The following is a 133,274-nucleotide window of genomic DNA, read 5'->3' on the forward strand; positions in this document are numbered from 1 at the left end:
GTGAGGCCTGGGCAGGGGCTGCGGGACCCTGGCGGGGTGGGGGCCCCAGCTTTCAACCCCACACTCCCCCCCACAGGGCTGTGCGGGGCCTGGCGGTCGCTGCCTTCCCGTGGGGCTGAGCCCCCTGGTCTGCGTGGGGCCTGGACCCTGGCTGCAGCCCCGGGGTCAGCTCAGGCCCCCCGCCACGGCCCCACAGCTCTGGGGGGACGGTTGCATTAGAGCTCCCAGTGACGCATGTGCTGGGGGTCAAAGGTCTAGGGAGGGGGGCCTGTGCATGTGTATGCTGTAGATGCCTGGTTTCTGTGCGTGTGCATGCGTGTTTGTGTCATTGTATGCGCGTGGGACACCTCAGATCTGTGTGTGTGCACGCGCACAAGCTGTAGAGACCTGGGTTCTGTGTGGGTGTGAGCATGTGTGCGCATGCACACGTGTGTCCTATGAGTGGGTGCTCCGCGTACGTGTGCACACCTCTGCGCTTGCACGTGTGTGCGTGCCCTCCCACGTGTGTGCGTGCCCTCCCACCTGACACGTGAAGGGGGTGCACGCCAGGCGTGTGTAAGTGCGCACACGCGTGTGCAGGTGTGCTCCCAGCTCCCCCCGCCCCCAGCTCCAGAGAGGCCAGGCGTCCGGCCCCCCCGTGGGCGCTGCCCGCGTGGGTCAATATTGGCCGTCACGCCGCCCCCCCCCCGCATCCGGGCTGGGTGTGGCGGCTGCCCGGACGCCCGGGGGGGAGGGGGTGTCCGGCAGCCCGGCTTGTTGCCCGCACGGGGGGGGGCGCTGGGGGGTCCCGGCTGCTGCGGGCTTGGCCACCTGGGCTCCCTCCGCCCGGCGGGGAAGGGGTTAAAGCAGGAGTCGCGGGTGTTTGCGGTGCCCCCCCGCGACAGGGACCGTGACGGCCCGGCAGGATCCGGCCCCGAGGGGGATGCGGGGCGGGGCGGACCCAGATGCCCCCCCGCCGGAGAGCCCAGGCGCCCGGGAGGGGCACAGCCCCCCCCGGGGAGGATGCGGCGCGGGAGCGGGCGGGAGCTCCGGGCACGCCCGGCTCCGCAAACAGCGGCGGGGGGCGGGGGGCGGGGGGGGCGCCGGCTATAAGAGGCCCCGGGCGCCCGGGGGGGCAGCGAGCTCGGACGGGGACACTGAGGCACAGGCAGCATGGTGAGTGCGGGGCGTGGGGGGTCCGGACACGGCTCCCCGCCGCACGGACCCCGGGCGACCCCCCCCCCCAGGAGCCCGGGACACGCGTGCACACACACGCACACACACGCACACTGGCACCCCAGCCCCTCTGACGCTGTCCCCCGCAGGGCTCCGCTGCGATGGGCGCCGCGCTGCTCCTGCTGCTGGGTGAGTGGGGGCGGGGGGCGGGGGGCGGGGGGCTTGGGGGTCCCTTGCGGGGGCTGACTCCTGCTCCCCCCAGGGCCGGCGCTGACCTCGGCGCTGCCTGCGACCAAGGACACGGGTGAGAGCGGGGGCCGGGGGGGGTCCTGGGGGCATCTGGGGCATGCACAAAAGTTGGGGGAGGCCAGCGAGGGCAGGGATGAAGTCTGCAGCTGGGGGGAGGGGTAGGGCTCCCAGGATCTCTGGGGGTCAGTGCTGGGGTCTTGGGAGGCAGTGGTAGAGTTGTAGGGGGCCGTGCTGGGGTCCCTGGGGCCCGGGGGGGGCAGTGACAGGGTCCCAGGATCCAGGAGGTCAGTGATGGGGTCTTGGGGGTCAGTGCTATGGGGTCTTGGGCTGTACTGGGGTCCCAGGAGGGTGAGAGGGCAGTGATGGGGTCCCTGGGGTCTTGGGGGGACATGTTGGGATCTCAGACAGCTGGGGGGCTCTGACAGGGCTGGGGGGATAGTGATGGGGTCCCTGGGGTCTTGGGGGACCGGTGTTGGGTTTCCGTATCCAGGAGGGCAGTGATTGGGTCTTGGGCCATGTCAGGTGCTGGGAGGGGCAGTGATGGGGTCCCTGGGGTCTTGGGGGACCTGTGTCAAGTTCCCAGGGGGCTGGGAGGGTGCTATGATGGGGTCTCAGGATCTGGGGGCAGTGATGGGGTCCCTGGGGTCTTGGGGTGCTGTATCAGGGTCCCTGGACCCAGGGGGTCAGTGACGAGGTCTTGGGAGGGCCATGTTGGGGGTCCCCGGGATCTGGGGAGGGGGACATGGGGCCAGGGTGGGCAGTGGATGACGGGGGGGGCTGCAGAGCCCCTGATGTACCCCTTTGGGAGCGACTTGGGCGATGCCACCACCCCCACCGAGGATGACGGGATGTCCCCCGAGATCCCCATCGATGTCCCCTTCTCCTTCTACGGCCGACCGCACCACAGCCTCTACGTGAGTGTGAGGGGGTGAGGGCCAGGGTCTGGGAGCCCGTGGGCTGAGGGGTCTGGAGGCTGGGGCAGGGGTCTGTCCCTGGGGCAGTCGTTGCAGCCTGCAGCCCTCGGCCCGGGCAGGAAGAACCCAGGCATCTGGGACATGCATCGCATGCGTGCAAGGAAGCTAGGCGTCCAAGGCACATGTGTGCACACATGCACAAGTGCAGGGAATCTGTGCAGGCCTGTGGGGACACATACATGCGTGGGACCCGGTGTGCAATGTGCACATGCGTATGCACAGATGGACACGGGGGAACGCACGCAGAACCCAGGCATGCAGGACACACACACACAGGGACCCCAGGTGCTCAGGACATACACAGGCACACAAAGAACCCCGGCATTTGGGATACGTACATGCAGAACTCAGGTGTCTGGGACACACATGCACACATGTACACACACACAAACACACATGGAACCCAGGTGTGCAGGACACACATGGACATGCACAGACCCCAGACACTCAGGACACACGCATGCAAAACCCAGGTGCCTGGGACAAACACACGCACAGATACAGAGCTCAGGTGCCCCACATGCACACACGTGCACACGCACACACACACACACACTCAAGCACCTAGAACACACACAGGGAACCCCAGTGTCTGGGACACGCATACACATGTGCACACGTGAAGGTGGCCCACCCCACACTCACCCTCACCCATCCCTACAGGTGAACAACAACGGCGTGGTGTCGTTTGGCGTGTCGGTGGCACAGTACACACCGGACCCATTTCCACTGGCTGATGGGCGGCCCTTTGTGGCGCCGTACTGGGGCGACGTGGACACGCGGCTGGGCGGGCACGTGTACTACCGTCAGAGCCGTGATGCCACACTGCTGCGCCGCCTCACGCGTGACCTCCGCACCTACTTCCCCAGCATCCAGTTCACCGCCACCTGGGCCCTCGTGGCCACCTGGGACCGCGTGGCCTTCTTTGGCGCTGCCACCACTGTGGACCGCAAGGTACTGGGGGGAGGGAGCGGGGAGCAGGGCACAGAGCGGGAGGCAGGGGGAACAAGGGCGTCGCCCAGCTCGATCCCGAAGGGGTACATCAGGGGCTCGGGGCCCCCCATCATCCACATACAGAGCCCAGGCATCCGGGACATGTGTGCACACAGGCACACCAACATGCAGAACCTAGCTGTCCAGCGCATGCATGCATTGACACAGAACCCAGGCACCTGGGAGAGGTTTGTATGCACACACACACAGAACCGAGGTATTGGGGACACGTGTGCACAGTTGTGCACGCACTGCAGAATCCAGGCCTCTGGGATGCATGCCCATGCACACACGCGTGTGCATGCATGCACACACACATACACAGAACCCAGCTGTCCAGAACACATGTGTACAGACATAGAACCCAGGCATCCAGGGCACATGTGTATGCACACACACACACACACACACTCACACACAGAGAACTCAGGTGTCTGGGACACACATGCACTAATATACACACACACAGACCCAGCCAGGCAGGACACACATATACGCACAGACACACGTGCAAACAGGCACACACACACGCAAAGAACCCAGGCATCCAGGACACACATGCATGGAATCCCAGAGTCTGAGAGGTGCACCCGCGTGCACATAGACACATGGACACACACAACCCAGGCATCTGGGACACACACATAAACACACACATGCAGAACCCAAGTGTCTAGGACACACACACACACCCCCACCAGGCATCTGGTACAGACACACACACAGAATCCAGGCGTCCGGGGCGCATGCCCACCCCCCCACCCTCCCCACCTCTACACACTCCCATGTGCTCACCATCCTGTACCCCTACCCCAGGAGAACACATTCCAGGCAGTGCTGGCCACGGATGGCGTCATCTCCTTCATCATGCTCAACTATAGGGACCTCCAGTGGACAACTGGCATCGCCAGTGGTGGGGACCCCCTCACCGGCCTGGGGGGCACTGCTGCACAGGTGGGCTGGGGGCACTGGGGGCTGGGGGAGCATATGGGAATGCCGGAGCTGGGGTGGGGGCACCAGAGGGTACCAGGGTCACAAGGACAATCCAGACATTGACCAGGGTCACTAGGATGCTTCCAGGAACCAGGGTGACACCAGGGGCACCAGGACACACCAGGGACCGGGGGTGGCATGAAGGTCACTAGGATGCTTCAGGAACTGGGGGTGGCACCAGAGGCATGAGGGTCACTAGGACATCCCAGGGACTGGGGTGGTACCAGGGGCACTAGGGTGCACCACGGACCAGGGGTGGCACGAGAATCACTAAGACAGACCAGAGATGGTGGGTGGCACTAGGGGCACAAGGGTCACTAGGATGCTTCTGGGACTAGGGGTGGCATGAGGGTCACTAGGACACGCTAGGGACCAGGGGTGACACCAGCAGCATGAGGGTCACTAGGACACACCAGAGATGAGGGTTGGCACCAAGGGCACTAGGAGGCTCCAGGGGTGACACCAGGAACACGAGGGTAACTAGGACACACTGGGGACCGGGCTGGCACCAGGGGCATGAGGGTCTCTAGGATGTACCAGGGACTGGGGGTGGCCCCAGAGGCACCAGAGGGCCCTGGGCCCGGCACTGACCCTGGTGCCCGCCCCCCAGGCTGGTTTCAACAGTGGGGACAACACGCACTACTACAACATCCCGGGCTCGCGCACGGACAATGTGTTGAACATCCAGCACACCAGCAACGTGGGGGTGCCTGGGCGCTGGGTCTTCCAGGTGGATGTGGGTGTGGGCACTGTAGCACCCAGCACTGCACCCCCCCCGCCACCCCGTACCACCGCAGCCCCTCCACCGCCCACCCAGGGCAGCCAGGACGAGTGTCTGGAGTAAGCCCCCACCCCGGGACACTTGGGTTCTGCCTGGCATGGGGGATCTGGGAGCCTGGTGCCCGGGGTCTCTGCGGGGCAGTGCGGCCAGGGCCAGGCTGGGAGCTGGGATGCCTGGGTTCAGCCCCCAGTGGTAAAAGCTGGGGGGGGCATTGGTGGGGACCCCCCAGGCTGCATCTCATGCCCGGCCTGTCTCTCCCCACAGGTGAGCGGACGGACACAGGACACGGCTGGACACAGGCCCACATGGAGGGACACATCTGCCCTCCGGTCCTGGCAGGGCAGCAATAAAGCAGTGACCGAGCACCTGTGGGCTGTGTCCTTGGGGAGGCCTGAGGGGTGGGGGGGGGCATATGCACATTCATATGTGGCTGCTGTCTCCACTGCTGGTTGGGAGACTCCGGCTGCGTGTGTGCGTGTGTTTTGGGGTTGCGGGGGAGGCAGCACCCAGGTGTGATCCTCCCTTGCCCACACATGGCTGGGTGGGGGGAGTTTCACTGGCAGCAAAATCATATGATCCACAGGGCACTCCGGTGTCTGGGATGGTCCCCGCCCTGGCATCTGGGATACACACACATACACAACCCCGGCATCCAGGACACAGCCACACATGCACAACAAAGATATCTGTCATGCTCACTCATGTGTGTGCACACCTGCCTGCCCAGGTGCCTGAGACCCACACGCACACACAGATACCCCCGCACCCCCAGGCATGCAGGAAGAACGCATACACAGAACGTAGGGATCCAGGATGCACCCCCCGCCCCCCCAGTGTCCAGGACACAGAGAAGCCAGGTGTCAAACAAGTGTGCAAGCACACAGAACCCAGGCATCCGGGATATACACATACACACACTAGAGGCATCTGGGATGGACACAAATGCAACCCCAGGTTTCCAGAACACACACACACACAACCCAGGTGTCCGGGACACACACATATGCGTGCACACATGTCCCGCCACTCCCTCTCCCTGCCTAGAGCTGCTGTGAACCCAGGCATCTGGGCTCCCCATGCCTGTACTCAGCTGTGCCCTTTGGGCACCAATTAGGGCCTGAGAGTGTGGGGGGGCAAGGCACATCTGGCTGGATCCCTATGCACCCCCCCATTCCCGGCCCCAGATGTGCCCATCCATCTCCACTGAGTGTGGGGGGCGGTACAGCTGCCAGGCCCCATCCACCCATGGGAGTTGCCCCAGGTCTGGCCCAGCCCTGGTATTGCCCTATGGGGTCCGTGGGCAAAGCCAGAGCCAGGGAGACCGGGACCCAACCCCCCCCCCACAACACCAGGGAGATGGGCAAGGTCCAGGGGTGCCCAGGTCCAAGGGGGGGCAGGGGCCCCACTCCCCTCCCAGAGCTGCAGCGGACCTATGGGTCCAGGCTCCTGACCAGCCCTCCAACCTGCACTGCCCTCCCAGAGCTGGAGAGGACCCAGGCATCCGGGATCCCATTTCCCCGCTTCGCTGGGGCTGGGGCTGGGGCTGGGGTGAGCCCAGAGTTGGAGAGGACCCAGGTGTCCAGACTCGCAGGCCCCACTCCCTGCCCAGAGCTGGAAAGAGCCCAGGTTTCCAGGTCCTCCCCACCCTCCACATCTAACCCAATGAGGTGCTGGCGTGTCCCCGACCCCCCTGGACGGGCCAGCCCCATGCGGGCAGGAACACAATGGGGTGGGTGGGAGTGGGGAGCCTCGGTCTTGCCAAGAGCTGGCATGAAAAATGGGCCCATTGAGCCAGGCCGCCCCAGGATGTGCTCCCGGGAGCCGCACCCTGGACGGCGTCTATAACCCCCTGCGCGCGCCGCTGTGCCCACGCCACTGGAGACAGGTACTGGTAGCACTGGGTGTGGGCCAGTCTAGGGACCTGCCGGGGCTGGGGGGCTGCTTGGGCTCCTGGGTTCTCCAGCTCTGGGGTGAGCCCTTCGTGGAGTCCCCCCCACCCCACAGCAGGTTGGGTGGTCAGGATCGCCCCCCCCACCCCAGGCACAGTTGGGGGAAACTGAGTCACAGAGAGGGGCCGTGACTCCCACCCCCACCTCTCTGTCCCCATCTCCCTGCTGGAGGGGAAGGAACCCTGGAGTCCAGCTGCGCCCAGTCCCGGGGTTTCTACTCCTAGAGGCCCCCCAGGCACTGGGGATGCTGACTGACCCCCATGTTTGCCCCCCTGGCGGCTTTCTCTGCAGGGCCCGGCCTGGGGGACAGCGAAGAAGACATGGACGGGCTGCGCAGCGTGCTGCGGCTGGGTGAGTATGGGCAGGGCTGGGGGGGCAGAGTCAGCCCATGCACGGACCCAGCGTCCGGGATGCACACGCACACGCGCACACACACAGAACCCAGGTGTCCGGGGGATGGATACACACACACGCGCGCGTGTGCGTGCACGCACATACACACACGCACGCGCGCACGCACACACACAGAACCCAGGTGTCCAAGACACACACCAGGACTCCAGTGCTTGTGTGTGTGCACATGTGAATGTGTGTGTGGTGTGTGTCTGTCGTCCGGGATACCCCTGTCGCTACACACAAATACACACCCCGGGCATCCGGGACACACACACACACGTACACACACACACACACGTGCACACACACACACACACACACACACACACAGAGGCATCTGGGATACACACGGACACATGCAGACCCCAGGCGCCTGGGACATCCCCCCAGTCCATCCTTTGCCTCACACACCCTGCAGAGCAGGGGGGAGGGAGGGGGCTGCATTGCCCTGGGCCAGCCCGTGACCCCCAGCTGGGCCTGGCTTGGCCCTCACCCCGCTGCCTCTGGAGGCCTGGCATGACACAAGCATGCCAGGTCTCAGCCACCCTCTGTGGCCCCAGGTCTTGTCCTGGGTGCCAGTGGTGCCCCCCACCATGCCAGGGTGACATGTGGGGCTGAGCAGATGGGGGCTGGGGGGCGCCAGATGCCCCTGACCCCAGTGCTTGTAGCCCTGCAGGTGCTGTGTGCGGGCATCGCTGCTGGCACAGGTAGGTCCTGCGAAGGGGGAGGCCGGACCCCCGGTGGGAGGGATGGGGGTGGCAGAGGGCAGACCTGGGGTGGGGGGCAGGCATCTAGGGTCCCCCCAACCCCTCTGTGCCCCCAGGAGCCCAGTGCTGCCCTCCCAGTGCTGGGCAGAACCAAGGCATCCAGGGTCCTGGCCCCCCCTGCTCCCCCACCCCTACCAACCTGCAGAGCACCCAGGTGTTTGGGTCCCCAGCACCCCCCGCGCACACCTCCCAGCCCCCACTGCCCTCCCAGAGCAGAACGAGGACCCAGGAGTCTGAGCTACCAGCCCCAGTCGTACTCCCCTCCTAGAGCAGGGAGGGAGCCCAGGCATCGGGTTCACCCCTTCTGGGTGGAGGGAGGGAAGGATGGATGGATGGACAGAAGGGTGGGTGGGCGAACCGATAGGCAGAGAGGGAGAGATGGTGGGTGGATGGATGGACGGACAGATGGGTGGACGGTGGGACAGACGGATGCAGAGCTGGGTGGATGGATGGACGATGACAGATGAGTAGACGGACGGAAGAACAGACAGATGGAGATATGGTGGGTGGGTGGATAGACGAATGGATGGATGGATGTGCGCACAGACGGGCGGATGGATGGATGGATGGATGGGCGGGCGGACAGGGAGGGGTGATGGGCCCAGAACCGGACCATGCGGGGCAGGAGGGTTGGGGAGGGAGCAGCTACCCCACGCCCGCGCCCCCACAGCTGCCCTGCTGTACCCATCCGGCGTGGAGCTCGGGGATCGCCGCACGCCGCTGGCTGACGATGGGGCATCCCCGCCCGTGCCGCTCTCTGTGCCCTTCCACTTCTACCGCCGCACCTACCACACCCTCTACGTGAGTCCCAGACACCTGTGTCCCTGGGGGGGGTGGCAGAGGGGCATCTGGGGGGCTGTATGTTCCCTGGGGATGTAGTGGGGCCTGGGAGCCCGGACACCCGGCTTCTCTGGGAGGAGCACAAGGGCTGCACAGGGAGCCTGCATGCCTGAGTTCCCCAAACCGCCCTCCCTTTGCTGGTGCCCGCAGGTGAACAACAACGGACTGGTGTCCTTCGGGGCGCCCGAGACCCAGTACACGTCCGACCCGTTCCCACTGCCCGACGGCCGCGCCCTTGTGGCCCCATTCTGGGCGGACGTGGACGTGCGGGTGGCGGGCCGGGTGCTGTACCGCCAGTCTCGTGCCCCTGGGATCTTGGCCCGCGCCACGGCTGATGTGGGCGCTGCCTTCCCCCACCTGCCCTTCACTGCCGCCTGGGTCTTCGTGGCCACCTGGGACCGTGTGGCCTTCTACGGGGCCACCGTCGCCAAGGTGCGGGGCCCGAATGCCGGGTTGTCTTCAGATCTGGGTGGGGAGTGTGGGGGGCTGGGAGCCCGGACACGGGGGCGCTCTCCCGATCTGGGCGGGGAGGAGGGTGGGATGAGCATGAACAGGGCAGGGCGCCCGGACTCCTGGTCCGGGCCCGCAGATCTCAGCTGCCAGCTGACAACAGGGAGTGCCTGGGCCCTGCCAGCCTTGCCAGTCACGGGCTGTGTGTCCTCGTCCCCTGAGTTAATCTGGGGTAATTCTCACTGTCTGCCCCCCACCTCGGGGGCCGCTTTCTCTCAGGTCAACACCTTCCAGGCGATGCTGGTCAGCGACAGACGACTCTCCTTCATCATCCTCAACTACGGGGACATCCAATGGACCACGGGGGCAGGCAGTGGGGGGGACCCCCGCAGTGGCCTGGGGGGCATCCCTGCCCAGGTGGGTGGCACCGTATGGGCCGGGGGTTGGAGGTGGGGAGGAACAAGGAACATGTGAGGTCATGGATTTGACCCGCCCCTCCCCAGCTCAGGGAGAGGAGGTGGGGGGCTGGTTTCTACCTGGGGGGCTAATGCATCTCCCCCCCAGGCTGGGTTCAACAGTGGGGGCTCGCGGCTGTACTTCAGCCTGCCCGGCTCACGCACCCCAGCCATCGCCCACGTCGGCGCCACCAGCAACGTGGGGCTCCCGGGCCGCTGGCTCTTCCGAGTGGACGACTTCTCCTTGCCCCACGGCTGCGTCTACAACGGTGCGTCAGAGTCCTGGCCCCCATCCCCAGCCAGCCCCCCACAACCTCCCCATAGCCAGCCGCCCCCGGACCCCTCCAAATCTCCCCATACCTAGCCCTGTGCCCTCGTCTCTCTGCCATGTCCCCCCACCCCCGAGACCCCTGTTCTCACCAGAGCAGCCCCCCCACCCTGATCCCCCACGTCCGGGGGGGCCTTGGGAGCCCAAGTCAGTGGGGGGCATCCATTTTTCCGTCCATCTGTCCCTCCTGGTGCTGCCTGGGCCCTGCTCACCTGCCCTTTCTCTGTCTGCCCGCAGGCCGGTTCCTGCCGCCGGGGGCTGCCCTGTGGACAGACGAGGGCTGCCGGCAGCGCTGCCAGTGCCTGGCTGGAGATGGGGGGCTGACATGCGAGGCGAGGGCCTGTGGGCCAGGCGAGGCCTGCCGCCCCGCTGCCGGCTACCCCACCTGCCAGCCTGCCAGCCGCGCGGCCTGCCAGGCCCTGGGCAGGAGTTGCTACCATACCCTGGACGGGCACAGCTACCGCGCCCGGGGGTCCTGTGCCCATGTGCTGTCCCAGGCCTGCTCGCCGGCCCCGACAGCTCCCAGCTCAGGCCTGGCCCCGTACCATGTGGAGGCTGGGCCAGGTGCCACAGGGGGTGTCCGTGTGGCAGCCCACGGGCAGGAGGTGATTGTGGCCAGTGGTGCCACGGGGCATGTGATGGTGAGTTGAGGCAGCCGGTGCCTGCCCCTGCCCCTTCTGCTGCCCTCAATCCCCTCCCACTCTTGCCCCTGCCCTAGCCCCTCCCTCTCCTGCCCTAGCTCCTCCCACAAGGTCCCTGCTCCTTCTGCTCCTGCCCCGCCCCTCCCCCTTCTGCCCCCTCCCTTTCCTAGCCCTGCTCCTATTTACACCCCGCGGGTGTAGGTCATATGTCTGTCTGTCTGTCTATCTCTCTCTTTCTCTCTCTCTCTCTCTCTCTCTATATATATATATATGTATCTATATATATCTATAGGTATGTATCTATATATATACATATATAGATATCTACCTATAGAGATCTATACCTATAAAGATCTATCTATAGATATATTTGCATATCTCTATATCTGTATCTATATCTGTATATGTATGTACTAGCCAACTGCCCATCCAGAATGATGGAGGGAGGGGTGTGAGGGGATGAAGTACCACCACCCACCACCCCACATCACCGCTGGCTCCCAGGAACAGGGGTGGGGGGAAAGCTTGTCTGGCGCTGCCGCCACTCTGCATCTGGTGCCCAACCCACCACCCATACTCCGCGTCCGGCCCCATGCACCAACCCCATGCCCCGCCGCTCCACGTCCAGCCCTACACCAACTTCCCCCCCCACTCAACGTCCGGGCCCGCAGCCCCACCCCCGCTACTCCATGTCTGGTCCCATGCCCAGGAGTGGATTAATGTGTACTGGGGTCCTGGGCAAAAACAAAATTGGTGGGCGGGGGGTGGGGGAAAGGGCCCTTCCCCTCCTGGTGCTGGCAGGGAATGCTGGGAGGACCCTGCTGGGCTGGGGGTGGGGGGGACACATGCCGACTCTTCTCCCTGCTCCCTGCCTCCCCCCCACCAATCCCGCTCTGGCCAAACATACACACATACACGCAGTCGTGCACACAAATAGGCACGCACTCTACTCTCACTCACTTTCTGCACATGGACACACACACAAACATACTCTCCCTGCCATGAACACCGACACATGCACACACACACACACACGCATGCACACACATGCAGATGGATGCACACTCTACTCACCCTCTGCACATGCACACACAGACACATGCACGCACACACACAGATGAGTGTGCACTCTACTCACTCTGTACATGGACATACAGAGACAAACACGGTCTGCCTGCCATGAACAATCCTCCACCCTACACCCAAATGCCCCTCACTCCTGACCCAAAGCCCCCTGGCACTGCCAGTGCCCTTGCACTCCCAAACCATAGTCCCCCACCCCGGTGCCCCACACTCCCAAGCCACAGCCTCCCCCAGCCCTGCAGATGCCCCTCACTCCCAACTCACTGACTCCAGCCCTGCCAGTGCCCCTCACTCACCAAACTGTAGTACCCTGCCCCCAGGGCCCTGCTGGTACCCCTCACACCTGACTGCACCCCCACCACTCCCTGTCCCTGCTGGTGCCCCTCACTCCCAACCCTCAGCCCTCCGCCCTCACTCTGATGCCCCTCACTCCTGACCCGCAGCCCCCTGCCCCCCCCAGCCCTGCCAGAGGGGCCCCAGCCTCCCCTTTCCTGCCCGGGCCAGAGCACAATGGCTCTGATTCATGCAGGCAGTGGCAAAGCATGTTTGGCCCCAGCGCGGACAGGAGGGAAGAGGAGGGGAAGCTTGTGGCACCCCCACCCCAGGATAGGGCTGCAGTGCTTGTAGGCAGCCTGGCTAGGGCCCCTCTCCTCCTCCCTGGGCAGTGGCTCCTGGCTGCTCAGCCCTGCCCAAATGTCCGGGATTTTGCTGTGCTCCGGGGTGGGAGCAAGGGGAGTCGATCGGAGCTAGCAGGGAGCACCCCGTGGGTGTGCACCTCCGCAGCTGCAGGCAGAGCCATGTGTACTCCCTGCTGCCTGTGATCACACTTCCCTCGCTCCCACTGCCCGAGCAAGGGAAATCCCGGACAACCTGCCTAATCAGAGGGCTTAAAAAGAGTGGGGACATGTCCCGGGAAACCCAGATGTATGGTACACTTTGCATGCGCACTAGAGCAAAAGCATTATGTCCAGACAGACAGACAGATTAAGCCCTTTATAAAATTAGAATATCTGTATATATCTTTCTATCTCACTATATATATGTATATGTATCTCTTTTATATCTGTCTATGTCTACAGATCTATTTTTATATATAAATATCAATTTATCTCTGTGTCTATTTTCCTCTTTCTATTTATGCGTGTGTTCCTATCTATATCATTTTACCTGTATCTATCTATATGTATATGTATCCACATCTATATTATATATATATATATGTATGTGTATCTATATATGTGTGTGTGTGTATATATGTATTATATATATATAATACACCTGTGATTCATAGTTCATTACCCTGCTTTTGGCCCCCGTGCTGCCAGTCTGAAGCTAGGTCACATTCTGGGCCTGCTGCTACCATCATGTGTCTGCCTTGCGGCGTAGATGCCTCTTGGGGCAGAAACATTTGATCTTCATTTAACAACTGCCCGTGACAGAGGCCCACCTCATCACTGGGGCTGTTGTCTGACGGCTCGTTCCCCTTTGCCGCCACATGCGGATTGGGATGAATTTATCTCCCTTCAGCTTCCAGCTGTGGATTCTCATTCTCCTTTGCTGCTAGATGCTCCTAGATACGAACTGGGCTGAAACACGTATGACCCAGTTGGCTCCTCCATCCACAAAGGCCCCTTGAGGCTGAGGACTCGGCTTGGTGCCTGCAGAGCCCATTGCAGTGAGGAAGAGCTAAATGTTTTGGGCTTGTTTGTTTTTACCCCTTAGGCCAATGGAATAAGGAGTCTGCTCCCAGTCGTCCTCCTCAATGGGAAGATCCAGGTGCACCAGAGCGGCTTCTATGTGAGAATCACCACGGATTTTGGGCTGGAGGTTTCCTATGATGGGCGGCACCACGTGGAGCTCATTGTGCCCCCTGCCTACTTCAATGCCACGTGTGGCTTGTGTGGGACCCTGACCGATGACCCTGATGATGACTTCAGGATGCCCAACGGCACATTAGTGACATCCCCTGTGGCCTTCACCACGAGCTGGCAGGTCACGGAGGAAGGGCGCCCGTGCGCGGGGGACATGGACCTGCCTGCGTGCCCCGATGCCCAACGGGCTCGTTACACCAGCAACGACTCCTGTGGCTTCATGGAAATGTCTCCGGGCCCCTTTGCAGCCTGTGCTCAGGTCCTGCCCCCCGTGGCCTTCGTGGAAAGCTGCGTGGAGAATCTCTGCGTGGTGCCTGATGCAGACCCAGAGGCACTATGCAGAGCTCTGGGCAGTTACATGGAGAGCTGCCAGGCTGCTAACATCACCATCGGGCGGTGGAGGACCGACAGCTTTTGTGGTAAGAGCTCTGCTTAATTGTCCTGAAACTCTCTGAGGTTGTCCATTCCCTGGAGATGCCTGGTCCCTCTTGCTACAGTCCCCGAGAACTCCTTAATCTTAATGCGGTGAAGTTGGGCCTTGTCCCCAACTCCATTTGGGAGTTCCTAGAGTCATAAAGTCATAGAGAAGCCAGGGTGGAAGGGACCTCCAGAGGTTGTAGAGCCATGGTCATGGAGTCATAGAGAAGCTGTGCTGGAAGGGACCTCCAGAGGTCACATCTCAGTGGTGCTGGATGACAGAACAAGGAGCAATGGTCTCCAGTTGCAGCAAGGGAGGTTGAGGTTGGATATTAGGAAAAACTTTTTCAAGCAGAGGGTGGTAAACCACTGAAACAGGCTACCCAGAAAGGTGGTGGGATCTCCATCCTTGGAGGTTTTGAAGACCCAGCTAGACAAAGCCTTGGCTGGGATGGTCCAGTTGGGGCTGGTCCTGCTTTGAGCGGGGTGTTGGACTAGATGTGACCTCCTGAGCTCTCTTCCAACCCTCATGTTCATCCCACACAAATCCATCACCTCAGCTCTACATAAGACAATTGTCAGCCCTGATACAACACAAGACCTCACACCCAAATCTCCCATGGGGAAGCAGGGGGACTGCAGCGGCCAACATCTTGCTGCTATAGAAGGTTGTTAATATACACTCAAGAAGTCCCAGGTAAAGGGCATGCCCCTGCTACAGAAGAAGGCAAACCTAACCAGTCCATAACAATCTGACCATGGGAGAAAATTCCTTCCTGACCCCAAACCTGGTGTCGGTCTGAGCCTGAATGAAAGGACCAGACCCTCTAGCCATGACCCTTTGCAGCAGAGTCCCAGCAGGAGCACTAGCATGGCCCAGTTACCACCCCCAGCTTGGGATGGATGATGCAGCATCATGGGCTGGGGGTTGAGCACCTCTGCCTTAGCTCAACATGGCAAACTAGTCAGTAACCCAGGGTCCCCTTAGTCCTGGCCCGGCCTTGAAAGCCATGGAGTAGGTGGTTTGGGTGCATCAGCAATAACAGATTAAACCCGTTGTCAGTTCAAACGCCTACCTGTCCCTGCGTCAGGTGGCGATGACAGGCTCTACATGAGCTGTCACTACACAGGGAAGGGATCTGGGAGTCATTCATAGTTTCATAGTTGGTCGGGTCAGAAGGGACCTGAGCAGATCATCAAGTCCGACCCCCTGCCATGGCAGGAAAGAGTCCTGGGGTCAAACGACCCCGGCCAGGTCATTGTGGACAGTCCACTAAGGCCATCAGTTTCGGGTTCAGCTGCTGTCAGAAAAACAAATGCAATGTTAAGAAGGGAGTTGGAAACACAATGGAGAGCATTGTGATGCCCCTTTAAACATCCACGGGGCATCCATGCCTTGAATAGTGCACCCAGGTCTGGTCCCTGCACCTCCAAGAGGAGAGGAGAGCTAGAGAAAATCCAGAAAAGGACAAGAAGGATGACTGATGATTGCTATGGAGGGGCTTCCCTAGGAGGAGAGACTAATGAGGCCAGGCCTGCTCTGCTTAGGAGAGAGATGCTTGAGTGGAGACAGGAGACCGGCTAAGACGGACCTATGCTCTGACCCAGGAAATGGCCGTTCTTGTGGTCTGATGTTTCCCCCTCGTGCATGTCTCCACTACCAGGGATCACGTGCCACGAGAACAGCCACTACGAAGAGTGCGCCAGCGCCTGTCCGCCCAGCTGTGCAGACTCCACGGCCCCCCTGTACTGCACCCAGCCCTGCCGCGAAGGCTGCGTCTGCAACCCGGGCTACATCCTCAGCGGGGCATCATGCGTGCCCCTGAGCCAGTGCGGGTGCCTGCTGGACGGCCGCTACCACGCGCTGGGCTCAGAGCTGATCCTGGCCGACACCTGCAGCCACAAGTGTAGCTGCCGGGAGCCAGCCCGGCCCATGCAGTGCCAGCCCCATGCCTGCAGGGCCCTGGAGACCTGCAGCATCCTGGACGGCGTCCGGGGCTGCTACCCCATCCACTTTGGCCTCCTGCGGGTCTTTGGCCGCCTGCACTACACCACGTTCGACAGAGCCACCTTCGATGCCCCTGGGAGCTGCACCTACACCCTGAGCACGTACTGCGGCCCCCCGGGGCAGCTCCCCAGCTTCACCGTCAGGGTGGAGAGTCAGCACTGGGGGTCCATTTCCATGTCCTTGACACGCCGGGTGGAGGTGGAGGTCTACGGGCATCACATCATTGTGGCAGCAGAGAAGGACGGCCGGATCCAGGTGCCTGCCTTGATACTCAGCTCTTTCCTTCTGATACTCCAAAACCCTCGGATGAGGGAACTAGTGGGTTGTTGAGGCCACTAGAGCTCAAGAGATGGGAGTTTTCCCTCTGTGCATGGAGGTTTATTCATCAGAGAGTGCACAGCTAAACATGCCGTAGTTACCTTGTAAACGAGTCTTGTTCCCTATCTGGTGATCAGGCAGTCCAAGGTCTAGCTGAGACATTTCAGGGTATAGTCCAGTAGTCCAATAGTCCAGTAATCGAATGACCATTTGTTCCCAAACTGTTTTTATCCCTTTTCTCTTCTTCCTACTACTACTGGCTACTTACAGGCTGCCTGTATCATCAGTTTCTTACTATAGGGTATACCCTTATTTGCAAAATCACCCGCATACCACAAGCACCCCTACTTGCACACACAAAAACATGTGTCCTGGGTCCATAGGTCTGTCTTGCCCAGTTTCCAATATCACATGGTGGCAGAGAGTGGAGGTCTGACCTGGGTCTGAGCCAGGTTTCTCCCCCTGTGCCTCTCTCCCTTGCAGCCTCCAGCATTTAGGGTCTAGGAAGGCCTGATTCAGGGGCTGTGTGCCCTTCATGCCCATGCTCAATAGCAACCGATGCCCCTTTCCTCCAAGAATGAGTTCAAGCCCTTGGTGAATATGGCTACGCTCTCAGCTTCCACCATATCTGGAGGCCACGAGTCCCAACATTTCCTTCCACTCTGGGTGAAAAACTGCCTGGTATTCATTATCAACTGATGACCTCTTAGTTTCATGTGGCAATCCCTCCTTCTTGTCTGCTGAGAGATAAGTAATAATTTCTCTTCTGCATTTAGTATTTTGTGTAAATGCTTCTCATGGAAAGTATCATGATGCCCCTTTATGAAACCATGGGGCATCCACACCTTGAATATTGTACCCAGTTCTGTCCCTGCATCTCCAAAAGGACATAGAAAAGGTCCTGAGAAGGGAAAGAAGGAAGATGTGTGCTAATGAGGAGCTTTCGTATAAGGAGAGACTAATGAGGCCAGGCCTGGTCAGCTTTGAAAAGAGATGCTTGTAGTGGGACAGGGTTTACAAAAAGGTGAAGAGAAAGTCATCAGGGATTTATTATGGACAAGAGAAGAACGAGGGGTCATGACATGACACTAGGAGGTCGTTGGTTGTTAACAAAGACTGGGCAGGTCTTTATCACCCAGCATGGAAGGAAAGGCTGGGACTCGTGGCCCCCAGATGTGGTGGAAGATGAGAGTGTAGCCAGATCCACCAAGGGATTGGACCCATTCTTGGAGGAAAGGGGCATCAGTTGCTATTGAGCATGGGAGTGAAGGGCACGGTCTCTGACTCAAAACTTCCCAGCCCCTAAATGCCGTTTCCTCCATCAGGGAGCTTGTGCTCCAGGCTGATGGGTGCTTGGAGGGAAAGCTGAGATCAAACCAGGAAGACCATCCATGTGCAGGGACTGGGGTGGCCAGCAGTGGAGGGTGGCTGCCTGGAAGATGCCTCTAAGAGCAAGTCCATGCAGCAAGGGACCTCCACAAAGTATTGGAGCAAGAAGGAAGGAAGTCTAGGGCGGTTCAGAGCAGGGTGGGTTTTGTCCAGCTCAGCACCCATCTACTATGCTCTTGCCTACAGGTCAATGGCACCATGGCCAACCTACCCATGGCCCTAGCTTCAGGGCAGCTCTCAGCCTACTACAGCGGCTCCTCCATCATCGTGCAGGCTGAATTCGGCCTGTCCGTGTCCTATGATGGGAGCCACGACGTGACAGTCGCTATCCCCGAGACCTATGCTGGGCTCCTCTGTGGACTGGGGGGAGACTTCAATGCCAACCGCAGTGACGACTTCAGGACACCTGATGGTTCAGCAGCTCCCAGCTTGGCCTCCTTCCTGACGAGCTGGAAGGCCCCGGGTTCTCCATTTCATTGCAAGGCCATGGCACCCGTGAGAGAGTGCAGTGATGGGGAAGGGGCTCAGTATATTGCCCTGAACTCCTGTGGGATCATCACTGACATGGCTGGACCCTTCAGTGCCTGTGGCAGCCAAGAGGATGCCCGCGGGTTCCTGTATAGCTGTGTGCACGACCTGTGCGCCACAGAGGGAAGTAGGCAGACCCTCTGCCAAGTGCTCCAGAGCTATGCCCAGCAGTGCCAGCGCCAAGGATTCCCCATCCAGGCCTGGAGAGAGCAGGCTGGCTGTGGTAAGTGCACAAGTCTCAGCACAGTGCAGCCCCCATAGCCTTCCCCAGAGGTGCAGGGTCCTGGTTGCAGCCCAGGATGGGGATGAGCACTGGGCTGTGACAATGCTCCTCTTGAGACCAGTCCTGGATGATCTTGGCTTGGGGGTCTTTCCCCTCTGCTCAGGATCAGACCAACACCAGATATGGGGTCAGAAAGAAATTTTTCCCTATGGTCAGACTGGTAGAGGGGGTGGGGTTTGCCTTGCTCTGTAGCAGGGGTACAGTCTCTACCTGGGATCTCTGGAGCATCTATTAACAGCCTTTCACAGCAGCAGGACGTTGGCAGCTGCAGTCCCCCTGTTTCCCCTGTAGCAGGTTTGGGTGTGAGGTCTGGTGTTGTGTTACTGTTGACAGTATTTTACAAAGAGATTCGATTCTGGATGTGCCTGGGCTGGTTTGGCCAGGGCTGATCCTGCCTCGGGCAGGGATTAGATTAGATGCGACCTCTGGAGCTCCATTCCCTCCCTGCTTCTGCATGATTCATGTTCGCATCCAAGCAGTCGGAGCTCTTCAGAGGCAAATTGTCCAACATTTCTTGGTGCTTCTCACCATGGAAGAACCGACCTAGGGCTAAGAGATGGCAATAAGTCTCTCCTTGTCCTTTGTAGAGGGATGAACAATCTTGTCTACCCAGAAAGGTGGTGGAAGCATAGCATATTAGGGTTGGAAGGGACCTTGGGAGGTCACATCTAGTCCAACTCTCTGCTCAAAGCACCCAACTACATCATCCCAGCCAAGGCTTTGTCCAGCTGGGTCTTCAAAAACTTCAAGGATGGAGATGCCACCACCCTTCTGGGGAGCCTGTTCCAGTGCTTCATCACCTTCCTCATGAGAAAGTTTGTCCTAATATACAATCTCAACTTCCCTTGCTGCAACTGGAGCCCATTGCTCCTTGTTCTGCCATCTGCCCCCATTGGGAACAGTCCCACTCCATCCTCTTTGCACCCCCCCTGCAGGGAGTTGAAGGCTGCTATTAAATCCCCCCTTGGTCTTTTCTTCTGCAGTCTAAATAAGTCTAGTTCCCTCAGCCTTTCCTCATAAGTCATGTGCCCTCATCCCCAAACCATTTTCGTTGACCACCACCAGACTCTTTCCAATGTGCCCACATCTTTTCTGTACTGGGGGGCCTAAAACTGGACACAGGACTCCAGATGTGGCCTCACCAGTGCTGAATAGAGGGGAAGAATCACTTCCCCCAGTCTGCTGGCAGCGCTCCTACCAATGCAGGTCAGGATGACATTAGCTTTCTTGGCAACAAGGACACACTGCTGGTTCCTACTCAGCTTATTGCCCCCTTTCACCCCCAGGTCCTTTTCTGCAGAGCTGCTGCTTATCCAGTAGGTCCCCAGCCTGTGGCGGTGCATGGGTTTGTTATGTCCTAAGTGCAGGACTTTGCACTTGCATTTGTTGACTCCTGGAACAGGTTTGGGGGTCTGAGCAGGGCTGCTAACCTGAGAAGTTGTTTGTTTTTTTAATGGCAATCTGCAAACTTTTTACTGACAGAAAAATATTTTTAATGACAGGTTTTTACTGACATGTGTTGTGCATCATCTTGTCACTGTAATTAACTTTAGAAGAAAACTAAAGCAGTTTGATCTGGATCAGATAGGGCTGGCAGCTTGAAAGCTGCCTGCTGGCAAACAAACAGACTGTTAGATCCAGCTAGAGGTCCATCCCAGAAGAGTAACCCACATAGGGAATGGAGGTAGACAAGGAAGCAGCCCATGAGCAAATGGGAGCATCAGGCCCAAGATGGGAACTCCTGCAAGGGTCTGCACAGCCATGTGGCTGGAAGGGTAGGGCTTATGGTAGACATGAAGCCAGGGTCTGAAAGCAGGCAGCCAGCTTGGCCCTGCAACCTGAAGAAGAAATAACTCCAGAGCACAAAGGTTGAAGGTGACCTGGAGATGCCCTGACCTCTGCAAGCAGGATGTCTGCAGCTTGTAGGGAAGTAGGGCCCAGTGTGGCGAGGAAGCTTGGTGGTCGCACCAGGGAGTTGATGTTATGTTGAAACATGGCATGGGGGAGTCTGGATTACATCCAGAAGTCTTGTTCTTTCATTATAGTTAACCTGGTGGTGTGGGTTTGGGACTACAGGGGAGGTTTGGAGGTTCCAGCTGTGCCTGCAGGACATGTGACTTCCTTGAGCACAGCCAGGTTGGGGCTCAAATAGCAAGTGGAGTGGAGAAAGGGTCAAGGGCCCAGTGTCCAGGTGGGGTGGGGACCAGGGTCTGGGACCTGTAGTCCAGGAAGGGAGAGAGCCAGGGCCTGGAGACCCTGGGAGGGGCGAGGACTAGGGACCAGGGACTTGTGGCCCAGGAGAAGCCAGGACCAGGTGCCAGGGACCCATCCCCCACAAGGGGCCAGGACTAGGGACCAGGGACCTGAAGCCCAGGAGGGGCAAAAGCCAGGGACTGGGGACCAATAGCCCAGGAGAGGCCAGGACCAGGGGCCATAGACACAGCCAAGAGTAAAGGCCTGAGGTGGCCTGGTGGCTTTGGGGACAAGCATCCCAACTGAGCAATGACACATAACACCTGTGAGGCATAGTCACAGCTGGAGGGGAGGTTTGGAGGCTGTGAATAGCCCATAAGGCAACCGTTGCTTGAGGCATGTACAGACCAGGAGAACCCAGCTATTGACGGACTGGGTCTGGGCTAGTGGGGTCCCAGAGGGGGTCCATTGGAGAAGAAAGGACAAGAACATGTTCTAAGACCCTTAGGCCACTTCCCTTTAATGACCTAACATCTACATCAAGGTGTGGCAGGAAAGAGCAGAAGAGAGGGAACTAGAAACAGAGTGGGGCAGTAGGTGTTTGGCCACCAAGGGGGCAGCACGGTCACCCTGGGGCCTGAGACTGCTATGGTAACCCTTCTGTTTGGGTCTGCTCTGCTGGCAGCTCAAAGGGCTGGGCTCACACATAGGAGTTTAACATCAAGCACAGTAAATTCTGGTTGTTAGGAAAAAGCCTGCAGTAAAAAAATATATTTGCATGCGTTGGCAACACTGCTTGGATTTTACGCTGTGTTGCTCCCCCCTGATAAGGACCCTCCGCTCACCTTGATGCCCCTGACTGTACCTCTTGAACCATGATGTCCCTCCCCGCCTCACTCAGCCTTTCCCCAAGCAGCTGCAGTCCCCCTTATCCTGTCATGGACCTCCAGAGAATCCTCCCTGCAACCAAGCAGTATTACAGGCAGCCTGGTGTGCAGCAGCAGCACATGGCTGAGAGAATGATCCTGCCTTTAGCAGGGAGTTGGACCAGATGTGACCTCCTGAGGTCTCCTCCAGCCCCATTATTCCATGACGTACATCAACACAGAACAGACTGTTGGTGCAGTGAACATGTTATAACAGGGTTCCTTTGGAATGTCTAACCCCTGCCCCCTGTATCCCTTCCAGAGCTACTCTGCCCTCTCCACAGCCACTATGAGCTCTGCAGCCCATCCTGCCCAGCTTCCTGTGCCAGCCCAACGGGGCCCCAGTCCTGCCTCATGCCCTGTGTCGAAGGCTGCCAGTGCGACAGAGGACTGATGCTGAGTGGCACCGCATGTGTGAGCCCGGAGCTGTGCGGCTGCACCCACAATGGCCGCTACTACCTGCCTGGAGAACAGTTCTGGGAAGATGAGCAGTGCCAGCAGTTGTGTCAGTGCCAGGGCTTATCCCATACAGTCCAGTGCTCCAGTGCCACCTGTGCCCTGGGGGAGATCTGTGGCACATGGGATGGGGTTCTGGGCTGTCACCTGCCTCCTCCCAGCACCTGCTGGGCAGCTGGGGTTTCCCACTACCACACCTTCGACGGGCGGCTCTATGACCTATGGGGAACTTGTGCCTACATCTTTGCCGAGGCCTGTGGCATCTCCCCAGTTGCCCCCTACTTTCGTGTAGATGTGAGGCACAAGCACCAGCCTCAGGACCCTTTGGCTGGGCTGTCAGAAGTGTCTGTCCTGGTGAGCGAGGTCCGGATCCATCTTCAGAGGGGACAGCTCAGTACCGTGGAGGTAATTCCTCAATCCCTGTTTGTGCCCTGTATGTAAGGAGCCAGGGTGTGGGTGACCATAGTAGGTCCCCTGGGTGGTGAGGCAGGGGTCCAGAGGCTGGGGTTAGGGTGTAGGGATGAGAAGTTGGGTCATGGGATGGAGTCTGGATTGGAGAACCAGAGCCAGGAACCAGAGTCAGAAGCCAAGGCCAAAGTCTGATCAGAGTCAACGGGAGACTGTGGTGTTGACACCCTCACAGTCAATTGGGTCGCTAATTGGCTGGAGGGCCGCACCCAGAGATCAGTGGTGGATGGGTCATTTTCGACCTTGAGGGATGTGGGCAGTGGGGTCCCCCAGGGCTCAGTCCTCCGGCCTGTACTGTTCAACATCTTCATCAGTGCCTTGAACGAGGGGGTAAAAAGCCCCCTGCTCAAATTTGCTGATGGCACTAGGATGTGGGGGGATGTGGGCATGCTAGCTGTGAGGAATAGGCTGCAATCGCATCTGGACAGGTTACAGGGGTGGGCAGATGAGAACAGATTGGGATTCAACACCGACAAGTGCGAGGTGCTGCACCTGGGGAGGAAGAGCCAGCACCATACCTACAGGCTGGGGAACTCCCTTCTTGTCAGGGCAGAGGCAGAAAAGGATCTTGGAGTCATCATTGATGCCAAGATGAACATGGGCCGGCAGCGCGGGGACGCAGTCAGGAAGGCCAACTGCACCTTGTCATGCATCCACAGATGCATCTCGAGCAGGTCCAGGGAGGTGATCCTCCCCCTCTATGCGGCACTGGTCAGGCCACAGCTGGAGTACTGCGTCCAGTTCTGGGCGCCGCACTTCAGGAGGGATGTGGACAGCATGGAGAGGGTCCAGAGGAGGCCACTCGCATGGTCAGGGGGCAGCAGGGCAGGCCCTATGAGGAGAGGCGACAGGACCTGAACCTGTTCAGCCTCCACAAGAGAAGGCTGAGGGGGATCTAGTGGCCTGTTATAAACTAGTCGGGGGGATCAGCAGGCATTGGGGGAGTCCCTGTTCCCCTGAGCACTGCCAGGAGTGACAAGAAACAACTGTCACAAGCTGGCAGAGGGTAGGTTCAGACTAGACATCAGGAGGCGTTACTTCACGGTCAGGGCGGCTAGGATCTGGAACCAACTTCCAAGGGAAGTGGTGCTGGCCCCTACCCTGGGGGGCTTTAAGACAAGGCTAGACAATCACCTTGGCGGGGTTGTTTGACCCCAGTACTCTTTCCTGCCATGGCAGGGGTCGGACTCATGATCTGCTCAGGTCCCTTCCGACCCGACCAACTATGAAACTATGAACTATGTGAGAATGAGGAGCTCCAAGCATAAGGCACTTTATGGGATGACTTGGCTTAGTCCCTTCCTAGGTCTAGCTGGGCCTAGGATGAATCCTCCCCAGCTCAGCCAGACTCGTTACAGGGTAGAAGTCTCCATTGTTTGCAAGTTGTTTCAGCAGTTGGAGGGGGTCATTTTGCCATGGTTTCCTCCAATCAGGTCAATGGGATCACTGAGATCCTCCCACTGCATCTCCAACGCGAAGGCATCATTGTCTACCAGGCTGGGTCACGCACTGTTGTGCAGACCAACTTCAACCTGACTCTGAATGCTGACCTGACCCATGGCCTGGTGCTCACCCTGCCCCATGCCTTCCATGGCCACACCTGTGGGCTCTGCGGGAATTTCAACGGGGCACCCAATGATGACTTCCTGCTACGGGATGGCTCCCAGGCGTCCGACGCCTTCCACTTTGCTGCAGACTGGAAGGCAGAACCAGTGCCCAGCTGCACCGATGGCTGCCCAGAGCCCTGCCCAGGTTGTGCCCAGGGTGCCAGGCTGGTAGAAGCAAAGTCCCAGTGCTGGATGCTGCAGGACCCCAATGGTCCCTTCTCCACCTGCCACTCCCATCTGGCCCCTGGCCCCTACTTTTCAACCTGCATCTTTGACGTGTGCATGTCCGGCGGGGACATGCATGTGCTGTGCCTCTCCATCCAGACCTATGCCGCCGCCTGCCAGCAGGCTGAGGTGAAGATCTCAAACTGGAGGAACGAGTCCTTCTGCGGTGAGTGACCCTGTGCTCCTTGTAGATAGCCACGTCCATGGATTCCTGATGTCTCAGTGGGTCAAACAAAATGCCCTTTGCAAAAAATACCATGTACATACCTGTAATTAGAGTAAGAGAAATTAGAGAATGCCATTAGGGAAAGCAATCGGCCCAGGGAGAAGTGGCAGCCTCATGAGCACAGTGTCTCCACGCTTCTTTGCCAGCAAAGGAAAAATCACCTTCCCAACTTGACATGTGCCCCAGTTTTGGAGGGTTGCCTTATGGGAAAGGACTTGTAGTATGTGAGTTAAGACAGAACCGCGCCAGCCATGTCCACACACATAAGATTCTTCCTTTGATCTCTGGACATCCACACAGTTCTTCCTACACTTACATACACATCCCAAATGGCTCGGGTTTTCTGTGTGGTGCCCATCAAGTCACTTATCTGGGTACTTCCACTTCTTCCGGGCTTGGGTTCCTGTTTTGGGCACTCTCCGGTGATGTGATGGGGGCTCCTGTGTCCTTTACACCATGTGAATTGGAGAATCCAGGAGAAGTGGGGTGGAGGGGACCTCCAGAGATCATAGAGTCATCATTGTAGGGTTATAGAGATGTCGGGCTGGATGGGGATCTCCGGAGGCAGAGTCCTAGGGAAGTGGGGCTGAAGGGACCTCCAGAGGTCACATCTAGTCCAATCCCCTGCCTGAGGCAGGCTCAGCCCTGTCCAAACCACCCCAGACACATCCAGCATCTAAACTCTTTATCAAAACTACCATTAGCCCTGACACGACACCAGATAGCAAACCTGAACCTGCCTCAGGGAAAACAGGGGGACTGCGGTGGCCGATGTCCTGCTGCTGTGAAAGGCTGTTAATAGATGCTCCAGAGACCCCAGGCCGAGGTCGGCCCCCCCACCACTACAGAGGAAGGCAAACCTTCCCCCAACTCTACCAATCTGACCGGGGGGAAATTCCTTTCCTGACCCCATATCTGGCATCAGTCTGAGCCTGAGCAGAGGGGCAAAACCCTCTAGCCAGGACCCTCTGGCTTTAAGTCCCATCAGGAGCATTAGCACATCCCAGTCCCCATTCCCAGCCTGGGCTGCAGCCAACACCCAGTGCCTTTGGAGGAGGCTTAAAACCCCCTTGACACATGGAGCAGAAAGCAGGGAAGGGGGCAACCAGTAAAGCCCAGAAATCTGGGTAATCCCCATAGCAGAACACAGGCATTGCTATGCCTCGTTCATCCCCAGCCAGTTGCTGTCCATCCTTTTCTCCAACTCCTCCAATGATGGAGAGTCCACAACTCCCCTGGGCATCTTTCCCCACTGCCTCCTGGCTCTGAACCTGAATTGTCTATGATTTCTCCACATCCTTAATAAAACGTGGACCCCACAACAGCACACAGTGCTCCAGAAGAGGCCTAGCCAGCACCCAGTGACCCTCTGCTTTCAAAGACATCTTTTGTGAAGTGATAGTCACAGATCCCAGAAGGCGCGAGGTGCCCTAAAGCCATTGAAATCCTCACATCCCCATTTGAATGCCCTTTCCCACACTGGAAGGAGCCTGCAGCTAAATACATCTAAAGGCAGATGTGATAGTTTCATCGAATCATAAAAAATGAGGGTGTGGAGGGACCTCAGGAGGTCACATCTAGTCCAACTCCCTGCTGCCAGCAGGACCAGCCCCAAGTACACCGTCCCAGCCAAGGCTTTGTCTAGCCAGATCTTCAAAACCTCCAAGGATGAAGGTACTCTTTGGGTAGCTTGTCCCAGTACTTTCATGAGAAAGTTCTTCCTAATATCCATCCTCGACTCCCCTTGCTGCAGCTGGAGCCCATCGCTCCTTGTCCTGTCGTCTGCCCCCACTGAGACCAGCTCAGCTCCAGCCTCTTTGCAACCCCCTGCAGGGAGCTGAAGGCTGCTATCAACTCCCCCTCAGTCTTTTAAAACAAATAATTTCAATTTTAATAAACCTATTTAATTTAGAGAGGATTATATGCCATACATGTACAAGTGCCCTTCCTCTCCCCTCAATGAGCCCAATTCCCTCAGCCTCTCCTGATACATCAGGTGCCCAGCACCCAAACCATTTTTGTTGCCCTGCACTGGACTCTGGATGTCCTTAGCTTTGTGTGATAAATTCCCGCTCTGTTTGAATGTGTCCCGAACCTGATCTTACGACATCTTTCCCTGCAGCCCTGCAGTGCCCGGCTCACAGCCACTACCGACTCTGCGGGAGGTCCTACGGGGGCATGTGTGGCAGTACCTGGCTGGGGATGTCCCATGGCCAGCCTTGCTCTGAAGGGTGTTTCTGCGATGACGGCTACTTGCGAAGCGGGGACCGGTGCGTGTTGCCAGAGGAGTGTGGCTGCGAACGAGATGGACACTACTACAATGTGAGATGCAGCTTTACTCTCTCCGCAGCGCAGGGCAAAGCCAGGGTGGGAGGGGAGGGTCAGGAAAGAGGGCATAAAAAAAATCAGCTTCTCTTGATCAGTGCATGAAACGAAACATGTTTCAGGATGCAGTCTCCGAGCTGAGGTTGGTGGCGAAATGTTGCTTTAGCCCTTTCGGCCCTGTGCAAGCTGGATCGGGCCCTGTGACCCACTGCTACCCCCTCCCATCCTGTGTGCAGGGATGGGGTCCTGGATCCCTAGGACCCCATCCCAAACCCATCCCCTGTGTGGGGGATGGTGTCCTGGGGGGTCCGGTGCCACCCCCTGCATACCCGCTCCTGGTCATGTCGCTCCTATTTCACAGCCCATCAGATTGTATTTAAGTCATTCCAATTAAATTATATTTGGTCTCTAATCAATTTTAAACTGGATAATTCAGGCTTAGGCCCCTATGTATTAGTAAAGCTCCCTCAGAGACACTGGGTGTTGGCCAAGGTTGGGGGTTTTGACTGAGCTGTGCCAATGCTCCTGCTGGGACCCAAGTTTGAGGGTCCTGGCTCAAGGGTCTAACCCCTCCACCAAGGCCAGGATGATGCCAGATTTGGGATCAGGAAGGAAATTTTTCCTGCTGGTCACATTGGTACAGACTGGGGAGGGGGCAGTGCCTTCCTCCAGCCGGGGCACAGACTCTACCTGGGGTCTCTTAAGCGTCTACCTTTTCTACCAGGTTCGGGTGTGATGTCTCGTGTTGTCTCAGGGTTGATGGTAGTTTTACAATGTGTTTAGAAGCTGGAAGTGTCTGGGATTGGTTGGACAGGACTGATCCTGCCTCAGGCAGGGGTAAGACTAAATGTGGCCTCTCAAGGTCCCTCCCAGCCGCACTTCTCTAGGATTCTCCGATTTCTGGTTTCTTTTTCCCCTGGGCAAAAAAATATGAGTTGTGTAATGCAGGATGATACACCTCAGCATCTGCACTCACCATCTCAACATCCTAGCTCCACCCATGGGGTCCTCCAGGCATGAGGTAGAAGCTGTGGTGATGGTGATCTTGGGTTGGCTCTCCCCCTGGCAGGTTGGAGACCACATCTGGCTCTCCGGTTGCACACAACGCTGCAGCTGTGATTCCCGCGACGTCCTCCGCTGCTCCCATGCCCAGTGCTCCCCAGGCCAGCAGTGTGCCGTGAGACATAGCCGGCTGGGCTGCCAGCGCCACTTGAGCACCTGCGTGGTGACGGGAGACCCGCACTACTTCACCTTCGATGGGGCCGTGGCGCATTTCCAGGGTGCCTGTGACTACGAGGTTGCGCACACCTGCAACTCCTCGGCTGCCGTGTCCTTCCGCGTGGTTATGGCCAACCGGCATTTCCGCAGCCCCCGTGTCTCCTTTGTCTACCGTGTGGAGGTTTGGCTCCGTGGCCACCAGCTCAATGCCCATGTTGTCTTGGAGCGTGGCAAGGCTGTCCATGTGAGTTAGTTATCCCACGATGGCGATGGGTGCCATTTCTTCCATGGCTTTACTGCAGGCAATTGCCGCTGCAGATGGATCTTCCTGGGTCCCAGATCCAGGGTTGCTCAACCCCTGGCCCAATGAAGAGGGTGGACAGCCATTGGTCGGGGATGATAGAAGCATCTTGATGTCTGTGTTTTACTATGGGGATGTCCCAGGCTTCTGGGCTTTGCTGGTTGCTCCTGTTCCCCCATTTCTGCTCCATGTGTACAGTTTTTTAAGCCTCCCCCAGAGGTGCTGGGTGTCGGCTGCAGCCCAGGCTGGGGATGGGGACTGTGCCAATGCTTCTGCTGGGACCAACCTTGGAGGGTCCTGGCTAGAGGGACTTGCCCCCTGCTCATGCTCAGATCGATGCCAGATTTGGGGGCAGGAAGGGATTTTCCCCCTTAATCAGATTGATATGGATTGGGGGGGGGGGGGGGGATGCTACCTTCCTCTGTAGCGGGGCACGGCAAGGAGCCCATTGTTCCTTGTCCTGTCATCTGCCTCCACTGAGAGCAGCCCGACTCCGTCCTCTTTGCAACCCCCTGCAGGGAGTTGAAGGCTGCTATTAAATCTCCCCTCGGTCTTCTCTTCTGCAGACTAAATAAACCCGGTTCCCTCAGCCTCTCCTCACAAGTCAGGTCTCCCAGCCCATGAACCACTTTCATTGCCCTCCACTGGACTCTCTCCAACTTGCCCCAACCTTTCTATAGTGGGGGGGCCCAAAACTGGACACAGATGTGGAGTATCTTAGTTAGCTTACAAAGGTGCCAAGCAACCCTGCCTTGTATGACTATATCCCAGTGCCTTGTCTGTGCAGTCCTGCCCGCATTGACCCCTTCCCCGAGGTGATTTGCCCATGATTGCCCCCATGGCTTTAGAGCTACCACCGGCGGAGGCTGACGTGAGCCAAACACAGGCTATGGCCAAGCAGGAGTCGTAGTCTCTTCTCGTCTTTCCCAGTGACATCCTGCTCCGGGCCTCAGCGTGTGACTGGGCTTCTCCTGTCTTGAGGCACGGGGCACTCAGTAAAGGGGGCTCCAGCATGGAGGTGGCAGGGCTCCAACCTCCAGCCTTGGGTGAGAAGGATCCTGCTGGGGGGACAGTGTCTCAGGTTAACTCCTCCCTGCCCCTGCAGCTGCTGCTAGATTCAGGGCATTGGCTTCTCCCTGCTTATAGAAACCCATGGCAGCTGCATTAACCCACGCCTCTGGGGGCGGGGTCAGGACAGGGAGGGGGTGTGGTCAAGTGGAGAAGGGGCGGGGCTTAATATATTCCAAGGTCTGGAGTCCAGGCATTGATCAGGCTTGCTGAGCCGGCCTGCTCCGGCCAGTGCTGTAGCCGTACGTTACATACATCACGTGGTTCACTGGCAAATTGTGCGATAAATCAGCCCCTGTTGGCATCCACTGCCCCTGGGGCAAGGCCAAGGCCGACTCGGGGATGCAGTGACCACGTTCCCCTCCCAGGTCAACGGGACAAGGATGCGGCTGCCAGCCCAGCTGGGCCCCGGTGCCGAGATCGTGCGGCTGAAGAACCTGCTGGTGGTGAGGGCTGGGGGCAGCCTGGAGGTGCAGTTCAACGGTGCCAGCAATGCTTTTGTGCGCGTGGGACCCGAGCACCGGCGTGGGCTCTGCGGCATGTGCGGCGACTTCGATGGGGACCCCGCAGACGACAAGGTGCTGCCGGACGGGACCTCCGCCCGTGACGATGCCCAGTTTGGCAATGCCTGGGTCTCTGACCGCAGCCCACCAGGGTAAGCCACTGGTGCCCTAGGGGGTCTCAGGGGGAGTTTTAAAGTGTGGGGTGGTTCTTCAACAGGATGGCTCTCGCCTGGGGGTGGGGGTGGGGACTGCAAAATTCAGCCACGTTCAAGAGCGGGCTGGGGGCTAGAAGAGGCCCCGGGGACCACACTGGAGAGGGCCTAGCTGGACCCAGGTCCCAGCAGCTTGGGGGAGGATGTCTGTGCCGTGCTCCGGGAGCTCTGTCAGCATCCGGCAGAGTCCTGGGGTCCCTTTCCCAGCCGGAGATGGGGGGCAGGAGGTCGGCTCCAGGCTCCCCACTTCCCTGGGGGAGGGGCACATCAGTCCAGATCCACCCTGCTGGTGACCCTTTCCAAACCAAGTGCATTAGGCACCAGTCTAAGAAGGGAGAAGTGGAGTCTAGAGGGGTGATGGAGCCGGGAGTCTAAGGGTGGGACGAGTGAGGGGCTGATAGCTTGCATCCGGCAGTGGCTGAGGAACTGTGAACAGGCCCCCCTGGCTCTGGGTGGCATCTCTCTCAGCCTCCCCGTGTAGCCAGAGCTTGGCCACTCCTCTGTCCATCCCGGCAGCCCCTTTACTGGGTACCTCCAAGCCGCATCAGCCCACACGTGGCTGTGGGAGGTGGGTTGGTCCTTCCCTGGCCTTGCAACATGGAAATAATCCACTGCCTGCAGGTGCACAAATGGCACAGGCGAGCTGCGGCCATGCCTGGCACTCCCTGAGGTCCGGCGCCTCTGTGGGATCCTCACCAACCGCTCGGGGCCCTTTGCTGAGTGCCACTGGCATGAGCCCCCTGGCCCCTACCTCGAGTCCTGCGTTTACGACCTGTGCCAGTACGGGATGGGCAACCGCATGCTGTGCGCCGCCTTGGAGTCCTACGCCGAGATGTGCGCCCTGCTGGGCGTGCGGGTGCCCAGCTGGAGACGGGCTCTGGGCTGTGGTGAGCACTGGGGGCTTGGGGCCACTGTCTTTGGGGTTACTGAGGTTTCAGGGACCGCAGTGCTGGCAAAGAGTCACAGCAAGAGATCCTCGTCCTAACAAACTGGCACGGGCTTGGTTGGGTAGCAGAGGCTCTGTCGGGTTTATGGTCACTGAGGCATGGTCCTGACATGCATGTGATTTGACAGACAAGGAGTGAGTGCATGTATACCCCATGTGAGAGCGGGGCTGGAGCCTGATGAGGGATAACTGAAGTCTGACATGGGGTTGGAGTCTAACAACGGGAACTGGAGCCCAACAAGGGAGGTGGAGGCTTAGGAGGAGAACTGGAGCCTAATGAGGAGGCCTGGAGTCTTAATAAGGGGGAAACTGGAGCCTAACGAGGGGGTCCTGGAGTCTAACAAGGGGCCTGAAGTCTAACAAGGTGGGAACTGGGGTCCAGTGGGGGGTGCAGGGCCTAACAAAGGGACCTGGAAGCTAATGTGGGGGAAATGTGGAGCCTAACGAGCATAACAGCTACAGCACCAGAGTCTGGGCAGACACGTGGCCCCGGGTAGAGCCCTGCTGAGTCGGGAAGGGGCCACGCAGTGAAATCCTGCACGGGTCACTCTTTCCTCGCTCTCACCAGGTTTCCTCTGCCCGGCCAACCAGTACTTCGATTTCTGCGGCCCAGCCTGCCCAGCCTCATGTGTGGACCCCGGTGCCCCTGCCCGCTGCAGGAAGCCCTGTGTGGCTGGCTGCTTCTGCAGGGAGGGCTACACACTGGCAGCGGGCATGTGCGTGCCCCGGAGGCAGTGCGGGTGCCTGCTGGACGGCCGCTACCACGTGCTAGGCACGGAGCTGATCCTGACCGACACCTGCAGCCGCAAGTGCATCTGTCGGGAGCCGGCCCGACCCATGCAGTGCCAGCCCCATGCCTGCAGGGCCCTGGAGACCTGCCAAATCCTGGATGGTGTCTGGGGATGCCACCCTATGCAGTTTGGCCTTCTGAGGGTCTTCGGCCACCTGCATTACACCACATTCGACGGAGTCACCTTCGACGCCCCAGGAGCCTGCACGTACACCCTGAGCACGTACTGCGGCCCCCCGGGGCAGCTCCCCAGCTTCACCGTCAGGGTGGAGAGTCAGCACTGGGGGTCCATTGCCATGTCCCGGGTGCGCCGGGTGGAGGTGGAGGTCTACGGGCATCGTGTTGCAATATCAGCAGGGCAGGACAGCTGGATCCAGGTGAAGGCATTTCTGAACGACAGAAATAGGCTCCTTTCAGCCCAAAGACCACCTTAAATATCCCCTCTCTCCCATCGTGCTGATCTTAGCCCAGTGATTCTCAACCAGGTGTTGTAGCCTCTTCTCTCCCATCCCAATGAGCTTAAACCAGTGATTCTCAACCAGGTGACATGATGCTTTCATGTCACGGGGGGGTGGGCTGCATGAGGGATGGCCTCAGCCTCAGCAGTGATGGGTGGAGGTCCCCGGAGTAGGCACGGGGACTGGAAACTCACCCCCCCAACCCCGGCTACTGGCTCTGAGCCCAGCCCCTACACAGCCTGGCTGGATTGGCTTTACTGCTGCCCCCACTGCTGGGACAGCTGGTGAAGCAGCAGCCACTGATAGGGGAAGGGAGGGAACACACCTGTGAGCATGAAGGGGAAGGTGGGGATAATCTTACCTTTGGGGACTTGAGATAAAAGTCTCGGATGGTCTGCAGTGGAGCTCCAATATGAAAGGGGTGGGGGGCACAGCTTCACCACTGCCTCCTGCCCTTTATCCACCCCTCACAGGCTTCTCCGTGTCCTCCCAGGTGAATGGGTCTCTAGCCAATCTGCCCCTGGTCCTGGCAGCGGGGAAAGTCCATGCCTACTTCAGCAGCTCATCCACCATGGTCCAGACAGACTTTGGCCTCAGCGTCTCCTATGACTGGTCCCACGATGTGACCATGAGCATCCCCGAGGCCTACGCCAGGGCCCTCTGCGGGCTCGGGGGAGACTTCGATGGGGACCCAAGCAACGATTTCCGGACACCCACCGGCACTCTGGTCCATGATGCTGCCACCTTCAGGGACAGCTGGAAGGAGCCTGGATCCCCCTTCCACTGCTTAGCCGTGGGGGTCCCGGCACTGTGTAGTGAATCTGAGCTGGCCCAATATGGATCCCCAAATGCCTGTGGGATGCTTGTTGATGCCAGCGGGCCCTTCCACACATGTGGCACACCGGCCTCTGCACAGTCCCTGGCCGAGAGCTGCGTGAAGGACATGTGTGCTAGGCAGGGCAGCCGCCGGTCCCTGTGTGAGGCACTGAGCAGCTACGCCAGGCAGTGCCAGCGCCGCGGCCTGCCCATCCAACCCTGGCGCCACAAGGCTGGCTGTGGTGAGTAGACCCTTCCCTGTAGACAGGAGACTCTTTGTGAGTAGTCCTCCTCATTCCAGATCCAAGGAGACCCTTCATCAGCAAGCCCAAGCTCCAACATGTCCCATTAATGCAGGGGGATACAGAGATACTGGGTCATGGGTGTCTTGCCTAGTGGTTAAGCCACTGGGAGAAGGCAGAGCCAACCGTGGACCCCATCACTGGGACAGGAATCTGGGATCAAGTTACTGGATCCAAAGGGAAACTCAGAGGCAAAGGCCAGATCCAGACTCTCAAGCTGGGTTTGGGTTCAGGCAGCACCTCTGTACCCTGCTGGAACCCAGCATCTGTCCCCACCACCAGCTGCCTCACCCTGGAGGCCCCCCAGGAGTATGATGTGGTGCCCAGGCTGGACCCAACCCAACCCACCTGATGTGCTGCACAGGGTACCATGAGATCCTCCCAAGGGTGTCACGGGCATTAGTGCAATCAGCTGTGCAAACTTCCACCCACTATTCACCACATCGACCCAGACATTTCCAATAGGAACCCAAAAGGTCCGAACCCTCCTCCCCAAATTGGGCCTTTTGAGGGCTTTGCAATGGGAGAATTGCTCTTGGATTTTTCCGCAGGCAAGAAACAAGTGAAAGGGAAGAGCTAGGATTTTCAGAGGCGGGTCTGGAGTGTAAGGGGGTGGGGGTCTTGATTGTAACGAGGGGATCTGGAGGCCAATGAGGGGGTCTAGCCCCCTCTGTGTCTCAGCCAGAGCTGCTCTGTCCCTCTGCTGCCAACAGCCACTACAAGTATTACAGACAGCCTGAGAGGCGGCAGCAGCACATGGCTGAGAGAACAATCCTGCCTTGAGCAGATGTAGCTTCCTGAGGTCTCCTCCAGCCCTGTTTTCCCATGATTCCTTGCTTGTACATCAAACACAGAGCAGAGTTTGAGACCATTGGTGCAGTGAATGAGTGACAACAGTGTTCCTTTAGCATGTGTAACCCCTGCCCGCCCCCCCCACATCTCTTCCAGAGCTGCTCTGCCCCCTGCACAGCCACTACAAGCTCTGTGGCCCGTCCTGCCCAGCCTCCTGTGCCAGCCTGGTGGAGCCCCAGCCCTGCCCCACACCATGTACTGAAGGCTGCCAGTGTGATGCAGGGCTGGTGCTGAGTGGGACCATGTGTGTGAGCCCAGAGCAATGTGGCTGCACCCATAATGGCCGGTACTATCTACCTGGAGAGCAGTTCTGGGAAGGTGAGTGGTGCCAGCAGCAGTGCCAGTGCCAGGGCTTGTCCCACGTGGTTCAGTGCTCCAATGCCACGTGTGCCCCAGGGGAGATCTGCAGCATGCATGAGGGATTTCTGGGCTGTCACGTGCCCCCTCCTGGCAGCTGCTGGGCAGCCGGGCTGCCCCACTACCACACCTTCGACGGGCGGCTCTACGATCTACATGGCACTTGCAGTTACATCTTTGCCGAGGCCTGTGGGGTCTCCCCAGCAGTGCCCTACTTCCGCGTGGACGTGAAGCACAAGCACCAGCCCCAGGACCCTGTGGCTGGGCTATCGGATGTGTCTGTCCTGGTGAACGGGGTCCACATCCATCTATGGAGGGGACAGCTTGGCACCGTGGAGGTAACTATGGGGTGAACATTCCCAGGGGAAGTCCCTGAGCTTTTGTCTCCAGAGAGCTAGAAACATCCTGTCCTCTCATCATTGGGTCTTTGGCCCGACTGTCAGTGGCATTGGCATGATATGTGTGGGAAAATACCATATTTATTCATCTACTACACAGTTTCACCCAAAAAAACAGCCCTCCAAAATTAAGCAGGCATGTCCTAAACAGGAAAAACCGAATCTCTTTGCTGGAATGGAAGCATGGAGCCAATAGGCTACAGTGGCTGCAGAATTGGCAGTAGCTGCCCATTTTGTGGTGGCTTTAAAAGGGTTCATGCATATCTTTTTTGGCCTGAAACAGGCCGCGCAGGGCCAGCCAGCTGCTGGGCATGGTTGGCTGCACCTGTGGGAGGATCTTTGATTTATTTGTAGTCTATCTTCCAAAAAACAAGATGAAAATCCGGCGTTCAGGGATATTATGGGCAAAAAAACAGAAAAATGAGTTTCCCATTCAACGTAAGATCATTCCAACTTCGATACCAATGTCCCTCGGGCAGTGATTCTGAACTGGGTGCTGGTCCTCCCTGGGGGATGCCGTGAAATCCTTTGAAGGGTGCCACGGGCAGTTAACACTATCATTTGTGCAAACTCCTACCCGTGATTCACCAGATCAACCCAGAGGTTTCCAGTAGGAGTTCAGGGAGTCTGAACCCTCCTGGGGCCTTTTGAGGGCTTTGCAACAAGAGAATCCCACTAGGATTTTTCCATAGGCAAGAAAGCGGTGAAAGTGGAGCTGGGATTTTCAGACAGGGCCCTGGCGTCTAATGCGGGGAGGCCTGGCATCAAAAATGGCTGAGAAGCACTGCTCTCTAGGTCCACCACCTTGGAGACAGATTTGTGTACTGAGCTGCGTTGCCCATGCCCATCTGACTCTCTCCCAGAGCTACAGCATAATTAAGTCTTCTCTAGGCTTTGGGATTCTCCCTTCTCTCCCATTCAGGGATTAGGCTTCAGCTCTTCATGAAGGCGGTGTGGGCCTGGCATGGGCTTCAGGAGGGGTGGGCATTGTGTGGAGAGGAGTCTGAGTCATTGCCAATGCCTCCTGTAGTCAGCGGCGGAGGGGCCGGGGAGGCTCTGCCAGGGCTCTGCCATGCTGAGTACATTGATTCACACAGCAGGAAACATTGAGAGCACTTGGGTTTAGAAAACTTGAGATTAATTGGGGAAAAACAAAAACTAGGGTAAAGGAGCTGCATCATCTGGACCTTGGTGCTGGGCAGTCAGGGACCCCTCAATGCTTGCTACATCCAGCGCCCGTGGTGCCCACATATAACACGGGTTCTGGAGCAGGCATCGCGGTCCCAGACTGGCCGGAGTGAACCGCGGGCACTGGATCTGGCATGTCCAATCCACACTGTTCATCCAGCCCACAGACCAGTCCTGGTCATCCCTACTCTGGCTTGGCTAAAATATCCAACAGCTTCCAAAAGAAAGTATGAGAGAGGCTGGGATTCCTTAGGTTGAGACCTTGTATTGGACTAATGTCATCACCTGGGAAAGAGTTAATGACTGGTGTCATTGCCTGGGACCGAGCTTATGACTGGAATCGTAGCTTGAGACAGAGCTAGCAACTAGTGGCATCACCCAGGACAGAGCTAGTGACTGGCATCATAGCCCAGGACAGAGCTAGGAACTGGCACTGTTGCCCAGGACAGAGCTAGCAACCAGCAGCATCACCCGGGACAGAGGTAACGCCCAGCACTGTTGTCCAGGGCAGAGCTAGTGGCCAGTGTCATAGCCCAAGATAGGGCTAGCAACTGCTGTCAGCCTGGGACAGAGCTAGCAACCAGTGCCATTGCCTGGGACAGAGCTAGCAACTGGCAGCTTCTCCTGGGACAGAGCTAGCGACCAGCATTGAGGGTGGGGACAGAGCTAGCAACTGGCGGCATTGCCCAGGACAGAGCTGGTGGCCAGTAGCAACACCGGGGGACAGCTAGTGACTGGTGGTGTTCAGGGACAGAGCTAGTGACCAGCAGTGTCGCAGTCGGGGAAGCAGGGTGTGAGAGATTCTCAAGGGCAGCAGACACACAATTAGATGTCCTTGTTGAGGGTCTCCCCGCGCCCCCCCAAGATTTTCCCACCCCCACCCCTCTCAGCTGGTGTTCACGATGCCAGGCCTGGCTTGCAGGGATCAGAGACCTGATGAAGCACATCTGTCATTCAAAATCTTGGCTAACTTCATCTCAGCTCCCCAGCTGGTCCCATAAAAGTGGTCACCCTACCTCTGACGGCCCCATCCAGCCCCACTTCCCTACGACTCTCTGCCCTGGCCCGGTTATGACTCCCCGGTGCTATCCTCTCTCCCCTGCAGGTGGATGGGGTGGCCCAGCCGCTGCCCCTGCACCTGCCGGCTGTGGGCATCACAGTCCATACAGATGGGCTGCTTGTGGTACTGAGCGTGGCTTTTGGGCTGCAGCTCCGCTCCAACCTAGCCCATGGCCTGGAGCTCACCCTGCCCCCAGCCTTCCGCGGCCACACCTGTGGGCTCTGCGGGAACTTCAACGGGACCCCTAATGACGACGACCTGCTGCCGGATGGCTCCCAGGCACCCAATGCCTCCAGCTTGGCTGTGGGCTGGAAGGCGGCATCAGTGCCTGGCTGCACTGACGGCTGCCTGGAGGTGTGCCCAGGCTGTGCCCAGGATGCTGGGCTGGTGGCAGCGAAGTCCCACTGCTGGGTGCTCCAGGACCCCAATGGGCCCTTCTCCGTGTGCCATGCCCAGCTGGACCCCAGCCCCTACATGTTGGCCTGTGTCTTTGATGTGTGCGTGTCCGGTGGGGACACACGTGTGCTGTGCCCTTCCATTCAGACCTATGCCTCCGCCTGCCAGCGGGTGAATGCCAGCATCTTCCCATGGAGAAACAGCTCCTTCTGCGGTAAGTAGACCCTTCACTACTTCTGAGCTCCTTCCACCAGAGATAATCTCTGGCCTGACACCTCCACACCCCCCCCATGCAATTCCCACCAGTATTGCACCCAGGTCTGGTCCCCACGCCTCCTAAAGGCTAGACCCTTCATGCTGGAGGAAGAACAAAACCCAACGGAGAGGAACAAAACCCAGCTCAGACCCAGCTCCTCTCTCTGCTGACATGTGACCCAGGAGATGGGGCAAGATGGATCTAGGGTCTGATCCAGTCAGTGGCAATTTTTAGAGTGGTTTTCCCTTGAGGACTCCTAAAAAATACCTAATGGAGGTGCATAGCCCTTTGAATGGCTCATGCGGGTATTCACATGCTTTTGTTTCATCACCTTCATCTTTTGTGGACCCCTTAGACATAGTCTGCAGACCCTCCAGGGGGTCCACAGACCACAGGTTGGAAACCACGGTTCTAAAAGAAAGTCCATGGGGATTTATTAACAACTGTCTCCCATGATACAAGAATGAGGGGTCACAATGCGAGGCGGGGCACGACTCCTGCATTGTATGGTGGCAGAGAGTGGAGGCCAGAGAGGAGGGAGCTGGGTTTTGTTCCTCTGTGGGCACATTTACAGAAGATGCATTTAAGGCACATTAGCCTAAATTTAAGGTGCATTAGGGCATGCATCTACATGTGCATGCCCTTAATGTACTTTAAAAATGGTGTAGGTATGCAGGTATTAAATATAGGTGCAATTAGTTAAGATGCAATTAGTTACAGCGCATTAATGCTGTGTGTGTCAACTGACTTGGGACTATTTGATGTCCAGTTGTTGCACGGCTCAGTGCTGCAATGTCTTGGGGGCCGCCGTCAGTCTCAGCAGCCCAGGTGGTCTGACATCAACTAAACAAATAAGCAAAAGTCCGGAGGTACAACATGATGTCCGGCGCTGCTGGTCTTCGCGGTTCTAAAAATTAAAATGTTAAAACCGCAGAGTGGGCCGTCACTGGATCTGACCTGGGACTAACTTGAGTCCCATGCTGGTTCACACACAGTTAATGCGCTTTAAAGCCTGCACGTGTAGACACGTGCCTAAGCCTGCTTAATGCACATTAAATTAATGTGCACTACATTTAAGCATGCTTATTTGCATGTGTAGACACACACTCTTTCTTGTAGCCTCTAGCACTGAGGGTCTAGGACTCTAAGAAGTCCTGATTCAGGGACCAGGACCCTCACTGCCATGCTCAATAGCAAGCAGGAATTGTGTCCTTGTCCCCGGATGCGCAGATCCTCTGTTTGTAGCCTAAGGGTCACCTTTTTTCTTGGTACCCTGTAGCAGGGCACTAAGGTGCCTGCTACTTGGAGAGCTGGGTAACTCCACAGGTGCCGGTTGCTGGAGGGCAACTGGAAGGAGTCAGGGGCCCACACCTGATAGTGGTCGGCTGACCGGAAGGAGCAGGGCCTGGCTCCCATTTAAACCCCAGGGCAGAGGCCAGGCAGGCAGTTCCCGGCTGGCAGCCTAGGGGGAAAGAGCTCTGCTGGAGCGAGTAATAAGTAAAGGCGCAACTACAGGTACGGCCTGAGACTGGGGACAGATGGAGCAACTCTGGTGTGGCGAGGTGAAGGTTGGAGCCTGATGGCCTAGATATATGTCATAGCCCAGGGGCTTGCGTTTTGTTTGCTATTTAACTGGAGGTTTGTGTCAGGTTATTAGGGGTTGGAGGAGGCCTCATAGGGGACCCACGGCAGCGTGGGAACCCCAGCCCCAGCGAGTGGACAGCGAGAAGCCCCAGAGAGGGACAGCAACTGACGACAGCCAAAAGAGGCAACATTGGGAGTGAGCCAACCCCGAGCACCAGAAAGGGTGCGACATTTGAGAATGTGCCAACCCTGAACACAAAAAGGGCGCAGTTTCGGGGGTGCGCCAGCCCCGAGCGCCGGGATAGGCGTAGTATCAGGAGCGTGCCAACTCCGAGTGCCCAGTAAGGCAGTGAGAGACTAGGTCGAAGAGAACTGGAGCACCAGAGAGGCGCTGTTAAGCGAGATGAGGCTGGAGAGAGCTCAGGCGCTAGAGAGGCACCAAGTGAGACAAGGCGGTAAAAAAGCAGAGCGTCAGCGAGGCGCTGATCGAGACAGGGCTGCGGAGAGGGGTCCCTCAAGGCTCTGTCCTGGGACCCATCCTGTTCAACATCTTCATTAATGATGTGGACATTGGAGTCAGGAGTGGACTGGCCAAGTTCGCCGATGACACCAAATTTTGGGGCAAAGCATCCACGCCAGAAGATAGGCGGGTGATCCAGGCTGACCTGGACAGGCTCAGCAAATGGGCAGATGAGAACCTGATGGTATTTAACACCGAAAAATGCAAGGTTCTCCACCTTGGGAGGAAAAACCTGCAGCTTCCTTATAGGCTCGGCAGTGCTACGTTGGATAGTACTATAGAAGAAAGAGACTTGGGGGTCATCATTGACCACAAGATGAACATGAGCCTGCAATGCAATGCTGTGGCTAGTAAAGCGACCAAAACACTGGCTTGCATCCATAGATGCTTCTCGAGCAAATCCCGGGACGTCATTCTCCCCTTGTCCTCGGCCTTGGTGAGGCCGCAGCTGGAGTACTGCGTCCAGTTTTGGGCTCCACAATTCAAAAAGGACGTGGAGAAGCTTGAGAGAGTCCAGAGGAGAGCCACATGCATGATCAGAGGTCAGGAAAACAGACCTTACAATGACAGGCTGAGAGCCATGGGACTCTTTAGCTTGGAAAAGCGTAGGCTCAGGGGTGATCTGGTGGCCACCTATAAGTTTATCAAGGGTGACCACCAGGATCTGGGGGAACATTTGTTCACCAGAGCGCCCCAAGGGATGACGAGGTCGAACGGTCACAAACTCCTGCAAGACCGTTTCAGGCTGGACATAAGGAAGAATTTCTTCACTGTCCGAGCCCCCAAGGTCTGGAACAGCCTGCCATCGGATGTGGTTCAAGCACCTACATTGAACACCTTCAAGAGTAAATTGGATGCTTATCTTGCTGGGATCCTTTGACCCCAGCTGACTTCCTGCCCTTTGGACGGAGGGCTGGACTCGATGATCTCCTGAGGTCCCTTCCAGCCCTAATGTCTATGAAATCTATGAAATCTATGAGAGCCCGCGTGATAGCAAGACCGAAGAATGTCCAGTACATCTGCGAGGCTTGGGGCGTGGTACCAGGGTGGCTGGAGCCACGCGTAGCCCATAAGGCCGGGGTGCATGGACCACCCATTGCAGAAACGGGACTAGTAATAGCAAGAGAACCGTGGTGAAGAGGACGAAAGGCAACCTCCCTATAAAATTTATACGACCAAAGATGTGGCGGGTGAGATTTGAGGGTGCTTGTAGGCAACTTGGCACAGTACAGAGGGCAACTAGGGGAGGGCAACTAGGGGGAGCACAGCAACCCTAGGTGCCCCTCCTGTTACATACCCACATGGGAGATGCCCCCATCCCAGCACTTAGACTCAGCCTCTTGACTTCCCCCTGCCTTTCCCTTCCCCACATCCTGAATTCACCCCCATTCCTTCCACTGGTGCTTTTTGGGGGGCTCTAGATCCTACCTCTAGGTCCTGGTTTATCTCAGGCCCATTGGGTGGTCACCCGTGAGTAGAAAGCCGGTGGTCCGGTTGTCTAATCTGAGATCAGGATGGTGATGGGGTCCTTAACTAGCCTTGTCCTCCCCACAGCCCCCAGGTGCCCGGCCCACAGCCACTACCAGCCCTGTGCAGACCCCTGCCATGCAGCCTGCCCCCGTGCCACCCTGTGCCCGGCACCATGCGTGGAGAGCTGTGTATGCAACGCCGGGTTTCGGCGCCACAGCACCAGCTGCGTCCCTATGGAGGAGATCCCAGAGCCCGCCCACGGGCCCCAAGTCAGTGTCATGGCATGGCCTAACACGCGTGTCATCGACCGGCCGGGGCGGACCTAGAACCTGCAGATGACGAGGAACACAGCACGCATGGACAAAAGGAAACTGAAAGCTTTGCTACGCTGCTGGGGATGAAAGGCTGGACGATTCTATTTTGGGGGAAACAACTGGGCCTCTATTGACTGGTGCATGACTTGGCTAGAGGAGGGGGCACTGTCACAGCCCCGTCCCCATGCCAGTCTGGGCTGCAGCTGGCACCCAGGGCTTCCAGGGGAGGCCTCCAAACCCTCTGACATGGAGCAGCCAGGGTGGAAGCAATTCCCTCCTGGCTTTAGCAAAATCAGAAGGTCCCAGTTTGATTCTTGCTCTGTGCATCATATGTTGGTGCCTTGCCCAGGGGAGTTGTGCACTCTCCAGTACTGGAGGGGGTTCAAAGAGAGGCCGGACAGAAACTGGTCGGGGATGATCTAGGGAGTTATGCACTCTCCATCACTCGGGGATTCAAGAAGAAGCTGGACATGCACTGAGGTCATCTAGGCATTGCGATGCCTGTGCTCTGCTATGGGGATGTTCCAGGCTTCTGGGCTTTGCTTGTTGCCCCCTTAGCCCCATTTTCTGCTCCATGTGTCAGGTGTTTTTTAAGCCTCCCTCAGATACTCTGGGTGCTGGCTGCAGCCCGGGCTGGGGCTGGGGACTAGGCTATGCGAATGCTCCTGATGGGACCAACCCCGCAGGCTCCTGGCTAGAGGGTCTTGCCCTCTGCTCAGGCTCAGACCGATGCCATATCTGGGGTCAGGGAGAAATTTATTCCCCTGGTCAGATTGGTACAGACTTGCGGGAGTGGGGCACGGCCTCTACCTGGGGTCCCTGGAGTGTCTTTTAACAACTTTCTACAGCAGTAGGACACGGGTGGCTGCAGTCCCCCTGCTTTCCCTGGGGCAGATTCGGATGCAATAAATATCTGGGGTTGTGTCAGGGTTGGCAGTAGTTTTACGAAGAGGTTTGATGCTGGATGTGTCTGGGGTGGTTTGGACAGGGCTGATCCTGCCTCAGGCAGAGGTTGGACTGGATGTGACCTCTGGAGGTCCCTTCCAGCCATACATATAGGACTCTGTGCCTCTATATGACCTCTGGCGGTCCCCTTCACCCTGACATCACTATGACCCCATAATGATGACTCTATGACCTCTAGAGGCCCCTTTCACTCTGACTTCGCTATGATTCCCTATGACAAAATAATCACAAGCTGCTCTTTCTTTCGTCCTCTTGTCCTTCTAATTAAAAGTGCTCATGAGACAACATCTGGCCTCCTTGAGCCTCTGGGCGGTGCCTCCAGTGGACACTACCTTCCTCACCACGTGGATGTTCCCCCAAGTTAATATTTCCCCACCTGAGTGGGTGTGTTTTAGCTAGAGTTAAATCCAGCCCAGGGGCCCAGGGGCTGGAGAGGAGGAGCTACATTAAGAGACAGCAGAACTACACCAGAAAGAGCAGCCTGACTAGTGGAAGGTCAAGGCTATTCAAAAGGAGAGAGGATCTTTTAACACCTGGGCAGTGAAGAGATCAGCAGGAATTGTGGGGACAATATTAAGCCATGATATATTCTTGCCCAGATAGAAATGCTACTGCCTCTCCCAGATAGTTGGTTTTGGAGTCCAGTAGGGTAGGTATTAAAGGGGGGGGGGGGCAACTGGGACCAAGGGGCAGGTTCTGGGGGTCCTTGAAGCTGAGAGCATTTCTCCCTCTCTTCTCACCCCCAACCCACAGGCTGTGACAGTTGGCAGCTTTTGTGCCTGATGGGGCGGGGCAAGGGGGTGAGAGCCCCGATTTGGGGGTCCCTGGGGCAGGAGCAGAAGTTGCAATGGGACATGAGTTCAAACCCCACCACAGACCCCAGGCAGGGCTGTGCCCCATAATGCAAAGGTAGGCGATGTGGCACCCCCACCCACTCTGCGGCCCTGCCAGAGCCACCTCCTTCCCCCAACTTCTTGCCCAGCCTTGAGTGCTGGGTTTGAGTCCCGGCGTTGGCCTGACCTGGCCCACTGAGGCAACAAAGACTCCAACACCCGTGGCAACCACAGCCTGTGGAAACTGACCTGGAGGATGTCTCCTGGGCCAGGATCTGGGGCCACGATCCCGACAGAGCTGGCTGCCCATCCGGAGCTCGCCTAGGCAGGTACCAGGAGCCGTTGGCTGGGGCTCGGGGGTCGCAGAGGAGCTGCTCTGAAAGCAGCGAGTGGTTGACGGTGCTGGGTGGACATAGCCGGGACTCCAGGGTGTGCGTCTCCCTGCTTGGAGTGAGGGGCACTGGCAGAGCTGGGGGCACAGGGGCAAGGGGCCGCAGGTTGGAAGTGAGGGGTGCCAGAGCTCCCTTAAGGGCCTTGGGGGAAGCCCCGAGCTCTGCTGGCTCCAGCTGCGACACCGTGACAGGGCACGAGGGGGCCTGGGAGCCTGGATGCCTGGGTTCTCGCCCAGCTGTGGGGGGGGGAAGGGGAGGGGCCCATTTGCTCCACCCCAGAGCCAGCTGCATGTTCCTCCTCCCGCGCACACGCTGCCTCCAACCCTCCCCCAGGGAACTCAGGCATCCGGGCTCCCAGCCCCACCCGTGCCCTGACCCAGGCCCCAGCCAGGGGGCAGCCAGCGGGGACAGGGAGGAGGGAAGCAGAACCCAGGCGTCAGGGCCGCCCCCCATCCTCCTCCCACGGCCTTTGGCTCCTGCAGCCTCAGCTGGATCCAAGCCTCAAAGCCGCCTTGTTCCCCGGCCAGCGCCGGACAATGGGCCTCTGTGCAGCCGGTGCCCCTCACTCCCGACCCGCAGCCCCAGCCCTGCCGCTGCCCCCCACTCCCAACCCCAGCTCTGCCGGTGCCCCTCACTCCCAACCTACAACCCCTCTGCTCCCTGGTGCCGCTCACTCCTGACCCAGCTCTTCTGGTGCCCCTCACTCTTGACCCACAACCCCCTGCCTGCCCAGTGCCCCTCACTCCCAACCCACAGCCCCCCACGTATACCCATGGTGCCCCTCACTCCCACCCCGCAGCTGTTCTCTGGCCCTGGCGGGGGGTGTTGAGCTGGCACTGGCTCCACATTCCTGCCTGGGCTCCTTTGTGCCTCCCTGGGCGCTGGCACCAACCCCCCGGCCCCCCCTGCAGCTCCCAGCTCTGGGCACTGGCCGGGGGGGGGCACAGACTGGCTGGCGGCAGCCTCTAAACAGCTGCCCGGGCCAAGATGTAGCCAGCTACGAAGGCCCTGCTCCGCGCCAGGCTGCTGCAAAGCTGGAGGGAACCCACGTGTCCGGGCTCCCAGCCCCCCCCGTTCCCACCCCCCGCAGAGAACCCCGGCATCCGGGCTCCCAGTGCCCCCCACCCACTCTCACTGGGGCCTGCAGGGAGCCCAGGGACTGCCTCTTCTCCCCTTATCGCTGGCGGTGCCAGGCTGCAGCCAGGCCCCTATCCCAACCCCAGATGGTGCCAGGCAGGGATATCGAGAGCAGAGAACCCAGGTGCCCGGCTCCCAGCCCCCCCACCTGCTCTCACCCCTAGGCCTCACTCCCCTCCCAGAGCTGGAGGGAACCCAGGCATCTGGCCCCACCCCACCACTCGGCCCCGCCCTCACCTGCCCAGGTAGCTTCAGCCTCCGCTCGGCTCCAGGTGCAGCTCCCTTGTCTCCGGGGTGAGTTTGGGGCGGGGGGGGGCGGAGGTATGGAAACCCCCCTGCCCTGGACCCTCTCTTCCAGGCGGAGGGACCCAGGGGACTGGGGCCCGGGCGCCTAGCTTCTCTTCATGGCTGAGCCAGGCCGGCCGGGGTGCTTGGCCCCCACGTGCCTTGATTTCCCCATGTGTGGAGCAGGGGAACCAGGCCTGGGCCTGGATGGAGGGGGGCAAGTGCCAGCCCCTGTGCTTGACTCCGCTGCCCCCCTGCACAGCTGGAGAGAAGCCAGGCATCCGGGCTCCTGGCCCCCCTGCTCTCAGCCCCAGGCCCCCCTCCCTCCACTCTCCCAGAGACCCCAGGCGTTCAGGCCCCAGCCCCCTGACCCCCAGCCCCACCCAGGCAGCCCAGGTGTCGGGGCTCCCCGCTGCCCTGATCCCCCAGCTCCTGCTCCTCTCCCAACGAGCCCAGGCGTCCAGTCCCAGGCCTCCCGGAGCCCCAGAGGAGCCAGGCCCGGGCCGCCCCACCGCAGCTGGGAGCCGCCCCAGCGAGGAATCCAGCCCCGGGCTCCCGCCAGCCCGTGACTCAGCCATGCCCCGCCAGGGTGGGGGGGTAAAACAGGCCTCAGGCACCTGCGCTGCCTGGCTGAGCTGGGCCCTGAGGAGGAACCCCGGCATCCGGGTTCCCAGCCCCCCGCTCTCAACCCCCAGCCCCCACACCCCTCCCGGGAGCTCCCAGACACCAGGTCCCCTTGAGGGGAGGAACCCGGGCCCCCAGCCCCCCCGCTCCAGCCCCCAGCCCCTCGTGCTACCCCGGAGAACCCAGGTATTGGGGCCCCCCACTGCCCCACTCCCCTCCCGGGAGCTCCCAGATGCCTGGGTCCCCTCGAGGTAGGGAACCCAGGCATCCAGGCAGGGATGATGCATCTCCCCCAGACCCCGTGATGCTGCCCAGGCTCCAGGTGCTGCTGGCAGGTGAGTGCCCCCCCCAATCGTCCCCCCCCACCCCCGATCAGGCCTACCTGGCCCCCGGGGCAGCTCACAGCCCTTCTCCCCTGCAGGGCTCTGCCTTCTTGCCCCCCTGGTCTCCGCCCAGGCAGGTGAGTTAACCCTTCGTGCCCCAGCCCTGCTCCGCCCCCAGGGGAAAGGGGCAGGTTGAACTCCAATGGGGGTAGGAAGAGGCAGCGGGGGAGAAGCTGGGGGGGCACTGGATGAGAAGGGGCTGAGGAACCCAGGTGTCCGGGCTCCCAGAACCCCCTGCTCTCAGCCCCCAGCCCTCAGTCCCTCCCAGAGAACCCAGGCATCCAGGGTCCGGGCCCCCACCCCCTCTCGCCCCCCGGGCCCCCATCTACAGCAGGGTTGGAAGACATGTCCAGGCAGCGTGACCCCTGACCTTCTCTCTCTTCCCCCCGCCCCAGATGGGGATGACCCCTTCCACTACGGTGAGTGTGGGGGGGGGCGACAGGGTGGAGCTAGGGGAGGGGGGGAGCAGATAATGGGGGTGGGGCTGAGACAGAAGGGGAGGCCTAAGGGCTGGGACTAGGACAGAGGGGGAGGACCTAACGGGGGGGCGGGGGAGAGCTGGGGCAGAGAGGGTGGGGCTTAAGGGCTGGGGACATGGCTAAGACAGGGGGCAGAGGGGGAAGGGCTAATGAGGCAGAGGGGGGAGGGCTAATGAGGCAGAGGTGGGGACTGGGGCAAGGGGGGCAGGGCCTAGGAGCTGGGGGTGGTGCTTAGGTTAGTGGGGGTGGGGCCAGGATGGAGGCGGGCGGGGGGCTTCCAGAGTGAGTCTGGGCCTGTGGGCAGGACAGGGGAGGCAAGGGGCAGGGCTGGGGGCAGCGGCGGGCAGGGCCAGCTGTGACCCCGCCCTCTGCCCCACCCCCAGACTGGCACCGTCTGCGCGTGGGGGGCCTGGTGGCGGCGGCCGTGCTCTGCGTCATGGGCATCGTGGTGCTGCTGAGTGAGTGGCAAGCCCGGGCCAGGGGCCAGGGCCTACTGGGTTCCAGGGGGTGGGGCCTGCGGTTCCCAGGCGTTACCTGGGGGCGGGGTGGGCAGGGCTGGGGATGGGGCCTTCCTGTGTCTGACCCACCCCTTTGCCCCCTAGGTGGGAAGTGCAAGTGCCGCCGTGCCAGGTAGGAGCACGGGGTGTGGCTTGGGGGGAGGGTGGGGTGTGGCCTGGGAGGAGGGGGCGTGTCCTGGATGCTGACCTTCCCCTGTTTTCTCTCCCCCACTCCCTGCCTTGCAGCCCCCGCCCCCGAGAGACCTCCCAGCTTCTGGTGCCAGGTGAGGCCCCGCCCCCTGCCCCACCCCCCCAGCGGTCAAGGGGGAGGTTAGGGATGGCTGCCCCCCCTCACCCTTTCCCCTCTCCCCCTGCAGGAGCTGCTAGTGCATGATGCCCCTGGAGACCCCCTTGTACCACCCTCCACGTAATAAATGGCTGCCCTGAGGTCAAGTGTGCCCGGATGCCTGGTTCTGTGGGACAGGAGCGGGGTCTGTGGGGGAGAGGAGGAGGAGCCAGGAGCCCAGACACCTGGGCTCTCTGAGGGGCTGGTGGGTGCGAGCCGGGGGCGCCGGGAGCCCAGGAGCACACTGATTGTGCCATACATGTAATGTCTGCCAGGACTATCCCAGTGCTTCCCACTGGGCATATTTACATAATGCCAAGGTGGGTGGGCCCAGCCAGTGACATCATGCAAAAATTGGTGCAACAAATAGTGAAAAAATTGGGAGAAAAAAGGCAAAATTGGGCTAAAAAAATAATCCCAGGAGCCCCCAAAATCTCCGTGAGAAGCAGCAGGAAAATTTCCCCCAGTGTCAAGCTCCCCATTTTGGGCTGAAATTCACAAAATTGGGGGAAAAATCCTAAATTTTATTGTGGAAAGGCTGGAAACTGAAGGGAGGACGGGGCAGAGAGAAGAGATGAGGCCTCTGCTGGGGGGAAATGGAACAAAAATGGGGGGGAGGCCATTATTTGAGCAAAACAATGAAGCCAGATATTCACGTTTTTGGCCAAAAAATAAGTAAACCCCCACATTTTTGTTCCAAATATTCTTTTATTCCATTCAATTGTGTGTGGTTTTTTAACCAAAAAATGCATGGTTTTGGTTAAAAGATAAGGCCATAGACCAAAAATGTGTGGTTTTTGGCCCAAATTGCACATTTTTATGTTAAAAAATAGGCCAAAACAGCACATTTTTGAATAAAAGAATAAAAAAAAATCACATTAGATCTTTGGTCAAAAACAAAGCCAAAATCGGCACATTAGTGGTCAAAAAGTAAAGCCAAAAATGAACATTTATGGTCTTAATATACTTATTTTAGATCAAAATGAGTGTTTTTGGCCAAAAAATGCAGTTTTTTTTTTTAAAGCCAAAACAGTACAATTTTGGTAATAAGGCCAGAAAAGCATATTTTTGGTCAAAATATAAGGACAAAAGGATTTTTAGTAAGTGATGAGTAAGGTAAAAGATGCACATTTGTGATAAAAAAGGGCAAAAATGCAAACTTTTAGTAAAAAAGGCCAAAAATACACATTTTGGTTCAAAACAATTATGTTGGGGTTTTTGAAGGGTGCAAGAAAAGAACAAGATTGGTTAAAATACTCCCAGGAAAAGAGCTCATTTCCAGGGATCTGGCTATAAAATGGAAGAAGGAAATTGGGTTGAAAAGAGCCAAATTCAGTTAAAACAGAAAAGGCCAAAGAGCAAAACCAGGTAGAAAATGAACATTTTTGGTTTAATTGAAATACAGCAAGTTGAAGCGTTACAAAAAATAAGCCAAGAGAAAATGGGTTTAAATCCAGGAATTTTCCCCAAAACTGTTAAAAATGCCCTAAAATGATTTGGGGTGGGGGGAGGGGGGCTGATGGAGCCTCCTCTTTTGCCCCCCCAGCCCCATGACAGGGTGTGGTATTACTCCACTTGCCACCCTCTGGAGCCCTGGGCAGGTCCTTCTTGCCACTCTCCTGCCCCCCTAGTGGCTGTGGCAAGTTATTACAGCCCCCAACCTGCCCCTAGTGGCCATGGCAGGGTATTACAGCCCCCAGTCTGCCCCCTGGTGGCTGTGGTGGGTATTTTGCAGCCGCCAACCTGCCCCCTGATGGTCGTGGCAGGTACTACAGCCCCCGACCTGCCCCGGATGGCCATGGCAGGGTACTATGGCCCCCAACCTGCTCCCTGGTACTACAGCCCCTGATCTGCCCCCCGGTGGCTGTGGGGAGTATTACAGCCCCCGACTTGCCCCCTGGTGGCTGTGGCAGGTCCCGCTCCAGGCTCAGGCGCTGAGGTCCACAAGGACATGGCGGTAAATCTGGGAGTTGCCTGTGAAGCTGGAGATGAGGACGAAGTGATGGGGGCCGATGGGCACGGGTGCCAGGGCACGGGGTGCAGGTGGCGCCAGCTCCTGGCCAGGCACAAATTGCCCAGCACCTGGGTCAAAGCGGTACAGGCGGCTGTAGGCCACATCACTGCCCAGCAGGGCGTAGAGGCGCCCGCCCACCACCAATGGCTGGAAGAGTAGCGACCCTCGTGCCGGCACGGCCTGGACCTCACGGAACAGCGACCCCTCCCAGCGCAGCACCTGGCAGGCACACAGCATGCATGGTGCTGGCGGCGGGGCTAGGGATAAGGAATGCGGGCTGGGGGCAAGGGATGGGACTATGGGATGGAGGGGTCTGGGGTGGGGCTACAAGCAGAGGCATGATCTGGGGGGTTGCAGGTGGGGCTATAACGAGGGGCAGGGGGTTCCTGTCTGAGGATGGGCCTGCGGGTAGGGGTAGGTTGACTAGGGGTGGGGTCTGGGAAATAGAGGTCCAGGCTAGGGGAAGGGGGAGGGGGTCTATGAGTCCTGGGGCCGGGGCTACAACTAGGGGCAGAGTCTGGGAGCCCAGGGGAGGCTAGTCTACGACCAGGGACAAGATCTGAGAGGCCTGGGGGGCAGAACTACCACTAGGGGGCATGGTCTGGGAGGCCTATGGGGCAGGGCTACAGCTGGGTGTGGCTTGGGGCCCTTAGGGAGGCAGCACTTCCACTAGGAGGTGTGGCCTGTGTACCCTATGGAGGTGGGGCTACAGCTGGGGAGGTGACTTGGGCCTACAACTGACAGGCAGACTTGAGGAGCCCACAGGGTGGAGCTCCCACTAGGGGGGCATGGCCTGGGAGGCCCCAGGGGCAGAGCTCCCCCTGGGGAGGCGGGGCCTCTCACCTTGGCGTCGCCCATGTAGCGGCTGAGGCAGACATAGAGCTGCCCGGGGCTGCCGGGGGGCTGGAAGTGGCGCACGGCGTAGACGTCCTCAGGCGCTGGGATGTCAGTGAGGCGGCGCAGCTGAGCACTGGCACCCGTCCCCGCCCAGCGATACACGACCGGGCGCCGCGCCCCGGCTGCCACAATCAGGCCCGGCTGCCCACCAAGCTCCAGTGCCTCCATGTCCGTATCCCGGTGCCAAGCGGGCAGGGCTTGGTGGGGGTAGAAGCCCCCGCCCCGGCCCCGGGCCCGGGCCCGGCCCTGATCCCAGCGGTACACAGTGCTGGCCCCAGCCTTGGAGCTGTCAGCCACAGCCACGAACCAGGCCGGCCCCACACGAAAGGCCTCCACATCGTGGGGCCGCCGCAGATCCCCACCTAGAGCCTGCAGCCTCACGAAGCGGGCCCCGGGGGGCGCCCCAGGCCCCGGCCCCTCCTCCTCGGGCCCCATGTCCTCCTCTGCTGGCTCCGCCCCCTCCAGTTCCCAGACGTGGGAGCTGCCATGCAGCTGTGCCACCACTACCACCAGGCGGTGCCCCAGCACCAGCGGCTTGCACGCCACGGGCGATGTGGCTGCGGGGAGAGAACGGGCATCAGGAGAGTCCCTGGAGCTCGGGGGATTACGTGGGGAAGGAGGCGGTCCCTCGGGAGCTGATGGATGTGCGGGGGTCCCTAGAGGGGTTCTAAGGGGGGGCACATAGCTTTGGAGGGGGTCCCTGAGGGTGGTGGGAGGGGCTGAGGTCCCTGGGAGGGGGTCTCAGCATTGATGGTGTTGTGGGGGCGAGGGGCTAGGGCTTCACTGGTGATGGTGGTGTAGGTGGTGGGCTGGGGGCTCACTGCTGATGGCGGCATGAGGGGATGTGGGGGGTCCCAGAGGGGGCATTCACCATTGATGGCGGTATGGATGGCAGCTGTTGCAGGGGTCCAGGAGGGGCACTCACCATTGGTGGCATGGCGGAGGGCCAGGGGGAGCACTCACCATTGATGGCAATGGCGGGGGGTCCGAGGGGGTTCTCATCATTGATAGCGGCATGGGGGGGTGTCAGGGGTGGTGGGCGCTCACCGTTGCTGGCTGTGTGGGAGCTCTGGGTTCAGCCCATTCGCCAGCGCCCAATGGGACCGAGCCCAGCTGGGGGGGGAACGAGGCACTTGGGGGGGGGTGCTCACCACTGACAGTGGTGTGGGGGCTCTGAGTGGGGTGCTCACTATGGCCGGTGGCATGGGGGGAGGGTCTCACCATTGCTGGCGGAGTGAGTGGGGTCCATGGGAGGGCACTCGGCATTGATGGTACTATGCGGGGGGACCCAGGGGGCACTTACTGTTGATGGTGGCATGGGGGGGCTGGGAGGTCCGGGGGGGCGCTCACCATTGATGGTGGCATAGGTGCGGAAGGCACCGGCCAGCTGGTCCCAGTGCAGGAGGCCACAGCGCCCGGCGAAGGGCTGCGCCACGGCCACCAGCGTCTCGCCACGGAACCGCACCGGCTCCACCGACAGCGCCTGGAACGGCAGTGCCTGGAACGGCACCAGCTCTGTGCCAGTGCCGGGGGGAGGTCAGCACGCCCGCCGGGGCTGGCCTGCCACCACCCCTTGCCCCAGGAGGGACCCGAGGTGTCCGTGTGGGGCCATACCGGGCACGAGGCAGTCGAAGTCAGGCGGGTGCAGGCGGCGCAGGGGTAGGCGGGCACGGGCAGGTGGCGCGTGGCACTCCCCCACCTCGGCGCTGGCGTTAGTGGCCACCAGCCACCGCACCAGCCACAGCAGGCTGCAGTCACAGCGCAGTGGGTTGCCCCGTAGGTCCCTGCCAGGGTCAAGGGGTCAGGCCCCACCCTACCCCCCGCCCCCTTCTTGTTCCTTCTGTAGTCCCCCCCCTACCCCTCCAGCCTTAGGCCAGTTAGCTATCAGCCCTCCATAAGCCCCGCCCACAGCCTCCAGGCCCCGCCCTTCCCTAAGCCCCACCCCCATACCTCTTGCGCCCAGTGGCTGCACCCCACTCCTCCCACACACTGTCCCACTCAGACCCCTTTCATGCCCCGCCCACAGCCTCCAGGCCCCGCCCCTTCACTAACCTCCACACCTCAGGCCCTGCCCACAGTGGCACCACCCCATTCCAGGCTCCGCCCACACACGGGGCCTCCTTCATGCCCCCACAGCCTCCAGGCTCTGTCCCCCACCCACAGCAGCTCCGCCCCATTCTTCCCGCACCTTGAAGCCCCCTCTCCCGCCCCGCCCACAGCCTCCAGGCTATGCTCCGCCCACCCGGGCCCAGCCCACCCCGTAGCCACGCCCCTTTCCTCTAGCCCCGTCCCCACTCACACGTGGGTCAGCGAGTGGAGTCCGCGGAAGAGGTGCGGGGGCAGCGTCTCCAGCTGGTTGTCGGCCAGGGACCTGCGCGGGGGGTCAGACGGGCCACAGGGATCACGGGTCGGGGGTGGGCAGGGGGGTCACAGGTGGAGGAGAAGGGAGGGAAGGGTCCTGGGAAGATGTCACGGGTGGGGGTCAGGAACAAGCGGTCCTGCGGCAAGGTCCTAGTGGATGGGTAGGGAGGTGGGGTGTGGGGGAGGGGCGTGTGGCATGTTCAAGGGGGTTGGAGTGGGGGGGGCAGGGAAGGAAGGGCTCTGGGGATAGTCACGGGTGGGATTGTCACAGGTGGGGAGCAATTATGGGTGGGGGCAGGTCACGAGTGGGAAGTCCTGAGTGGAGGTCAGGATGAGGGCAGGTTATGGGTGGGAGGAGTCCTGGGGAAGTTCACGGTTGGAGGGTGATGGGTGGGGAGGGTCCTGGGGGAAGTTATGGGTGCGGAGTCCTGGAGGGAGGTCACAGGTAAGGTTGTGGGTGGGCAGGCAGTCACGACTGGAGGGTCACATTTGGGGGGAGTCACAGGTGGGGGTCCTGGTGGGAATGGGGAGGTCCCAGGGGCGTGTTGGGGGGTCCCGCATGGGTGGGGTGGGGTGGTGCTCACAGGTGCACGAGGGCACGGAGGCCACGCAGCGCATTCCTGCCTAGCGCCCCCACGCGGTTCTGCTCGATGAACCTGGGGGGACACAGGACACGCGTGGGGTGGGGGTGGTACGGAGGCCCCGCCCCCTCGTGCCGGCCCCGCCCCCGGCCCCGCTCACAGGTACTCCAGGTGCAGCAGCCCCTCGAAGGCGCCGTCCGCGATCAGCCCCACGACCCCGCGCGTCAACAGCCTGCGGGGAGGGAGGGGCAGGCTGGGCCCGGACGCCGGGAGCCCCTTGCACGCACATGTGCACCCCTTTTTTGCATGCACCCTCCCCACGCTTTGCACGCGCGCGCGACCCTTGTACACCCATTCCTTACAGCAGCTGCAGGCCCCGCGTCTCCATGAAGCTGCCCTCGCCCAGCTCCGGGATCTCGAAGTGGACCAAGGACCTGGTGGGTTGGGGGGAGCGGAGGGAGGTGGGTCGGGGCCAGAACTGGGCCCGATCCGCGTCCAGCTTGATCCGGATCCAGGACTAGCTCCGGTGCAGACCAGGAGCCGGATCCGATTTGAACCCAGGATGGGTCCCAATCCTGGACCAGAACTGGGCCCGAGCCGGGACCGGGTCCGATGTGAACCCAGAATTGGTCCCGATCCAGAACCGTCCTGGTCCCGAACCAGCCTGATCCTGATCTAGAACAGGCTCCGATCCCGAACTGGGCCCGAACCGGATCCAGAACCAGCTCCGACCCAGGACCAGCCGATCCGGATCCAGAACAAGGCCCCGATTCAAAACCGGGCCGGACCCGGACCCATCCCAGAGCGCCCCCCCCCCCCCCGTCAGTGCCGGGGCTAAAATGCCAGAACCGGGACCGGATCGGGACCTACCTACCCCACCCGAGCCCCGACCCGCCCGGCCCAGGCCCCCCCCGGCCCCCCGGTCCCGAGACCACCCCCTACCCCCAACCAGGGAGGGGTCTGCAGAGAGGAGGGGGGGCACGTGCAGGGGGGGAGTCCCGGGGGGGCGGGACAGGGAGGGATTCCCCAGGGTGGGGGCGGGGCGGGAAGGTGGCAACAGGGAATCCCCGAGGTGGGGGCGGGGCTGGGATGTGACGTAGGGGATTCCCCAAGGTGGGGGCGGGGCCGGGAGGTGACGCAGGGGGATCCCCACGGTGGGGGCGGGGCCGGGAGGGGATGTCGGAGCGGGGACCCCGGGGCTTACAGCGCGGCCAGCTCGGGGCCGAGGCCGGCAGGCACCCCGCGCCACCCCGCGCACCGGGCGCTGTCGTGGGCGCAGCTGCAGACGGCGGGGCAGCGGCGCCGCGGGGCCGGGGGGGGCCACCCCAGCGCCCCCAGCGCCCCCAGCACCAGCGCCAGGCCCGGGCCCGGGCCCATCCCGCCCCGCCCGGCTGTCCTGCGCCGCTGGCCCCGGGACCCCCCCGAGCCCAGGCGTCCGGGAGCCCCCCCGCAAGAACCCGGCGCCTGAGAGCCCCGGCCCGGCCCGGCCCGGCCCCGCCCCCCCGGAGTCCCCCCGAGAGCCCCAGCGTCCGAGCCCGCCGGCCCGCTCCGCTCTGCTCCGGCCGCCGCGTCCCGCCGCACCGCCCCGGGCTCGGCCGCCGCCGGCAGCCAATGGGGCGAGCCCAGGCCCCCCCGCGGCCGCCTGGGATCCCGGCCCCGGCTGAAGGGAGGGGGGACGGGGGCGGTGTCCGGACGCCTGCTTCTCCGCGACACGGGGGGGGGGGGGTGAGGGGCTCGGCCGGGGGGGTCTCGGACGCCGGGGTTCCGCGCCCCCCCGCCCCGCCCCGCCCCGCCCGGCCGGACAATGGGCGCAGCTGTGTGGCCGCCGGCCCGGGCCGCGCGGGACAGGACGGGCTTTGTGTGGCCCGGACGCCTGGGTCCCCCGGGGGGTGTCCGTGTCACACGTGCCCCCACCCCTGGGCGCGGGGTCAGGGCGGGGCCGGGGGCTCTCGCCCTCCCGGAGCCGGAGAGAGCCCAGGCGCCCGCGCTCCCCCTCCCCGGGCTGGGTGGGAACCCGGGAGTCCTGGCCCGGGCCCCAGCGCCACCCCCGCCCGCACGCCTGCCCGCCCGCCCGCCCGGCCCCGCTGGGCTCCGGGCCCGGGCAGCGGCCGAAATTAGCTGCTTAATCTGTGCCCGACGCTGCTGCCGCCGCCCGGGCCCGTGAGCGGGGAGTGAGGGGCGCCCACAGGGCGGGGGGTAGGGCTGCGGGCCGGGGGTGAGGGGCACGGGCGGGGCTCACGGGGTAGGGTGCTGTGGGGCAGGAGTGAGGGGCACCGGCAGGGCGGGGGGGGCAGGGGCTGCGGCTCTGGAGTGAGGGGCACCGGCAGGGCGGGGGGGGCAGGGGCTGCGGCTCTGGAGTGAGGGGCACCGGCAGGGCGGGGGCAGGGGGCTGTGGGGCAGGAGTGAGGGGCACCGGCGGCGGGGCTGTGGGTCGGGAGTGAGGGGCACCGGCAGGGGCTGCAGGTCAGGAGTGAGGGGCATGGGGGTTTGCACTGGGGGCAGCAGGGGGCTGTGGGGCAGGAGTGAGGGGCACCAGTGGTGCTGGTGGGAGCAGGGGGCTGTGGGTCGGGAGTGAGGGGCACTGGCAGGGGGGGGGCAGGGGCTGCGGCTCTGGAGTGAGGGGCACTGGTGGGGCTCATGGGGGCAGGGGGCTGTGGGGCAGGAGTGAGGGGCACTGGCAGGGCTGGGGGCACAGGGGGCTGCAGGTCAGGAGTGAGGGGCATGGGGGTTTGCACTGGGGGCAGCAGGGGGCTGTGGGGCAGGAGTGAGGGGCACCAGTGGGGCAGGAGTGAGGGGCACCAGTGGGGCTGGTGGGAGCAGGGGGCTGTGGGTCGGGAGTGAGGGGCATGGGCGGGCCTCATGGGGGCAGGGGGCTGTGGGGCAGGAGTGAGGGGCGCTGGCAGGGCCGGGGTCACAGGGGCTGCAGGTCAGGGGTGAGGGGCATGGGGGGTTGCACTGGTGGGGGCGGGGGCTGCGGGTCAGGGGCAGAGGATTGGGACTGAGGGGCACCAGCCAGGCTGGGCGCCGTGGGGGGGCCGTTGCCAGGCTGTATCTCGGGGTAACCGGTGCCGCTGGCAGAGATTAGCAGGGCCAGTGCCAATCCCCCAGTTAACTCTTCTGGGCCCACGGCCGAGGCGCTGCCCCCCCACGGGGCTGCGGGTCTGGATGCCTGGGGTCCCTCCAGCTCTGGGGGCGGGGGCCTGGGTTAATCACGAGCAAACACTGTCGGGCAGGCTGGTGCTGGGGCACTAGGCCATGTTGTGATGGTGACTGACCTTTGCCCTGGTCCTGCTGGGTCATGGGGGCCAGGGGCTGCGGGCCGCGAGTGAGGGGCTCCAGCAGGCCCCGGGGAGGGGGAGGGGCTGTGGGCCAGGGCGCAGGGGGCTGCAGGACAGGAGTGAGGGGCACTGGTGGGGCTGGAACAGAGCCCAGGCATCTGGGCAGGCCTGAGCCCCCTCCCCCCCCCCGCCCCAGGACAGCTATGGAGCCCCTCAGCCTGCTGCTGTGCTGGGCCCTTTTGGGGGTCACCTGTGCCGGTAAGTGCCCCCCCCCCAGGCTAGGGAGAACCCAGGCGGCTGGGCCGCCTGACCTCTGACCCCAGTGTCTTGCCTCCCCCGGCTCTTGCAGGTGAGGACACCCCCCCCCCACTATGGTGAGTGCTGCCCCTAAGGGGAGAGGACCCAGGGGTCCAGGCTCCCAGCCCCCACTCTCCTCCCCCAGCCTGGCCTCCGGGCCCCAGCTGCCCCTGCCACTCAGGTCGGAGCTTGCCGTGACCGCCGTGCCTCCCCCAGGGTGCAGGGGGGAAAAGCAGGGCACCCGGACTCTCTGGGAGACAGGGAGGGGGCCGACCTGGGTTCCCCCCGCTGCGGGGGGGTCACAGCAGGGGGCCTGGGGACCTGGGCTCTCTGGGGCTGGCAGCCTGGGGGCCTCAGGCAACAGCCACCTACCCTCTCTTCCCCCCAGAGGAGCCCAAGGAGCGGGACCCCTTCACCTATGGTGAGTGTGGGGTTGGGGGCAGGGTTTAAGGTCCATGGGGCGGGGCTTGGGACTGGGTGGGGCTGGTTCCCTGGGAGACCAGAGGACAGGGCTTGGGGGGGGTGGGCGGGCGGGGCTAGGTGTCCAGGGGGCGGGGCCTGGGGCTTAGGTGGGGCCAGGGCTTGGCAGGGGGCGGGTCTGTGGACCCTTGGGGCGGGGCATAGGGGGCGTCCTGGCGCCAGAAGGGCGGGGCTAGGTGCATGGGGGCGGAGCTGTGGACCCTGGGGACGGGGTGAGGGGCAGAGCTAGAGGCCACAGGTTGGGCCTGGGAGCCCTGGGGCGGGGCTATGGCACTGAGGGCGGGGCTAGTGGGTGGGGGGCGGGTCCTAGCGAGGGCGGGGCGGGTCTTGCTCACTGCTCTACCTCCAGATTACCGGTCTCTGCGCATTGGGGGTCTCATCTTCGCCGTCATCCTCTTCCTGCTGGGCATCCTCATCATCTTCAGTGAGTGCCCCGCAGCCACCCCGACGGGGTAGCCCGGGGACCCGCCCCACAGCCCCCTGGCACCGCTGGAGCGGGGGCGTCGCCCGGGTGTCCGGGTCCCAGCCCCCTCCCCCCGGCCCCCAGGCGTCCCCCCAGCTCCAGGGTCTCTTCTCCCTTCCCAGGTCGTCGCTGTCGCTGCAAGTTTAACCAACAGCAGAGGTGAGGAGGGGCTGCGGGTCGGGGTGAGGGGCACGGGGGGGCAGGGGGTTGTGGGTCGGGAGCGAGGGGCGGGGGGGCATAGGGGGCTGCGGGCCAGGACGGGGGGGCAGGGGGCTGCGGGTCGGGAGTGAGGGGCAGCGGGGGCAGGGGGTTGTGGGTCGGGAGTGAGGGGCACGGCGGTGTGGAGGGCACGGGCTGTGGTCAGGAGTGAGGGGTACTGAGGGGAGCCCCCGCTGAGCCCATGAACCCCCCAGGACGGGGGAGCCTGACGAGGAGGAGGGGACCCTGCGCAGCTCCATTCGCCGTAAGTCGGGCTCTAGGCGGGGGGGCGGGTGCCCCCCTGGGTCGGGGCTGGGCCTGGGCCGGACTCCTGGGTTCCTCCCTCCTGACCTGCCCTTCCTTGTCCCCGCAGGCCTGTCCACTCGGATGAGATGAATGGGGCAGGTGGGTGATTGGCGGGGGCGAACCTGGGCCCTGGTTTCTCGGGGGAGAGGGGCTGGGAGCCCAGGGGGAGGGGTGGGGTGAGAGCTGGGGGGGTCTCTCTATCTTTGACCCCTCCACTCTGTCTCTCTCCAGGTCTCCCGGAGATGAGGACGCCCCTCAAATGACCCCTCCGCCAGTCCCTGCCTCACTGTAGCCGTAGCTAGGGCAGCCACCAGGGGGCAGCAGAGCCGCGCAGGAACCCGGGCCTCCGGGCCGTGAAATAAACGCTGCGCCCCTCGCCCGCAACGCCTCTGGGACTGACTCCCCCGCCGCCGCCCCTCACTCCCGGCCTGCAGCCCCCTGCCCCCCAGCCCTGGTGCTGCCCCTCACTACGGACCTGCAGCCTCTGTCCCACAGTCTGGGGGGCTGAAGCCCCCCACCCCTGCTACCCACAACTCTCTCCTATATATGCATATATGCTAATTATGGTTCTGATTTGCATGCCGTGTCCCAGGCCCTGAGGGCCCTGCCTGTTTCCCCTCCTGGCTGAAGGGGTTGGGGGGAGGGGGGAGCCCTGCTGGGGTGGCCCATCCCAGTGCCTTCCCTTCTGTTGTCACACTTTGCCATTCCCCCACTGCCACACCCCAGAGCTGGCCGCATCTCTTCTCTCCCTGTGCATTGTTCTATGCAGCCGAGGCTCCGCTGGTCCTTCCCAGAGCTGGCTGCATCTGGGTGCCAAGTGACTCCCCCCACCTGATGGGGGTTTATATGCAGCCATTCTCTAGCCTCCTCTCCCCAGAGCTAGCTGCATCTTTGGTGCTGCATGGCCCCTTTAAGGGGCAGCATTATATGGTGTTCTATGTGCTATTCCCCAGCTGTTCCACCCCAGAGCTGGCTGCATTTTCAACCCTTGAAAAGCCTTTTCTATATGATACTATATGCTGCCATTCCCCAGCTGCTCCTCCCCAGAGCTGGCTGCATCTTGGTGCTGGATGAGCCCTCTGCATTTGCTGTTATATGTAGCCATTCCCTAGCTGCTCCACCCCAGGGCTGTCTGCATCTTCGGTGCTGCATGGTTCCTTTATGGGCAGTGTTATATGATGTTCTAGGTTGCCAGTCCTTAGCTGTTCTTCCTCAGAGCTGGAAGAACTTGTTGCATGTTGGCATCATGCAAGTCCTCCCCTTGCTGCTCTGTGCAGCTTTTCCCCAGCAGCTCCACCCCAGAGCTGACTGCATCCTAATCCCAGCTGAGTCCTGCCTGTCTGGTGTTCTATGCAGCCAGGTCCTGCATTCCCCTCCCCAGAGGTGGCTACATCTGTGACATCCCCAGTCCCTCTGAGGGACAGTTCTAGGGGGATGGGTCAGGTGTGGAGGGTCCCCAAACACCAAGGTCATGGCAGTGTTATATGAAGCCATTCCCCCACTGCTGCACCCCAGAGCTGGCTGCGTCTCGGTACTGATCAAACTCATGGTGCTGCTATACAGCCTTGGTGTCTCTTGCTTCTCCCCAAAGCTAGCTGCAACTCCGCCGCATGTGAGCCCTCCCCCACCGCCCCATCTGGTGTTGTATGCAACTGTTCCCCAGGTGCTCCTCCCCAGAACTGGCTGCATCTTGGTGCTAGATGAGCTCCCTGCGGGTGCGGTTTTATGCAGCCATTCCCCAGCTGCTCTGCCTCAGAGCTGGCTACATTTTTGCCCCCCTGAAAAGCCTTCTGATAATGTTCTATCCAGCTGTCTTGATATGGTGTTATATGCAGCTGTTCCCCAGCTGTGCTTCCCCAGAGCTGGCTGCATCTGCCACCAGGGAGCCTGCCTATGCTGTGATCAGTGCAGCCATGTCCTAGCAGCTCCTCCCCAGAGCTGGCTGCATCTCCCCATGGTCAACCCCCTTCTTTGGTGCTGTTCTATGAAGCCCACCCCCACCCACACCTGGTGTTTGTTGTATGTAGCTGTTCCTCTGCTGCTCCCCAGAACTGGCTGCATCTCGGTGCTGGATGAGCCCTCTGTGGGTGCTGTTCTATGCAGCCATTCCCCAGCTGCTCCATCCCAGAGCTGGCTGCATCTTTGGTGCTCAATAGTCCCTTTACGGGTAGTGTTACATGCTGTTCTATGCTGCCACACTCCAGCTGTTCCACCCAGAGCTGGCTGCATCTGGCACCAGGGGAGCCTGCCTATGCTCCTGTGTTCAATGCAGCTGTGTCCTAGCAGCTCCACCCCAGAGCTGGCTGCACCTCTCCATGCTCAAGCCTCTCCCTGGGTGCTGTTCTATGCACCCTGGGTCTCTCCTGCTCCTCCCCAGAGCTGGCTGCATCTCAACCGAGATGACCACCCCCCCCCCACGCCTGCTCCTCTCTGCAGCCCCCACACCCCCGCCCCTGCGGCGTGTTTTATGCGGCCGGTCCCGCCCCAGAGCCAGCTACCCCCCCCTTCCTCCACCCCCCCCGACCCAGCCCCTCCCTGCAGTAGCTGGAAGCCGCAGCCCGACACCATCTGCTATGACCTCCGCCACCGCTGCCCCCCCGAGCGGTGAGACCCCCGGGACCCCCCCCAGGACCTCTCGGGACCCCCCCCAGCCTGGTGCCAGCTCACCTGCCCCCCCCTGCTTCCAGACCCCCCCCAGAACCCTCCAGCCTGGTGTCAGCTCCCCTGGATCCCCCCCTCTCAACTTCCAGACACCCCCGGGGTCCTCCAGGACTCTTCCCCCAACCCAGCCTGGTGACCGCTCACCTGGACCCCTCCTGCTTCCAGAGCCGCCCCCCCAGCACCCTCCAGCTTGTTGCCAGCTCCCCTGGATCCCCCCCCCTCAACTTCCAGACACCCCCGGGACCCTCCAGCCCAGTGCCAGCTCCCCTCGCTTCAAGATCCCCTTGGGACCCTCTGGACCCCCCCAGTCTGCTACCAGCTCCCCTGGACCCCGCCTCCAGCTTCACGACCCCCTAGGACCCTCCAGCGCCCTGGACCCTCCCACCCCAGCCCCTCCAGTCTCCCAATCCCTCTCAGCTTGGGCTAGACCCCCCCCAGTGCCCCCAATCCCTCTTAGCCTTGGCCAGACCCCCTCCAGGGACCCTCTGGACCCTTCCCCTGCCTGGAGAGCCCCCCCCGACCCCCCAAACTCCAGGACCCCCCCAGCCTGATGCCAGCCAGCCCCAGGCCACCCTCCCAGCTACCAGGACCCCCCTGGAGCCTCCCAGCCCCCCCCAGGATCATTTAGTTTCCCCCCCCAGCCTGGTGTCAGATGCTTTGGGACCCCAAAGCCCCCCCCCAGACCTCCCCCCCATCAGGGTTGGGCCCCGGAGTCCCTGCAGGGCCCTGAGGTTGGTTGAGCCCCCCAGGGATCCCTGGCTTGGGCACAGCCCCACCCCCAACATCCCAGGCCCAGCTGGGGGGGTCCTCTTTGCTGGTGTGTGTGTGTATCTTGGATGCCTGGGTTCTCTGTGTGGGGTTGTGTAGACCCCCCTCCCTTCCCTTCCCTCTGCAGTCCCTCCGGGTTTACTGTAGGGGTGTGTGTGTGTGTGTATGTGTAGGGGTGTGTATATAAACCTGGGTTGTGTGTGTATGGGGTGAATGTGTGTTGTATGGGGGGGTGTAAGACCTGGGGGTGTGGGTATAGGGGTCTGTGTGTGTATAGGGATGTGTGTGGTGGGGGATACTTGGGTTCTGTGTATGTGTTGAATGCCTGGTGTGTGTGTGTGTGTGTGTGTGAGCCTGGTGTGTGTGGTGGGGAATACTTGGGTTCTGCGTGTATGTATGTGTTGAATGCCTGGTGTGTGTGTGTGTATAGGGATGTGCGCGTGTAAGCCTGGGGGGGTGTCGGATACCTGGGTTGTATGTGTGTGTGCGTAGGGGTGTGTGGTGAGTGCGAGTGAGACCATGCATGCAGGGCTGTGCGTGCCTGCATGTGTACAGTTAGGAACATGTGTGCGAGAGTGTGTGGTTGTGTGTGCCTCCATATACGTGCACGGTGTATGTGCCCCCACTCCCTGCTCAGGCCCTGCGGGGGGATGCTGCCTCTCTCCTGCATCCCGTTGCTAGGAGACAACCCCCCTCCCATCCCCGGGCTCACCTGGGCCGCCCCGTGCAGGCCGGGGGGTGGGGGCTGGGTCCCCCTGAGCCGCCCGGTCCGTGCCCGTCTCCGTCCCTCCCGGCTCCGCCCGGCGCTGCGGCGAATCCCGGGCCCGGAGCCAGGGGGGCTGCGGCTCGGGAGCGAGGGGCGCCGGCGGGGCCGGGGGTCGGGAGCGAGGGGCGCCGAGCGAGGGTACGGCAGGGCTGCGGCTCGGGGTGAGGGCCGTCAGGATATGGGGGGGAGGGGGCTGCAGGTCGGGGGTGAGGGGCACCGCCCCAGTCCCCTGCCAGCCCGCAGCAGGATGCGGTCCCTGAGACAGCTCCAGGGCCTGATTTCCATGGCAACTGCCCCCCCCCCCAGCCAACCACCTGCATTGGATTTGCATTTTTCATGAGCTCCCGGCGCTGCCCCCCCCCCCCCGAAAGCTCATGAGCCGCAGCTGTTCTACGTGTCCAGAGCCCTCCTCAGAGGTGGCTGCAGCTGGGCCCGGAGCCAGGTCCCCCCAGCCCCACTTGGGCCTGTTCTCTGCAGTCGAGGCCAGGCTGCACCACCCCAGAGCTGGGCGCAACCTAAGCCTGGAGCCCTTCATAGCCCCTTCCCTTCCCTGCAGGTTACAGAGACCCTGGAGACCCCTTTCAAGTATGGTGAGTGGGGGCGGGGAGCTGCAGGTTGGGAGTGAGGGGCACCAGGGAGCACTGGGGGCTGCGGGTCAGGAGTGGGGGGCATTGCGGTGGGCCGGGGGCTGCAGGTCGGGAGTGGGGGGCACTGCGGTGGGCTGAGGGCTGTGGGTCGGGAGTGGGGGGCACTGCGGTGGGCTGGGGGCTGTGGGTCAGGAGTGGGGGGCACTGCGGTGGGCTGAGGGCTGTGGGTCGGGAGTGGGGGGCACTGGGGATCACTGGGCGCTGCGGGTCGGGAGTGAGGGGCACTGTGCCCCCCCAGACTACGACACTCTGCGCCTTGTGGGGCTCGTTCTCGCCATCGTCATGTTCTTCCTGGGCATCTTCATTGCGCTGAGTGAGTCCCCCTGACCCCTGACCTGTGGGCTTGGGCCTGGCCTGATCTCTCTGACCCCTGGCTGGGCCCAGGCCCCTCTCCCAGCACCCGCCCCCCCCATTGACCCTCCCCTTCCCTGCAGGCAAGAAGTTCAAGTGTAAACAACCTGAGCCCAGGTAGGTGCTGGGGGGGCTGGACACCTGGGTTCCCTGGGGATGGGGGAGGAGGTTGGGAGGGGTCCTGGATGCCTGGTCCCCTGGGGGTGGGAGATAGAAGGACGGTCCCAGACTCCTGGGTCCCTTCTGGGGCAGCAGGCCTGTGTCCCCCCCTCACCCTGTTCCCCGTGCCCCCCCAGCCTGTCAGCAGACCCCCAGCGGACAGCAACCAGTGGTGAGTGATGGACAGTCCCTTGTGGGGGGGGTTGCCCTCCCTCATTGCCATAGCAATGGTGATAAGGGCAGGGAAGCTGGGGGGGGCACCGCCATGGCGACAGCTGCAGCCCTGCAGCATCTGGGTGGGGCTGGGGGGATGGACCCCTGGGTCCCTTGGCAGAGGGGGTGGCGTGGGGGGGTGGCTCAGACAGCTGGGTCCCCCCTGATGCCCCCTTTTCCCCTGGCAGTTCAGGTGCTGGACGCCGCCCCCGCCGGGCCATGACGGGGCCTGGCCGCAGCCCCCCCGCCTCACTGCATGCTGGGAGCCCCCAACACCGTCCGGTGCATGACCCCAGCTTTGCTCCAAAGACCCCCTCCCCCAGGGGGGAGTCCCTGGGACCCCCGGCCCCCCCCAGAGCCTGGGGGAGCAAGGCCCAGTGCTGGCCATGGGGGCCCAGACGCTGCTGTGATAGGATCCCCCTGTTGCCCCCCCAGTGCCCCCCCAGAATAAAGTGAATCTTTTCTAGCCCGACTCCGTCTCCTCTGTGCCTCGGTGCCCGTCACTCCTGCCCCACAGCCCCTTGCCCCCCCAGCCCTGCTTGTGTCCCCACTCCCAGCCCCCTGCCCCCATTGGATGGTCCAGCTGTTGGGATGGGGTGGCAGGTCCTAGGTGGGGTGCGCCTTGTGGGGGGAGGAGAGGGCTGGATACAGAGCCCCCCCAGCCCCAGCGAGGTCTCTGCAAAGCCAAGGGGGGTGGGGGTTGGCCAGTGGGAAAGGGAGGGGCTGGAGTAGCGTGTGCACACACACACACATCCTGCTGTAGGGACAGCTGGGCCTGCAGGGGTTAAACCAGGGTTGGAGGGGGGAGGGGGAGGGGCAGGGGTATCCCGGCATGCCCTGGGGCATTGCCCTGAGGTGTGACAGTGGTGCCGGCCCCCCCCCCCGCAACACATGCGCACACAAACTCTGACATACACATGTGCACTCACACACACAATTGCACACATACCCACACACAGTGCTCCCACAGGCATGCACACACGTAATCACACGTGCACGCTCCCCCATCACACATGCAGTCACGCCCGCTCAGACTCCCTTACAGACATGTGCCTGCACACACACACACACACACACACACACTTGCACATGCAACCACACCATTCCACACACATGCCTCTGCACCCTGGTGCCCCAAAACACTATGAGACACACACATGTGCAAACACTCCCCAACAGGTGTCCGTGACACTTGCACACAAATGCGCACTGTCAAACACATGCATGTGCACGCAGTCTCACACACGCCCGGAGCCCAGGTGCCTGTGACACATGCATTCACACACACACACACACAGAACCCAGGTGTCTGACACACGCACATGTGCTCTCACACACGCACGTAATCTAGCACACACGCACAGAACCCAAGTCTGTGGCACACAGGCAAATACCCTGACACATGCATGCACACACATGCAACCCCAGTGCCTGACGCACACATGCTCTTGCACACGCATACACACGCCATCACGCCCCCCCTGCATTGCCAGTCGCGAAGAGGAAATGAGCCTTCCCGCTGCCGCCATGAGAGTAAGTGCAGGCGCGCGGCGCCAGAGGCCTGGGTCCCCTGTGGGGCGGGGGCTGCTAATGGAACCCAGGTGTCCGGCTGGGGTCTGGGCTGGGGTCTGAGACCCCCCCCCCCCCCGACACACACATGTGGTGTCCATCCGTCAGTCTGCCCATCCCCAGCCTGGTCTGTCCGTCTGCCCCAGCCCAGCAGGCCCCATCCCCCCAACCCCACTGCATCCCTCTGGCATCTGCCTGTCCAGGCCCTGATTCCCCTGTCCGCCCACCCCTCCGCCTGTCTGTCTCTGTTCCGGGCCTGGCATCCCCGGACTCCTGGGTCCCTGGGAGCGGAGCCTGGGAGGGGAGCGAGAGGCAGCGGCAGGGCTGGGGGGGCCTCTGGTCGGGAGTGAGGGGCACCCGCAGGGGGCTGTGGGTCAGGAGTCAGGGGCACCAGGGGAATAAGCGGGAGGCTGCAGGGTGGGAGTGAGGGGCACCGGCAGGGCTGATTGGAGCAGGGGGCTGTGGGCTGGGAGTGAGCAGCCCCGGCAGGGGAGTGAGGGGCACCAGGGGTGTAAGGGCGGGGGGCACTAGCAGGCTTGGGGGGAGCAGGGGGCTGCAGGTCGGAAGTGAGGGGCACCAGTGACCCCGCCCCCGCCCTTCCCATTGCAGCCCCTGCTCTTCCTGCTCCTGCTCCTGGCTCCAGCTCTGGCCCAGGGAGGTAAGAGACACCCCCCACCTCCTCCAGCCCCTCCGGGAGGCCTGGGTTCTCTGGGAATGGGGTCAGGCCTGGGGGGTGAGAGCCAGGGTCGCTGGGAGCCTGGACGCCTGGGTTCTCTGCCTAGGGCTGCGCCTGGGGCCTGCAGCTGGGGCTGAGGCCTGGAGCAGCAGAGGGCACGCGCACAACCCAGGTGTCTGGGACACGTACAGGCACACGCACACACAACCCAGGTGTCTGGGAAGCGTACAGGCACATGCACACACAACCCAGGTGTCTGGGACGTGCACATCACAAGAACCCGGATGTGTGTCCTGGGGGTGGGGTGTGTGTGTGTGTGTCCATTCTGGATGCCTGGGTCCTGCACTGATCCCTCTGCGCTGCCTTCCCAGACAGTGTCACCGCGACCCCCTGGCTGGACATGGCCTTGGCCACCACTGGTCCTGGCTCCGACCCCTCCACAGCCACCCCCGGCCCCGGCTCCGACCTCCCCATGGCCACCCCCACCCATAGCACCGGTGAGTGCCCTTGTTCTGCGCAACCACCCCCCAGCTGCTCCCCTAGAGCTAGCTGCATCTCAGCCCCTCCCACCCAGGTGTTATGTGTGGCCGCTCCCCAGCTGCTCCCCTCCAGTGTTGGCTGCACCCCACCCACCCCCAGCTCTGACTTCTAACCCAGGCCCTTCATTAGCAGGATCCAGGGCTGATGAGACCACCCCAAGGCCCCGCAGCAAGGACCCAGGGGCCTATGGCCCGACCAGACGTAGGAGACCCCTCCCCCAGTGGATATGACCCCCAAAGCGGGGCGGCTGTGGGTTGGGGGTGAGGGGCACTGGCAGGGCTGGGGGAGCGGGGAATTGCGAGTTGGGAGTGAGGGGCACCAGGGGTATAAGGAGGGGCTGCAGTTTGGGAGTGAGGGGAGCTCGCAAAGTTGGGCAGGGGGTGTTACCCCTTACCCTGCTCCACTCCAGACCCAGTTGCATCTTCCCCCCGCCATCCCTTCCTGCTCCTCTTTTCCAGGCCCCCAGAAGCCTGATGCCCCCCTACCACCACGCCGGGACAAGAGGCCGCCAGGGTCCGGTGAGTGACCCCGCCCCGGCCCAGATCAGGGTGCCTCTGCATGCTCATCAGGCAGTGTTATATTCAGGCATTCCCCAGTGCTGCACCCCAGAGCTGGGCGCACTCTGTGTTCACAAGGCAGTGTTTATGCAGCCATTCCCCAGCTGTTCCACCACAGAACTGGGCACATCTCCATGCTCCCTATACAGTGTTATATGCAGCCACTTCACCCCCGAGTTGGGTGCATCCACCCACCTCCTGCCCTGTTCTATGCAGCTGTTTCCACCTCAGAGTTGGCTGCATCATACAAGGCATTGTGGGTAGTTCTCCTCCCCCCAGGTGCAGACCAGAGCCAGAAGGAGGACGTGTTCACCTATGGTAGGTCCCTGCCCCGAGCCTTGATACCTCCCCCCACCCCCGTCTTGCCCCAGCCCCCAGCCACTAACTGCCCTTGCCTCCCCAGATTACAGTGCCCTGCGCCAGTGGGGGCTGATCGCAGCCGCTGTGCTCTTTGTCACTGGCATCCTCATCCTCACCTGTGAGTGCCCCCTCCCCCATGCCAGGGTTTTCTGGGGTTGGGGGAGTGGGCCTGGGGGGGTCCTCTGGGGTAGGTGGGAACTGGGGGGTGAGAACAGGGGCTGTCTAAGGGCTCGGATACCTGGGTTCTCTGCAGCTTTGTGGGGGGCTGGAAACCTGGACACTTGGGGTCTCTGGCAGGGGAGTTGAGCCTAGGAGCTGAGAGCGGGGGGCTTGGGGCCCACGACACCTGGGCCCCGAGCTCCGGGTCTGGGAGGGGAGGGGAGGGGAGGGGAGTCTGGGGGGTCGAGAGGGGAGGGGGCTGAGAGCCCAGATGCCTGGGTTCTCTGGGAGGGCAGTAGGGCTTGCGGGGGGCAGACCAGACCCCTTGACCTGGATGTTTGGGTTCCCCGTGCCCCCCCGCCCCCTGCTCAGGTGGGAAATCCGGGAAGCGACTGCGATGCCCCTGTGGAGGCAGGAAGAAGCAAAGGTGAGTCTGGCCCCCTCCTGCACCCCTCATTTTCAGGCTTCCTTGCCCCCTCTCATTTTGGGGGACCCCGCTCACCCCGCTCACCCTTCGTGTCTTTTGCAGGAACTATGACATCTCCCGGGTCTGAGACGGCCGCCCCCCGCAAGGAGCCCAGGCGTCCAGGACGCTGACACCCCCCCAGCAAAAACCTGGACCCCCGCCCCCCACCCACCCCGGGCCGCCGGTCGCCCCCCAGTTTTGTACGTGGATGAAAATAAAGAGCCTCTTGGGGAGCCCCCCACACTCGGGTGTTTCTGTGGGGGAGGGGCAGGGGTCCAGACGCCTGGATTCTCGGGGGGGGGAGTGATAGGTGGCCCAGACACCTGGGGTCTATGGGGTCAGAGGTCAGGGGCAAAGAGCGGGGCCGGGCCCCTTGTAACCCCCCAGGGGGTTGGGGCCTGGACACCTGGGTCTCGGGACAGCAACAGGCGGGGAGGAATGGGTGCCAGTAACTCAGGTCTTCCTCCAATCGGAAGCGAGGGGGGCGTGGTTAGCCAAATACATCCCCTCCTACGCGGAAGGGGCGGGGCCTGCCCACAAAGGGGCGGGGCTATGCAAATAATCCTCCACGGTAGGAGGGGGCGTGGTCAGGCCCAGCCCGCGCGGGCCCCAGTGAGGGCGTGGCTATGCAAATTGTGCAGACGCTGGGAGGGAGCTGTGCAGATCTCGGGCGCCCCCTGTCGTCCCCCTTGGCCATTGCAGGCAGTTCTCTACCCCTCCCCCGCTCCCCGGTGGAGGGGGGCCTTTACATGGTGGGGCAAAGCATGATGGGAAATGAGCCTGTGTTCTCCGGAAGCCCTGGGGGCGGGGCTAATGCAGCCAATGGGTCGGGAGGGAGGGGCAGCAACAGCGCTGGGGGCGGGGGAGGAAGGTATTCCCTGCAGCCTGCTCCACCCCAGAGCCAGCTGCCCGTCCAAGTCCCAAGAAGCCTGACAGCCCCCCCGCACCCTTCCAGAGCCCAGCGAGTGCCTCCCGCTCACACGTCCGGGTCGGGGCCCCGGGCCCACCCCAGCTGGGCGCATCTCGGCCCTGTCTCAGTTCCAGACCTCTGGATCAGGCCTGAATGGGGGCCGTGGGCGTCCCCCCCAGGGCTGTCTGTGTCCTATGCAGCCTTTTCCAGGTACCCCCCGACCGAGCTGGGCGCATTTCCATGTTCCCTATACAGTGTTATATGCAGCCACTCCTGGCTGCTCCACCCCAGAGCTGGTTGCATCTCACCAGGTTACAAGCCCTCCTTGTGAGGTGTTACATGCAGCAAGTCTCTGGCTGCCCCACCCCAGACCTGGGCGCATCTCAGTGTCACACAAGCCGGGCCTGTGAGCTGTTCTATGCCGCCGCTCCCCAGACCTGGGCACATCCCACCCACCCCAGGCAGCGCTCTGTGCCGCCGGGCCCGGTGCCGGGCGGGGCGCTAGGGAGCCCGGACGCCGGAATCCCGGTCTTCCTCCAATGGGAAGCGAGGGGCGTGGCTATGCAAACCCACCACCTCTCCTATGGTGAAAGCGCCAGTCTAGGCTAGCCCCTCCAAAAGGTTGGGGGCGTGGCCATGCAAATCTACGTTGGGGGAGAGGGGCGTGGCTATGCAGATCAAGGTCCTAGTGCTCCCTGGCGGCCGCTGTTGGCCACTGCACGCGCCCCCCCCCCCCCGACGCCTGTGTTCTCCTGGCTTGGGGGTCAGGGCTGGATCCCCCATTACCCCCCTCCCCACTGACACCCCTGGAGAGGGAAACTGAGGCAGGGGTGGGCTGGGGGCTCCCCACAGCTCCCCCCACCCCCGGGTGAGTGAATCAGCAGAAACCCTCTGGTCTGGGACCAGCTGGCACCCCCTCGGGGCTGGGCCAGGCAGGCGGGGGGGGGCAGTTTGGCCCCCTGCCCAGGCCTGGCGGCTCCCTGAGGCCTGGGCGGCTGTCCAAAGGCAGGACCTCACCCCACTCCCAGCTCGCACCAGCCCTTTAAGGCCTCCCAGCATTGGGGGGGGGGAGCAGTTCTGTGGCTGAGGGGGGCTTCAGTCTGCCTGGACAGATGGGGAAACTGAGGCAAAGGCAAGGGAAAACCCAGGCGTTCGGGACTGTCATCCACCATCCATTCCCAGTGAACCCGGGTGTTCGAGACCCCTACTCACCACCCCCACAGAGAACCCAGGTGTCCTGGACACCCACCTGCGAAGACCCAGGAGTCCGGGACCCCCACCCACTGCCCCCACAAAGAACCCAGGCATCCAGGACCTGTCCCTTGCAAAGAACGCAGGTGTCTGCAACCCCCTTCCCCCAGCCCGTTCACCAAACCCAGGCGTATGGAGCAGGTGCTGGCGTGGGACCCAAGCGTCCTGCCGGCGCTGGTTCCCTTCCCCCCACCCCCCAATGTTTCTCAGTGGGAAAACTGAGGCAGGAGCAGTGAAACAGTCATTTCAGGAGGTGGGGGCTCCCACCTCCAGCCTGCTCAGCGGCTCCCCCCACCAGCACTGAGTGGTGGGAAAACTGAGGCACGGGGTGATACTTGGCCCTGCCTCTGCCCAAGCCCTGAGGGGTGAAACTCCCCCGCCTGGATGCCTGGGTTTTCCACCTGGGGATGCTGTAGTGGGGCAGCACCTCCCCCCTGCATCCTGCCTCAGTTTCCCCATAAGGGCTGTGAGCTTAGCCCTTCCCTCCCCCACACCAGGGCACAAAGGAAGGGGGACCACTCAGTGCCGGGATGCCTGGGTTCCCTGCCAGCTCTTGCTGCAGTGCTGGGGGGGGACTTTGGGCCCTTTCCCACAGCCTTAATCCTGCCTTAGTTTTCCCACCCGCCCATGGAGGCCTGGGAGCCGCTCCCCGCCCCTCCAGGTTCCCGTCCAGCCCCGCCTTCTTGGGAAGCTCCCCAAGGGAGCTCCTGCTATTCCTGGGAAGCCGAGGTCACCAGGGTCACCCAGGACCTGCGTTTAAGAGCCTCTTCCTGTCTCTGTCTCTGCTTTCCTGTACGAGCTGACCCACCAAGGCAGCCGTGCCTGCCCCCCACCACTGGGTTGGGAGTGAGGGGCACCGGCAGGGGTTGGTGGGGGGATGCGAGTCAGGAGCGAGAGGCACGGCTGGCAGGGGAGGGGCTGCGGGTTGGGAGAGAGGGGCACTGGCAGGGCTAGGGGGCAGGGAACGTGGGTCACAGGTGAGGGGCACCAGCAAGGCTGGGTGGGGGCAGGGGGCTGTGGGCCAGAAGTGAGGGGCACCGGTAGGGCTAGGGGCTGTGGGTTGGGAGTGAGGGACACTGGTGGGGTTGGGGGCTGTGGGTAGGGAGTGGGGAGGCGCTGGCCTGACTCAGTTTCCCCTCCTGCTCTGCAGCCATGGCACCCGGTCTGAGGCTACTCCTTCTAGCCTGCCTGGCAGCTCTGTGTGGTGAGTGGCTGGCGGTGGGTTTGGGACCAATGGTGAGGGGGTGAGAGCTGGAGAACTGTCTGGGATCCTGGATGCCTGGGTCCTCTCCAGCTCTGGGAACGGCACGAGACCTGGTGGGACTGGCTGCAATTTGGGACAGGGGGGAGAAAGGCAGCTGCAAGGGGGTCTCCACCAGCCTCCCCCAGTCCCCTTGACTCCGTCTCCCCCACCCACTGCCAGGTGCCCACCGCGATGGGACCTGCTCCGTGACCGGGAACAGCCACTACATCACCTTCGATGGGCACCGATTCACCTTCCAGGGCAGCTGCTGGTACCAGCTGGCTGGCGCCTGCGAGGGACTCAGTCCTGGCCTGGCTGACTTCCGTGTCCTGATCCGGGGAGATCCCAATGCCTATTATGATGGCAACTTTATCTGGGCTGTGGAAGTCCGGCTGGGTGGCCTCGATGTGCTCATGACCAAGGAAAGCCCCCGGGAGGTCATGGTGAGCTACACCCCGGTGTGGGGTCTCTCTCTTGCCCCCCACCCTCTTGGCCATGAAGGTTAGTGGCTCATGGTCTCTGCACCCACCTGGATGGCATTGAGGAGATGCTAAAGTCCTGGAGGAGAGGCTGAAGGAGCTTTGTAGCTGGCTGAAAGGCCTCCACGAAGGAGAAGGAAAAGCTGTCTTCACAGGATGTGGACCCGTGGCTTGAAGTTGAGGTTGAGGTTGGATCTCAGGGAAATCGTCTTCCCTGTTAGAGCAGGGAGTCAGTGGGAGAGACACCTGGAGGAGCCCAGGACATCCCCATTGCAACACCAAGATCAGCCCTCACCAGTGCCCATCCAGCCTCTCCTTGAACTGACTCCCCAGCTCCCCGGGCGTCTCTCCCAGCTCCAACAGGGAAGATGTTTATCCAGAGATCCAATCTAAACCGACTTTGCTGCAACCCGCAGCCGTTGCTCCACGTCCTCCTCTCTGCAGACAGAGAGAAAACATGCTTCTTCATGGCAGCCCATCAAGTATTCAACCCGGTCTAGTATGTCCAGATGTTCCTTGTCTGGTATCTCCAGGAAGTCAATTTCTGGTGTCTCTTGTACGGGATCTCTGGCACTCAGTGTCTAGTATATTTAGATATTTCTTGGCTGGTATCTCTAGATACTCGATATCTGGTATCTCCTGGCACTCAATGTCTGGTATCTTTAGATACATCTTGGCTCAGATCTCTAAATATGTCTGGTATCTCTAAATATTCAACATCTGGTGTTTCTAGATACTCAATGTCTGGTATCTCTAGATCAGAGGTAGGCAACGTTTTTTGGCCCAAGTGCCTCGGAAGGTGCCGGAGCCCCGACATACTGGAGCCCGGAGCAGCTGTTTGCAGCTGCAGCCGGGACACAGAGCGCAGTCTGCTTGCAGCCTCCCAGCCGCCTGATGGGAGCAACCTTGGCTCCGCGGCTGGCAGCAGCTGCTTAGAGCCCGAGCTGGTGGTGGTGTGCTGAGCAAAATGGCCTTGCGTGCCACGCTCAGCATGCGTGCCGGGGCTTGCTGACCCCTGCTTTAGATACTTTTTGTCTGGTATCTTTGGATACTCAATATCTGCTGACTTGAGGTACCTCTTGTCTGGGTGCTTTTTGGTTGGTGTCTCTAGATACTCAACGTCTGGGATCTCTAGGCATACAACGTCTGGGATCTCCAGACACTTGACATCTAGTTCAACCCCCTGCACTGGAGCCAGATCTTCCCCATCCAAACCCTCCCATTCTTCTGTTCTTATGGCCGCCAGGTGAATGGTGCACTCAGCACCCTGCCCTTTGTCTCCAAGGATGGGAGCATGTCTGTGTCTCGCCAAGGCCTGAACGGCGTCATCCAGACCCCCTCTGGCCTCACTGTCACCTTTGACTGGAGTAGCTGGGTGGCTGTCACGGCACCTGCTGCCTATGCACGCTCCCTGTGTGGCCTCTGTGGGAACTTCAATGGGGATCCGGGCGATGACCTGAGCCCCCGAGGTGGCACGGCAACCTCTGACCCTTTGACTTTCGGGGTGAGCTGGAAGGAGAAGGAAGTGGAGGAGTGTAATGAGTTTGAGAATGAGGAATGCTCAGATCACGACCTGGAGGAGAAGCAGAGGACAGACAAGGAGGGCTGTGGGATTCTCCTAGACAAGGGAGGTCCTTTTCAGGCATGTCACAGCCACATCGACCCCAAGGGCTACTTCGAGGACTGTGTCTTGGACTATTGCCTCTTCCGGGACCAGGAACAGATCTGCTCCATTCTGGCCAGCTACTCCGTGGCCTGTCAGGTAGCTGGGGTCACTCTTCAGAGCTGGAGGACGTCCGAACACTGCCGTGAGTGAAGGCCCCCCAGACCTGGGCCACAGGTTGAGAGCAGCATCCAGGGCTGGGGGCCTTAGCCCCAAGTTCAGTCTGATGTGAAGGGAGGGACAAGGGTGTCCCATAGGTACCATTTAGGGCCTTATGTAGGTCAAAGGGTGTTCATGGGGATGGATGGGTGGACGGGTGGACAAAGATAGATGGAGGTGGGGCATTTGGGTGGAAGGATGGATGGATGCATTGACAGGTAAACAGATGGGGTGTTTGGAGGTGCATGGATGGAGGGTCTTTATGGTGACGGATAGATGGACAATAGACAGAGAGAGGGCATGTGTGGGAATGGATGGATGGGAAGATCAATAGATAGAAGGATAGATCAATGGATAGATAAAAGAGCGGGTGGATGGATGGCTAGATAGAGGGTGTGTGGGAGGATGCCTGGATAGATCAACAAATGGAAGAGGTTTCTGGAAATGGATGGATATGGTGCATGAGGGGATGGATGGAGGTGGGTTATGGAGATGGATGGATGGATAGGTAGATAGACACAGAGGGTGTCTGTGGGGATGGATGGAAGTGAGTGATGGATGGGTGGGCAGGTGGGTGGATGGATGGATATCTAGATCAATGGGGCCTGAAGGTGGAACACACCCTTACCTGGGCTGACTCCAGGGGTTGCACTAGGCCCTATCTGCATAGTCGGCCCCCCTGGTGCTCAGTGTCCCTACGCTTGGCCCTGCCTCTTCATCCCCTCCTCTTCCCCTTCCCCCCCAGTCCTCCCCTGCCCGCCTCACAGCCACTATGAGCTCTGCGCCACGACCTGCGAGGCCCCATGCCCTGGCCTGGCCACTCTGGCCGGCTGCAGCACCACATGCCGAGAAGGCTGCTACTGCGACTCCGGCTACGCGGCCGACGGGGCGGCCTGTGTACTCCGGGAGGCCTGCGGCTGCTTCTACGGTGGACGTCGCCTCGAGGTGGGCCCTGGGGCTGCCACAGGGGCTGGTCTTGCTGGGGTGGGGTCAGGTAGGGATTGAACTCTGTGCTCACGTGTAGGGGGGTGGTTTCACCGGGGGTCCCTGGAGGATTCAAACCTATGTCTCCCTGGCTGGGTCAGGGCAGAGTGGGTTCCAGGAGTGGTGGTGGGTGCTAGGGGCCCTGGGTGTGTGTGTGGGGGGAGAGGCCAGGGGTGGGGGGAGTGGAAGGGCCTGGGGGTGGGCTGGTTTAGATGGGGTTGAGCCTGGCTGGAGCGGGGGACATGACCCTCAGAGGGCCCAGCCAGCCTGGCTTCACTGTGATCCATCCGGCCATCCATCCATACATCTCAAAAAACCTGCATTTGTCCATCTGCCCAGCATCCTCCCACACACCCGCTACCCATCCATCCACCCATTCTTCCATCTATCCATTGATCCATTCCTACATTGAACACCTTCAAGAGTAAATTGGATGCTTATCTTGCTGAGATCCTATGACCCCAGCTGACTTCCTGCCCTTTGGGCAGGGGGCTGGACTCGATGATCTCCCGAGGCCCCTTCCAGCCCTAATGTCTATGAAATCTATGAAATCTACCCATCCATCCTTCGTCACGCCCCCTAGCCATCTCTCCTTATCCAGCCATCAATCTGTCTGTCCATCCGTCTCCACAAAACGCATCCATCCCCAAGTGCCCCTTCTATCCATTTCTGTCTCTCTCTCCATCTCTCCATCTGTCCATCCATCCCCACACACCCCTTCGATCTGGCTACCTTATCTACCTAGCTATGCATCCATTCACCTCTAGCTAGAGAGTAACTCTCCATCCATCCATCCATCCCTACAGCTCCACTCTCCATCCATCTATCCATCCACGTCCCTAACCTTGCTCACGTGTGCCCCTCCAAGGGGTCCAAATCCTGCTGTGATCCATGTGGGGGGTGGACACTGCCTGCCTCAGAGGGGAGAAGGCTGGACAGGGGCCTTATTGCCACTACTCCCCACTCTGTGGCCCATCCTGTGCTGCATCCCAGTGGGCCCCCAACACCTTGGGTCCCAGTCCTGACCAGAGCCATTTCCCTGCAGGCTGGGGAGACTGTCGCGGCTGCTGACTGCTCGGAGACCTGCACCTGCCTTAGCACCGGGGGGCTGGGATGTAAGCTCTGGGGCTGCCCCCCAGGGCAGATCTGTACCCAGCGGGCTGGGACTCCCACCTGCATCCGTGAAGATGGGCAGTGCCGACTAGCACCAGGCACCCAGTTCACCTCCTTTGACGGTGCCATTGGCCCTGCGCCATCCAGTGGTGCCTACATCATGGCCTCCCTGTGCAACGCCAGCACCCCCTCCTGGTTCCGAGTGGTGGTGGTTGCACAGGAGCCCGAAGCACCCAGCCGGGCACCTAGGGTGGTCGTCCATGGGTTTTTTGGAGGCTCTGTCATCACCCTGAGTAGGGGCAACAAGGCCTGGGTGAGTGAGGGAGGCCGCGCTGCTCTCCTCGAGCTGGGGAGACCCCAGGCATCTGGGCTCCTAAGTCCCTGCCTCACTCTCTCTCCCTGGGTTCCAGGTGAATGGGCGCCTGGCCCCACTCCCAGCGCAGGTCTCGGACGCTGTGTCCGTGAGCGAATCTGAGGACAAAGTCACCATCACCCAGAACCCAGGGGTGCATGTCCAGCTCAGCTCCAGCGGGGATGTGACAGTGACCGTCGCCAAGGGCCTGGCCAGCCAGCTGTGTGCGGCCTGCGGGGACTTTGACGGCGATGCCGCCAATGATCTGCAGCTGCCTGGAGGAAGAATTGCGGGGACCATCGCTGAGGTCATCAGGGCCTGGAGGGCTCGGGATTTTTCTGCGTGGTGAGTGTCCTGGTGACGGGGTGCCTGTGGGGTGTCGTTGTGTGTGAGGCGTAGCTACCGATCCATCCACTCATTCATGTTCAGTAGCCACGCAAATCTCTATAGTAACTACAACATTTGGACCTTTATTTATCCATTCATAGCGACTAGAGCATCCATCCATCCACCCACCCGCCCACAAGTGGGTCCTGGTGTCTAACGAGGGGGGCGGGTCTGGACCCTAAGTAGGCGGGGCCTAAAGTCTAACAAGGGGGAATGGGAGTCTGATGAGAGGAGCTTGGAGTCCTAACAAAGGAGTCTGGAGCCTAATGAAGGTAGGGCCTGAAGTCTAAGGAGTCTCACAAGGGGATGGTCTGGAGTCTGAGAAGGGAGTGTCTGGAGTCCTGCAGTTACAGTAAAGCTGATGTACAGCCCTGTAGTTATGCTAAAGCTGGAGTCTAACACAAGGGGTCCCTGGAGTCTAGTGAGAGGGTGCAGGAGTCCTGAAAGGGACCAGGATTCACTCCTTTCTCCCCCTTTTCTCTTTCTCCCCCAGCCCGGCATAAATCCCAGCACGTCCAATCCCCTGTTCCCTGCGCCTGGCACCGGGGACGGGTGGCCGCCAGCCCCCACCTCTCACGAGCGCTCCATCTCCTCTGGCAGTGATGGCTCCAGGGACTACGATGACAGCCTGATAGCGGCAATTAGGATAAAAGAGCTCCATCTGATGGATCTGGTTATATCCAGGCCCAAAGTCTGTGCTCGTAGGCCAGGCAAGACCCCCACCCCACAGGGGTGGCTTCAGGGGGAGTGGGGGGAAGTCACCTCCCTTCTCCCAGCTTCCTGCCCTCCAACAGAGCCTGCAGGGACTTTCGTAAAGTCCCTGAAGCGGGTAAGAGTCCGCTTATACAAGCCAGGCTCTGTATCCCTCTCCATGTCTCTCTTAAGAGAGTGATCACCTGGCCAATGGGGGAGGGAGCAGGGAAACTGAGTCACAGTGCGTGGACTCACTGGACTCCTGCGGCTCATTGCTATCTCTGTTAATGAGCTGCGTCCCATGCTGGAGGGATGTCAGGCTGGGTGGGGGCTTTGCTGATGCACTCAACATTAAACCTTTTCCCAAAATTGCGGGCTGGGAGGAAATTCCCCCATCTCCCTAGATCTGTTTCTGGGGTTAGGTGAGGGCTGGCGGAAGATTCCCTTGGTTAGGATGGGCTGCCAGCTGTTCCAGTGTCGCTAGCTGGCTTTATTTCTGTAGTTATGGTAATCTCAAATGTCCCAGTGTTATCAAGTGGGGAGGATAAGCGTTTTTATTCCTGTACTTAAGGTAAAACTCATGCATCTCTGTGTTAGTGCCTCACCTTTATCTGGTGGGAAGAATAAGCACCTTTATTTCTATATTATGGTAATCCCATGCATCTCTGTAGTCATGCCCCACCTTTATCAAATGGGAAGATTAAAGCATTTTTATTCCTGTCTTTATGGTAAATTCACCTATTAATAACCCATCTTTATCTGATGGAAGGAATAAAGGGCTTTTATTCCTTTAGTTATGATAAAGCTGATGTATGTCGGTATTAATGTCCTACCTGTATCTAGGGAGAAGGATAAGCACCTTTATTCCTCCATTTATGGTAATTTCATGCTTTTCTGTATTCACATGCCACCATGACTGGGAAAACTGGAACATTTTTATTCCTGTAATTATGGTAAAGCTCATACATCTCTGTATTAACGGCCCCCACCTTTATTTAGTGCACTTTTATTCCTGTCATTACGATAAGCTCGTGCACCTCTGTATCCATGTCCTAGCTGTATTGTGTGGGGAAATGAATTCACTTTAATCCTGTCATTATGATAAATGCAGGCACTGCTTTATTCCTGCCCCAGCTGTATAGTATAGAAAGAATAACGCGCCTTTATTCCTGTCATTACGGTAAACAGATGAGCCCGTTTTCCTGCCCCACTTTGATGGGAGGGGAGCGCTTTGCTCCCTACTTAGGGTAGGTAAGTGGTCCCCCAAACTCCCAGCATCCTTTTCACTCCCACTGGGGTGGAGGACACATTACTGGAAGTGGAAGATTAACCCCTTTTGCTCAGTAGGCGCCCAGCAGCTGGGTTAGCCCATGCTGAAGAACCTAAATCACTTTGGTTGCCAGTGGCATAGGCTTATTCATGGGTGCCCAAATCACCTAGGCACCTAGTAGACAGGCCAGGCTCACACTTAGGTGCACAAATCACTTGGATGTCCCTTTGGTGATCCTGTCTCACACTTAGGTGCCTGAATCACTTAGACACCTAGTAGGTGATTTTTCACTTGATCACTTAGATGCCTAGTATGTGGTTTAGTTTCATGCATAGGTACCCCAATCACATAGACATCTAGTAGACAGGGTAGAGTCATACAGGTGTCCAAATCACTTTGAGCCTATCTCACCCAGTAGGTGACTAAGTGATTTGGGCACTCAAAGATGAGGTGAGACTACATATTAGGTTCCTGAGTTTCTTCATGTGAGTCTAACCCACCTACTAGATGTCTCAGTGATTTGGGCCCCTAAGTCTGAGCCTATACCACCTAGTAGGTATCTCACTTAGATCACCAAATGACTTAGACTCCTAGTCAGTGCTTTTGACATGCCTTTACATGCCTAAATCTTTTAGTTTCGCATTCAGGTGCCTAAATCACATAGATGCCCAGGAGGTGGGCTAGGCTCACAGCTGGGCAACCTAAATCACTAAACAGCTAGTGAGCTGGTCAGACCCAGATGTAGACACCTAAATCACTTAGACAGCTAATAGCTAGATTAAACTCACACTTAAGTGCCTATTAGGAACTATTCAGTGCTACTGAGGCACTATTCAGCAGTGCAGCATCACATGCAGGTGACTAGAGCACTTAGGTGCCTATTCAGCAGAGTGGTGCCACATGTAGGCACCTAAATCACACAGACATCCAGAGGGGTTAGGATCACACTTGGGTGCCTAATTCACATGGACACCTAGTGGGTGGATTATGCTTGCATGTAAGTGCCTAAATCACTGTGATGCCTAGAAGGTCAGTGAGGCTCATGCTTAGGCACCTATATTACTTAGACATTTGGTAGCCAGGTCACTATTACAAGTAGGTGTCTAAATCACTTAGACACCCAGGAGGGGATTGGGCTCACACTTAGGCCCCTAAATCACAGAGTAGTTGGATTGATCACTTAGAAGCCTATAGGAGATAGAGTCACCCATAGGCACTTAACTCCCTTAGACAGGTGGGTGAGGTTTGCACTTTGGGCCTAAATCACTTAGAACTCCAGAAAGGATGCTCAGGTACCTAAATCACTGAACCATTTAGTAGGGGAAGTTGGCCTTGTGCTTAGGGGCCTAAATCACTTAGGCAATTAGTAGGGGATCGGGTTCACATTTGCTACCCATGTCACTTTGGGATGTTATCCTCACTTGGACCCTATATCATTTAGGTGCTCATGTGGCAGGTTGAGGGGGGGTCATGCTTAGGCCTCTAAATCATTTAGGTGCTCCGTTGGCAGGCTGAGAGGTACACGTAGGCCTATAAATCACTTAAGTGCTCAGTTGGCATGCTGCGGGGGGGTATACTTAGGCCTTTAAATCACTTAGGTACTCAGCTGGTGGGCTGTGGTGGGGGGGTCACACCTCGGTCCCTAAATCACTTAGGTGCCTAGTAGGAGGTTAGGATCACAGTATAGTTTCCAAATCACTTAAATAACTAACAGGCAGGCAGGGTGGGGGAGTAGGTGCCTAAACCACTTGGACAGGGCATGGCTGAAGACGAAAGGGTAAACCAGGCCTCTCCAGGCCCTGGGCCCAGAAGGATGGGCCTTGCCCCGGCCCAGCTGCAGTGCTGGACTGGGGCCCTGGACTAGGGCCCGGCGCGGGGGTGGACGCGGGGCCTGGGCGGTGGCGCTAACAAGCTCGTCGGACCGACCTCGTTAGGGGCCAGGACGTGGCAGGCACTGGGATATAAGGGAGGCGCCGCCGGCCTGAGAGAGAGCCTGAGTGGGAGAGGAGACAGGTAGGTGAGTTGGCAGCCCCCGCTGCTGACCCCTGACGCTGACCCCTAGATTCTCCCTCCCCCACCTCCGATCCCACCCCTGGCCCCAACCCCACCTTGCTCCCTGACCTCAACCTCCCCCAGTCACCCCGACCTCTGACCCCCAGCCCAGTTAACCCCCAGTGTCACGCCTGACCCCCAGGCCTGCCCTGCCTCCTGACCTCTGACCCCAACCCCTGACTCCCACCTTTGCCCTGACCCCTGGCCTAGACCTCTGACCCCTGACTCCCACCCCTGCTCTTACCCCTGGCCCTGACTCATCTCACCCTGCATTTACCTGCTCCCCTCCCTGAAAAAGAACCCAGGCTTGGTGGGGGGGAGTGGGCTCTCCTGGGCACCTGGGGTCCCTCCCACAGCTGTGCCTCTGATCCCTCCCCTTCCCCACCTTGTGCCTCAGTTTCCCCAAGGAGGATTCGACCCCCCCACACACTGGGTGTTTCAGATCCACCAATGGAGAGAGCTGGGGGGGACTCGAGGGCTGGAGTCAGTGCGGGGGAGCGGGGAGGAGGAGGAACATGGTCACCGGCCCTGGGTCAGTGAAAGGGGAGGGGCAGGTGGAAAAAGTAGTGGCGCAGGGGGGAATGCCCAGATGCCTGCTTTGACCTAGGCCACCAGTCGGGGAACTGAGGAGGCGGAGATGGGCCAGGCCTCCCTCCAGCCCCTGGCCTGATTCCAGATGTTCTGCAGCTGCTGGGAGATGCACCACACAATGGGGAATCCCAGGGCCCGGCTGCCCCTGTGGCTGGGGCTGGCCCTGCTGTGGGGTAAGTGTGGGGGGGAGGGGAGGGAGTTTGGGGGCAGAACCCAGGGTCCAGGCACCCAGCACCCTCCCCCTCCCCCTCTCCCTCACTGTGACCCACAGAGAACCCAGGCACCAGGGGTCCCAGCCTCCCCTGCTCTGAGTGCCTCCCAGCCCCTTCTCCCCCCAGGGCTGGGGACAACTCAGGCATCCCAGTTCCTGCCCCCCCGCATACAGAGTTGGGAGAACCCAGATGCACAGTTCCCAGCCCCCCTGCTCTGACCCCCCAGCCCTTCCTCCCCACCCAGAGCTGGGGAGATCCCAGGTGTCTCAGCTCCCGTCCCCCTTTACTTTATTCCTCTCCAGACTTTGCTACCCACTAAGAGAACCCAGGACTCCAGGCTCCCAGCCCCTCCCTGCTCCCACCCCCTAGCCCCTCCCACCTCCGCTCCCCTCCCCTCCCCTCCCGGAGCAGGAGAGAATGCCAGCATCCCGACTTCTGCAGGTGCAGGGAGGGGCGGGGGACAGGACCCATCCCCTGCCTGCTGCCGGGTGACATGAAGATGGGGAAACCAAGGCACAGAGCCCTCTAGCTTGGCTCTGGAGCCCCCCAAATCCCATCCATCCAAAAATCCTCCCATATGCCAGGCTGGGAGGAAGAGGGGCACCCACGTAGCCCCGCCATCCCCCATCCCCTCACTCTTGCCCCTCTACGGGGCAAGGGTTGGGTTCGTACAGCCCCAGTGCGGGCCGGGCCAGGTCTACCTGGGAGGGCACTGCACTCCCCTGCAGGAGCTCTGAGGGTTCAGGGCAAGGGGCTGGCTTGGAGCTACAAGGCCCTAAACCGGGGGTTTCAACTGTGTCCCCTGCCCCCTATCTCATTAGACTCCAGCTCCCTCATTAGATCCAAGACCTTTCTCATTAGTCTCCAGATGCCCTTGTTAGACTCCATCTCCATCTTGTGAGACCCCCTTTGTTAGACTCCATTCCCCCTGCTAGACTCCACCCCACCTTGTTAGAACCAAGACCCTCTCGCTGGACACAAGACCTGTTTGTTAGACTCTGCATCCCCTTGCTAGAATCAAGACAGCCCCTCATTAGACTCCAGACCCCCTCATTAGGCCTGAGCCCCACTGCATTAGACCCCAGCCCCCATATTAGGCTTAAGTCTCCCCTTGTTAGACTCCAATCCCCCTCATTAGACTCAGGACCCCATTCATTAGACTCTGGACCCCCTTGTTAGATTCAAGACCCCCTGCATTAGACTCTAGACCCCTTGTTAGACCCAGGAGTCCCCTTGGTGACAGCCTCTCTGCTTCTCCAGGGATTCTCACCCTTGCTGTTTTTGTGGGCTCCAGCCCGGCCCCACCCAGCCCCCTCGGGAGAGACTTTGTGGTGGTCTTCATGCAGAACGGGCTGCATCAAACCCTCAACAGTGACTTCAAGCTGCTCATCATGGGCCACTCCCCTGCCACGGCCATCACCATCTCCATGAAGAGCCCAGAGCTGAGGAGTTCAGTCCAGGTGCGGTTGGCGCAAACCATCCAGGTCAAGGTCCCGCCACAGGCTGAGATGGTTGGGAGCAAATTGTTTGAGAACGCCGTGGTTGTCCGGGCTGATGGGGACATCGCCGTGTTCGCCGTCAACGAGAAGCCCGACTCGGTCGACGCCACCGTGATCTACCCTGCGTCCAGCTTGGGCACAGAGTACTATGTCGTCACACCCACCGTGGGCACTGACCGCTATGGCGAGTTCGTCGTTGTGGCATGGGATGAGCCCACGTCTGTGGACGTCCACCTCAAAGGGGCGGTCACCTTCCAAGGGCGGATGTACCCTCGAGGCAGCACGCTCACCCTCCACTTGCAGGCCTTCCAGGCAGCTCAGCTGCAGAGCCCCGTGGACATCTCTGGCACCCGGATCGTGGCTCAGAAACCCGTGGCCGTCTACTCCGGGCACACATGTGTGACGAGGTACATCCACTGCGACCACGTGGCTGAGCAGCTCCTGCCCGTGTCCAGCTGGGGCACCAGGTTCATCGTACCCCCCTTGCCCTTTGAGACCCAGGCTGACATTGTCTACGTCTCCACCTCCCAGGAGACCCTCGTGGAGTCTCGACATGGGGGTCTCCAGTCTCATCGGAGGTTGCCAGGCGGGCGGGCCACGCTGTATGGCATCCAGGCCTCCACCGCTTTGTCGCTCTCAGCCAATGCCGGCATCCAAGTCACCTTCTTCTGCGACGGTGGGGTGAAGGGGCCTGTTGCCTATGACCCCTTCTTCATGGCCATCCCAGACATCTCCAGCTACTGCCAGTCCTACCACATCTTTGGGCAGGAGAATTTTGAGAACTATGCCCTCTTTGTGGCGAGGACGATGGAGACGGCAGGACTCATGCTAGACAAGCGGCCATTAAGGAACCTCCTGTGGAAGCCAGTGCCCGGCACAGAGTACTCTTGGGCGGACTACAGCTTGGGGAGGAAGTTCTCCATGCATACCGTGGAGCACTCCACATCCCCCTTTGGCCTGCTGAGTGTTGGGATAACCAACCAGAAAGCTTACGGGGCTCCAGCCATCTGTGCCACGGGTGAGAGCGGTGGCGTTGATGCTCTCCCATTGGAGGAATGGGGATGGAAGGTCACTTAGGAGGTCATGTCCAGTTGCCGCCCTTCTCCAGCCCCATCTGATCCAGCCCAGTCCAAGGTTTGGCCAGCCCAACCTCAAGGCCCCAAACATCCACCACCCCCTTGAACTCGCCCCGGGTTCAACCAGGGGCTGAGGATCCTATTCATTACCTGTCCCTACCAAACTACGAAGGAGTCAATTCAAATCCTGCCTGTGGATGCCATGCCCCAACTTGTGGAGTCATGTCAACTCCCCACAGGTCTCTGCTGATCTGAACCTGGGTCAAATTCTTCCCATCGCTTCAATCCAGCTGGTCCTGAGTGGAGGAGGGAGACATCATGAGCCGTGTTAGTCTGAAGTCAGGCAGAAGACAGGGTAGATCTGCACCTTCTAGACCAGTGGTTCTCAAACTTTTTTTTCACGGACCACTTGAAAATTGCCGAGGGTCTTGGCGGCCCATTTAATTAACTTTTTTTTGTTCTACAAATCAAAGCACACAACTCATATTTTAATATCAATAGTCTTACCTTTCTAATGCGATGAATGTGCTATTTTTTGGAACAAAGTTCTAGGAAATTGGGTGTAATGTTTATCAGCTTTATCCTTAGGCCACCTTTCTGCAGACCACCTGAATGGAGTTCACGGACCAGTGGTGGTCCGCAGACCACAGTTTGAGAGCCTCTGTTTTAGACTAACTAAATCAGATCAGAAAGCACAATCGTTTGTCACCCCGAGGTCATTTCTCAGGGTTAAGAAACCCAGGGTGAGGCACATGCCTCACCAAAATTCCAGTATAAAGTCCCACCTTCCCTTGGCTAGCCCGGAAGTCAATGGGTGCTGCCCTTTTGAACTCAGACCCTGGCTTCCATCCGTAGTGAAGACTGTCTCCACTGACACCATTTCTTCCACCCTAGATCCCTGCCGAGGTCTGAAATGCCGGGAGAAGGAAACCTGCAGACTACAGAATGGGAAAGCAGTGTGCATCCATGACTACATGGGCACCTGCCTGGGGTCCCTGTCCCGGCAGTACCACACCTTCGACGGGCTGACCTTGGACCTCCCCGATGGGTGTACCTACACTGTTGCCAAGTACTGTGGGAAGGACACCACTCTTGTTCCCTTCACCATCCAGGAGAAAAATGGGAAGACCCATGATGGGTCCACCCTGGGGCTGACCCAGATCTATGTCTACGGCCACAAAATCGCCATCGACAAAGGAGCAAGGGGTGCAGTCCGGGTGAGTCATAGAGAAGGGGGCTGGTAGAGACCTCCAAAGGTCACATCTAATCCAACCCCCTGCCTCAGGCAGGACCAGACCTGTCCAGCCCATCCCAGACATATCCCTCATCTAAGCTATTCATAAAATAACCATCAACCTTGAGATGATATGATATGATATGATATGATATGATACATGATATGATATGATATGATATGATATGATACATAATACCAAATCTCATACCCAAATCTGCCCCAGGGAAAGCAGGGGGACCATGGCTGCCACTCTCCTGTTGCTGTAGAAGGTTGTTAATAGATGCTCCAGAGACCCCAGGTAGAGGCTGTTCCCCTGCTACCAAGAAAGGCGAAACCCCATGGAACAGAGAATTTAGGAATGGTCAGATGTACTACAGTGAGCTCGGACTTCAACAGACTCCCTCGACGCTGCCTGAATAGAAATGCTGCAGCCTTTCCCAGATAGTTGGTTTTAACCTCAGGTGGGGCAGAAATCTAAGGAGGAGGGGGGCAACTACACCACTGCCCCCTGCCTGGGCTACTTGTTGCCCCACTTCTTGTGTTCTCCAAACTTCATAAATCATTTAGCAAATCAGGGCTTCTCCCGATAACATTCAATTTGGTTTGGCTTGGACCTAAAATGCAATAATCTAACTCTAGCCTATTAATCAAGCCCCTAGTTTCTCTTTCCCCAGAGAAAAATAGATGTTGAGTTCTATGGGATGATGTTCTACACCCACTGCACCCCACTTCTCAACTTCCTAGATCTACTCATGATGAGGCCTCATTTCCCATCTCTCCTCAGCTCAATGACGTCTCCTCTCTCCTCTCTTCTCAGCTCAATGACCAGGTCATCCCCCTCCCAGCCACCATGGAGGGCGGGAAGCTCCAGGTTTCCCAGGGTGATGGCCGTATTGTTCTCCAAGCCGATTTTGGGCTGCAAGTGACCTATGATAGTGACTGGACCATGATTGCAACCGTGCCTAGCAGCTATTTTGGGAGCACCTGTGGGCTGTGTGGGAACTTCAATGGGGACGGAGAAGATGACGCGGCATATGCCAATGACACCAAGGCCTTGTCTGGAGGTGCCTGGACAAGGAGCTGGAAGGTGGAGGACGGAGACCCGGCCTGTGAGGAGTGCCAAGGCCTGAGTGAGCTGTGCCAGCCGACCCAGAGGCAGCTCTTTGGGGATAAAGAGCACTGTGGGCTCCTCCGATTGCCAGAAGGGCCCTTCAAGGAGTGCCACACTGCTATGGACCCCACTGGCCCCTTCAACACGTGCCTCACCAACCTTCTGGTGGGCGGGGAGCAACAGATGCTGTGCCAGGAGCTGGAGGAATATGCAGCCAGCTGCAGGCACCATGGAGCTACTATTGGCGACTGGAGGACTCTGTCAGGCTGTGGTAAGGGCGATGGCGGTGATGGAGGCCTAGGGGGTGGGTCAGGTGGTCTCATCATGAGACAGGTGAAGGGACCTGAGCTTGGGGGCTGGGTCATTAGTGCTGGTACTGCCTTGCAGGGGAGAGCACCCCCTCTTGCTACTCCAGGGCACTGCCAGGTGCGAAGTCCATAATGGTGCCCCCTTCAATCCAGTCTAGTGCCCCCTTGAGATCCATTATGGCAACCATTGAGGTCCATTCTGGTGCCTGGGCCTCAGCCCCCAGTCACCCATCCTTAGCTATGCTCCAGCTAGAAGTTGCCTGTCTCTCTCACTACATCTAGGTGGGTTGTCCAGTCCCTAGCACTAGTTGCTAAGTCTCCCTCTCTCTGCCCCAATCCCAGCCCTTTCCTGCCCCAAGAACAGCCACTATGAGGCCTGCGGCACGACCTGCCCAGCCACCTGCTCTGATCCGACTGCTGCATCCTCCTGCCAGGAGCCCTGTGAGGATTCATGTCAGTGCGACCCCGGCTACGTCCTCCAAGCCAAGCAGTGCATCCCTGAGGAGAGCTGTGGCTGTAGCCATGATGGTCATCACTACAAGCCCAGAGAGGAGTTCTGGGTTGATGAGAACTGTCGCACTCGGTGCTGGTGTGACCCAGTCCTGGGCTCGGTGACCTGTAAGGAGTCCAGCTGCAAGGCCCATGAGAAGTGTACCATGGTGAATGGAGTCCAGAGTTGCAAGGCCAACAACTTTTCCACATGTATCGGTACTGGGGACCCTCACTACACCACCTTTGATGGACATCGCTATGACTTCCAAGGGAGCTGCATCTACCAGTTTGCTTCTCTCTGCTCCCAAGACCCTGCACTGGTCCCCTTCACCGTCACGGTAGAGAACAATCACCGGGGCAACCGGGCTGTGTCCTTCACCAAGACGGTGACCCTGGAGGTCTATGGCATTACTCTTACCCTGAGCCAGGAGCATCCGCGGAAAATGAAGGTACAGAACACAGCCAGGAGTGGACATGTCTGCATCCTACCTCCCACACCAAAACTGTTGACCCTCCATCTTGAAAACCCCTTAGCCCAGGAGGACCTAAACTAGACCCAAAGTCTCACCTGAGCTAGTGTCAAGATGAGAGCTAAGTTACCCTTGCTGGCACTTGGTTTTAAACAATGGGTGTTTAAAACCGGGTCCCCATTATCCTGGAACCCCCTTTTAAGGCATTCAGGTACCTCGCGACTCCTCAACTCACGTATCCCCTGTTTAGGGTAAACAAACCTTTTCATTAGAATTACAAAGAAGGAGGGCTGGAGGGCCCTCCAGAGGTCATAGAGTCATAGTCATAGAGAAGTTGGGCTGGAAGGGATTTCCAGAGGTCATAAAGTTGGTCATAGAGTCATAGAAAAGCAGAGATGGAAGGGACCTTCAGTTGTCACAGAGTCCTAGTTGTAGAGTCATAGAGATGTGGGGTTGCAATGGCCCTTCCAGAGGTCACATTTAGTTCAACCTCCTGCCAGAGGCAGGATTAGCCCTATCCAAATCATCCCAGATGTATCCTGGTCTTACAACCCTGTTGTCAATGGAGACACACAAACTTTTTGTCATGAAAGAGTTGGCCAAGGCAGCTCAGGTCAAATAAGAACTATTTACAGATTTGTGTGAGATCCAACAACTCTTAGAAGGGAAGAGAACAATTTTGAACAGTTCTGGACTTGACATTGGTATCATGGGCAATCAACTCCTGACCCACAAGCCAGATCTGTCCCCCAAAGCCATGTCATCCAGCCCATGGCATTACCCAAGAGTCCAGGAATTTCTTGGTGGGGAAGCAGTGGCCATGGCTGGGTTTGGGTGTTGAATCAGGGCTGGACTGGGCTGGGGCAGAATCTAGCCATGTGCTGTCAAGCCCATGGGCCAACCCCACACATGGACCCCATGCAGGATCTCATGCATGGACTGACCCCATACCATTCATCCATCCCACGAGTCCAGAAAATTCGGCACCACTGCCCCAGCTCTTTGACCACATCTGGGCTTTCCCTGTGAACCAAATTCCAAGGAACATCATTTTTACTTAATTTTACAAACCCTTAAACAGAAACCATCTCTTCTGGCTTCCGCCCTTTCTTAGACTCCAAGCTATACCTTGTTAGATTTTAGTTTCCACCCTGGCTTTGATGACAGAAAAATCCTTGAGCAATTATTCTCTTGACAATAACTCAAAGACCCCAACTTGGAAGAAGGTTTTAACATCTGTTGGAAATCTCCAAGTCTATCTCGTGAATTGTGTTTGCTCACTCCACAGGGCTCATTTTGTGTGGTACCCTTGAAAGGATCACAAAGGAACCAGGTTGAGAGTGACTGAGTTAAGACAACATAGAGATAGAAGGGACCTCATGAGATCATGTTTAGTCTAGCCCTCTGCTCAGGGCTGGATCATCCCAGACTAAACCAGCCCAATCTGTAGAGTCTACAGGATTTAGACTCAAGAATACTAGACTCAGTGAATGAAGGGTTGTCGACTCTATGGGAATTAGATTCAAGAATAGTATGTGAAGTTCATGAAGCAACACACTCTAAGGGGATCAAAATTATTTGTGACCTCATAGGATCATGGGAAAGGGAGGCTGGAAATGACCTCAGGAGGTCATAGCTACAGGACCAGCCCTCTCCAAACCAACCCAGCCACGTGTCTATCCAACTTGCTCTTAAACACTTCCAGAGATGGAGAATCCACAGTCTCTCATAGTCATAGTCCTAGAGAAGTGGGACTGGAAGGGACGTCCAGAGGTCACCTGTAGTCTAACTCCCTGCCTGAGGCAGGATCAGCTCTGCCGAAACCACCCCAGACACATCCAGCATTTAAACTTTTCATACTACTACCATCAACCCTGACATAACACCAGAGATCACACTCAACTGTGCTGGGGACACCAGTGGCCAATGACCTGCTTCTGTAGAAAGTTGTTCATAGACACTCAAGAGATCCCAGGTAGAGGCCGTGCCCCCACTACAGAGGAAGGCACCCCCGCCACCCCTCCCCCCCCCAGTCCCTACCAGTCTGACCGGGGGGAAATTCCTTCCTCACTCCAAATCTGGCATTGGTCTGAGCCTGAGCAGAGGTGCAAGACCCTCTAGCCAGGACCCACCAGGTTTGGTCCCATCAGGTGCACTGGCACATCCCAGTCCCCATTCCCAGCCTGGCCACCATCCAGTACCCCTGGGGGAAAATTAAAAAAACCCTGACAAATGGAACAGAAAGTGGGGACAGGGACAATCTGAAAAACCCAGAAACCTGTGACATCCCCATGGCAGAGCAGAGGCATTGCAATATGGAGTCCATCACCAACCAGTGACTGTCCAACCCCTTTAACCCTCCAGTGATGAAGAGGTCACAACTCCCCTGGCTGTAGGCCTAGCTACACCTAAATCACCCCCCCCAAGTTTTATCCAACCTCTCCTTGAACCCCTCCACTGATGGAGAGTCCCCAGCTCCCCCTGGGCATCTCTCCTACTGCCTCTGCTCTAAGAGGGAAGACGTTTTCCTGAGATCCAACCTCAACCTCCTTTGCTTCAACTTCAAGTCATTGGTCCACGCCCCTCCTTTCTGCAGCCGGAGAGAAAAGGTGCTTTCCCTCTTTTTTATAGCAGCCCTTCAAGTACATTCAGACTGCTCTCATGTCCCCTCTTCAGCACCATATCCTCGAGCTGAATGTGCCCAGCTCCTTCAGCCTCACCTCACAGGACTTGTTTTCCAAGCCCTCTCTAGGTCATGGTCCAATGCTGGACCACTGACCAGCTCCTCCATGTGTTCTCTTCCCAGGTAGACGGTGTCTTTGTGGAGCTCCCATTTTCCCACCAGGACAAGCTCAAGGCCTACATCAGTGGTGTCCATGGCTTCATCAAGACCAGTTTTGATATGCGGGTGAGCTTTGACTGGTACAGCTATGCCCGGGTCATCCTCCCCACTACCTACGCCAATGCTGTTTGTGGCCTGTGTGGCAATGCCAACGGGGACCCTGATGATGACTTCACTATGAAAAATGGGAGCCAGGCTTCTGATGAGGTCCAGTTCGGCAACAGCTGGAAGGTGGGGGAGGTGCCCGGGTGTTTGGCAGGCTGTACCGGGGACTGTTCAGTCTGTACCGAGGCGGAGAAGATGCCCTACAAGGGTGACAAGTACTGTGGAGTCCTCACCAGAAAGGATGGGCCTTTTCAGGCGTGCCACGGGGTCTTTGACCCTGCGCCTTTCTTTGAGGACTGCGTCTTCGACACTTGCCAATACAAGGGTCACCATGACACTCTCTGTGGCGCCATCAGTGCCTATGTCACAGCCTGCCAGACTCAAGGCATCCAGGTCAGGCAGTGGAGATCAACCACCTTCTGCAGTAAGTATCACCTCTATGTTCCTGGCTCTCCTCCTAGGTGACACCAGTGCTGACCCAATAGTGGTCATGGGTAGAATTGGCAGGAAAGGTCCTAATAATGTTGCTGTATTGATTTGTATATGGGTGCACCTTTCCACCTAGATCAGCTCTCCACAACTGGGTGTCAAGCAAGGAAACTGATCTCTGCCCCAGAACAGAAGCATGGAGACACTATAACAACTTCATAGGGGCATTACCCCATCCCTGTTTCTCTCCCGGACCACCAAGAGGGAGAGCAGAATGCACACTACAGCATCAGAGTTTATATTAACCCTGTCACAGCCCCTTCCAAATTGATGGTAGCTTTCGGCAGAGCTGCCAGAAGCTGCTGTCAGCTTGACAGTGGCTGAGGAGATGTGAGCTTCTCCGCTCAGTTGGCTGTGGCCATGACTCTGGAAACAATCTTTTTTTCTAATTTTTGCCTATCTTGTCTGTGGGCGTGGCATAGGTGAGGAAATAGTGTCATTTTAAACATTCATTTCCAGTTTTTGGAGGTCTTAGAATGGAACAATATGTAGTTTTTCCCACCCCCCACCAAACCTTTCCTGAAACCTATTTTCAACCATGGGTGACTGGTGCCACTTTAGTCAGGGGGAGCATGTGCCCCCCCAGCAACCAGTCAGCAACTGGGGGGACTCCCCCTCAGCCAATCTTGCTGATGGGGGGGCCCGTATTGCACTGACTGCAAAATGGCCACGGCGCTCCTGGAAGTGGATGTGGTGCTTCATCCAGCAATTCCACTCCCTGGCCAGTGCTTCCGGGGGGGACACTGGTGCTCTCGCCTGCCACCCCTGCCTGTCACCTAAGTGGGGAATGCACCTGTCAGAAGGTGCACCAGCGGTCTTGGGGTGCATGTATGCCTCCGTGCACCCCCTTTGCGATGTCACTGTTTACAACTTAAACAAGCTCTTGATTTTTAGGCATCCTGACCCCACAAATGCTTTCTTTTCCCATCTTTCCTTGGCTTCCTTTCGATTTCCCTCCTATATGGTTCCCAGGGTGAAATAATATAAATTATATCCAGGGGATTCCGCCCCCCCTGCTTTTGAGGGGGTGGGTAGATATGTTTGTATTATTACAGTAGTATGACTCTACTATTGAATAGCAGCCTTTATCTCCCTGAAAAGTGATTCCAAAGAGGATGGAGCTGGACTGTTCTCAGTGGTAGCAGATGACAGAACAAGGAGCAATGGGCTCTGGCTACAGCAAGGGAAGTTGAGATTGGATATTAGGAAAAATTCTCTCACAAGGAGGGTGGTGAAGCACTGGAACAGGTTACCCATAAGGATTGTGGACTCTCCATCCTTGGAGGTTTTGAAGACCCTGTTAGACAAAACCTTGACTGGGATGATCTCATTTGGGATGGTCCTCCTTGGAGCAGGGGTTGGACCTCCTGAGAGGTGACCTCCTGAGGTCTCTTCCAACCCTCATTTTCTATGTTTCTGTTACTTTTTCTGTTATTACTTATGACTTCTGTTATTACCTTTAACTTTTTAAAACTTCTCAAGAGTCCTAGACGTGCTTTTTTTTTTTGCTTTCAACACATTCTAAGAGCATAAGAACATGCCATTCACTGGGTGAGACCATGTTGCCCAGTCTTATGTCCCCCACAGAAGCAGAGGCTGGAAGGGAGAGTGAGCTGGTTCTGACGAGGGATTTTTCCCCTGTTCCTCTCCCCTGGCAGCCTCCAGCATTGATGGTTAAGAAGTTCTGATTCAGAAGCCATGCTCATATCGTGCTCAGTGGCTATTGATTCCCCTTTCCTCCAAGAATGGGTCCAATCCCTTGGTGGATCTGGCTACGCTCTCAGCTTCCAGGACATCCAGTGGCCACAAGTCCCACCCTTCTATGCCATGCTGGTTGAAAAAGACCTTTCCGGTGTTTGTTATCAGCCAACGACCTCCTAGTTTCATGTCTGATCCCTCAATTCTTGTCTGGTGAGAAACAGTCAAGAGTAAATTCCCTATTGACTTTCTCTTCACCCTCTGGTATTTTGCAAACCCTTCTCCTGTCCTCCTTCAGTTGTCTCTATTTTAACCTAACAAGGCCTGGCTTCATTAGTCTCTCCTCATATGGAAGCCCCTCTATGCCACTCATCACCCCTGTTGCCCTTCTCTGGACCTTCTCCAGTTCTTCTATATCCTCTTAGAGGTGTGGGGACCAGAGCTGGGTGCAGTATCCAAGGTGTGGATGCCCCATAGATGTATCAGTTAGGCTCCGGAGTGGCGAGAGATGTGCGGGTGAAAGCCTGCTGCACCCCGCTCCCCCAAAACCCCCCAGAGACTCCCCAGCAGCCACGGAGCCCCCTGCTGACCCCCAGCACAGCCAGAGGCAAGCGGGGCCTGTGGTGGGAAGAGGTTAACCCCTCACTGAGTGGGAGGAGGTGGCTGAGCGGAGCCAGGCTGGGTCAAGCCCTGCCTAGGCCCCTACTTAGCCCAGCCCCCCAGGGAGCCCCGTGACCGGAGCTGCGCGAATAGGCTGCGCAAACAGGTGTGCTTGCTTGCCGGCGCATGAGTTAGAGTGGCGTTCACATGGGAGGGCCCGAGGCCCGGCCTGCGAGCCCCCCAGGGGAGACAGTCCCAGCCATAGCCAGCCTACCAGAGGCATGACGCGGATGGGCATGCGCCGCACCCTGAGGGTCCCCTCAGGCTCTGCGTGCGGCCCCCCCTCAGGCACCTCAGAAAGGGCCACTCAGACAGAGCCCACGGTCCCAGGCCCATGCAGACGGAGCCCCTGGCTCTTGGCGGCGGGGGCTGCCTGTCCCTTTTTCAGGCTCTGGCAGCCCGGGAGCATGGCCACCTCCCCGTGTGGGGTCTGCTCCCTTTTGGGGTCTCTGGCGCGCCAGCTCGAGGAGCTCCAGGCCACAGACCAGATACTACGTGCCATCAGAGACTGCGAGCAGGAGATTGACTCCTACTGCCAGGCCCTTCTCCCCCGGGAGTCGGAGGGTTGACCAGCGTCTCCCTCCAGGACTAAGGAGGACTCTGGGACCTCCCGCTCTGCCCAGTCAGGGGCATGGACCAAGGTGGTCAAGGCCCGAAGGCCCGCCGCACCAAGGCCCCTGCCCTGCCAGAGCTCAGCAACAGGTTCGCATCTCTTGCTGCCCCGGCAGAGCCTGCAGAGGTGCCAGCTCCCGCAGGCAACACAGGCCCAACTGCAGCTACCGCCCCGCTCTCCCCAAGACGAAACGTAAGGTGTTTGTTGTGGGAGACTCCATCCTGAGGGGGACTGAGGGGGCAATCTGCCGCCCCGACCCCTTAGCGTGGGAAGTCTGCTGCTTCCTGGGGTCCTCCAGCCCACAGACCACTACCCCATGCTCCTTATTCACGTGGGCACCAATGACACGGCTCAGAGTGCTCCCAGGCAGATCATGAGGTGCTACAGGGATTTGGGAGCGGGGCTAAAGGGTCTGGGGGCGCAGGTGGTGTTCTTGTCAATCCTCCCAGTCTCGGGCTGTGGGCTGAGGAGGGAGAGGAGGATCCACATAGTCAACCAAAGCCTGCGGTGCTGGTGTCATCAGGAAGACTTTGGCTTCCACAACCACAGCCCGCTCTTTGGAGAGAGAGGCAGCGAGCTGCTGGGAAGAGATGGCCTCCACCTCTCTCCTCTGGGGAGGAGGCTCTTCTCAGCCAGACTGGCTGACCTGCTCCACCGGGCTTTAAACTAAGCCCATTGGGGGACGGGGGAACTACCACCGCTGCTGGCCCGCTGAGCAAGCCTTGCAAAGCAGTGGGCCAAGGAACTTAAGGGAGCCCACCCCTGCCTCAGCCCTGGCACAATCTGTGGGCAAGGCAAGAGCCCCCAAGGGGACACTTGCCTGACTGTATACAAATGCCAGGAGCTTGGGGAATAAGCAGGAGGAGCTCATCCTCCTGCTCAATGCAAATAATTATGACGTCATAGGGATAATGCAGACCTAGTGGGACCCTATTCATGGATGGACTATGGGTATAGATGGCTATACCCTGTACAAGAGGGATCGAGTAGATAAAAAGGGTGGGGGTGTAGCTCTCTACATTAAGGAAAGCTACACAACCCTGCAAGCTGATGTTGGCGACCAGGGTGGACAACTGGAGACCCTCTTGGTTAAAATCCGTGGGGAACACAGCACAGGGGACACAATGGTAGAGTCTACTACAGACCTCCCACCCAAAGTCCTTAGCTTGACCAGGAGTTCGCCCGGGAACTGGCTGAGGCCGCATGCTCCGGGACCGTGGTTGTCATGGGTGACTTCAATTACCCGGACATCTCGTGGGAGGATCACTCAGCAAAATCCAAGTGGTCGCAAAGCTTCCTCTCATGCATGGATGACCTCTACCTGACTCAAGAAGTCTATGGGCCAACAAGAGGCAAAGCACTGTTTGACCTGGTACTGGCTACAGGGGATGACCTAATTAGCGACCTAGTGATTGATGGGAAGTTGGGTGACAGTGACCACAAGCTGATCACCTTCACCATCTGCCATAAAACTGGCAAGTCAGTCAGCAACACAGAAGTCCTTGACTTCAGGAAAGCTGACTTTGACAAGCTCAGGAAGCTGGTCAGTGAGGCCCTAAGGGACCATGACCCCAGGGAGAGGGAGGTTCAAGAAGAGTGGTTGCTCCTCAAGGGAGCAATCCTCAATGCACAAGCTAAGTCTATTCCATCTCAGAGGAAAGGCAGCAAAAGGGTACAGCAGCCCCCCTGGCTCTCCAGGGACCTAGCAGACCTCCTGAGGCTAAAAAGAAAAGCCTACAAAGGATGGAGGATGGGATCCACCTCCAAGGAGGAATATTCCACACTGGTTCGGTTGTTCAGGGAGCAAACCAGGAAAGCCAAGGCTGCAACTGAACTCCAACTACTTTCGAGAATCAAGGACAATAAAAAGTGCTTTTTCAGATATGTGGGGAGCCGGAGGAAAAGCAAGGGCAACATTGGACCCCTGCTGAAACAGATGGGGAAACTGACGCCCAGGAAAAAGCCAACCTATTAATTGGGTACTTTGCGTCGGTCTTTCATCATTCCCATGGGACGCCCATGTCCGCTACGGGACAGGGAGGTCTGGGTGGGGGAGATCCCCTGCCCTCCATCAATGCCGACCTCATGAAGGAACATCTTGAGAGGCTGAATACCTTCAAATCAGCCGGCCTTGACAGTCTACACCCCAGGGTACTCAGGGAGCTGGTGAGCATCATAGCCTAGCCCCTGGCACAGATCTTTGAAAGCTCCTAGCGCTCTGGTGCAGTGCCCGAACACTGGAAGAAGGCCAATGTGGTGCTCATCTTCAAGAAAGGGAGGAGAGTGGATCCGGCTAACTACAGGTCCATCAGCCCAACTTCTATCCCGGGGAACATCTTAGAAAAGTTTATTAAAAAGGCCATCCTTAATGGACTGGCTGACGCCAACATCCTGAGGGATGGCCAGCACGGGTTTGTTACATGTAGGTCTTGCTTGACCAATCTCATTTCCTTCTACAAGCAGGTAACCTATCACCTGGACAAGGGAGAAGAGATTGATATCTTATATCTTGACTTCAGAAAAGCCTTCGATCTGGTATCCCATGATCACCTCTTGGTGAAACTGGCCAGTTGTGGCCTTGGGTCCACCACGATCTGCTGGCTGGGAAATTGGCTCCGTGGTCGGACCCAGAGGGTAGTAATAGATGGAAGTCAATCATCATGGTGTCCTGTGACCAGTGGGGTCCCCCAAAGCTCTGTCCTTGGACCCATACTGTTCAACATCTTCATTAATGATGTGGACATTGGAGTCAGAAGCAGACTGGCCAAGTTCGCCGATGACACCAAACTTTGGGGCAAAGCATCCACACCTGAGGACAAGAGGGTCATTCAAGCTGACCTGGACAGGCTCAGCAGATGGGTGGATGAGAACATAATGCCAAAAAATGCAAGGCTGTCCACCTTGGGAAGAAAAACCTGCAGCATCCTTATAGGCTCGGCAGTGCTACGCTGGCTAGCACTACGGAAGAAAGAGACTTGGGGGTCATCATTGACCACAAGATGAACATGAGCCTGCAGTGCGATGCTGCAGCTAGTAAAGCAACCAAAACACTGGCTTGCATCCATAGATGCTTCTCGAGCAAATCCCGGGACGTCATTCTCCCCTTGTCCTTGGCCTTGGTGAGGCCGCAGCTGGAGTACTGCGTCATTTTGGGCTCCACAATTCAAAAAGGATGTGGAGAAGCTTAAGACAGTCCAGAGAAGAGCCATGCGCATGATCAGAGGTCAGGAAAACAGACCTTACGATGACAGGCTGAGAGCCACGGGGCTATTCAGCCTGGAAAAGCGCAGGCTCAGGGGTGATCTGGTGGCCACCTATAAGTTTATCAGGGGTGACCACCAGGATCTGGGGGAGTGACTGTTCACCAGAGCGCCCCAAGAGATGACGAGGTCGAACGGTCACAAACTCCTGCAAGACTGTTTCAGGCTGGACATAAGGAAGAATTTCTTTACTGTCCGAGCCCCCAAGGTCTGGAACAGCCTGCCATCGAAGGTGGTTCAAGCACCTACATTGAACACCTTCAAGAGCAAACTGGACGCTTATCTTGCTGGGATCCTATGACCCCGCTGACTTCCTGCCCTTTGGCACTCGATGATCTTCTGAGGTCCCTTCCAGCCCTAATGTCTATGAAATCTATGTAAAGGGGAATCACAATACAATTTCCTTCATCATCGTTAATACCATGTTTACCTTTTCCACAGTGTATAATTGTGCCAAAATGGAGGAAATTTGGAAAGTTACTGAACAGAATATAGAAAACCGGGACATAGTGGGATAAAAATATCCCAAAGGTAGACATCCTTCATTGGGCTCCAACAAGCCGTACAAGGGGGAGGGTGCCCAGTAGTGGAAATGTTAACAAAATTCAACATTTTTGGTTCCTGAGGATCCTGAAAGAGAATTTTCAGAGTGTTTTGGGTTGCACCAAAAAAAGGCTTTTTTGAAGGAAAAAATTCAATCAGATTTGAGAAACAGTCATTGACTATTTGAGCTGTTTAAACTTGATGTCCCTAGCTACTATGTGGCCAGCAAACAAGAAGAAACCTATCCTCAATCCAAGGCTTTGAGGGAAGGGGAAAACTTCCAGCCGGTTGGGAATTTTCCAAGGCAAAGATGATGTATTTGGCAGATCATCCGGGAAAGGGTGGGTTTTGATGGCTTACCATGTTGAAAACATCTCCAGGAACCCCCTCCTTCCTCCAAATTTGAACTTGGCCATATGTCGCATTTCGCTTCTTTCAACGTGAACAATTTGGCAGTTGCATTTGGAGATGAGCGGGGGGATTTTTTTTTCTGTTTGACCTTCCATTTGTTTTCATGTCAAAGGGCTTCAAAGGATTTTGGAGGCCGAGCCAGAGACAAAATACCCGACTGGAAACACAGCGTCTCAAAAGAAGCAAATAGAAAAGGTTTCCATTGGTCCATTTGCTTCAGGAAAAGAGAAAATAATTAATTAAGATATTACGTGTGGGCACATGTCCAGTGAGGATCCTTTCAAAAGGGGAGCATTTCAAAAGTGCAGTGTATGGAGCAGATTGGCTGTTACAGCCAGAGAAAGCTGGGAATTATTTGAATCAGACAAGGCTATACACACACATACACACTAGCAAATTGCCCATCAATAATGATGGGGGGGGAGCTGACAGGGACGGAGCCTCATGTCTGGCCCTGCGCCCCGCCTTTCCTCTCTAAAGCTCCTTGTTTGGCCCTGCTCTACCCTAGCCCCCCGCCACTCCTTGTCTGGCCCTGCTCCATCCCCACCCCACTCTCAGTACTTCAGGTCTGGCCCCAGTCCCCGCCTTCCCCTCCTCCATTGGGTCTGGCCCTGCTGCCCCCCACATCCCCCACTGCGTCAGGTCTGGCCCCAGCCCCCCCTCCCCGCTTCGGGTCTGATCTAGTTCCACCCCCCTCACCTCCCCTCCCACTTCAGGTCCGACCCTGCTCCCTCTGCCTCTTCGGGTCTGACCCAGTAAATCCAAAGAAGTGATTCTCCCACTTTACTAACCATTGGTCATTGATGCGGCCACAGCTGGATTATTGCTTCCAGTTCTGGGTGCTGCACTTCAACAAGGACATGCTAAAGCTTGAGAGGGTCCAGAGAAGGGCCACCCGCATGATCAGGGACTTGCATGGCAAGCCATATGAGGAGAGGCTGAGGGATATCAGACTCTTCAGCCTAAAGAAAAGAAGGCTGAGAGGGGACCTGATTGTGGCTTAGCGTTATATCAGAGATGTACATCAGGGGTTTGGTGAACAACTGTTCACCAGGGCACCCTGGGGGAAAACTAAACAATGGCCACAAACTCTTGGAAGACAGTTTCAGATTTAACATTAGGAATAATTTCTTTACAACTAGGGTGTCCAGACTATGGAACATGCTCCCCCAAGACATGGTGCAATCATCTACCTTAGAGGTCTTCAAGAGAAGACTGGACAGTCACCTGGCTGGGGTCATTTGACCCCAGATCTCTTTCCTGCTCATGCAGGGGGCTGGACCTGATGATCCTTCAGGGTCCCTTCCAGCCCTATGATTCTGTGACCCCGCTCCCCACCACTCCCCCCTGCGCAGCCAATCGCTGCTTACTCTCTTGGCAGCACATGTGCAGTTGGCCAGAAGCATTATGGACAGACAAACAGGCATACACACAGACAGACAGACTAAGCCATTTATTATATTAGAATACATGCGTACACACACACGTGTACACACACGTGCACACACATATACAAACTCACACACAATTATCCCATCCCATCCCATCCCATCCCAGGGTGTCTTGCAAGCGAGAAAATACAGTGTAGCAAACTCCCCCCCATGCCCCCAACTTCAGCCCTGGCTGAAGGAACATTAAAGCCAGCACAGTTTGGCTACACTTGAATGGCTCTCAGCTCCTCCTGTTTCGACAGCATCCCAAATGTATGGGTGTCCACACCCTTCACATTTCCACTCTGTGCCAAGAGAGAGAATGTTTCTCATCCCTTGAACCCTCCAGAGAATTATTTCCCTGCCAATACTAGAGAAAAACATCAGCCCTGTTTTTAAAAAGCGAAGAAACAGAAACCCACAACTAGGAGCATAGAAGTGCCTGTATCTTTGGCCCCCACCATATGTTACAAGTATTACACAATTCACTGGTGAATCACACAATAAATGTTCACTGGTTACATACACAAAGTAATTATCATACAACTAACTGATGAATTGCATAAGAAATGCAGATCTGCCACACATGCAAGAGAATTATTGTACCACCAAAATGGCTGTCCAGCTACAAAGTTGGTGCTTGAAAAGGTGTAACAGCTTTATAGCTGGTTTCTGGACACATGGCAGGAGCCTTGGTCCTGCTGCCTGTTCATATTGAATTTTATTAGTAAATATTAAGAATTATGAACCAAAAAATGACAAAGCCATAAGGGAAATACAGAATGCCTGAGCGAGAGACTAACATAAAAGGGATGGGGTGAGGAGGGGAGTGCAATTAGGTTACAGGAAATGCAATGTTAGCCAACTAAGCCTGGGTGTGGGGAGAAGGGGAGGTGGAAGGGAGCAGGGATGGGGTCACAGTGCTGAGAGAGAAAGAAGATGATGGACCAATGGAATCAAATCCATGGTGGTGGAGGTGGTAGGTTGAAGAAGTTACTCAGTCCATAGAGTCCTAAAAGTGGATAGAAACCACCTCTAGAGTTGCCACACCTTTTCAAGCACTACCTTTGTAGCTGGTTGGCTTTTCTTGTAGCTGGACAGCCATTTTGATGTCTTGGTAATTACTTTGCATGTGTGGCCAGTCTACATTTATTGAGCAATTCACCAGTTCATTGTGCGATAATTATTTCACACGGGCAGCTGGTCTTCTTTGCACGTGTGGCCGATCTAAACTCATTGTGTGATACACCAATGCAACAGTGAATTGTGTAATACATGTGATGTGTACAAGGGGCTGAGTTCTTCCTAAGATCTAACCTAAACCTTCTTTGCTGTCACTTCAAACCATTGGGCCGTGTGTCCTGTTCTCTGCAACCAGAGGGAGAAGATATCCTCCTTCTTCTTCATGGTAACCCTTCAGTGAAATAGATGCCTCAGGTGGTTTTGGCGTCTCCATCACTGGAGGTGTTTCAAAAGAGGTTGATGGTTGAGTCTCCAGCCTTGGAGATGCCCAGGAAAAGGTTGGATGGACCCATGGGTGGGATAGAAATGGAATAATAGAAAATGAGCATTGGGAGGAACCTCAGGAGGTGACATCTAGTCCAACCCACTGCTCCAAGCAGGACCAGCCCCAACTACATCATCCCAGCCAAGGCTTTGTCTAGCTAGGTGTTCAAAACCTCCAAGGATGGAGATCCCATCACCTATCTGGGGAGCTTATTCCAGTGCTTCAGTACCCTCTTCGTGAGAATTTTTGTCCTAATATCCAACCCAAGCTTTTCCTGCTGCAACTTGAGACCATTGCATAGTCATCGAGACCATGGTTTAGTTAAGTCTAGTTTTACCCTGAGCAGGGGTCTGGATTAGGTGAGATCCTGTGAGGTCCCTTCCGTACCGACTCCTCTATGCCTCTATTTCTAAGTGCTTCTTGAGGTCCAATCTAAACCTCCTTCGCTGCATCTTCAAGCTTTTGGGCCTTGTCATGCTCTCTGCAACAAGAGAGAAAAGGTGTCCTCCTCCTTCTTCATGGTAGTTCCTCAGTGGTCTAGATGCCTAGGGAAGCATGGTTTCTCCATCACTGAAGGTCTTCCAGAAAAGGTTGGACAGCCACTAGTTAGGTCTCCATCCTTGGGGATGTCCAGGAGCAAGATGAATGGACATGTGGCTGGGATGGTTTAGTCAGGGCTGGTCTTACCTTGAGCAGGGGGCTGGACTAGATGTGACCCCTTGAGATCCCTTCCAGGCTTACTTCCCTAGGATCCTGTGACCCCATAATCTCTATATTAACTCCCCTTCCCATGTTCCCCACAGGTCCCGTCTGCCCCCATCATGCCCACTATGAGGTGTGTGGACCCAGCTGCCCAGCCACCTGCCATGACCCCTCTGCTCCAACAACGTGTGATGCGCCATGTTCTGAAGGGTGTTTCTGTGATGCTGGATATGTCCTCAGTGGAGACCAGTGCGTGCCAGCTGACGAATGTGGCTGTGTGTACCGGAACCGCTACTACAGCCGAGGGCAGACCTTCTACACTGACACCTCCTGCCGGGAGAGATGTCAGTGTCAGGCCAATGGGGTGGTGACATGCCAGCTGGCCACTTGTGGCTCCGGTGAGGAGTGCCGAGTGGAGAATGGCATTCTGGGCTGCCACCCTGTGGCCTATGGGAAGCTAGTGGTGTCCGTAGACCATCACTATGTCTCCTTCGACGGCTGGGCCTTTGATATCCAGGGCTCCTGTGCCTACATGCTGGCCAAAGTCTGTGGCAAGCAGCCACATCTGGCCAACTTCTCTGTGGTGGTGGAGAATGACCAGGCTGGGCCAGGGGTCAGGACACTAACACGGACTGTGGTGGTCTCTGCCTATGGCTACACCATCAGTATGGAGAGGGGGAGGCAGTGGAAAGCAGCGGTGAGTGCCTTGGTTGGAAGAGCCAGTAGCTAACCATCTGTGTGCAGTGGGAGAGTGTAGAAACGTGTGTGTGGGAGTCGGCATGTGTGGGCTTGGGTAAGTCTGTGTGTAAGCCCATGTGGGTACCTACCTGTGCATGTGTATGTGTCTGTGTATGAATGGGAGTTGGCATGTGTACACATGAGTGTGTGTGGATGCAGGTATGGGATACATGTGTAAGTGTGTATGTGCATGCCTGGATCTGTGTGTGCATGAGTGTGAGTGTATGCATGTGGGCAAGTCTGTGTGGAAGCATATGTTATGTGAGTCTGTTTGTGCATGTGAATGTGGAAGTGAAGGCATATGCAAATACATGAGTATGTGATGTGTATGCATGTGAGTGTATGCACATGTGTAATCATTGGCATGCATACGTGAGTGCATGTTTGAATGTATGTGGATGCATGGGTGTGAGTGCATGTAAGTACACATGAGTTTGAGTCTGCATGTGTATGTGAATGTGTGTGTCTGTGTGTATGGGTCTGCCCACATGTGTGAGTGGGTGTGCATGCTTGAATCTGTGTGTGTGTGAGTCTGTGAGTGTATGCATGTGTATAAGTGTGTGGGTGAGTCTGTGTGTAAGCACATATGTGCATGAGTTTGTATGTACATGCAAGTGTGGAGGTGAGTGCAAGTGCAAATGCAAATGCATGAGTGTGTGTATGTATGAGTGAATGTGCATGTGTGTCAGTATGTGTATACGAGTGTGTGTAGATGCATTGGTGTGATTGTGTGAGCATGTGTAAGTGCACATATGCTTGAATCTGCATGTATGTGTGTGCAGGCCTGAATCTGTGTGCGCATATACCTGAAAACATCTTCAGACACGTAAGTGCATGTGTGTGTTTCTGCACATGCAAATCTACATGCATTTGTACATGCATGTGTCTGTGAGTGTGCATGTGTAAGAGTGTGTGGGTCACAACCCAGCCTTGACAGGCAAATCTCTCCTTGGCCCAGGTGAATGGCGAGCTCCATACCCTGCCCCTAGCTCTGGATGACAGGAAGCTTTGGGCCAATCAGGAAGGGAACAACATCATCATCCAGGCAGCCTCTGGCCTCCGTGTCCTCTATGATACTTCCTCCTACATCCTGGTGACCATCCCCAGCACCTTCCAGGGTCACATGTGTGGCCTGGGCGGCAACTTCAATGGGAATGAGAGTGATGACTTCCTGCTGCCCAATGGCAAGATGGCCAAGAACATAGCCGACTTTGTGGCCTCCTGGAAGGTCCCCACAGACAGCGCCACATGCTCGGATGGCTGTGGGGACCAATGCCCTGTGTGTGATGAAACCAAGATGGCACTGTACCAAGCTGAGACCTCTTGTGGGGTCATCCAAGCTACATCTGGCCCCTTTGCGAGCTGCCACTTGCTGGTCACCCCCAACAGCTACTACAATCACTGTCTCCAGGACATGTGTGCAGCTGACGGGGCACAGGAGACCCTCTGCCAGAGCCTCCAGGCCTACATGGCCGCCTGCCAAGTGGTCGGAGCTGAGGTTGGTGTCTGGAGATCTGCCACGTTCTGCCGTAAGTAACCAACCTCCAGTCTGGCCTGCATACCCTGCTCATTCACCCAACATGAGTTGCCCCCACTGATAGCATCACCTCAGGGTTATTTTGACCAACCATACACACAATTACCTGGTGAATCATGCAATAAATTTAGCCTGGCCACATGTGGAAAGTCATTAGCATGCCATAAAAATGGCCGTCCAGCTACAAAAAAAAGTCAACTGGTCACAAAGTTGGTGTTTGAAAATGTGTAACAACTCTAGGGCCCCCATTACACATTACATATATTACCCAAATCTCTAGTGAATTATGCAATAAACTTAGCCCAGCCACATGTACAAATTAATTATGATGCCATAAAAATGGCCGTCCAGGTACAAAAAGAGCCAGCTAGCCACAGACATAATCCTTGAGAATGGGTAACACTTCTAGAGCTGCGTTCCAGCCAGCTGTAGGTATAGCAAGATATTTTTGTAGCTGGATGGCCATTTTTATGGCTTCATAATTACTTTGTAAAATACCTCCTGTTAATTGCACTTTTCATGCTCGGGCATGTCTCTCCCCCTCCCAGCTCTCACCTGCCCACCCCACAGCCACTATGAGGCATGTACCAGGTCCTGTGACTTCACATGTGCCAGCTTATCCGTGCCCAGCCAGTGCACCGAGAGATGTTTTGAAGGCTGCCAGTGTGATGACAGCTACATGTTCGATGGGGAGTCCTGTGTGTCGATGGAGCAGTGCGGGTGCCTGTGGGAAGGGCGCTACTTTAAGGTGGGAGTTAAGGTATCAGGGCGGGTGGTGCCCTTGTGGGTGGACAGGACTGGCCATTTGAGGCCTCCAGGTGGGTGGAGGAAGGGGGCATAACTGGGGAAAGGCAACGTAAGTTTCCAGAGGCTACTTGGCCTCCAGAGGTCCCTTCCACCCCAACTTCTCTATGATTTACCTTCTTCTTTACAACTATGATGTTTGTTCATGGTCTTCATCCCATTCAAACATCTTTCTCTCCATTGTTGTATTGTCTCATTCGTGTCCTCCTTCTGGATCATGGTGTGATGCCATCATCGAATCATAGAGAGGTGGGGTTGGAATCGTCCTCCAGAGGGCACATCTAGTTGACTCCCTGCCTGGGGCAGGATCAGCCCTGAAAAAAACCATCCCAGACAAATCCAGCATTGAACCTCTTTGTAAAACTATCATCAACCCTGATACAACCAGGACATCACAGCCAAACCTGGTGCAGGGAAAGCAGGGGGACCGTGGCCACCAACATCTTGCTGCTGTAGAAGGTTGTTAATAGATATGCCAGAGACCCCAGGTAGAGGCCGTGCCCCTGCTACAGATGAAGGCAACCCCACCCCTCTCCACCCCGTACCAGTCTCACCAGGGGTTAAAATTTCTTCCTGACCCAGAATCTGGCATTGGTCTGAGCCTGAGTGCGGGGGCAAGACCCTCTAGCCAGGGCCCTCTGGGGTTGGACCCAGCAGGAACACAGAGACAGCCAAGTCCCTGTCCCAGCCCTGGGCCGCAGCCCCCACCCAGTAGGCCTGTGCGAATAGGTAACTATTTGATTTGGCTTCAGATCTGGCCACTTCAGATGCCAGGGATATGATCCAGAGCTCTAGATTGGTTTCCCGCTTTGATTCACCTGAAGTGGCTCCAAAGCTTTCGAGCCGCTTCGGCCATCTGGCCATAGGGTATAATGGGGAATCAATGAAATATATATACATTTGTTGTTTTTTGTCTGATTTGGATTAAATATACAGGGATGATAGCCCCTGATGAGACCACAAAGCATGCCAAGTTTCAAGAAGATCGGTGCAGGGGTTTGGGGGGAACTGCACCCCAAATTCTTGAAAGCAAAACTCATGCCATGTGTACATGTTAAGCCACAGTGGGCTGAAAACTGCAGGGTGGTGGCTCCTGCTGAGGCCATGAAGTCTGCCGAGTTTCAAGGTGATAGGTGCAGGGGTTTGTGGGGAACTGCACCTCAAGATGTGGACAAGCAAAACTCATGACATGGTTGACACTGTGTGTGTTAAGGCGTAGCAGGGTGAAAGCTGCAGGGATGGTGGCCCCTGCTGTGCCCACAAAGTCTGCTAGCTGTCAAGGAGATCGGTGCAAGGTTTCTGGGTTCTGGGGCCCTGCACCTGTAGCTGCTGACAGACAAAACTCGTGACATGGGTGCTTGTGCAACTGACTGTCTCTGTCTTGGGGCCGTTGATTGTCTGTACTGATTATTTCCTCTCCTTAGTCTGTGATTTTGTAGGTGTTAAGTGTTGCTAATTAACGCATTATCTAGTAGCTACTAGTATCTAGGTTCTGTGTATTGAGCTGGTCCCTGAGTGAATCGGGATTGATTGGTAACTGGTAATACAGTAGCTTAGCAGCCAGGCCTGCAGTAGTTCCGCCCCCTCCACCCCATGCCCCAAGACAGACACAGATGCACAAGCGCCCATGACACGACTTTTTCCTGTGAGCAGCTAGAGGTGCAGAGCCCCAAAACCCAGAAGCCCTGCACCGATCTCCTCAACAGCTGGCAGGCTTCATGTCCTCAGCAGGGGCTTAGCAGACCTGCAGCTTTCACTCTGCGGCACCTTAACACACACAGGGTCACCCATGTCACGAGTTTTGCTTGTCCACAGCTTGAGGTGCAGTTTCCCCCAAACCCTTGAACTTATCTCCTTGAAACCTGGCAGGCTTCGTGGCCTCAGCAGGAACCACCACCCCTACAATTTTCAGTCTGTTGTGCCTTAACACACACAGGGTCATCTATGTCATGAGTCTTGCCTGTCAGCAGCTTGAGCTGCAGTTCCCCCCAAACCCCTGCACCGATTTTCTTGAAACTTGGCAAGCTTCGTGGTCTCACCAGGGGCTACCATCTCTGCAAGTTTCATCCAAATCAGACGAAAAAAACACATTTATAGATATTTCATTGATTCCCCATTATGTCCTATGGCCAAATCTCCAAGGTGGCTCCAAAGCTTTTCCAAAGCCATTTGGAAGCTCCAAATGGCTTCGGAAAGCCTAAAGAAGCCAACACTTCAATCTGGACATGCTGCTTTGGCATGCAAAGCGTCCAAATCTTCTCCAGATCCAAAGCACAGTCCAAAGCCTCACCCAGTCCTACCACCCAGTGCCTCTGGGGGCGGCCTAGAAACCCCCTAACACATGGAGCAGAAAGTGGGGAAGGGAAGAATCTGTACAGCCCAGAAGCCTGGGACATTCCCATAGCAAAGCACAGGCATCATGACACCTAGATCACCCTCAGCCAGTGGCCATCCAGCCTCTCCTTGAACCCTCCAGTGATGGACAGTCCACAACTCCCGTAGGTATAGGCCTAGCTCCACCTAGATCAACCCTGACCAGTGTCTGTCCAGCCTCTCCTTGAGCCTCTCCAGTGATGGAGAGTCCCCAGTTCCCCTGGATGTCTCTCCTGCTGCCTCCTGACTCTAACAGGGAACACATTTTTCCTGAGATCCAACCTCAACCTCCTTTGCTGCAGCATCAGACCATTGACCAATGTCCTCCTTTCTGCAATTGGAAAGGAAAAGTGCTTTCCTTAAATGGAGTAATTTCTCTGTGAAGGAAACCACTCATGCTAATTAAATAGGAATGGAACTATCACCATTAATTAAATTGGGATGGAATTATCACCGCTAATTAAATTGGGATGGAATTATCACCGCTAATTAAAATGTCAGAATTAGCACAATTATATTGGGATGGAATTATCACCGCTAATTAAAATGTCAGAATTAGCACAATTATATTGGGATGGAATTATCACCATTAATTGAATTAGGATGGAATCATCACCATTAATCAAATTGGGATGGAATTATTACTGTTAATTAAACTGTTGAAATTATCACAATTAATTAAATGGGAATGGAATTATCCCCATTAATTAAATTGGGATAGAATTATCACCATTTAGCTTTTGCTTACCCTGGGGTAGGAGCAAACATAAAAAACAATTACTGCAGAGCAATAAATGGAGCTATCTTGATTGGGTGTTTGTCTGGGCTCTTCTTGACAGGCCAAGGAACAAGTCATCACTAGCAACTGCTCGGAGAAATGCACCTGCCACACCTCAGGTGGGCTTGTCTGTGAGACGATTGGTTGCCCTGTGGGGCGGACGTGTGCCCTCCGGGCTGGGGGCCTGAGCTGTGTGAGGGAGGAAGGCCAGTGTACATTGACCCCTGGGGCCTACTTCACTACATTTGATGGGGCCTCTGGGCAGCTCTTCTACAGTGGGACATACAAAGTGGCTGCCCTCTGCAACGAAGCATCACCCAACTGGTTCAAGGTGGTAGTGGAAGTCAGCGAATGCCATGGGGACAGAGTCCTGGCAGCCACGGCCGTCTTTGTCTTCTTCCGGGAGGCTTTTATCGCCGTGAACAGCAACATGGAGATTCAGGTGAGAGGTGACCAGCCCCAGTTCTGAAAACCCATCATGCCTTCTTGGTATCCCCAAGCCATTGTCACTTGATGACAAATCAACCTATTTTCTCATGTACCACACATGCTCAAACAAGGCCCTCACTTTGTTTCTGTAGCCCCCTACAAGTTGGTTTAATGTAGTTCAAGATGGACAGTACCATCCCACCAACCCTCAAAAGCTACCATGTTTTCTCATATACAATACATCTCAGCATAAATTAAGCACCCTGTTTTGGGAAGGCAGCATGAATAAGCAAGAGCATTTTCCAGTCATGGGTGCAGAGCCTCATCTTCATCGCTCATTCCTGCTCAAATAAAAGCTGTAGCCTCAGGTGCAGTGGATGACTGGTCTTGGTGGGTGGATCTGTGAATTTAAAAATAGCTAGAAAAAGCTATCTGTAGGGTTGCAGAATATGAGGAGAGAGACCAGGAGTTGCCACGAGGTGGCAAAATTCCCCTAAGAAAGGTCAGCTTGAGTGGAACAGGAAGTCTATTAAAAAAGAGAGATGGTCATTAATACCTCTGGGGTGAAGAAAAATGAGCAATCATTAAGTCAATGGACTCCCTCAGCTACCTGAATAGAAATGCCACAGCTGCAGGCTGGAGCAGGGATAAGAGTAGAGCGCTTCAATTCAGGGCAGAAGATCAGCTCCCCCACTTAAACCATACACCCTGATTTGCGGGAGAGGGGTGATTTAGTGGAGGTGTGTGTTGTATGTGAGAAAATACAGTACATTTCAGTGTACTAATAATTTGTTTAAAAAGACACAGTGTATGTGAGTAAATACGGTAAAGCCTGGCCCAGGGGCTATATTTGTGATCAGTGGAGGGAAATATGGGTTCTTGTCTCTAGGAAGGGTCACCTACGACCACTTGGCTTTGGTTAAAGCCTTCTGGACTCTGTGGTGTAGACTGGGAGACCCAGTTGGGTATTGAACCCAGGAGTTCCTCGACAGCTGCTACTGCTCCCCACAGTTCTCCACACCAGGCCCCACTGCTTTACAACAGAGCTGGTGGTGGACACCAGGCCTCAGTGTCCTATCATGTGGTCCATGAACTCATGATGTCACTTTCCTGGCACATGACACATGAACCTGTGATGTCATGGCCCCATTACAGTGTCTACAAACTTGTGATGTCACTGCCCTGTCACATGGCCAATGAACTCACTTCTTTGTTACATGGCCTGCAGACCCATGATATCATTGCCCTATCAGTAGCCCTTGGACTCATGATGTCACTGCCTTGCCATATGTGGCCTTCGAAACCATGACAATTACTGCCCTGTCATGTGGCCCATTGTCTCACATTGCTACTGCCCAATCATGTAGCCCAGGAGCTCATGATGTTACTGTGGCATAATGTAGCCCATGAACTCATTATGTCACCTCCTTGGCATGTGACCTATGTACCATGATGTCACTGTGCTGTCACATGGTCCATGGACTCCACTGCCTTGTGTCATGGCCCATGGACTCCAGCTCACTCCTCAATCTCTCCATCTCACCCTCTCCCATGATGCCCGTCTGGCTCTCTGACCTCCCTGCCGATGTCTTCCAGGTGAACGGGCTCTTTGTGAAGCTCCCAGCACAGGTTTCCAACACCGTGTCCCTGAATGAGTCCCAGGGCAGCATCACCATCACTCAGGCCTCAGGGGTGCAGGTCACATTCAGCCCTGGAAGGGAGATGACTATAACTGCCAGGGAGAACCTCACCAACAAACTCTGTGCACCATGCGGGGACTTCAATGACAATGTCTTCGATGATCTGCAACTGCCCAGCGGAAAAGTCATGGGGACCATTGCAGAGGTCATCGATGCTTGGAAGGCCAGAGACTTCATGGGGTGGTGAGTGTCCCACTGACATGGTCTTTTGCAATGACGCATGGTGCTGGTTCTCCAAGGGTGGGATTGTCCCACGGGCTGGCTTGGGGACCCCAAGAAGTTGACCCAGAAATGGGTCCAGTGTCTACCAGCCTCTGTGGGTGGGAACTCAGTGGGCATTCCCCATCTCTTCTGATTTTGTCCGCAGTGACTGACACTCAAAAGGCAAGGAACATCTCTGGTAAGTGATTCTTCTCTTCCCACCAGCTCTTCCTCACATACTGAGTTCTTAGTGCTGCACAATGACCATCTCAATGCTCAGATGGTCCAACTGGGCCAGTGGATAAATCTCTTTCATCCACTGGAGCACTTGAGGCTAACTCTGGGAGCTAACACTATCAACTAACTGTCACACCATCCTAGGGAAAGTTGGTCTGGAAGGGACCTCACAAGGCCCCGCTCAGTGGAAGACAAGCCTTGATTCAACCATCCCAGCCATGTGTCCATCTAACCTGCTCTTGGACCTTCCCAGGGGTGGAGACCCTACAACTTTATATGTGCCTGTTCCAATGCCACTCAGAGTCAGGAAGTTCTTCCTCATCTCCAGCCTCAGTTTCCCCTGCTGCAGTTTAAGGTCATTGCTCCTAGTCCTCTACCCTGCCTCTACAAAGGAAAGCCCATCTCCATACTCAGTTTATGGATTATCTGAGATGGTTTTGATGGGGGTAATCCTGCTTCAAGAAGGGAGTTGGACTAGATGTGACCTCTGGAGGTCCCTTCTAGCCCCACATCTCTAGGATTCAATGATTCTCTCTCTCATCACCCTTCAGGGCTTTGAGGACTGTGATTAAATCCCCCCTCAGTCTTCTCTCCTCCACACTCAATCCCCCCAGCTCTTCCAGCCTTTCTTCATCAGTCTTCCTTCCCAGGTCCTTAAACACATTGGCTGCCCTGTGCTGGACTCTTTCTCATCTGTGCATCTCCTTCTTAAAGCGTGAGTCCCAAAACTGGACACCGGACTCCAGGGTGGGCCTTCCCAATGGTGAATACAGCAGGAGACTCACTGCCATGGATTTGCAAGAGACACTCCTGTTAATACAACCCAGACCCCACCCAGATTCCAAGCCCCACCCCTTTGTGGGAGGGGCTTCTCGTAAGGGCACAGGCTCACATGATTCCCTAAAAGGTGGAGATGACATTATTCATGTGTTCCTAGGGTGATGGCAGTGAGTTCAGGGGGTAGAGGGTGGTGTCCTCACTCCACAGCTCCTGTCCTTCTAAGACAAAAGGGCTGGGGAGGGACTAGCTGAAGGCAAGTGGGAAGCTGGAGGCATGGGTATGGCAGGGCCAAAGTATGGCACTAGAAGACAGATATAAGGGGTCTATGGAGAAGGACTAGCATACTGTATTTCCACGCATACCACATGCCTCCAAAACAAGACCTGCACTTGCTGTGGGCATGTGATCCATGACATTCCGTAGAGTAAGTCCTCTTGGAAACAGAGAGTGGCCAAGAAGTGTGGTATCCCAGGAGACAATGTAGGCAAGGCAGCAGGAAATTCTTGGGTGTAGCCACAAGGTTAGGCTCAGGCCCGTCAAGGGCAGTAACTGCATAGTGACATCTTCACTGCAAATGATTGTTTATATTAGTGTCTGTGAATAATAAAGTGCTGTTTCCACACCACCCTCTTCATCAAAGCATTCCAGATGGCAGGCAGCAGCTCACCTTGCAACCCACAGTGCTTGGCCAATCATAGAACCATAGACAAGTCATAGAGATGTAGAGTGGGGTTGAAGGGACCTCCAGAGGTCACATCTAGTCCAAACCCTACTGGAGGCAGGACCAGCCCTGTCCAAACCAGCCCAGACACACCCATTGTCTGACCTCTTAGTACAATTACTATCAATGCTGACATGACACCAGACATCACACCCGAATCTGCCACGGGGAAAGCAGGGAGACTGCGGTGGCCATTGACCTGCTACTGTAGAATGTTGTTAATATATGCACAAGAGATCCCAGGTAGAAGCCATGCCCCCACTACAGAAGAAAGCAAACCTGTCCCCGCACCTCAGTTTGTACCAACCCGACCAGGGGAGGAAATTCCTTCCTGACCCCAAAAGTGGCATCACTCTGAGCCTGAGTGCAGGGGCAAGGCCCTCTAGCCAGGACTCTCCTGGGTGGGTCCCAGCAGAAGCATTGGGACAGCCCAGTCCTCATCCCCAGCCTGGGCTGCAGCCAACACCCAGTGCCTCTGAGAGGCTTAAAATCTCCCTGCCATGTAAAGTAGAAATTGGGGGGAGGAGGCAACCAGCAAAACCCAGAAGCCTGGGACATCCCCATAGCAGAGCACAGGCATCACTAGGCCTAGATCATCACCAACCAGTGGCTGTCCAGCCTCTCCTCGAACCCCTCCAGTGATGGAGAGTCCACATCTGCCCCAGGTCTCTTTTCACTGCCTCCCAGTTCTAAAGGAGAAGACGTTTTTCCTGAGATCCACTCTAACCTGACTCTCCTGCAACTTCAAACCATTGGTCTGTGTCCTAATCTCTGCTGCCAGTTGCTTAGCAGCTGCAAGAGGGTTAACACAAGACTCTGTCCTTTCTGCCTTGCCGTGGCAGCCATCTTATCATAGATTCGTAGAGAAGTAGGGCTGGAAGGAACCTCCAAAGGGCATAGAGTCATGGAGAAGTAGGGCTGAAGGGGACTTCCAGTGGTCATAGATTCATAATCAGAGAGTCAAGGAGAAGTGGGGTTGGAAGGGGCCTCCAGAGGTCATAGAGTCCTAGTTGTAGAGTCAGAGAAAAGTAGGAGTGGAAGGGATCTCCAGAGGTAATAGCGTCATAGTCATAGGGTCGAGGAAAAATCAGCCTGGAAGGGTCCTCTAGGTGTCATAGAGTCATAGAGAACTAGGGACTTCCCAAAGAAGAGGTCACATCTAGTCCAACCCCGCACCTGAGGCAAGATCTGCACCCTCCAGTCAACCTATACCAATCCACTGTGTAACCTACCATGAAAATCACACAAATCAACCCTGCCACACAACCACAAGACCTCACACACCCAACCACCCTAGGGAAAGCAGGGGGGACCATGGTGGTCAATGTCCTGCTGCCGCAGGAGCTGTCAGAGCACAATGTCTCCATGCTTCTATTCCAGTGAGGAAATACTGGTTTCTCTGCTGAGGAGACCTACCCTGATTTTGCAGGGTTGATATTTGGAGGGGGAGGGGGCAGGGGGAGCTGTGTGCTATATGGATGTAAGTATGGTAGCAGGGGCTGGTGTCGGCACCTACGCATGTTCATAGGGGGAAGGGACATGTGGCGTGGGGGCCACGCTGCCCCTGGTGGAAGGTGGGTTTTGGGGAGGTGGAATTTGGGGGGCAGCTAGGAGCAAAGGTAAAGGGAGGGTCCAGCTCACTCCAGCCATGTTCTCTCTTCCAGCCATGCCTACAGCCACATACGAACCAACGTGGAACCCCCCATGTACCCTCCGCCATAGGTGGTGTGGAAGCACGGCATGGCATGTGAGCAGAACCCATCTCCACCACGGGCCTCAGCTGCCTCTGTCCTCTCCTTTCCCCACAGACCGGCCTGCCAAGATGCACAGCCAGGCTGGGACCCATCAAACACCTGGCTTCTCTAGCTTTGGTAATCCCAGCTTGCACATGTGTGGACACGCAAATCACCCATGCGCACTTGGGTCACAGCAGGCTGGGAGAGGGGTTGGGAGGGAACATAGCCCAGGTTGTCACATATGAACATGTCAGTGTGATCCCATGCTTGCTGTACATGTGCACACAATCCCATGTGCGCATGCGCACGTGCGCACACACACACACACACACACACGAAAACAGAACCCAGGCATCCGGGGCATACACATGCACAGATACCCACACATGCACACACACAGAACCCAGGTGTCCGGGACATACACACACAGAGGCAGGTTTGATCCTGCTCAGCAAGGGGCATAGTGTGTGTGTATGCACATACACACACACACACAACACAATCATGCACACAGGCACACAGGTGGCTGCGTACATGCGTTAACACTATCACATGCTTCTGTGTGCACAACCATGCCCTCAGAGAAACATGCATACTCCCCAAACATACATGCACACATGTTCACATGATGATACACTTGTGTTTGCACAATCACACCTTCACAGACACCTGCACATGTGTACACACATACACATGCACACACACAGAACCCAGGCATCTGAGACATGGGCACACACACGCATGCACACACAGAGTTGTGCACAAAGAACATAGGCATACCCAATCCTATTAAACTGGGGACAGAGCATACATGCAAACACACATGTGTGCACACATACAGATACACCCACATGTGCATAACACACATGCGCACACAGTCCCACCCCGCTGCTTGTACACCCACCACCCTGCCTGCCTGCCCATGCACACACCTGCTGTACATAAGCCCGAACGACCCCCATGTGGGAGTCCCCTCCAGCCTAGCAGAGCAGACGTGTCCAAGGAATTAGAGGCTGAACCCAGCCCAGGGCATTTGGACACCTTGCTCCTCCATGGGCACCGGGGGGCTTTCTTTAAGAATCACACCAAGTATGGCGAAAGAGATGGGTTCTCCCAGCCTTGGCCTCATTCTGACTCACTCCAGTGGCCGGTGGACAGAGCAATAAAGCCTTCCATAAACCTTTGCTCTCCAGGTTGCTCTTAGGGTTGTGGGGGTTGGTCACATGCCTGTTCTTCACTGTCCATCCCACACGTCTTCCATCGCACCCAGGGCAGCCAGCGCCATGCTCCCCTTACCCGGAGATTCCCCATGTCTAACACCTCCATAAATGGATGTGTTAACACGCACTGTGTGTGCCTACATGTGCCTCTTCTAAGTGAGCTTAGCCTAAAATCACCATTAAGGACACATTAAGTTTGGGCACATATAAATACAGGTGCAGACATGCCACTCAAGATCTACCGTCAACACCAGACATCACACCCGAATCTGCCACCAGGGAAAAGTGGAGACCATGGTGGCTAACGTCCCACATCTGTAGAAAGTTGTTAATATACACTCAAGAGATCCCAGGTAGAGGCCCTGCCCCCACTACAGAGGAAGGCAACACCTTCCCAGTCTGTACCAATTTGACGGGGGAGGGGGAGTGGGGGGAAATGGCTTCCTGACCCCAAATCTGGCATCAGTCTGAGCCTGAGTGGAGAGGCAAGACCTTCTAGCCAAGACCCTCTAGAGTTGGTCCCATCAGCCACACACAATGTCTAGTTAACTGGAGGAACCCATTTCTGCAGGAAGAGCACATCCAGGGTCAACAAGGGTCTGGATAGGCACATGGACAATGGGTCTGTTCATGGCTGTGGGCCAGAAGTCCTGGAGATGTTTCCTCATAGTTTCATAGTTTCTAGGGTCGGAAGGCACCTGAGATGATCATCCAGTCCGACCCCCTGCCATGGCAGGAAAGAGTATTGGGGCCAAACGACCCCAGCAAGGTGTTCATCTAACCTCCTCTTAAACACCCCCAGGGCAGGAGCCTGCACCACTTCTCTTGGAAGTTGGTTCCAGACCCTAGCCGCCCTGACCGTGAAGTCGCGCCTCCTGATGTCTAATCAAAACCTGCCCTCTGCCAGCTTGTGACCGTTATTCCTGGTCACTCCTGGCAGTGCTCAGGGGAACAGTGACTCCCCCATTGCCTGCTGGTCCCCTCTGACTAGTTCGTAACAGGCCACAAGATCCCCCTCAGCCTTCTCTTGTGGAGGCTGAACAGGTTCAGGTCCCGTCACCTCGTAGGGCCTGCCCTGTTGTCCCCTGATCATACGAGTGGCCTCCTCTGGACCCTCTCCATGCTGTCGACATCCCTCCTGAAGTGTGGCGCCCAGAACTGGACGCAGTACTCAGTACTCCAGCTGCAGCCTGACCAATGTCGCATAGAGGGGGAGGATCACCTCCCTGGACCTGCTCGAGATGCATCTGTGGATGCAGGACAAGGTGCGGTCGGCCTTCCCAACTGCCTCCCCACACTGCCGGCCCATGTTCATCTTGGAGTCAATGATGACCCCAAGATCCCTTTCCGCCTCCATGCTGACAAGAGGGGAGTTCCCTAACCTGTATGTATGGTGCCGGTTGTTCCTCCCGAGGTGCATCACCTTGCACTTGTCTGTGTTGAAACCCATCCTATTCTCATCCGCCCACCCTTGTAACCTGTCTAGATCTGATTGTAGCCTGTTGAATCCTTCCAGTGTGCTCACGCCCCCCCACATCTTAGTGTCATCAGCAAATTTGAACAGGGTGCTTTTTACCCCCTCATCCAAATCACTGATGAAGATGTTGAACAATGCGGGCCCGAGGACCGAGCCCTGGGGGACCCCACTGCCCATGTCCCTCCAGGTTGAGAAGGACCCATCCACTACCACCCTCTGGGTGCGGCCCTCCAGCCAGTTGGCAACACATCTGACTGTGTGGGTGTCGACACCACAGCCCTCCAGTTTCTTAATGAGAACAGGGTGAGAGACAGTGTCGAAAGCCTTCCAGAAGTCCAGGAAGACGATGTCCACTGCTACCCCTGCATCTAATGATCTGGTGATCTGATTGTAAAAGGCCACCAGGTTGGTCTGACAGGACCTGCCACTGATGAACCCATGTTGGTTGCCCCTAAGCATGCAGTCCCCTGCTGGCCCCTCCTGGATGTGTGCCAGCATAATTTTCTCGAACAGCTTGCCTAGGATCGAGGCGAGACTAACCGGCCTATAGTTTCCCGGGTCTTCCTTCCTGCCTTTTTTAAAGATGGGGACCACGTCGGCCCTCTTCCAGTCCTCCGGTACCTCACCAGAGCACCACAAGTGCTCGTACAGCCGTGCCAGGGGACTTGCAATGACCTCGGCCAGTTCCTTTAGAACTCTAGGGCGAAGATCATCCGGGCCGGCTGACTTGAATACGTCCAACTCCTCCAGAAGCTCCCTAACTAAATCCTCGCTAACCCGTGGCACAGGTGTGCCTCCCCTGGGGCCCGAGTGGGGCCCAGCAGGGAGGTGGCTGTTCTGGTCCCCACTTGGGAAGACAGAGGCAAAGAAATAGTTAAACATGTTAGCTTTGCCGTCTGGTGTGACAACCAAGTTACCCATGTCGTCCTGCAAGGGCCCCACATTAGCCGGGACCTTCTTTTTACCCCCTACGTATTTAAAAAAGGACTTCTTGTTGTCCTTAATCTGGGAAGCTAGCCCCAGTTCCATCTCTGCCTTGGCCTTCCTAACTGCCCCCCTACATCCCCGAGCAACTACAGAATAGCCCTCCCTGGTGATGACCCCTAGTCAGGGGGGATCAGCAGGCACTGGGGGAGTCACTGTTTCCCCGAGCACTGCCAGGAGTGACCAGGAATAACGGTCACAAGCTGGCAGAGGGTAGGTTTAGGTTAGATATCAGGAGGCGCGACTTCATGGTCAGGGCAGCTAGGGTCTGGAACCAACTTCCAAGAGAAGTGGTGCAGGCTCCTGCCCTGGGGGTGTTTAAGAGGAGGTTAGATGAACATCTTGCCAGAGTCATTTGACCCCAGTACTCTCTCCTGCCATGGCAGGGGGTCGGACTAGAAGATCTCCCGAGGGAGAGGAGGATCTTCTCAGCCAGGCTGGCTGACCTGCTCCACCAGGCTTTAAACTAAGCCTGCTGGGGGATGGGGGGACTACTGCCACTGCTGGCCCGCTGAGCGACCCTTGCAAAGCCAGCAGACCAAGGCACTTAAGGGAGCCCACCCCTGCCCCAGCCCTGGCACAATCTGTGGGCAAGGCAAGAGCCCCCAAGGGCACACTTGCCTGCCTGTACACTAATGCCAGGAGCCTGGGCAACAAGCAGGAGGAGCTTGTCCTCCTGCTCAGTGCAAAAAGTTATGATGTCATTGGGATAATGGAGACCTGGCGGGACTCCACCCATGACTGGACCACGGGTATAGAGGGCCTTACCCTGTACAGGAGGGATCGTGTTGACAAAAGGGGCGGGGGTGTAGCTCTCTATGTGAAGGAAAGCTACGTGTCCCTGCAAGCTGATGATGGCGACCGGCATGGACAGCTAGAGACCCTCTGGGTAAAAATTTGTGGGGAATACAGCACAGGGGACACAACTGTGGGAGTCTACTACAGACCTCCCACTCAAAGTCCTGAGCTTGACCAGGAGTTCGCCCGGGAACTGACTGAGGCCGCTTGCTCCAGGACCTTGGTTGTCATGGGTGACTTCAATTACCCGGACAGCTCGTGAGAAGATCACTCAGCAAAATCCGAGCGTGCGTGGATGACCTCTACCTGACTCAAGAAGTCTATGGGCCAACGAGAGGCAAAGCGCTGCTCGACCTGGTACTGGCTACGGGGGACGACCTAATCAGCGACCTAGTGATCGATGGGAAGCTGGGTGACAGCGACCACGAGCTGATCACCTTCACCATCCGCTGTAAAGCTGGCAAGTCAGTCAGCAACACAGAAGTCCTTGACTTCAGAAAAGCCGAATTTGACAAGCTCAAGAAGCTTGTCGGTCAGGCCCTCAGGGACCGTGACCCCAGAGAGATGGGAGTTCAAGAAGAGTGGTTGCTTCTCAAGGAAGCGATCCTCAATGCACAAGCTAAATCTATTCCAACATGGAGGAAAGGCAGCAAGAAGGCACAGCAACCCTCCTGGCTCTCCAGGGACCTAGCGAACCTAATGTGGCTAAAAAGGAAAGCCTACAAAGGATGGAGGACGGGATTCACCTCCAAGGAGGATTATTCTGCACTGGTCCGGTCCTGCAGGGACCAAACCAGGAAAGTCAGGGCTGCAACTGAACTCCAACTAGCTTCAAGCATCAAGGACAACAAAAAGTCCTTTTTCAGATATGTGGGGAGCCGGAGGAAAAGCAAGGGCAATGTTGGACCCCTGCTAAACCAGATGGGGCAACTGACAACTGACGCCCAGGAAAAAGCCAACCTATTAAATAGGTACTTTGCGTCAGTCTTTCATCAGTCCCATGGGACGCCCATGCCTGCTATGGGACAGGGAGATCCGGATGCTGACCTTGTGAAGGAACACCTTGAGAAGCTGGATACCTTCAAGTCAGCAGGCCCTGACAATCTGCACCCCAGGGCACTCAAGGAGCTGGTGAGCGTCATAGCCCAGCCCCTGGCACGGGTCTTCGAGAGCTCCTGGCGCTCTGGTGCAGTGCCTGAAGACTGGAAGAAGGCCAATGTGGTGCCGATCTTCAAGAAAGGGAGGAGAGTGGATCCAGCTAACTACAGGCCCATCAGCCTGACTTCTATCCTGGGGAAGATCTTAGAAAAGTTTATTAAGGAGGCCATCCTTGAGGGACTGGCCCAGGCTAACATCCTAAGGGATAGCCAGCATGGGTTTGTTGCGGGTAGGTCTTGTTTGACCAATCTCATTTCCTTCTACGACCAGGTGACCTATCACCTGGATGAGGGAGAAGAGATTGATGTCATATATCTTGACTTCAAAAAAGCTTTTGATCTGGTATCCCATGATCACCTCTTGGCCAAACTGGCCAGTTGTGGCCTTGGCTCCACCACAATCTGCTGGCTGGGAAACTGGCTCCGTGATCGGACCCAGAGGGTTGTAATTGATGGCAGTCACTCATCGTGGTGCCCTGTGATCAGTGGGGTCCCCCAAGGCTCTGTCCTGGGACCCATCCTGTTCAACATCTTCATTAAAGATGTGGACATTGGAGTCAGGAGTGGACTGGCCAAGTTCGCCGATGACACCAAACTTTGGGGCAAAGCATCCACGCCAGAAGATAGGCGGATGATCCAGGCTGACCTGGACAAGCTCAGCAAATGAGCAGATGAGAACCTGATGGTGTTTGACACCGAAAAATGCAAGGTTCTCCACCTTGGGAGGAAAAACCTGCAGCTTCCTTATAGGCAGTGGTACGCTGGATAGCACTACAGACAAAAGAGACTTGGGGGTCGTCATTGACCACGAGGTGAACATGGGCCTGCAATGCGATGCTGCAGCTAGTACAGTGACCAAAACGCTGGCTTGCATCCATAGATGCTTCTCGAGCAAATCCCGGGATGTCATTCTCCCCTTGTACTTGACCTTAGTGAGGCCGCAGCTGGAGTACTGCGTCAAGTTTTGGGCCCCACAATTCGGATGTGGAGAAGCTTGAGAGAGTCCAGAGGAGAGCCACGTGCATAATCAGGGGTCAGGAAAACAGACCTTATGACGACAGGCTGAGAGCCATGGGACTCTTTAGTCTGGAAAAGCGCAGGCTCAGGGGTTATCTGGTGGTCACCTATAAGTTTATCAAGGGTGACCACCAGGATCTGGGGGAACGTTTGTTCACCAGAGCACCCCAGGGGATGACGAGGTCGAACGGTCACAAACTCCTGCAAGACCGTTTCAGGCTGGACATAAGGAAGAATTTCTTTACTGTCCGAGCCCCCAAGGTCTGGAACAGTCTGCCAGCGGAGGTGGTTCAAGCACCTACATTGAACACCTTCAAGAGTAAATTGGATGCTTATCTTGCTGGGATCCTATGACCCCAGCTGACTTCCTGCCCTTTGGGTGGGGGGCTGGACTTGATGATTTCCCGAGGTCCCTTCCAGCCCTGATGTCTATGAAATCTATGAAATCTGCTCAGGTCCCTTCCGACCCTACAAACTATGAAACTATGACCCCTTCTTTCCATTGGGTATAAGCCTCCTTTTTAACAAGGAGACGTTCCCGGATGCTTTTGGTGAGCCACTGAGGCTTGTGTGCTCTCCTGCTCCCTTTGATCCGTATTGAGATTACCTTCCTTTGGGCTTGGAGGATCGTCTCCTTGAGGAGCGACCACTCTTCTTGGAAACCTGGCTCCCCTCCCCCCGGGACCTCAGCGCTTCCCCGACTACCCTCCTTAGCTCGGTGAAGTCCACCCTCCTGAAATCTAGGGCTACTGCCTTGCTGCAGGCCTTTGCCACCTTGCGCTGGATGGTGAATCCCAGCAGGCGATGATCGCTGTCGCCCAGGTGGTCGAGCACCCGCAGCCCCCGCACCAGGTCATCACCCGTAGCCAGCACCAGGTCCAACAAGGCGTCCCCCCTGGTGGGGCTGTGCATCTCCTGGGTTAGATGGAGGTCCTGCATTCTGGCCAAGAACCTACGTGAGCAGTCAGACCTGGCTGACTGCTTTTCCCAGCAGATGTCCGGGAAGTTCAGGTCCCCCATGATGACCACATCCTTAGCCTTCACTACCTCCGTGAGCTGACCCAAGAGTTCCTGGTCAAGCTCTTCCCCCTGGTTGGGAGGTCTGTAGTAGACTCCCACCGTTAAGTCCCTTTCCCCTCGACTGCCTTGTACTCTAACCCAAAGCACCTCAGAGTGCCCCTCCCCTGACTCCTTGCTAATTAACGAGGATGTGTATTCCTCCTTAATATAGAGCACCACGCTCCTCTGGGATCTCTAGACCAATAACAGTGGATGTCAGGAATGGGGATAGATCACTCCAGTTCCATGTTCTTCCTCGGTAGCATTTCTCCCAGTATCAGAGAAGGGAAACTGGGCTAGATGGACCACTGGGTCTGCCCTGGTCTGGCACCATTTATCCCTCATTGTCCATCCACCACCTTGGACTTTGGACTCCAGCTTGAACTCGGCCTGCTCCCTGCTTCCCCAATTCTAGTCAGTCCCTTGGATTGGGTTTTGGTTCCTGGATCTTGGCTTCAGATCCCTCTGGCCCCACATTTACCCACTAGGCAAGATGTCCCTTTGTGACAATACTGTCAGAAGCTCAGAAAGCAGGAAAGATAATTAGCCCCCAGCTGGCCCTCATTACCTGAATGGTCCCGGCTACTGGCTTAGCCTGTGGCTCCTCCAGATGCCAGCCAAGACTCTTGGCCAACGACTGGTCTAGATCTCTCTTCCCTCAGGCTAGCCAGTCCCTTCCAGTCTTCAGCCTCCCGACTCTATCCGGAACTCAACCTTGTCTGTTCCTGATCTGGGTCAGAGGTTTTCAACCCTGGGGGTACTTGGGAAGGCCTCAGGGGGTACTTGGCAGCGAGCCCTGCTGCTGACACTTCCATCACTGACACTTCCACCACCGTCGTGGGGAGACTCCTTCCTTCTCGACTGGCTGCTGGGGGTACACTGATCCAAAAAGGTTGAAAACCCCTGGTTTGGATTGTGACCCTCTAGGGTGGTGGTTTGACACCCTGGTTCCCCCCTTCATTAGACTTGAGGCACCTGCCATGGAAAATGCCACCTCTTTGGTTTCACTACTTTTTGCCAACGGAAAATTTCCAGGGGAGCAACGAGCTCAGACAAGGGCACCACACGCTCATCCAACCATAGAAGATGAGGGTTGGAAGGGATCTCAGGTCACCTAATTTAGGGAGGTCCCTAATAATGACAGTGGGGTGAAGGAAACAGTCTCATTTGACTATTTTTTGCTTAATTTGTTGGATTAAAAAAACCCCAAACCTTTAGATATAAGCAAGCCAATGAGAGTACATTCCAATCATATTATATTGGCTTTTGCTTTGATCTTAAATTGAATAACACCGTACTAACCCCGCTAGCACAGAGGTGCTTCACCTCCTCTCCTGGGCCAGACTGGCACCATGTCATCTCACCCATGGGGCTCCTCTCTGGTGTGGGAATTTGGCAGTGGAGAGCTGAAATGTGGTACTATGTGTGGAGGCAGCATGCTGTTTGCACCCTGCTTTTCAAACTCCTAGATCTGCCTGGGAACAGCTTATTCCTGCCCAGAGCCCTGCCTCACCACAGGTCTTTTCGGCAGTAGGCAAGAGAGCCTGAAAGAGCACATTGCCTAATGGGTTTATTCACAGGCTGAGTTTTTACAATTCCCTTTTCATCACATGTCCTGCAATACAGAGCACTTCTGAGAGGCAGAGTCAGGCACAAAGGGGCCTGTGTATGTGTGTATGTGTGCACATTTGAGTGTATGTGGGGGGGGGGGGTGTTTGCATATGTGGGTGTGTGCATGTATCTACAGGCATGTGTGCATGTGTGTGTGCATGTGGTTGTGTATTTGCAGGTATGTGGGTGTATACTTCTGTACAGGTGGGTGTGCATGTGAGCTTGTATTTGTGTGTACATGGGTGTGTATGTGTGTATTTGTGTGAATGTGACTGTGTATTTGTGTGACATGGGTGTGGGTATTTGTGTGTGTGTGTGTGTGTGTGTGTGTGTGTGTGTAAATGTGTGTGTATGTCTTCTCTTCTCCAGACTTAAGTCCAGTTCTCTTAGCCTGTCCTCATAAGTCATATCCCCCAGCCCCCAAACCATTTTTGTTGCTCTCTTCAATTTGTCCACATTTTTTCTGCAGTGGGGGGCCCAAAACTCAACACAGGGCTCCATGCGTCGCCTCACCACAGAAGATGATTGCTTCTCTATGATTCTGTGACCCCTGGACGTCCCTTCCAACCCAACTTTCACAGATTCAATAGATTTCATAGACATTAGGGCTGGAAGGGACCTCAGAAGACCATCGAGTCCAGCCCCCCGCCCCGGCTGCAGGCAGTCAGCTGGGGTCACAGGATCCCAGCAAGATAAGCATCCAATTTGCTCTTGAAGATGTTCAATGTAGGTGCTTGAACCACCTCCAATGGCAGGCTGCTCCAGACCTTGGGGGCTCGGACAGTAAAGAAATTCTTCCTTATGTCCAGCCTGAAACTGTCTCACAGTAGTTTGTGACTGTTCGACCTCGTCATCCCTTGGGGCGCTCTGGTGAACAAACGTTCCCCCAGATCCTGGTGGTCACCCCTGATAAACTTATAGGTGGCCACCAGATCACCCCTGAGCCTGCGCTTTTCCAGGCTAAAGAGCCCCACGGCTCTCAGCCTGTCGTCACAAGGTCTACTTTCCTGACCTCTGATCATGCGCGTGGCTCTCCTCTGCACCCTATCCAGCTTCTCCACATCCTTTTTGAATTGTGGGGCCCAAAACTGGATGCAGGACTCCAGCTGCGGCCTCACCAAGGCCGAGGACAAGTACGAGGGGCATATGCAGATGGTTGCTGACCCGTAGTCAGCACTCGCCCCTCCCTGCTCCCTCCCCACTGCCGAGAGTGCTGGTGGCATCTGCAGGAGCTTCTTGCTTACCACTGCTGCGCTCCCACCATCACCACTGTGCCCCACCCAGTTGCCAGGGCCATGCACTGTTCATGACCTGACCCCAGTTGCCCTTCCTGCTTGTGCAGGAGGCTGGACCCGATGATCTTCCAAGGTCCCTTCAAACCTTACAATCTATGAATAAAAGTGTCAAGGGAGGAGGGGGGAGGACCCTGAGCAGAGCACACCAGCCCATGAGATGCAGAAGATAGGGCAAGATTCATCCAGGGTCTGACCCAGTACAGGACAGCTTTTATGGTTAGCATAATAAAAGAGAATAAGTGACATTCATTACCATTATGGGCATCCTCAAGTTCACCCGTTGTCAGCGGTACCTGGGTGAACAGCTTACGTGGCCTGATACAGGTGGACGTGCAAAGCCCCAAATATGTGGTGTTAACAGGGAACATGTCCTTGCCTTGGCTAATCCCTTCTTATCTAGTGGCTTGCGGCTCCTCTTGATGACTTGAGTGAAACCATGCATTGTGTACACCCTGAAGAGAGTTGCACTTGGAGTCTGGCAACTCTCCCAATGGAAAAGGTCTTTGTGGAGTTTGGTAACCTTTGTGCAAATAATTCTTGCCCTTGCTTGCTTTTTGTTGCTTGCCTGCAGGGGGTTGTAAACTCACACTGCTAATATTGACTCAGTTGAGTCTTCCTTATTGGGAAAGTAAACAGGGGAGTTGGTGTGGGGCCCAGTGGAGGCTTCTGGGACAGGTGAAAGGGAAAGAGCTTCTTACTGTGTGTTTTCCTAAGAGAAGAGGCACTCGGAGCTGAGGTTCACTCCACATGAGGGGGAAAGCAGTTGTAGAAGGCAGGTCCTGAACTTTAGGGTGGCTGAGGCTGGTCCAGCTTTGACTTGGACTTTCATGTAGTCACAGAAAAGTGCCTGGTGTCAAGGAGTTATAAAATCATAGAAAATGAGGGTTGGAAGGGACCTCAGGAGATTACATCTAGTCCAACCCCCTGCTCAAAGCAGGACCAGCCCCAACTACATCAGCCCAGCCAAGGCTCTGTCTTCAAAACCTCCAAGGTTGGAGACTCCACACCACTCTGGGTAGTTTCTACCCTCCTCATGAGACAGTTTTTCCTAATATCCAACCTCAGCTTCCCTTGATGTAACTTGAGCCCATTGCCCCTTGTTCTGTCATCTGCCCCCACTGAAAACAGTCCAGCTCCATCTTCTTTGCAACCCCCCTGCAGGGAGTTGTGGCCTTGCCAGCACTGAATAAAGGAAAATAATAGTTCTTTGCATAGGACCTTTCATGTGAAGGGGAGAGAGATACATGCAATCATCTTGTAGGTGGTCATCTAGCTCCCCTCAACAGCCTGTCCAGCATTGGCTGTTGTCTCCCTTGTGTAGCCTTCCAGTCCTTTCTAGTGGATATGGAGGACCGGGACTCTACGGCTATGTCAGGTTGCCTTTTCCATATAAAAAAGACCAGGTAGGGTTCATTCATGCACTTCAGGTAATGTGCATTAAATCTAGTACTTTTATTGTTAAGTAGTAGAAAAATGTGCATTAGCTTATTTTAATGTGCATTTGCAAAAGAGCAGTTTTTTTGTGAAGATTTAATGCACATTAAAATAAGCTAATGCACATTAAAATGCATGTGTACATGCCCCCTTAGAAACTAACTCACTCAGAGAGGCTGGAGCTTTCGTAGACAATAGCCAGCTTCATCAGGTCCTAGAATACAGTAGTAGAGAAGTAAGGCCAGAAGGGACCTTAAGAGGTCATCTAGTCAAACCCCTGTGCTATGAATGGGCTTACCAGGGAAATACAAACTAAAGTAGCTAACAGATCTCTGTTCGGGGATCAACTATAATCTTTTTGCTGTGACTGCAGTTCCGGCATGTGTTTTGAATGTAACAATTTGACCAGTCATATGATTATTTGCAAAATGAGATGTTATCTCTTCCATTGAGGATATAATTCCTAGCAGCCCAGGCTTGTCACCCTCTAATGCAAATCTCCCTTCCTGAATTATTTTTCTGCCATTCTGGGGGATCCGTACACCACTGCAAAGTGTCCAAAGTGTCATGTACAGCTGACTCACCCTCCCTTCCCTGCTTAACTAAAGCTGAAATCCTAAATGCTGCTAAACAACTGGTCTCCATGGGTGGATCTATAATTTTTTGAACAGGGCTAAAGAGTCTCCTGAGTGAAATAGGAGGAGAGTGAGCAGCTAGCTGAGAAAAATGTCCCTAAGAAAGCTTAGCTTGTTTAGTAGATCATTACAGAGGAGAGATGGATGGAATAACAATGATCTAGAAGTTAATCAATTCCCCCAAATGCCTAAATAGCAATGCTACAGCTGCTGCACTACTGAGTTTCTATCCCAAGCATCAAATCAACTTCCCCACTTAATACACACACCTCAGTTTTGGGCAGATGATTTTTTGGGGGGTAAGTTTTCTTTTTTTGGTGGGGGGTAGCCCTTTCCAAACACAGTCTGCTTTTGTGCCTTGCCCTCACTCCCATCTCAGGTTTGAGGAAAGAACCCTTGTGTTCTCTTCTTTTTGTCCGCTTTAGAGCATGTTATTCACATGGGGAAGCTGTTGCCATAAAATGAACTCCCCACTACTCACTACCCCTCACCCCTCTAGCTCAGAGTGGAAGTTAACTCTTTCAACCCCAGCATTGACAAGCATCCCATCAAAGCAGGGGAAATTGAAGCAGGCCAGAAGGCTCAGGGAAGTGTCCCAAGGGTTTTCCATGTACAGACACACCTGGGTCATACTTTAAGCTGACTTCTTCCCAATTACTGAGGCTTTAAGAGGTCATAAAACTCCCTTTGCTTGCCTTGGAAGGAAGCATGAGAACATTTCTGGTATTTCTACCTCTTGTGCATTCATCCCACCCCAAGAATGGAGAGAAAGAGAGACCCTAGCCACGCACCCTGGTTGAAAATCACTCATCTAAATGTCCACCATCAAGTGGGCTGGCTGTTTCTCCTTAAAGGGCTAGCCTGCCCTATTACAAAGGCATTGCTTGCCCCATGCTGAGACAGGGCAAGCAGAAGTTAAGGTATATCATATCCACTGCTTTCTCCACATCCACAGGATGCCATTACGAGAAGAGTGAAGCACTGGAACAGGTTACCCAGAGAGGCTGCAGAGTCTAGATCCTTAGAGGTTTTCAAGACCTGACTACACAAAGCCTTCACCCCAGTCATGGATGGAGCTGGCCCTGCTTTGAGCAAGGGGTTGGACTAGATGTGACCTCCTGAGGTCCCTTCCAAGCCTCATTTTCTATGATTCTATGTTTCTTCTTTCTGTCAAGTCCTGAATGGCAGAACACAGTGAGCACCTCTACAAAGGGCACAATACTTTTTAAAAGGACTCTTTCAAATGCAGCACATGCAGAGCTCTTTATTTTTAGACATTGAGTCTGGAGGTGGTGTGTGGAAGGAAGGAGCTCTTGCATCCAGATGTGTTTTCTTGGCCAGCTGTTTGCACCCAGAAGTAAGAGCTTTCTTCCACGTGAGGTCCAACTCTGTGACTCCTGGGTTATTGAAGGCTGGGGCCCGGCTGCAGCTGGGGCAGAGGGGAGCCTCCTCTTTCTCCTCAGAAATGGAGATAAACCAAGCCCCATTGTGAAAGTTTCCACATGTCCTGCCAGCTTTGGATTAATAAATGTTTCTCTGTCTAGGCTTTTGATAACAAACAACCGTCCTCCTGTATAGCTGCAAGGGACTTCTTAAATATTGACTCCCTAGGGAACACACATGCTGGGAGTGATCTCCAATGGGATCAATAATCTAGTTTGGTGGCCTCAGAACCCCTGATAGCTGGAATATTGCATAATACGACATATCCACGTGCGCCGGGAAAGAGCCAATTGCAGGGCTGGGGCGGGGGGACTGCCAGGGTAAGAGAGTGAGTTGTTGCCTCCTCTCCCAGGTCTGGCTGGGTTTTGAAGGTTGTACTCCTGCCCTGGACCCCACCACAGTTCTTCAAGTTTCCTAGTCTGTTCTGTGGAGATGAAGGTTTAGCAATAGCTGGGGGTATAAAAAAGGCTGGGAGCAGAGCTGGGGAGCAGACAGAGCTCCCTGTGTCTCTGGTGCAAGTCACCCACCATGGGGCTTGGAGATAAGAGATGTCTCTTTGTTCTCCTGGCATTTCAGTAGCTGCTGAAACCAGAGGAGTGTGGGATGAGGACAGAAGGAAAGTCTCAGCCCTCCACAGTAAGTTATTGTAGAACTCCTTGCCAAAGGGTTAAGGAAAAATTCCTCCTGGCCTCTGTTCAGGAGCAGCTGATGGTCCCTGGAGCTCCCTCTTGTGTCCTCAGATGCCAAGAGAATTGCCAAAAATGAGCGTCTGGTTGTTGACACAGAGGCTCTATCCCATGCTGGACTCCGTGTCCTGCCACTGAACTGGGTTTGTCAGCAGGAACAGCAGTCCTAAGGTCACGGGGTCGAGGCTGAGGAGCACAGATCTGACCAGCTAAGAGATTTCATAGAAATACTGTACTTTCTTGCATACAACATGGCCAGGAATATAATACACCTCAGGCATGTCTACATGTGTACATTTGCTGTGTAGTAACTGTACTGTAAACATGGTGATTTAGGTTGGCTTGATTGTAAATTTGATACTTAAATGATGCAGGTATCATATTTGCACCCAATTAGTTACTGCACAGCAATGCACATGTAGACACCTTATTGCACAGTAACACTGTGTGTGTGGACTGACCAGGGACTCACTTTAGACCCCAGTCAGTGCACACACAACGTTAATGCACTTTAACACCTTCACGTGTAGGTGCTGGCCTATTCCTGTTTATTAAGCAGTAATTTACTGTGAAGTGAATTAAAGTTGGCACAAACACATGTGTAGACACAACCCCTTGTTCTTGAAAGGCAGACAGGCTGAGGGACCAGGATAAGTGGGGGGATCTTATGTGGTGCCCCTCTCTGGACCATTGATTGGCTGCTGTATTCACTCATTCCCATCTCTGAACTGTCTCTACTTCCTTTTCTCCAGGCTCCAAATAAGGGGCTGGGCCTTTCCTCCTAAACAAGGAAGTGGTGCTTCCCCATTTGCCAGAGGGAAAAGGTATCAAATTTAGGCATTAATAGCCAGAAATCACCACCACTTTTAACATGCATTAAGGGAGTGCATGTGTAGATGTGTGCCCTAATCCCCCTTAAATTTAGGCTAATGTATCTTAAAGCATCTCATGTAGATGTGCCCTCTGTCTAGTACTGGTGAGGCCTCACCTGGAGTCCTGCATCCAGTTTTGGCCCCCACACTTCAAGAAGGAGGTGGACAGTTTAGAAAGAGTGGAGCTTAATGTGACAAAAATTATCAGAGACATGGGAAGCAAAACTGATAAGCAAAGGCTTGAAGACTTAAAGTGACTGAATCTGTGGAAGAGAAGCCCGAGGAGGGATTTGACACTGGTCTTCAAATCCCTGAGGGGCGATGACAGAGAGGATAGAATAATATGAAATGAGGGTGGGAAGGGACCTCAGGAGGTCACATCTAGGCCAACCTCCTGTTTGAAGTTGGACCAGCCCCAACTAGATCATTCCAGACAAGGCTTTGTTGAGCCGGGTCTTCAAAAACTCCAAGGATGGAGACTCCACCACCTCTCTGGGCAACCTGTTCCAGTGCTTCACCACTCTCCTCCTGAGAAAATTTTTCCTAATATCCAACCCCAAGTTCCCTTGCTGCAACTTGAGCACATTGCTCCTTCTTCTGTCATCTGCCCCCACTGAGAACAGTCGTGCTCTATCATCTTTGCAACCCCCCATGAGGTAGCTGAAGGTTGCTATTAAATCTCCTCTCAGTCTTCCCTTCTCTAGACTAAATACACCCATTTCCATCAGCCTCTCCTTATAAGTTGTAAACCCTAGGATGGGCTCTGTGGCTAGAGGGGACAGGACTAGGAGCAACAGCTTCAAACTGCAGCAGGGGGAATTGAGGCTGGGGACAAGAAGGAGCTTTCTGACTCACAGAGTGGTTTGGCATTGGGCCAGGCTGCCCAGAGAGGTGGTGGGATCTCCATCCTTGGAAATGTCCAAGAGCAGGTTAGATACACAGTTGGCCAGGGTGGTTTCATTAGGGCTGATCTACCTTGCGCAGAGGGCTGGACTAGGTGTGATCTCATGAGGTCCCTTCTACCTTCACTTTCCTATGATTCTATAGAGCCCTCTTGCTGTCTCTCTTTTTTATTCCAGAATAAATCACCCTAGTTCTTTCAACTTTCTCTACGAGGCAGTATGTCACAGATCTTGGCTCTCGCAAGACCTGGTAGTTTCCCAAAATGGCACTCCTTTCACTGCAACTGTTCTGTAGAACTGTACACTTCCTCCTTTTGCCTCAACAAGGGGATTACTCAACACTTTGTCTTGATCCAAAACAGCCTCACCCCCTCCGTAGAGAGGAAGGGAGAGATTCCAGCCAATCAGGCAATTGAGAAAGAAAGGCGATTGAGAAACTTCATTCTGCGTCAGTGAACCACAAGACTCCACAGCCAACTGAGCTAGCTCTTTCCCAATTTGATATGGATATCTTGGGGGAGGAAATTCTGGCCTCTATTGCCTGCTTTGGCATGGATTTCTGAACACTTCTAGATAAGTCACTTAGGTCCACAAGAAGGAAGGGGAAAGCCCAGTAAAGAATCAGTTCAAACCAGTCTCAGGGTGGGGCATTTGTCTGGTATGAGACAAGTCTCGTGTTATGTCAGGGTCGATGGTAGTTTTATGAAAAGTTTAAAATGATGGATATGTATAGAGTGTCGGATTAGATGCGACTTCGAGGTCCCTTCCAGCCTGATTTCTCTATGGGTCTATGACTATCTCCAATTTCTCCTCATAGTTTCTGAAGTGAGGGCCCCAAATCTGGACACAGGACTCCAGATTTGTCCTCACTAGTGGCGTATAATGGGGAACAAGGCTCTTTTGGTGTAATAAAAGATAGCAGATTTACCCACTCAAATAGCTGGGAAAAAAAAAATCTTCTTTGCAAGCTTCGGGTCTAAATACCCTTTGTCAGGCTGAGGAAGCATCTGCAGCTTGTGTGTGGTCTTCCTAGATGGAATGAGTATTAAAGAAACCAGAGGCTGGTATGTATGCAAGAAAGCCAAGGGAATGAGTGTGGCTGGTAAATAGTGGAGAAGTACCTGAGGAATCAGATGTCAGGCAAGTTATATTGTATCATAAATCCAATGTATATGATACAGTCCATGATTTTTTATATCCAGGAGGCTGATAAGTCTATGAACTTCACTTTATCTGTGAAAGGTGTTTTGTAAAATTCCCTTTGGAGGACTAGAACTGAGGGCTTAGAGAGAGAGTGGTTTTCTTGTGAGAAACATGCCTCCACAGGTGATTGAATGCACAATGGAAATTTCTTAAAAATAAGAATATCCATTCTGGTGTGCAGTTGTTTAGACTGAATAGAGGGGAAAAAAATCACTTCTCTTACCTGCTGGTAACAGTCCTATTAGTTCAGCCCAGGGTGCCTTTAGCTTTTTTGGAAATAAAGGCACATGATTGGCTCCTATTCAACTTATTCACTGTCATCTCCAGGTCCTTTTCTGCAGAGCTGTTGAGTAAGCCTAATTGGATGAAGAAGGGTTTAAGTGCATTGGTATCACTACAGCATTATGCAGCTGTATTCTAATAGCCAATGTAACTGATGGCAGCCATACATCCTTACATCCGTGTGTGGGCCTAGCCAGCATCACTGCAAGTGGGCTACCCTGCCACTTGGTGGCCTTGCTCAGTAATGGAAGCTACCGTAGACATTTGACCTGCTCCTGTGTGTGTTAGGCCTTGTATAGATGTTCAAATTTCTCCTGGGAGAGTCACTGCTGAGAATAGAC

The 133,274-nt window shown here is 57.0% G+C and overlaps 10 protein-coding genes across 13 annotated transcripts; 9 read left to right on the forward strand and 1 right to left on the reverse strand.

The window, feature by feature from the left end:
* Positions 1-1,082: 1,082 nt before the first annotated feature.
* On the forward strand, positions 1,083-5,509 carry LOC149861621 (sushi, nidogen and EGF-like domain-containing protein 1). Of its 2 annotated transcripts, XM_090052569.1 has the most exons (8): positions 1,083-1,155; positions 1,305-1,344; positions 1,418-1,459; positions 2,188-2,318; positions 3,042-3,332; positions 4,188-4,325; positions 4,975-5,204; positions 5,410-5,509. In XM_090052569.1, exons 1-8 carry the CDS (start codon positions 1,153-1,155, stop codon positions 5,411-5,413), a joined length of 879 nt encoding a protein of 292 aa, XP_089908695.1. In that variant the 5' UTR covers positions 1,083-1,152; the 3' UTR covers positions 5,414-5,509. The 2 variants fall into 2 exon arrangements, with proteins under 2 accessions (XP_089908695.1, XP_089908697.1); XM_090052571.1 differs by lacking the exon at positions 5,410-5,509 and having other exon boundaries at positions 4,975-5,208.
* A 1,413-nt stretch (positions 5,510-6,922) lies between these two features.
* Positions 6,923-32,766, forward strand: LOC149861622 (alpha-tectorin-like). Its single transcript, XM_090053786.1, has 18 exons — positions 6,923-7,115; positions 7,386-7,445; positions 8,051-8,197; positions 8,928-9,058; positions 9,248-9,529; positions 9,827-9,964; positions 10,112-10,271; positions 10,568-10,971; positions 13,777-14,344; positions 16,007-16,605; positions 18,244-18,808; positions 22,250-22,848; positions 24,345-24,909; positions 27,092-27,291; positions 28,364-28,756; positions 30,250-30,536; positions 31,218-31,483; positions 32,111-32,766. The coding sequence occupies exons 1-18, from the start codon at positions 6,923-6,925 to the stop codon at positions 32,764-32,766; spliced, it is 6,213 nt and encodes a 2,070-aa protein (XP_089909912.1).
* A 391-nt stretch (positions 32,767-33,157) lies between these two features.
* Positions 33,158-35,623, forward strand: LOC149861623 (alpha-tectorin-like). Its single transcript, XM_090052520.1, has 2 exons — positions 33,158-33,848; positions 34,857-35,623. The coding sequence occupies exons 1-2, from the start codon at positions 33,203-33,205 to the stop codon at positions 35,468-35,470; spliced, it is 1,260 nt and encodes a 419-aa protein (XP_089908646.1). The 5' UTR covers positions 33,158-33,202; the 3' UTR covers positions 35,471-35,623.
* Positions 35,624-35,935: 312 nt separating this feature from the next.
* Positions 35,936-44,075, forward strand: LOC149861624 (zonadhesin-like). The gene is made up of 3 exons (XM_090053787.1): positions 35,936-35,953; positions 37,809-38,373; positions 42,074-44,075. The coding sequence occupies exons 1-3, from the start codon at positions 35,936-35,938 to the stop codon at positions 42,313-42,315; spliced, it is 825 nt and encodes a 274-aa protein (XP_089909913.1). The 3' UTR covers positions 42,316-44,075.
* Positions 44,076-45,845: 1,770 nt separating this feature from the next.
* Positions 45,846-48,357, forward strand: FXYD3 (FXYD domain containing ion transport regulator 3). The gene is made up of 8 exons (XM_090052629.1): positions 45,846-45,925; positions 46,837-46,875; positions 46,962-47,000; positions 47,319-47,342; positions 47,786-47,860; positions 48,005-48,032; positions 48,146-48,183; positions 48,277-48,357. The coding sequence occupies exons 2-8, from the start codon at positions 46,845-46,847 to the stop codon at positions 48,291-48,293; spliced, it is 252 nt and encodes an 83-aa protein (XP_089908755.1). The 5' UTR covers positions 45,846-45,925; positions 46,837-46,844; the 3' UTR covers positions 48,294-48,357.
* Positions 48,358-49,614: 1,257 nt separating this feature from the next.
* Positions 49,615-55,475, reverse strand: LOC149861626 (leucine-rich repeat LGI family member 4-like). Its single transcript, XM_090052453.1, has 9 exons — positions 55,303-55,475; positions 54,461-54,532; positions 54,259-54,330; positions 54,102-54,173; positions 53,456-53,527; positions 52,771-52,940; positions 52,507-52,671; positions 51,103-51,713; positions 49,615-50,478 (listed from the first exon to the last, which is right to left on the reverse strand). The coding sequence occupies exons 1-9, from the start codon at positions 55,473-55,475 to the stop codon at positions 50,173-50,175; spliced, it is 1,713 nt and encodes a 570-aa protein (XP_089908579.1). The 3' UTR covers positions 49,615-50,172.
* A 339-nt stretch (positions 55,476-55,814) lies between these two features.
* On the forward strand, positions 55,815-59,504 carry FXYD1 (FXYD domain containing ion transport regulator 1). Of its 2 annotated transcripts, none has more exons than XM_090052607.1 (8): positions 55,815-56,258; positions 57,573-57,634; positions 58,062-58,094; positions 58,503-58,577; positions 58,739-58,775; positions 59,030-59,079; positions 59,188-59,219; positions 59,352-59,504. In XM_090052607.1, the coding sequence occupies exons 1-7, from the start codon at positions 55,903-55,905 to the stop codon at positions 59,208-59,210; spliced, it is 636 nt and encodes a 211-aa protein (XP_089908733.1). In that variant the 5' UTR covers positions 55,815-55,902; the 3' UTR covers positions 59,211-59,219; positions 59,352-59,504. The 2 variants fall into 2 exon arrangements, with proteins under 2 accessions (XP_089908733.1, XP_089908734.1); XM_090052608.1 differs by having other exon boundaries at positions 56,134-56,294.
* A 6,708-nt stretch (positions 59,505-66,212) lies between these two features.
* On the forward strand, positions 66,213-69,245 carry LOC149861628 (uncharacterized). The gene is made up of 9 exons (XM_090053788.1): positions 66,213-66,218; positions 66,864-66,912; positions 67,302-67,427; positions 67,600-67,671; positions 67,929-67,988; positions 68,244-68,345; positions 68,431-68,505; positions 68,919-68,973; positions 69,076-69,245. Exons 1-9 carry the CDS (start codon positions 66,213-66,215, stop codon positions 69,098-69,100), a joined length of 570 nt encoding a protein of 189 aa, XP_089909914.1. The 3' UTR covers positions 69,101-69,245.
* Positions 69,246-71,967: 2,722 nt separating this feature from the next.
* Positions 71,968-79,334, forward strand: LOC149861629 (IgGFc-binding protein-like). Its single transcript, XM_090052450.1, has 8 exons — positions 71,968-72,038; positions 72,324-72,377; positions 72,597-72,859; positions 74,142-74,703; positions 75,463-75,662; positions 76,747-77,127; positions 77,225-77,511; positions 78,047-79,334. The coding sequence occupies exons 2-8, from the start codon at positions 72,326-72,328 to the stop codon at positions 78,054-78,056; spliced, it is 1,755 nt and encodes a 584-aa protein (XP_089908576.1). The 5' UTR covers positions 71,968-72,038; positions 72,324-72,325; the 3' UTR covers positions 78,057-79,334.
* A 2,122-nt stretch (positions 79,335-81,456) lies between these two features.
* Positions 81,457-116,022, forward strand: LOC149861630 (IgGFc-binding protein-like). Of its 2 annotated transcripts, XM_090052297.1 has the most exons (14): positions 81,457-81,529; positions 82,176-82,332; positions 83,632-84,888; positions 85,841-86,163; positions 87,001-87,565; positions 87,945-88,543; positions 91,371-91,935; positions 102,926-103,521; positions 104,521-105,091; positions 105,648-105,847; positions 109,116-109,496; positions 111,080-111,366; positions 111,551-111,583; positions 114,787-116,022. In XM_090052297.1, the coding sequence occupies exons 2-13, from the start codon at positions 82,245-82,247 to the stop codon at positions 111,555-111,557; spliced, it is 5,439 nt and encodes a 1,812-aa protein (XP_089908423.1). In that variant the 5' UTR covers positions 81,457-81,529; positions 82,176-82,244; the 3' UTR covers positions 111,558-111,583; positions 114,787-116,022. The 2 variants fall into 2 exon arrangements, with proteins under 2 accessions (XP_089908423.1, XP_089908422.1); XM_090052296.1 differs by lacking the exon at positions 111,551-111,583.
* The last annotated feature ends 17,252 nt before the right edge of the window (positions 116,023-133,274 follow it).

The sequence above is a fragment of the Crocodylus siamensis genome, chromosome 6 (genome assembly GCF_052110815.1).
Source record: "Crocodylus siamensis isolate JL-2025a chromosome 6, ASM5211081v1, whole genome shotgun sequence".
In the NCBI taxonomy this organism is placed as follows: Eukaryota; Metazoa; Chordata; order Crocodylia; family Crocodylidae; genus Crocodylus; species Crocodylus siamensis.

Coding starts and splice junctions, on each gene's coding strand:
- LOC149861623 (XM_090052520.1), top strand. CDS start 33,203: ATGAAAGGGGTGGGGGGCACAGCTTCACCACTGCCTCCTGCCCTTTAT. Junction 33,849..34,856: donor GCGCCACAAGGCTGGCTGTG/GTGAGTAGACCC, acceptor CATCTCTTCCAG/AGCTGCTCTGCCCCCTGCAC.
- LOC149861624 (XM_090053787.1), top strand. Junction 38,374..42,073: donor GAGAAACAGCTCCTTCTGCG/GTAAGTAGACCC, acceptor TCCTCCCCACAG/CCCCCAGGTGCCCGGCCCAC.
- LOC149861628 (XM_090053788.1), top strand. Junction 67,672..67,928: donor GGCCTATGGCCCGACCAGAC/GTAGGAGACCCC, acceptor CCTCTTTTCCAG/GCCCCCAGAAGCCTGATGCC. Junction 68,974..69,075: donor GGAGGCAGGAAGAAGCAAAG/GTGAGTCTGGCC, acceptor TGTCTTTTGCAG/GAACTATGACATCTCCCGGG.
- LOC149861622 (XM_090053786.1), top strand. CDS start 6,923: ATGGGCCCATTGAGCCAGGCCGCCCCAGGATGTGCTCCCGGGAGCCGC. Junction 9,059..9,247: donor GCACCTACCACACCCTCTAC/GTGAGTCCCAGA, acceptor TGGTGCCCGCAG/GTGAACAACAACGGACTGGT. Junction 28,757..30,249: donor AGCGTGGCAAGGCTGTCCAT/GTGAGTTAGTTA, acceptor TTCCCCTCCCAG/GTCAACGGGACAAGGATGCG.
- LOC149861629 (XM_090052450.1), top strand. CDS start 72,326: ATGGCACCCGGTCTGAGGCTACTCCTTCTAGCCTGCCTGGCAGCTCTG. Junction 72,860..74,141: donor AAAGCCCCCGGGAGGTCATG/GTGAGCTACACC, acceptor TATGGCCGCCAG/GTGAATGGTGCACTCAGCAC. Junction 74,704..75,462: donor GAGGACGTCCGAACACTGCC/GTGAGTGAAGGC, acceptor CTTCCCCCCCAG/TCCTCCCCTGCCCGCCTCAC.
- LOC149861626 (XM_090052453.1), bottom strand. CDS start 55,475: ATGGGCCCGGGCCCGGGCCTGGCGCTGGTGCTGGGGGCGCTGGGGGCG. Junction 54,174..54,258: donor CTGCTGCACCTGGAGTACCT/GTGAGCGGGGCC, acceptor GTGTCCCCCCAG/GTTCATCGAGCAGAACCGCG. Junction 52,941..53,455: donor CTCCACTCGCTGACCCACGT/GTGAGTGGGGAC, acceptor TGACCCTGGCAG/GGACCTACGGGGCAACCCAC.
- FXYD3 (XM_090052629.1), top strand. CDS start 46,845: ATGCTGCCCAGGCTCCAGGTGCTGCTGGCAG. Junction 47,343..47,785: donor GGATGACCCCTTCCACTACG/GTGAGTGTGGGG, acceptor CCCCACCCCCAG/ACTGGCACCGTCTGCGCGTG. Junction 48,033..48,145: donor TGCAAGTGCCGCCGTGCCAG/GTAGGAGCACGG, acceptor CCTGCCTTGCAG/CCCCCGCCCCCGAGAGACCT.
- LOC149861621 (XM_090052569.1), top strand. Junction 1,345..1,417: donor CGCGCTGCTCCTGCTGCTGG/GTGAGTGGGGGC, acceptor TGCTCCCCCCAG/GGCCGGCGCTGACCTCGGCG. Junction 1,460..2,187: donor GCCTGCGACCAAGGACACGG/GTGAGAGCGGGG, acceptor GGGGGGCTGCAG/AGCCCCTGATGTACCCCTTT.
- LOC149861630 (XM_090052296.1), top strand. CDS start 82,245: ATGTTCTGCAGCTGCTGGGAGATGCACCACACAATGGGGAATCCCAGG. Junction 82,333..83,631: donor GGGGCTGGCCCTGCTGTGGG/GTAAGTGTGGGG, acceptor CTGCTTCTCCAG/GGATTCTCACCCTTGCTGTT. Junction 103,522..104,520: donor GGAGGCAGTGGAAAGCAGCG/GTGAGTGCCTTG, acceptor TCCTTGGCCCAG/GTGAATGGCGAGCTCCATAC.
- FXYD1 (XM_090052607.1), top strand. CDS start 55,903: ATGGGCGCAGCTGTGTGGCCGCCGGCCCGGGCCGCGCGGGACAGGACG. Junction 58,095..58,502: donor GCGGGACCCCTTCACCTATG/GTGAGTGTGGGG, acceptor CTCTACCTCCAG/ATTACCGGTCTCTGCGCATT. Junction 59,080..59,187: donor CCTGCGCAGCTCCATTCGCC/GTAAGTCGGGCT, acceptor TTGTCCCCGCAG/GCCTGTCCACTCGGATGAGA.